Consider the following 126890-nt stretch of genomic DNA (forward strand, 5'->3'; position numbering starts at 1 on the left):
ACAATGTACCTAACTGCATGAAATAATCTTAAAGCCAGTCACGTATGCATAGATATGTTAAGCCAGTGAGCATCAGCCTCTGCCATTACAGCTCCAACACTGGAAATCATATCAAATGATTTCTCAAGCATATTCCCATTCTCCTTTCCATTTCCACAACACGTTCAAGAGCATCGGTGATAATGCAAGTAAATCAAATACTGATAAACACACTTAAAACCTACGTCACCTGAAAGAGAAGGGTAAGAGGCATAACTGATAGGTGTTACTGGATCTTCCTAACTTCTTGTACACCAAAGAAAAAAAGATAAGTAGATCACAGTAAAAAAAATATATATATATATACTATTTACATTCACTGGGGGCCCTAACAGTTCACAGAGGTAACCATGAATGCAGTACAAGTAACACTTCACATAACTTAGGGAAACTTTCAACTCCTTCACTACAACAACATCTTTTATATTTAACTCTTACTGCTTCCAGACAATTTTCTTCAACTTATGGGAGACGTATGTTGTTATAGTCCCACGTTCATCTGAAATGTGAAAACAGTGGACTGCAGGCTGAAGCTGCCCTTCCACAGTTCCACATCCTCTTTTCAGGGGGTTTGGGAAGTAACTGCGGGACATTTGTATAACAAGGCAATTATGTTGCCCAGTTATATCAGTGCTACCACATGAAGGCCTCCCTCTTCAGCACCGAGGTCTTGTACTGAAGGGGTTATTGGAGGCTATACTAAGTTCCTATAGCCGGAGGTCTCTCCAAAGCTGGATAAAATCACCTGGTGGTCAAGAGAATAAAAATACAAAAATACATCACCAGACTGAAGGGGTTTAAAAAAAAAAAAAAAAAAAAAAAAAAAAAAAAAAAAAACGCAACACTGAAGACAGAACCTGAGAATAATGACATGCAAAAGTACACTATTACAGACAACTAGTGTAGGAACAAGTTAATGTACACATATAGTTGAAGCAAAAAATAGTCGCTTAAACCTCTATAAGGCAAGATGTCCCTAACATAAAAATAAAAAAATACAAATAATGGAATATGAAGCTGAACAAAGACCCACTTAACTACACAGTACTATCTGGTTAACTTGCACTAATCCAACCTCTAGCAGCGGATAGAGAATTGGCGTGGCTGATATGGACACTTGTATGAACACAAGTAAACCAGTGCTAATAATAAAATAAATAAGTCAGGAGTTGAATGCATGAGTTTAAATTACTGGTTAAAATGGAGCTGAAGTTAAGTGTAAAAAGTTAGGGCATCAAACTGCAACTTTGTATCTTTGGTACTTACACTGATGGATCTGAAGATGCTCTGCTTACACTGAATGATTACTTGTATTCACACCAAAACAACACACATACATAAAAAGATGTCAAAACCAAATTCACAAGATGTCAAAATCAAATCCATTAAATGTCAAAATCAAAATCACAATTCAAAATTTTTTCCTATGAACCACCTGGAACATAAACACTTGATAACAGAAACAAAAGGAACTCCCAGCATATATCTGCAGTATACTATTATTGCAATGAAATATACAGCTAATGTGCATTAATTTTGTTAACGAAATTACTATACGTAATTTTAAAGGGTGAAATCTTAACAATATGATGACTCATAGTAAGAAAATATTCAGTGAATCTAAATATTGCTCATACATTCTTTCAACTGCATTTCACCTGTACCTGCTGAAGGGCAGAGCATCTACTTCACTTCCCCATAAATCCCAAGTGCCGTGTGATGCAAGTCTGAGGCCAGTGTAAACGTGTTTGCCAGCTATTTGTGTTAATAAAGGCCCCTATTCTCATTGACATGGAAGGCTTCATAGTATTCTTCCTTATCAAATTATTTTTGTACATTACACCTTAATATCTTCTTGTACACTATTTATGTCTTCCTAATATCAACATAGTTTACATCAGTAACACAGAAAATATCATGGTGTAACAGGCTAAATAAAATGTTTAGGAACACGTGTTATGAAAGTTCCAAAGTGAACGAGACTGTGACCCAAAGTATGTACATTATTAGCTTCAGAATGTAAGGATGAGATTTGCATACTTCATGTATGTGCATCAAACATTCTGTAAAAGGACTCATAAAAATAATTTTACGTGAAATACTGTAATACATATCACTCTGAAATATGATGAAAATTATCAAATAATGAATGAAAACCAAACCAGCTACATGCAACAGCAGCAGATAAAGTTTGAAGGGATGAAGATATATTTTGTTTGAATATTCATGGAAATGTACCCAGCTCATACTGGACTACCAAACTGACCTAACTAGCTACCAGGACTACTGTGTGGAATGACTCATTTTTCTTTCTTTGTTAAATAAAATATTAACAAACAAGAAATAAGTAAATTATTTATTCATACACATATACCTGGGTAGCTGAAGCCCACCAATAACTCCCTAGCCTTAACATATTGAAATGGATACAAAAACAAATATATATCCAAAAATTACTCACCAACAATGGAATAGTAGGAAAAATTTGCTACTTATAAATATATCTATATATTTATATATCATACACTCAGTGTATATCAAAATGTCAGAGCAGTCTCATAATTGCTATAATTTTACAGCAATCCCAACATATAAATGGTCCAGATTGATTATGACGAGTAGCATTAAAAACCTGCAAAATATAAACTGATATTTCAATTTTTAACACTAACAAGTCTTCATACATTGACATGTTTTGTAATAATTACTTTGCAATATTCTTTATACATAGCACTCTAAAAGTTGCATGAAATTACACTGTCATATAGGCTGTCTTGCAAAAGCTTAATATCACACCTTGAGTTGAACATCAACTATAAAATATGATGCAGAAAAATTATTATAACAAAGACGTGACAGACACATGTGCAACACTCAATCATGAAAAAGTTAACGGACACCATCGTGCTCTGGAATCACTAGCATAGGTACATAGTGAACTTTTCACTTCTTCACAAAAATAAATTCCATCTGCAACATTACACACAGCAGAAAAAAAGAAAAAGAAAAACTACAAATGCATTAACCTTTGAAAAGTATTGCCATAAACAAACATTAAAGAATAAATGATGCAACAGGCTTGAGGAGTGGATAGATGTATCAGGATGGGGGAGCACAGGACTACATGAGCAAGGAAGAATTACCTAAGTGAGGCAAAGGAGCTGCATAAGTGGGTCTGAAGGGGACTACAGGGAATGGGCAAGGATGAAGGACTACGTGGGTGAGGATGCAGCAGAATCAGAAGTAAGGTACCCATGAAGGGCAACCTTCTGCTCTTGGGTCAGCTGACTCACACAGGCCTGGAACATCTCTGGGTTGGCCTGCAACTGACGTACCATATTCAGCATCCTCTCGGTGACCTCGCTATCCTTTTCAACTGCCTCCCTCTTGAATGCCTGTAATGAATACACAGTACGGGTTGGTTTTATATACAGTATTAAAATGATGATGACTCACTGTCAGCAAAAAAGCCTAAATTCTTCCCACAAAAATATAGAGTGGAGTCCAGAAAACAAAGAGAAAGCATATAAGTGAGAGAACTATAAATAACATACCTAGTGAAATGGGCCACTTATTCACACAAGCTCCTGGAATCCTGGTTGTCCTTTTTTTTTTTTTTTTTTTTTTTAAATAGATGCACTTCACATTACCTGCCAGATACACAATTCATCAACTATCAAGTTGGAATTAGACACTTCACCAAACCCTGTTTCAGAGACATGCCACCAGGTAGTCTGGCACTGCCCAGCCTTGATTAAATATTTTTGCAGTATTTGAAAGACCTGTGAAATAGTACCTAATACTGTACTAAGTTAATAATAATGTTGCTATTGATAGGAATCTTTTTTTCTCTTCAATCAATTGCATATACACACCTGTGTACTGAGATGGTATGGTCATGAGGAGAGAATGGATAACAACAGAGTGGTGAAAAAGGTATATCTAAGCGAATCTGAAGAAGGAAGAAGGCGAGGCAGGCCAAGCAGAAGGTGGAGAGATATGGTGGATGTGTGTGTGAGGAAGAAAGGTTTGGAAGTCGGTGAGGCTGGGGAACTGACAAGAGATCGAGCTGGCCTGATGAATGTTGTGAGAGAAGTGCATGATCAGGGACTTGGCACCCCTTTTTAATGTGGCAGCGTCCAGACTGACTCAATCGGATACGTTTATGTGAAGCTACAGAATGTGGTGAATGTTTTTGGTGTATTCAATAGAACCAGGATTCCTGGGACTTGAATGATGAGTGAATGGAAGCCTGGCCCATTGGACTGGGCAAATTTAGGCTGTCTGGACATTGCTACTCCTCACCCTGCCCTAGGGTGGAGGTCTGGATGATGATGATGATGAAAAAAGCACTGGCTAATTTTTCATACCCTACCCCGCATCAGAGCTAGACGACGGAAGCGAACCTTGTGGCACATTTCTGAAACAAGGTCTGGTGAAGTTTCTAACTGGGTTTCCAAACCCATGGCATGTGCTCCTCCATAGATACTTCATCCAACTATTGTTGGTTCCTAGTCTCATCATCATCTTCCAATGCCCACTTTCTAGTAAACTTGGTTATCATACACATCCATCTTCTTGGTCTACCATGCTTTCCCCACCTTCAAACTCACCCGCATAAGCCTTTTTCATCACCCTATCTATATCCAATCTCTCTGAATGACCATACCATCAAAGTACACTCTTCAACTCTATTTTCAAGACATGTTATGCAACATCTTTTACAAAGGCTGACAATAGTTCTTATCCTATCCACACAATAAGCTCCACATACATATTGCTCAATAAACCAATATCTACTACTCTTACTCATGATTTTATGTTTTCAGAACACACCAAACCTTCCACTCATATGTTACTGTGGGCACAAACACAGCTTCCTACAATTCTCTTCCAGTTTCCAAATGCAGAACTGTTGTCAAAACAACAACAATAAAAGTAATAATAACAAAGGACAATACCTCTGCAAAGATAGCAACGAGCTTCGGAAGATTTGAATTGTTAGGACCAAGGACCAATGGATTATTGTTGTCGATGAGGTCACACAGGTAGCCATACACATGAGGTGCTTCATCTGTGTCCTCCCACACAGGCAACCAAGACAGCCACATTGGGATCACCTGCAGCAACACAATACAATTAAAGTACTCTGGCTCTGGAGATGGCTCCACAACCCTGTTATACAAACGTCCCTCTGCTCCTATCCCCTATCCACAGAAATATGTTGGATCTACTTGTTTCATGCTTAAATGACCTCAAGGCCACACAAACACATAATTTTCTCTAGACTCTTCTAGAAACTATACAAGGTGGTGTTGCACTACAAAAACCATGCACCTCATTGTTTACACAGGACACTCAGGTCTTACATTAATGTAGCTCTTCTTCCAGCTAGAATGTCAATATTACTACAAATTTTCATTCTGCAGCATTATACTATTCCATATCATGATAAAATTACAGTATTTACAATGCTTTATATTAGTTTAGAAAATATTCCAAAGTCAAACTGAAGACCAGGTACAATGACTGCCCAAAACTTGAAGTATGAGGACACTAGGACAATTATGTTTTAGCCTCTAGTGTGACTTCTGATATATTTGAATACAGATATCTGCAATATAGAAGTTTTATTCAGAACTGAACTTGAGTCTAAAAGCTTCCAGATACTAGAATTCACAGCATGGAACATAAAAGTTGGAGTTCCTCCATGGAGTGTAAAGTCTATCTCTGACAGAATATACCTGTATTACAATATGAATTACTACAAAAATAATGTACAGATCAAAAACTCAAATTAAATGCTAACCTTATCAACATCAACCGCAGAATTATTGTACTTGAGTATCTTGGTGACGGCTGCAATAGCGTTCTCTGTGGGATTAAGATTGACCTCACTGCGGGCATCAGGGCTCTCAATGACCTGCACAAGGAGAGGGATGGCCTGCGCGCACACAGTGGCAAAGGCTGGCCCTCCAAATTGCCCTAGTACACCACATCCATACGCTGCTGCCTGTCTCACCTCACCCTGTTTATCTGTTACGAACCCTAGTAGAGGCTGAAAAATAAGTTATGTTAACTTCATGGCTTATAAAATTATATGGTAACAGTACCTGCACCATATTATCCAATTCACTACAAGCTGTCAGGCCCTAGGCTAAGATACTGAAGGGTAGATGACCAGCCTACTTCCCGTACATATTAGATGTGGAGAAAGGATGTCTATAGAAAACAGAGATGAATACACTAAAACTACTTAAGTGTCTAAAGCACTTCTCAGCAAAAGTGAAAACAATCACTACATCTCCCTTCCCCCAAAAATGACAATCATACTGTGACACTGGGGCTTTCCCATGCCCTGTACGCTCAGGGACCCAAAAGGATCGTATACTGGTAGTGTTGGCTGTTATCATAGGATATAGTTTGTTGCAGCAGCACTTACATTTAAACTGATGAATATTTTATATGTGCAAAATGTGGAACTTCTGAATTAAATGTTCTAGATGCTGTTGAGGAAAAAAAAATACTAAATTTCACCAGATCCCTGAAATCAGCATCCTGATCATTTCAGTCTGGGATGCTATTGCTAGTGGAACTGGTTTTGTAAGCTAGTTTCAGCTCTAAAGTCTTTAGTACAAAAGACAAAATGCCTTAAGGTGATTCTACCATGGACACTTGATCCGAGTTTGTGGCTGAATGGGAGCATACACAGCAGGGGTAAGGGAGGAGTGGGCAGAGGGACAGTGATGATGGTTAACCGTATGACAGGAGTGATGTGTCACTGGAGGAGGAGGAAGAGCAGCAGCTTATTACCAAGAATTACAAACTTGTTGAAGCCTCACCTTACAGGAAGCAATGATAAAAAGTTAAAATATCCTTACCTGCAAAAAGTGTTCAGTGTATTTTTCGCATGCAGGGCCACCATATTCAATGACGTCATCAAAGATGCATAAGCCCCATTGGTGGTCAGGCCATGGTCTAGTAGGGGCTAATAGCTTTACAAATTGTGGGAGAAGTACATCAAAGAACTGGAAGAAGAATGTTCCATATGCCGCAAAGAGGGAGTGCATAAGGTCGGCAATTTTGCTTAGAACGTAAACATCTTCATCGTCCTCGTCTAAAAGGTGTTCTTCTACATCCTGAAATAACGAAATATAAACATAAATACATTCCACCATACCATCTTCTAACTTGATGAGCTGAATCTCCTGTAACATTTGTGCAAATATTAATGACATGGAAAAAGATTTATGCAAACAGTAACACTACCAGCAGTGTACAATAAGAATGATCTTACAAACAGGGAATTTACACTGATATTTCTGATGTGGTAAATACAGTATCAGCATATCAATGAGACAGGAGTATGTGACTTCCCCATGGCTGTTCAATATTTATGTGGATGGGAGTATGAAAGAGATTAAAACCTGACGAGTTTGTAGAAAGAAAGCTAGGGATGGTGATGCAGTACAAGATGAGGGGTGGAGTACTTCAAACATAATATATGCAGATGATGCTGTAATGCTTGCTAAAACTGAACAGATCTTTACCATCCACATATCAGCCAATCCTATGTTGCCCCGTGAGAAGCATAGAAGCCCGGGGCTAGGCAAGTTGGTCCTTGTATTTAAGATGAGAATGACCAGCCTCACTCATCCCTGAGTGGTATTATGTGAGCAATATACCCCAACCATCCCTTGGATATAAACCTACACTGGCTCTATCTGACCGGAGTGCCTAAATTACTCACTAAACCACCTGGTGCCATAATTTTGTTATATGGTCATCACCCAGTGTGATAAATGGTTTCCTGGTGTACAGGAAACCACTTGGCATGTCACTCTGTGTAGAGTCACCCACAGGCAGAAGGAAGGGGAAAGAATGAAGGAAAGACAGAAGAGGGAGTGTAAAGCCACCTGTAGGCAGAAGGAAGAGGAAAGAATGAAGGAAAGACAGAAAGAGAAGGAAGGAAGAGAGGAAAGGGCAGACACCCAAAGCAGCACTACACTGAGTGAGTGGATGGTACGCACCCCCACCGATCTTTACAGACTAATTTAAAGCTTTATGGATATCAGTATGCAGCATGGTTTGAAAGTAAATGTAGATATGAATGAGGTGATGGTTTTCAAGATAGTAGGTGACTCAGTGTGGCATGTTGGTAAAGATAAAAGAGGCTTAAAATGTTGAATAAATTTAAGATCTTCAATGCACTAATATAGCCTAATCTTTAAAAGGGTAAATGTGCTAATATTGTGGAGACTAGGAAAGAGTCAGGGAGGAAAGGTGACAGCTATACTGGCCTTAGAAAGGAACAAAAGTGTAAAGAGAACATTGGGTGACCATGCACACGTTAACAACAATACATTATGAACGATTCATTTAATATGAGGGAGTACATTCATAAAGAAGTAGAAGAGATTGTATTTGGCTGGTATGGTCAAATGAAAAGAATGAATACCGTATATGCCAGCGTATAAGTCAAACCCTAAAATTCTGAGGTGTAATTCAAGTCTAGGCCTATATTTGCTGGATATCAACCCCCAAAATACAGCCACACTACTTCCATCTGACTGTCAAGAATTTGTATGTGTTACCAAGCAGACAAATGATGTAATTAGAACCAAAACAGCAAAAGATTACAAGCACCAGAGACATTGTACTAACAAAGTCTAGTAGCTATAAGGTTAAGGTGTGCAACCAATCACCATAGCAAAACTGTTCGACACACATATCTCTATCCATAGAGAGCCTACGGTAATAGCATGTCAGTTTCGCAGACCTGAACAGCCATTACTCAGCTGATGTTTCTTTACATTCATGGAGGGATGCAAAGCATAGGATACTCCTCATGTTTTAGGTGTAAACAACAGTAACTACCAATAACCACGACTTATTAAAACTTTGTCTCGGCTACAAGATTTAACCAGGTAAGAAGTACTGTACAGGCATTCCCCACTATACAATCCATCGCTATATGATACCCCGCCGTAGCAATGTGAAAAAATTAACACCCCTACCTATTAATGGGCAGTCCCCGGTTATCCGATGGGTATTGTTATTTTGAACTACCGGTAATTTTAATTATATTTTAGACTTAAATTTTGTTTAAGTTGATTTATAAACTGTTTCAAGACTCAGATTAATGTGTTTTAGTCATAGGTGGGGTGAACACTGCCATTTGGGGACACAGTTTAATGTTTGATTTTTCTGGATTTAATTTTGATGATTTTCAATTTTATTTTTGGGTTTAGGTGAGTTATGCCACAGCCTTATTTTCATTTGCCATGTATCAACAACTTTACATTCAGTGTATAAGCTGACCTTTAGTTTTTGAGAGATTGTTTTATGCTTCAAATGGAAGCATATATAGGGAAGTGAAAAGGATTTATCTGAGTGACTAAAGACAGGACGAAGTGAGATAGACCAAAAAGGTGGATGGATATGTTAAGTGCGTGTTGGGGTAGAGGTTGACGGTGCCGTTTAAGATAGTTTCCATCACTGCCCAAAATCAATGTCTACTGTACTGTATACACAAAACTGATATCTTACTTCATCGTAGTCTTCATCCTTGCGTTGCATTTGTCTTCTAACAGATCGTTCAAAGTGTTCCTTGAGTGACTTGTCGAGGATACGTATTAGTTCTGTGACCTGTTCTTTAGTAAGGCAACCCATTCCTAAAATTTCTATGCACTTGGCCATGGCATACATGTGTTCTGACAACACTTCACTTTCAGGTTCTGTTTCAATTGCCTTAAGAAGCTCTGGACACATATACTGCCACATATCCATCAAGTACTGAGGCCCCTTGATCTTGGCACACTCAAGCAGGAATGGCAAAGACTCTGCTGCTGCCGTTCGAACTCCATCGTGGAAGTAAAACTTTAACATCGGCACCATCAGCTTCACAACCTAAAACAAATTTAAAAATGTAAATATGATGATAATTTTACACACACACACACACACATATATATATATATATATATATATATATATATAATATAAAATTTGTAGGGGCTTCAATGAATAGTTTAACTTCTGTAAGCTCTACATTTATTACTCTACCTCACTGATGCCTTGCTCCCTACTGGAAACTCCTGGGTGCTGGCCTTACATATCTTTCTTACCCTATCAACCATTTGCCTTCTACTGCTATCTCGTGCAAACATATGAGAGAAAACTTACCCTAATAATTTGGTGAATATAAGGACAGTAATACTAATACAATGTTAAACCCATGATAACATGAGTCAGCCAGGAGCAAAAACTAGTTCTCTTACCTGTTCAGTATAATCAGCAAAACCTTCCTTCAGCTCCCTAGCATAACACACTAACATCTGGCAAGCAGTGGCTTTCTCCTCCAGGCCAGCTGTGCGGATGCCAAAGTTCTGTTGCTCTCCAATGGACACAAATTGCCAGTCTTCATCACCTTCCACAGCAGTCATATCTTCATTATCCAAAAGTGCAACCTAAATGACAAACGGGAACAAATTTATATACTGGTACTGGCTTTTTATATCAACCTTATCATCATCATCTTGAGTGACAAAGTTATAGCAATATGAACAGCAGAGTTTGTACAGACCCTGAGAACATCCTGAGAAAAGTACAAAGGGATATTCTAGTCCGCCAGGGAAGAGCAATAATGGATGCCGGATGAATGACATGATGAAAAAAGTTGCATTATAAAAGGTTGAGGGGGTCTGCTATAACAAAAGAAACTAACCTTGTACTACTAAAAAATAAAGTGACAACTAATAACATCTTATTACCAATCCTGACCTACCTCTGGTTTTAGTGAGGCTGTTTTAAGCACTGGCCCCATTACAACAGGAAGGTAAGGCTCAAATCCCTTGCCCATAATCTTACAAACACGGGCCCAGGCAGATATAAGATATGACACCTGAGGATCGTCATCAGCCATGTCCTCCTGGTTGGTCTGGGCTTTTAGCAACAGATCCATCATCCTCCCAGCATCCACCAGGAACTGCAAGGAGAATTTTCATGTCAGAAATGTATTTTACATACTGGTATTTTATTTTCATAAAACTAGTAAATACAGCTGGAAGAACAAGGCAAGGTGGAATGCTATCTGAAGAACATATCTATCCCATATTGAAATGACTATGATGTGTACAGTATGTAATGCACAGGACAGCTTGCTCTCCGAATGGTGATGCAAATGTGGAGTCCACCTACGAACCAAACTCCACATTTTTTCCACTGTTCCACTATGGCAAGGTGCAGTCAACCACAGGGAAACATCAGTACACTGCACAGGATGGCCCAGCAAGGGTGGCTGCTTGCCTGTAACTGATGGGTCTGCTCAGCCAGACAGGCCAGAACTGACAAACAACAACAACAGGTACTGGAGAGGGATACCTTCATGTGGTGGCACCAATATAACCAGCTACTTACCTATCCCCCCTAAAATAAGATCATGGACTGCAAAATGGCAATTAAAGCCTGCAGTCCCTTGGAATCACATTTCAGATGAACCTATAGTTACATCTACTCTCTAATACAGGGCAACAGATGCACAGAACATGTTGCGATACTTTCAAGCACATTCCCGATATATAGCAACACCTCTTTGTATTATGCTTGAAGAGTACTTACCACAGCTGAAGAATCTGGCATTATCCTCATCCAATTCAGCATGATGAAACATTTAACATTTTCTTCACATTATCTCCTGACCATTATATTCAGCTTAGGATAGGATAGACTTTTTGAACTGAAGGGGTTAGATAGAGTCTTTAATAATCTCTTCAATACCACAAGGCTCTCATAAGTTGAATAAAAATTGTCTGATAGCAGCACAATTAAACTAAAGAAACATAGCGTCATCTACAGGAATATGTCATGGGAATCAAGGGCTTATCTGTGATAATACCCACCTTGTCAGCACCTACAGCCAGCCCAATAAGAGAGACACATTCAATTGTCTTGCCACGAAGTAGCCTCAGTTCTGGGCAGTTGGCATTTTCAATTATGTACATTAGACATGGGATGAAGCGATCGTAATATTCAACAAACTTCTCTTCAGCAGTGTCTGCAACTGATGCGATGGTTGTCACTACCTGCTCCAGCACTAGCTTTGTCCCACACTCCATCAGCTGAAAAGGCATACACACAACAATTAAGCATTTTCAGAATCATACTGAAAATTACTATTGCAGTCTAATGCTTATCAAATGGAAACAGTATCACCAGATGTAAGCTAACCAGCTCCATTTATGAACACCAAAACACTGTACAGTGACTCACAAAACAGCTCCTTTTTATTAATCCTTCCACTACTGTTTGCATGTACAAAACAAATGCTGCTGGCATCAGTTCAGCAGGCTTTATATAAATATCAAGGAGGAAGGGAGCAAGTGATCAAGGTTTTACGCCTTTTACAGCGACATTCACCCCGTGCTTTCCACACAACTTTAAGTCAATGTCATGATATTTTTGTAACAATTGATCATTTGTGAAGAAAATCTGGCATTATGGAACGTACTGATGCATATTTTCTTGTACAAAATATTACAAGAGTAAAAACAGTTGTCTACTGATTTAGTACTAAGTGTATTTGTATTTGAAATAAGGTTTACTTATGCAATACTCTCTCTCCAGACACATTCAGATTATAAGGTAGTCTAAAAATATCGCACATAGCTAGTAATAAAATTTTACAAATACCAAAAGGATCAATAATGTTACATATTACTATAACGAAAAAACTTACCTCCTTAAACTTTGCAGCCAGAATGCTTTCCAATTTTTCAATAATTGTGGGTAAATATTTAGCTAGAATATTCTTCGGGCAGACTTCTGAGAAGTTCACCAGAGCTGCTCCTGCATGAGCCTGTTCAAAATACATCATTATTCATTAATTAAAGTTTCAAGCATGATTGTTTAAAGTTACAGTATTCCAGATCATGAAGACTCTGTGGGGAAAAAAAAAAAAATCACATTGGGTAAACCTTTCCATACCACATAATAAACTGCAAAATAAAGTCCCACAATACACTATAAATACCTGAACTCTTGGACTGCTGTAATCATCCATGACCAACAGCAATCCAGGAACAACCATCTCATGGAACTTCTTCTGGAACACTGGTGCAAAGTCTGTTGCCATCTGTCCTATTGCATTACAAGCAGCATACCTCACTCTTGGATAAGGATCTTCTAAAAACTTTATTACAGCCCCCACAATCTGAAAAGGGGTAAAACAAATAACAATTATATTCCACTCAACCATAATCGAATATTTTAAAGCCCCCTTTCCCAGCAGCATATGATCACAGGGTTAGACTAAGCATTCCACACATTTAAAGTGAGGGTGACTATACTCTGTTTATTTAACTTGCCCTATAAATGCCAACTCTCCACCTTAAATGCTCAGTTGTAGTGACAGATTAACACTAGGGTATACAGCTAGCAGCCAAGCAGTGCTATGTAGAGTATGCAGAGCTGTAGTATTCTTTTTCTGCCACTAAGTTACATGTAAATCTGGGCCAAGTTAGAGTAAAAACAGTATAATCCCTCCCACCTGTGGGATATGGGAACAATGAACCCATGGCATCTCTCCGACTCAGACCCATAAAGGCCCTGTCCACTTGGAAAGCCATAGCTCACTAGACCACTAGGTGTCAATTTGCTGGTCATATGGTTATAATCTTTCATATATAATACAGTACTGGAAATATGAAAAAAGTCTTCAACACTACACACCAAAATGATGAGACTACAATAAAACAAGGTTATAATGAAATATAAAACCTACAACAGCAGATCTTTTGTGATAAACACATACCTGAGGCAGCATGGCTTCCATCTGCTTGTGGCATCCTTCACCCACTGCAGAGATAGCCATAAGGGCAGCATGGCGGTCCTTCCAACTGTGACTCTGCAGCATCTGTGACAGTGTGGCATTGATGTGAGGCAGCACTGTTTTGCCCCCAAGACCACATGCCAAACGGTCCAGCGAGGATTCCGCCACTACAGAGTTGCTATCGTTATCTTCTTCTGCCTGTTCATCACTTACGCTCCAATCCTGGTGGAATGCAAGTGACTAAATCAGAGCAATCCAACAAGATGCATCTAGCAACAAAAATATGAAGAGATAATGCATAAGAAATTGAGTTATCACAGCAAATAATAACAGCACTTTACATGGGAAAAATATACAGTAACATGATGCCCTACCTCTTCATCTTCAAGGTCTGTCATCATGTTGAGCATCTGGGATATGAGTGTGCTCATGTACTTGGCCCCTGCCTTCCGCACCATGGCTGGGGCTGTTTCTGCCAATGTCACAACCACCTCCAGTAATAAGTGCTTCCACCCATCACCCACTGCAGAATCTGGGAGGATCTGGAGAGAAATAGAAGATTTAAAAAATGGATACTGGTACTGAATATATTTTTATATTACATCAACAAAGAACAGGGGGAATATAATTTGGTGGCACTGTACATGTCAGCAACAGTATGAATTCCACCACTACTAATAAAAGCAGTGGGAACAACCAAGAAATGGAACGTGTTAATTCAACAGTAAGGAGAAATACCGTATAGCTACAGTTCAAGTCTTCCTAATTATTGACACTGCTTATGAAAAAGGGTTGCTGCTTTCAAAGTAAACCCCCTCCAACTCAGTCAATACCAATACACCAGTCCTGTATGAGACAGCCCTAGCATGTATTCAGTATGGACGGTGGGTGTTAGCGCCGAAGTGGTGACAAGTAGAGGTGTGCGGTATGTAGGAGGACTACTGGGCCTTGAAAGAATACTGCAAAGCCTATTCCCAGAGTCGATTAAAAAAAAAAAAAAAAAAAAAAAAAATGACATGCTTTATAAATATATTTTTGCTACCTCCAGACAATTTAATTCAGTTTCTCATCTTAAATGTCAGGACCAACTTACCTAGCCCCGGGCTCCTACGTTCCTCATGGGGCAACATAGGATTGGATGATGGAAGGATGGATTCAGGGGTATAATTTAAGGCTACATCTTGTCTCTCCAAAGCTATATAAAAATCTAGGGGTTTGAAGAATAAAACACAAAATGTCTCCATATGGAAGGAGTTAACAATAAAAAATATACAAACCTCTGTTGCAAGCTGCAGTATTGCTTCTACTTGCGGCCTGAGGAATTTTGGACAGCTCTCAGCCAAGTCCACTAGACACTTTAGCAGGGCATCATCATCTCCCTCACGGATACTCTCAGCAATAACCTGGAAAGGAAAATCACGGGTCACATCACAGCCACTTCCAATTTATCATCAACATCTCAACTTTTTTCACTCGAGGATAGCGTAAGCTAGGGATCCAGAGGGCAAGGAAATCACCGAAAGGGAAAAACTATCATATGCCCAGTGCAACCCTCATCAATCTGTGATTCAAATCCAACAGCATCCACCCTGCCCCCACTGCTCTACAGTATCTACCTACCACTACCTATAGCCAGATGCCTTAATCCTGTACGGGGAGGCCACAAGCAAATCACTTCCATGTCGTCCTGTCCCCTACCATTTTGCTGCCCTCCCCCCATTCACACATACCCCTCTCATATACCTCTCCACTCCATCTCATCCTTGGTCTCCCCCTCCCCCCACTGTTAAAGGGTTAAATAAGCCATATTCTCAATCAATCACCAAGAAAGCCTCTGGACTCCTGACTCCATCTAATGGTCATCATCAAAAAACATAGCAGTTTATCTGCTGAAACAGGACATTGAGATTTAATTTTTTCACAATAAGCCATCCATAAACTAAATATAATACGGGTAAGTTAATGTAGTGTGTCTACTTTTTCACCGAGAGAGTTCCTCCCCATGACGATGGATGCAAGATGCAAGGGAAGATGGTAAAAGATGCCTTCAAACTATAAATGTTCTAAACTCCTCTCAGATTCAGAAGACAATTTTCCTTTTGTTCTTGCCATTGCCATACAATTTTGTTATACTCTAGAAAGACAATCTATAGTGCTCAGGTTAGAAATAGTCTGTATTAACCCAAACAAACCTGATTTCTCCCCAGTGCCAAATAAAAGTCTAGGAAGAAGAATAAAACAATGTCTTCTAAGATGCAGGACAGGGAATGCAGCAGCCCTATACAGCACACAACCTAGAGTTCTCTGTTGCCTCTTTATGTGATTTCTGCTAAATCTATGTCGATGACACCAGACCACACAGGTGTCCAAGGATGATAACTGTAATGAAAGTGTTAACAAATTATTTCTATGCCAACACATTTTCCAATATGGGAATACTTCTTAACCAAAAACTTTAAATTAAAAAACTTTTTCATTTTACCTGAAGAAACTGTGGTAAAAGGTCAGCAAAATCCTTCTGTATATGTGGCTCGTTGTCATGCAGAAGTATGAATGCAGCTGTTGCCCGGACTGCCAAGGTTCGCACAGTTGGGGAACTTGTTTCTGCCAAGGAGGATGTCAACATGGCCTTGATCATCATAAGGTAGTGCTGTTGTTGATTCCCAAAAACCCCTGGCACCAGGCTGCAAAAAGTCACAAAAAAACAAGTTAAAGTAGTTATTTTTACAAAATTAAGCTATACTGTCAAGAGGAAGGGTAGGAGACCAGAAAACCACCATGGCATAAAGCTAGATAACACCAGTAATCCTACTGTGTCCTAGCTGTCTAGTCAGTAGCCAGACCATCCTGAAAAGTCCTACACATTTCATTCAACCTATCTACCAACAGCCAGATGTTTTAATCCCAAAACGGGGGACTGCAAACAAAACAATCACCACCATGCCATTCTGTTTTCCTGCATCAGCAAAAATCAAAACACCAAGTACTCAGCGACCCAATGATCCAGAATCAGAATCTTCCCTAATTGTATTCCATTATGCAAAATCTTCTCATACCTTCAAAATAAACCTACTTCTACCTGATCTTCACACAGTATTATACACATAAAAATGATGCTACGTTTCCTCTTAAGGGATCCCTGTCTTTGGGGTTGGCCATTATATAGCTGACATTTTGTATGGAGTAAAAGCTAAACTTAAAAGCCAAAACAAATTAGTTACTTCCCAACAGTTGCTGGAGAGAAAAAAAAAAAAAAAGGGGGGGGGGGGGGGGATAAGCTTGGGGTTGGACTACAAACGGTACTTGTGACTGAATGTTTCTTGCCACAGTAGTAACTGTGTGATGTTACCAAATATCTTGCCAAACTTCACTCACATAATATTACCAGTACCTCTAAGGTTCACTGGTACCAGTAACCATCTATCTACTACCTTCACTCAATTCTTTCTAACACATATTGACATCCTCTTATATACAATACTGCACTAAGAGTATATTTAATACTGTATATGCTTTTGGCCTGTAACTTTAAAAATAAAGAAAACTGACCAGTAACCAAATCTCTGTCTTTTTCACCTACCAAGAATATGGTAATAATGTACAGTACCTAAAAAGAGTGAGAGCAATCTCTTTATCAGATATGGAAGGAGAACTTGCACTCTCAAAGAGGAACTGCAGGAGACCGGGCCACATGTTGGTGCCTTCATCGTCAATTAAGTTGTGTGCCAGCTCTCCAATGATATCACACAACTTCTTTCTCAAGCTTGCATCTGTTTCTTGCTGCACTGATGCCAGCAACCGTGTTCCCACTTCTTCTCGGGTCTCTGCTGGTAACTGGAGGTTGGGGGGAAAATAATTCAACTTCATGTCAATACCAAGAGATGAATATCTGGACACACATCATCATCCCAACCCTTACTGCTACCTAAATGATGAGGTAAGGTAGGTTCCAGGAACAGACAATAAAAGTGGGACAACTATCAACAGCATGGTCAAACAAATTATTTTTAAAAAATCACATCATTCAAGCCTTATGATGCTTGGTTTTACCTCACTATCGTGCCCTGCTGGGCTTTTATTTTGCACTTCTACAGTACTATCCTCCAGTCTCCGTACAAAACAGCACTATTGGTATGAAGATATTCAATGAGGTAATTATTTTAAATCAACGTAATTTCTTTGAACTACTGTGTGATACATACATACAAATAAATGATGCTATGCTTCCTCTTAAGGTATACCTGTACAGGGGTTACAGTTGTAATAAAACTATAACAGAGATGCAAAAATATACTCTCATGCTCTCTAGAATACCAAAATTCTCAAACCTGGGGGCAAATATTTTACAAATTGTAGCTTAACTTAGATGTAACCTTAAAAAAAGTTCATGATTTACATGCTATGCACAGCTGTAATGACTTATTACGTGCTGGATATACTAAACTTACTGGGGGGAAAATTTCATCAAAGCTGGTAGAAAGAAGTCTTCTGAGAAGGACGGCTGCAATAGTGCGGACATCTTCACTGGCTGCTTGATTTACCACAATGGTGAGCAGGTAACGGAACTTTGTTTCTGATGCAACCTGGTCGTATGTGTTCTGCAATGAAAAGCTTTCATGTAGCAGAGGAAACTTGAAAACACATGAACATACAGCTTTTGGAACCATACTCTAACATCATCAACCCAAGGCTGCCTTGTATTTTATTCCAACTAATATCACACCACTCCTCAGCTTTGAAAAAATATCCTTCAGACCTAAGATTTTTTATTTTATTCTAGCTAATGCCAGGTAATTTGAATCGCTTTAGAAAAAGTGTCATCTGGTTGAAAAGTATTACTATTTATCTTTATCACAATATTTTATTACTGACAGTACTATGGTAGGTGAGGGCACCCAACATCCTCTCACTTGATGCAGTGCTTGCTACTACTTCCTTCACCATTTCTTTGTCTGTTCTCTTTTCCTACTCATCCCTTTCCTTCCTGTCACTTGTACTGATCTTTCTTTAACTTCTGGTGGAACTTCACCGAGCGACAATCCTAATGGTTTCCTGTATCCAGCGGTGGCTATAGGGGTGGGCAATTGGGCAACTGACCAGTGCCCCCTCAATGGGGACCCCCAGATTTGGCTAGTATCGTAATATCAGTGAAAGATATTTGAATGCGAATTTACTTCTCTTTCACATAACATCAGTTAAGATGTTTTTGAAAGTTCTGTTAGAAAAGCTACTGAAATTTTAATATCCAGATACGAAATTCACAATGCAGGGCGTCATGCGACTCTGTTCAGGGCCTCCCGAAGTGTAAGGCCTTCGCTGCCTTTAAACGTGGAAACCACTTACAACGCTGGGTGGTAACCATATAATAATGGAGGGGAGCGAAACTTACTGTGATGCCCCTGTTAACTGGGTGGAGAATGCATATGCGGCATTCATCCAGGATGACGCATTAAAATGCCAAATATTTTCTTTACCCGTCTCTGCAATGTAGTACATTTGGCGCTGTCCAAAACAGCTCCCCTAACTCCTTTATAAAGACTGGATCATATATTCGATTCAAAATTTACTTCAGCATTCTGAAAACGGATTTCAATGACTCCCTGATTCTATCCCATAGCATCAGTGTCCGCACTGATCTACAATGATTCACCATTTAGGGTTGTAGTTTAAACACAATTTTCTACACATCCGACAATGTCTAAAAATGTCAGGCAGAAATTCGGGAAAAGTCTTTGCATCCCCCAGTATGACCTTCAAACTGTGAGCTAAGTCTTGATGCCATCACGTTATCCAATGTTTTGTGACGCACCGTGTGATACTTTTACGCTAAAAAAAAAAATAAGAAATAAAAATCAACTACAGAGCTTATCTAACCCTCAAACGATTTCATATCAATAATTAATGTAAGTGGAGCAATAATGTTCACTGCAGTAATCAAAGTATACAATGATTTTCCTAAAAGCAGGAGAGGTCGGTAACACTCGGTGAGGGAGATGGCCATGATACCGTCTTGGGGAGCAATTTTTAACACTACAATGTACCGACAATACTATTAACACACAATCTATTTCAGGGTACCCTATCATACATGATCTCACTCATGTGAACAATAGCAGAACTCTAAACTCATATCACAATATAAAAGAAGTTTGTTTCCCGCCAAACAAATGCGCGACATGACAAAGGTCTACGAACCACGAGTGTGTCACGTCGCCAGAAGTGGGATGCTAAATAGTGAAAGACTATCGATACCGAGAAAATGGGTGTTAATTTCATAAACAAATTCAAAATGAAGTACTGTAGAAATACACATACCATTGTCATATACTCACCCATTCCATACTCAAGTAACTAATATGGTAGCTTGCATCGGTTCATAATATACAGTATATACTACTGACGCACACATCTATTATATCCATGGGCTAGCCGAAGTAAATATCGTTTTCATGACAGACACACGAGCAACATTTACCGCGTACAAAGCAAAAATTATTTAACAGACAGCTTAAGTATCAACTGGATGTGCTTGTACTACCAGGTAAAGATTAACACACCTTAACACTATACCAAACAGCACACATTTTCTAAGTGTACTGGTACCGATATGCACTACAAAAGGTCTAACACTAGTTCCCCAAAGATCCTATACATCCTGCAACACCAGCATAAAACGCAGTCTCAAATTTTCTACGAACTGATAACGAGCTATGCGTCGAAATATTTTCCGTACTGAAAAAAAAAAAAAAAAAAAAAAAAAACGGGTATTGTCCATGTCATTTTGGGGTTCACAAAACCTACCGTCCTCTAAATGCTTCCCCATTAACTATGCAGTGTTTACATGTTGACCTCTACTATATTTTCACATTAACCCAGCATTGTCTGCACCTAAACCCCTACAATATTTTCATGCATTTTTTACATCCAGATACCCAATGTATTTTTAGGTACTATTCACTCGTACAGACTACTACACGTTCAGGATATTCCCTATAAAAAAAATAAAAAAAAGTCAATAATGCTCCTGGACGTACAATGGACGTCGTAGAAATCCATTACATCACTTCCTCTAGCGAAATGTTGGGAGGGAAAGTTAGGCTGGCCCACCACCTCCAGGAAAATGCCAAAAGACCTGTAAATCAGTGGATCCAAGGTGTTCCTACCCTCCTCTCTATTATTCATGCTATCCTATGTCTTATTAAAGCACATAATTGTCCATAATTCAAAAGTTTCACATGCACAATACATACACCATTAACTAATAGGAACACCTGGATGCAGTGACGCGATATTAAACTCTCGTACAAGAAAACAAGAGGGCAGGTTTTCCTTCGAGAAAGCATAACCGCATGGCCCACCAATAAATATTAAATAATTCATACACATAAAGGCAGCAATAAGAAACGAACTTACAATGTCAAAGGGGCACAATGGAAGAAACTCCAAACAGAAGACCACCAACGCCACAGTAATCTCCTCAGTGAAAAGCCGATAAAACAATTATCACAGGAAATCCGACAAAACAATCTCATCAATGAAAAACCGATAAACACTTCCAACTCCACTGCCTGTATCCCTTTATCCTACTGATCCTCAATATCAAAGCACCAGGACATTGTTACGTTTCCAATGTGGTACATGCGAGTTTCTAAAAATAACCTAATTGTAAATGTTCACAATTTGACAAGCATACTGAGTTTCGGCGGGAGGATGCTGCATAAAAAACGAGTCGCACAACCGTTTAACATAAGACTCAGCAAAAATTTTCTGAAGTCAGCATAATTATTTACCCCGAACTTCAGCAACGCACTCCGATGATTGGTGTAAACATCTAAACTACACGGACAGAAAGTTTCAACACTTTACTATTACTACACCTCTAAAACTTCATTTACACCGACCTGTGAACACCATAAAACCTTATTCAACACTTACCTACTATCAGCATAACTTCTTAACATCCCAAGCTTTCATTTACACAACATTGTAAAATCCTGTCAACCCCTTCACTACCCTGACATCCTTTTTATTATTTCTAATTCCAGCCCGTTTTAGTCACCTTTTGGTTGATTTCTTGTACTGAAGAAGTAAATTAAAGATGTAAATAACCACTCCAGTTCGAAAAGTTGTGTGGGCGTGGGTGGGTAGGTGAGGGTGAGGGCGACGGCGTTGGTGGATGAAGGTGAGGGCGTGGGTGGGTGGGTGGAGGTGGGCGGCGGCGGCAGCAGCGACTCACGACGGAAGTGGTGGATTCACCGTCAAACCACATGGTGCTTCAGCCCTCTCTCCACCCTCCAACCCAGCCACCACTGCCACATCTCTCGCGGTCACCAACACACACAGCAAAGCACATACAACACTCAGCATACATATACCACTCACATAAGCACATACCACTCACACAGCATACACATACCACTCATCCTACACTCACACTGCTTACACACATCATACTGAGCTTACACATACTATACACAGCATACACACACCACTTACACAACATACACATACCACACACAACATACACATTCCAATCATACAGTACACATATACCACTCGCACTGCATGCAAATACCACAACCACAACAAACACATTCCAATCATACAGCATACACATACCATTCACACAGCATACACATACCACAAACACAACACAAATTCCCATCATACATCAAACATACCACACAGTACACTGCAAACATACCACACACACAGCATACACACACCACAGTCACAGCATACGCATACGACACTACACAGCCTACACATATCCCGTTCACCAAACCTACCCATCCAATGCATCCCTAAAAAAAAAAAAAATAAAAAAAAATAAAAAAAATAAAAAAAATCAAGACACTGAGCCATTATATATTCTAACTACTAAATGATGATACCAACTTTACTTCCCGTCCAAATTATTTTTATTATTATTGCACCAATTCCTCATCTGGATCACTGGGGCTAGCCTACTAAATTCATACATATAAGGCAAGAAAGACTATGCGCTTCCCCTGAGAGGAACTATGTAACCAATAACCCGACCGCCCTTAGATTTAAACCCTCTATGCGCCACATGCGCTTGAAGCACTAATCCCACTAAACCACCAAGCGGATTAGAAGGCTCCCTAGCAAGTATTCCTTACCGACTTTTTTGTTGGGCTGATTACTATAATTCTGTACGTTATTTATGAAAAGTACGGCGATATTATTTAAACAGCCCCAATGAGGATATTAACATGTAATAAAGAAAATAAATCGCTTAGGAAGGGTTATTAGGGAACTTACTTAACCGAGGAGAATTCCAACCTAAGTATACCCCACGTGTCTCGTTCCACAATAACAACATAACAAACTGAAATGGGAAAACGTTCAGCAACGTGGGTGACTGGTGACATGAGAGAATTTTTTTTATTGTGGACGGCAAAAATGTGTTGAACGGGGTGTGTGTGTGTGTGTGTGTGTGTGTGTGTGTGTGTGTGTGTGTGTGTGTGTGTGTGTAGGGGAAGGCTTACTCAGTGTACTGTACGGGAAAAATAATCATAATAATAATAATAAAATATTATTATTATCAGCCACTGGAACATTTCAACGCACTGTGGTGGGATAAAAGGGGTAGTCTGTGATCTGTATGGAGTGGTGTGGTGTAGCGGTATCAAAATATTGTGGTATGTAGTACGAGTTTGGTATGCTGGGTAGTACGATGTGAAGGGTGGTGTGGTGTGTGGTGAGGTGAATCGTGTAGTCTAGCAATGGTGATGTGGTGTAGTGTTAAGTGGTGTGATGTGTGATGTTATGTGATGTGGCAGTGTGGCAATGGTGGAAGCTGGTGCGGTAGCGGTGGTTATCTTGAGTCCGTGGTGGTAGGTGGTACAGTGTGTTAGGTCATAATGTGCTAAACAGTAGCAAGACTACTGTGGTATGGTGGGCAGTGTAGTGTGATGAGATGGGTGGTGAGGCGGGTGGCGAGTGGACGGGAGAAAGGGGATTGGAGGATGGGAGGTGGGGGGGGGGGTGCTGGCTTAGCTGTGTACACCTGGTCACTGGCCTCCAGCCACCACAACCCTCATCACCACCACCACAGTCCCAATCCTTACCACTAACTTCCTCACATCACACCTACTCCTACTACCATCACCATAGTTATGATCCTCATCCCCCTACCACAACTCTACCACCACCCCAATCCCAGTTTTCATCACTACTTCCCTCAAAACACCCATACCACATCTACATTCCTGCCATCACCATCACTACAATCCTTAACCTCCTACCACTACTACCAACAACTCTTAACACCATCACGATCTAGGTTCTTATCACTTGCACCCTCACATCATACCCAGACTACCTCTACCGTCACCATCGGTACAATCCCTACCTCCCTACGACAACAACCATCGCACCATCACAAATTCAACAACAAAAGCATCAGCAACGTCCCCATGGCAACAGTTTTACATTATCATTACCAAGCTCATTACTCAAACGCCTTCTATCTTGTACTGAATATATTAACAGCAGGGTACATCATCAAGCAGGGAGAAACTACACTATTTACGATGCATATACAGCTACTTGGCACGCATGCTGATAATAAACGGGACCATGGTTTAATAATAAGCCGGTTTCGTGTGACATTTTGAGAGCAACCAAGGCGCAAGTACTCGGGCGAGCCAGAGGAGATGAGTCATCTAACAACAGCGCATGATCTTCACCCCGGGCAAAACAAAGAAAACATTTAAGAACAACGTTATCACTTAGGTCTAAATGTGGCATATTAGAAAATTTTAACAAACTCACGCAGTTACAGTGTATAACATTACAGAAACTTAATGAACACCACCGACGTGAAGTCCTGTGCACAAAATGACATTCGAGATTTCTGGGGGGTGGGGGATGCATGACATGCATGTTTCAACTGCCGCCTCCACCACCAATTCCACAGCCAAACCACAACACGACTAACCCACCATCACTGCCTCAAACCATCATTATTTTATTGTAAATGTTTCGACTTCTGTATTCCCAACTCTGCTTCAATCAGTCTATACCGGGTCTCTACATTTCATTCATCCTTTCCCTCCCTAATTTAAATCACACATCCTACCATGGTCACTTAATATTACTCTGTATTAGCTCACCTCCAATATTAGTTAAACCCGCACCTTGATTTTCCCACAACTGCAATTCGTAAACCACTCTCTATCTTGGCATCAATATGACCGTCTTCCGTAGTGATAACCTTTACACCCACTCTCAGCCAAGAGCCATAAACCTGATCTCAGCAGATTCCTCTCTACGCTCGCTACTCATCCTCTTTTCCCTATCATACCTTCCTTTAACAAAAGTGAAATTGTCATGTCTTCTTTTTTCTACGACTCTCAGCCTCCACATTCTCCTCCAGCCTGCCCCGTCTTTCCCCCCAGTAGACCACCACCTGCCACACACTGCTGCCCGGTTGCTGCTCTCCCGTCCCCCACTCTCCTGTTCCTTGAGGCGAGACCGGGTAGCCTAAGGCACCGCGTCTCTCTTGGCCCCAGGACACCCACAGTCAACAGTCTTAACAATGGACCACAGCCATCACCATCACCATGACCTCCACCATCACCACCACCAACTCGAACCAGTAAATAATGCATCTTTAATTACTACTGCTCCCTCCCTTTCTCTCCCTCTCCCCCCCCCCTCGCTCTCTCTCTGTCACACACACACACCCATACACGACCCCAACATGGCCATCACAAACTCAAACAGCGTATTTCACATCGAACCATTACTTCCTACCGGCAGTAATAACTACCATCCCCAGCCAACGCCAATCCATGACCACAAGTAAATGATCCATCGCTACAGTTGGGAAAAAAAAAAAAAATATAGCGCCTCGTGACTTTAATACGTATAATCTGCCCACAATACCACCCCGTTACAACGCCTCCGACCACCCAAACCAACACTTCAACGCGTTCACGAAGATGTATGTTTCTTTTATAGTCTTACCATCTCTTAGCTTATTATTAGTCAACTCACGACAGATCTCTGGTAGTAAAGGGGTCAATGAAGGCTTTATTTAACGAGTTCGTAAAGTCGCAATTAAAGATTAATTAACTCGCCCGGGGTACAAGAACAGCACAAAATACGTCACCGTGATGAGTTAACGCATTCAAGAATAACAACAATAATAAATACTACTACTACTACTAATAATAATAATTAATGATAATAATAATAGAAGACAACAGTAAGTATAATAACAATAACAGGAACAGCAAAAACAAAAACAATAATAATAATAATAATAATAACAGTAATACCTGTAATAATAAACAATTCATCTGGTGGTAGCAGGGCCAACACAATACGTCTCATCGGGCAGAAACGGTTTAACACATACAGTACATGACAACACGAAGCCAGTGGGGCACAAGGTGGTCGTCAGTGTATCCCTACTGCTTACATTATGCAGCTCATAACGCTCGCCCTCTCACTCACCACACTCGTCCTTGCTCACCCAATATACCTTTTACGGACATGGATGACCGGTAACACCACTACTCACCATACCGGAAAAATAAAGCAACGAAGATACCTTTTATGGACAAGGAATTTACACCGCAACACCACAGATCAAACACCAAACCAGGATTTAAAGCAACGAAGATACCTTTTATAAAGTGATTTACACCTGTAACACCACTATTCAGATTAACAGCATACCAGGAAACAGAGATGCAACGAAGAAACTTTATCACCTGTCATAAAATATTATCCAGCCATAAAATATACCGGTACCGGACGACCGTCGATCAGGTGTAGAGGTATATCAATAAGGGTGAAGCAGAATGAAGGCAGCTTCATAGTGGTGGACAGGACAAAGTGGAGACTACTTGTTCGTGGACGCCCTCTCCAGAATTAAAGTGTTTAACTATCCTGTCTTATTCTGGTAGCCCTGCCACCCTTTAATATGATCTACCCAGCAAGAGACACCCACCTTACCCTATTCAATCTCTCCTTTAAAATTACGTTCTAGAGATAGTTACAAAGAATCAGAAATGTCACTTGGTCTTCAATTCAGATTTATTCTCAATAACACAGTTTGGTAAGAGCAACGCCGACACAGCACCAAATAACACAGGATGGAAATAATCAAGTAACACTACCCCATGACAATGACAAAGAAATTACTGGCGCTGGCAGAAAAAAAAAAAAAATCGACTGCAACTTCACGTCTGGAGTAAAATGTCAGAATGTAGACCAAGCCGCGAGTGCTGAATTATAGAAAATAGTGAAGAAAATGAATAACGGCGCCATGAATAATTAAGAGGGCGTGTGGGGACGGGAAGGCTGTGGGGCGGGATGAGTCAAGAAGGTGGGGTGGGGATGAGACAGTGGCGTGGGGTTGGGTGGGAGGAGGAGGTGCGAGTACAGTAAGTTCTCGTTTTCACCCTCTAACCGGGTGACTTTTCTTTATATTCTTTACCATCTGACGATTTATCATTCAGCTTTGGTTAAACTCTTCTACGTGGAGGAGTTCGATGTAGCCTTGACAAACCTCTTTAGTACTAGAGGCTATTCCTGAGTTGAATAAGAATTGTCTGGCAGCAGCAAGAAAAAGCTAAAAATAATGCAACCCGGATTCAAACAAGTCACCGTTTTATCAATTTATTTTTTGCTAATATGTCCAAAATAAAATACAAAAAACCTGCCCATTAAAGTTCCATTGCTACCAATAAAGTTGACTTGCTACCTTTCCCAACTTAGTGAGGAAAAAATATGGAAGAAGCCAGTATTTTGGAAAATACCCCAGCCAAAATAGGGACTGTCTATGAATGAATGGGGAAAAAATGGGGATGTGGGAGTCTGAAGAATGAACAAAGATGCTGGAGAAAGTACAATGAAAGTCATTAAGATTAAGGGAGAAATGTGAAGTCGTGAGGACAAGAAGGATTGAGTGGGAAAAAGGAGAATGACTACGAGTGTGGGAGCAGAAGGGAAAGAAAAAGGTTGCCTACATGGGAACAAGGAAGATGAACAGGATGTGGAAGCAAGGTGGAGGAATGAAAGACTACGAACAAGGAGGATGAGTGTGTAAAAAGCCTAAAGGGCTGAATGAGTGAGAGCAAGGTATGGGCAAGGAGACTGATGCTGTAAAAAGTAAGAAGGATATATAAGGAGTAGGAGGAAAACGTAATGGGGGGGACGTTGGAACAAGGATGGGTAGAATGAGAACGAGGACGACATGAAGGAAGTAAACTACTGCGGTAAAAGGAGCGGCTCGAGTTCCAACACCTGCGTAGAATGAGGACTGAGCTACGGTGGGAGAATGCGGGATAAATGACGCATACATTATGGAGGGTTCGATGAACGGAACGAATAACAACTCAATAAAAAGGATGGCAGTTCTAGATCAGAGTGGAGGCAGTACACACGAGGGAAGAGCATTAAACGTTAATTGCATGGAAGGATCAGTGGAAACAGACAAGAGGGGAAAAGCGACAGGCAGACAATGTTAGAAATGAGTCGGCCACGTCTGCCGGTAGAAGACTCCACGTCTGCCGGAGTGTCTTGAAGATGATAAATCGTTGAGGATGACTCGGGAATTACGAGGTAGAAGAGAAATTGAAGGAAAAAAAAAAACTTAAGAGAATACGTATAGGAAGAATGAAGGAAAAGAGGAAAAAGAAAGTAAGTAAAGAACAAGAACCAAGAGTATGAGGGAAAAGAATGTTACAAGGAGAAAGAGGAGAGAGAGAGAGAGAGAGAGAATGTGGGGGGAGGGGGATATAGGAGAATGAGGGGGAGGGATGAGTGAGACAGGGAAGATAGTGAGGGAGTGCAAAAGATAAGACAAGGATTGTAGATGAAAAACAAGATATGTGAAAATTGGGTGCGAGGGACAGTACGACAGGGGAGAGGAATAGTGGGAGGGGGTGGAGTGAAACAAGGAAGACGGGTGCGAGAAGAATAAAAAAGTAAAGAGGGAAGAGGAGGAAGATGGTGCGGAGGGGGATAAGTAAGACTTGGAAAGTGGCTGTGAGGGGAGGATGAGTGGAGTGGAAAATAGCGAGATTAAGACATGGAAAAAGAGTGGGAAGGAGGATGAGTGAGCACAGCATGAGTGCAGGAGGAATGAGTAAGACAAGAAAGAGGGGTGAGAGGGAGGATGGGAGAGGAGAGAGGAAGACAGTGCGGGGGAGGACGATCAAGACTTGGAAAAAAAAAAAAAAAGCCCAGCGGGGAGGAGAGTGGCGGGAGGGATGAGCGAGACACGGAGGCGGGAAGGTGGGAGAGGAGCGGGGAGGGTGGGAGGGAGTGAGGGAAGGAGAGGAGCGGGTAGGGTGGGAGGGAGTGAGGGAAGGAGAGGAGCGGGGAGGGGGAGGGGGAGGGGGGAAGACCGGGGAGGGGGAGGGGGGAAGACCGGGGACGGGACGGGACGGTCAGCGGACGAAGGTGGTGGTGACCGCCATCCTCACACCACACCAAACCCGACTCGAGTCTCTAACAACTACTTCTAGCACAGTAATTTTCCTTTTCTAGGTTTCGATGTCACCTCTTCATTTGCGAATCTTTCTACACATTACACCAAAATATTCTCTTGTATGTTACTAATGCAAACTACGCCGATATTAGAACGACGTAAATATACAAGATAATGCTACGGCGTAATACAGCATTCTAAATAAATCGGCAAGGAAGGGGTGCTACGATGCCAACGTCACTCAATACGACTTCTTCCGTTGGGGAAATCAGCGCTAATGTTTCCCCCATCATCTAAACGCATCCCATGAAAATAAAAGCAATATCACACAATCCTCAACGCCAAATTACACGCCAAGGAGACAAATTACACAGCACTGATATTCATGCCAAATTACATTGCAGGAATGCTCATATCCACCCAAGCGGAACTCTGCGTGTGAATCCTACCTGCATAAAGTAAGTCATCCAATCCCCTCATAGTTGTGCAGGAGCCGTGATGGATTATTCATGCAAGCGTCGGTGTCCGTTAGGTTACCGTAACATTCGATAAATCTCCTTGTGTGAGGTATAAGTGAGTAGGTGTATCTCTGACAACAAACATTACCCCTTGAATCCAAATGTCTATTTTTTTTTTTTTAAACACCTGCAGACGATTTTCCTGTATGATGCCTGCAGACAATTTTCTTACACCAGCAACTATTTTACTCTACGACACCTGCGAACGATTTTACTGTGAAACCCGCTGCGATTTTACTGACGCTTGAAGACGATTTTACTGGCACCTGTACCTTCATTTTTTTTTTTTTTTTTAACTGACCTGCAGACGATTTTAGTCACTCCATAAGAATTCGAATCTGACGGGTTAGAATTGGATCATCAGTATTACGTTCACCGCAGGATCGGACCTTCTTGGAGGCAGTGACAGCCAGTATGAACCCTTCCTCATACTAGCGAAGTACAAAATGGGGAAGGGGTGTTTGCGATGCATGTAAAGGAGGAAGTGTTGTACTGGTTATGTTTCTGGCCTTATTAAAGCTCTAAACAATTGTGGCATGCTCCTGAGCTTGAAGAGAATCCACATAATATGTCATTGGATTAAAGGGGTTAACAAGCTGAAGTCGTACCAAAAATAAATAAACATATAAATAAAACTAATAGTCTTCATTTCCAAAGAACCAATGCAGCAAGCCTGTCAGGTGAGCATGACACCCACACACCGCCTCCCTGTCCGAAAACTAGTCTAGGCCACGAAAGGTACAAGCGATTTACATTTACCAAGAGAACAACCCCAATAAAGGCAAAATTTTGTATGCAGCCTCTAAGCCAAGCCAACAGCAAGGCAGTGGACAACATGCAACAATAGAGCAAAGGCGGTGAACAACATGCAACACACTAACAAGGGCGGTGAACAACAATAAGCAACACACTAACAAGGGCGGTGAACAACATGCAACACACTAACAAGGGCGGTGAACAACAATAAGCAACACTCTAACAAGGGCGGTGAACAACAAGCAACCCTAAAAGATGGAAAATTAACAATAAACAATACTCAAACAAGGACAGTGAACAAGCAACACTCAAAACGGATAGGCAGTGAATAAAAAGCAACACCCGAACAAGGGCAGTGAACAACAATGAGCAACACTCGATTTCTCCTGCCTGCGTTCCCTCGCAACTGACTCACTGATACCAGGTTAATCAGCTGATAATACTACTCACGTCACCCTCTTTTTTACTTTATACTTATTTTTCTTTTTGCGTCGCTGCCACCGAGTACCCGTCTTGTACCGTTGCGAGGCACTCAGTTCAGCCCGCAAGCCTACTCAACTCGTAAATATATCGTCTCCGACCTCTAACGCAGCCACAACGCCAAAATCCCTTTATACACGTGCATATTCTTCTAGCAGACATGAAATTATCCAGAAATTTAATAATCCCGTTACGTACTTGCAACACGTTCTCTGCGAATGCATTTCATTTTCCAACGTTTTTAGCTTAGCACGCGAGGCAAATAAGCAGCGTTCCCTCCTCTACGATAAAGGACAATAATATGGCTCCACCTTTAGTCGGATACACAATGGAACTCCTTACGTAATATTCTATAAAAAAAAAAATAGGCTTTGAAGACCGGGCCATTGCACCTCAAAAATCACAGCTCACTGCCACTACTTATCACAGTGAAGAAAATCGCCATGCAGGTCACTGTACATGTGCATTGGTTTGGGTAGATGTAGGGAGCCTGTGAACTTTTCCCGTGGGGGTAGTAGTACCAGGCAAGCCAACCAGCCCCCTCGACCCGCTCCGTCTTGAATGTAAACACGCTGCCTGGGGCCACCATTTCGTTGCCACCACGCTAAACTCGACTTTAAACCGTCCTCTTATTCGGCTGGTTACTCTCCGACACACCTTCTCCCGCCAGATGCGGACCGCGTGGGGGCTAAGGGATTATCTCGTCTGAGGCCTCATGCGCGAGAGGGTAAACTTGCATGATGCACTAGCCCATTTTTTCTTCTTATAGCAATATTAATACCATTTTCGTAGTCTGACGGGATAAGGTAATATTCGTGCATCGGGAAGCGGTACCATCTCTTAATCAAACCCGGGCGATGAAGCTCCAGAGGCAGTCACAAGCGCCTTCCAATGACATGAGCTGATGGCGGCGTTCCAGGTGGGACCCATGGGCGATAACAGTACCTCGTCCCAAGCTTTTACCCAACTAATGGAGAGAAAGAAGCCGGATTCATTAACAAACTTGGATTTGTTTTTGCAGGAGGAACTAGGTGTACTGTGTCTTTCCCTTGCTTCCAGTTCTACCTGCAATAATTAAGTTACGAATCATGATCCTACGCTTGTTCGTGACAATTACCCTCAGTCTTTCCCACACCTTCGATGAAACTGCGATAAAAATAAATACGCACACTCAATACGCAATATCAACGTGTCTGATGGGTGAAATTTTCCTACAAATAACTACCTTATCTCCCCCCTCCATCTCTCTCTATACCTTGATAAGGAAGAAAGTCTCTTTCCTAGTTTTATCATTATAACCTGCTACACACACACACACACACACACACACACACACACACACACACACACACACACACACAGTTCTCGTGTCAAAAACTTGTAGGGCAACCATGCTAAGTTAACAAGACGCTAAGAGTGACTCATCCAAGACCACCATCACCACCACAACCACCCGACGTGTCTCCTCTAAGTAGGCTACAACCCTTCTCACATTTCAGTAGCGCCTCGTGGTCGTAATGTCGTTGGTGAAGGAAGATCTTACATCAATTTTACTTTAACCTGGCCTAAAACTGCCATCTCCCCATCTTGGATACCGAACTGTAGGAAGAGATTAACACTAGAATATGATGTTTGTCACGAAGATGTGATATGGAAAGGAGTAAGGTTGTAGCAGTGTATTAGTGTTAAATTAGCCGAAAAACGACGAAAATATGGACCAAGTACTACAGCACCTCCTCCTTAAGTTTCTCTCTGCTCCTGGTTCATTAATAATATATTCTCATATGTTAAACTTTGCATGCTATGTCGATGAAAGAAATATATATATATATATATATATATATATATATATATATATATATATATATATATATATATATATATATATATTTAATAACAGAATAGAGGAAGCAAAAACAAATGAATTTAAAAAAATAATCCATACACCAGATTACTGGTGTCCTCTGCTCATAAAATATCTAACAGTTAGACTTGAACAGCTGTAGGTTGAAGTCTGGAGGGAAACAACTCTGGGGAAGCGAGTTCCAAAGAGATGCAGTAAGGGGAATGAAAGAATTCTGATAGGCAGAAGTTCTGCAATATGGCTGAGTGACATTCCAGTCATGTGCGCTACCAGATGCCCGTGTAGCAAGAGGGAAGGCATGGAGAGGTGGCACCATGGACGCAACTTCGTCTGAGCATTTGCCATAAAAATATCTGTAAAATAATGCAAGGGAGGCAACATTCCTTCTTACCTACAAGAGAATAATAAGCTATAATATGCAAAATAAGCTGCTGAGAGGAACTAACATGCTTCCTAAGCTAACGAGAAAACGGATCTCCTAACCCCGTCCTCATTCACTCACTCAACCCCTCTGTCAATCCCTGTACCCCCTTCCCTTCACAATGCCACTCAACAACATACCCATTCTTTCCTTCCTCATAATTCCACATCTTCCCTCTTTATCGGTACATCAATTCTTTCCATCTTTACAACTCCTTCCTCTTCCACTGTCATTCCACACTATTCACAAACTCTTTCCATCGACACTACTGCTTCCTCTTCCATAGTCCTTCCACAACCTTTACCAATTTCTTCCACTCATACCCAATCTTCTATTTTCATTCAACATTCACACTTCCTAAACATTCACATCCCTCTTCCAACATCATCCCAGAACGTTCACACACCTCAACATTCACACTTCCTCTCCCACTGTCATTCCACAACATTCACCAGCTCTCTCCATCCTCATCAACTCCATTCTCTTCCACTTTCACTGCAACAAACATTTCCATCCTGTTTCCCCAAATTATTGTCATTCTCATACTACAGTTCATGGGGTGATGTTAACCCCTTTATTATTCATTTTTTTTTTTTAACCAGTAATTCTTGTAAACTCCAATGACTTATGCAGCTGAAAGAGTCTTCAAACTGGAGTAGTGTACACAGCCTTCAACAGCGCCTTCACTACAAGAAGTCTCCCCCAAACTGAATTATACTGTCTGAAAAAAAAAAAAAAAAAAAAAAGTGTGTGTGTGTGTGGGGGGGGGGGAGGAAACAGTTACCAGTTTTAGGGGATAAAGATAAGTAACACCGACATCCTTCCAGAATTAAATTTTACAAATGTTCGTAAGTAGCCAGAATAATATACAGTACACATTAATAAGTCACTGTATTGGAAGGATTTTAGCACAATTATTTTGTTAGGTATAACCTTCCCTATAACAAACAGGTCTGCTGCTGTTTTCTTTCCTTTGTACTCTTTATTCCTGAAATTTTACTCCTTTCTGCAACACGTCCTTGAACTGCACATACTTGTCTTGAGATTGCCGATTAAGAATACTGGCAATGCAAGACTAGGCAACCTATACGCATGAAACACCCTTACTTTGCTACTCTTCTTAAGGATAATTTTATTCAAACTTTCTCCACACCCATACTTCCAAAGACATGGAGGCCATAAATACCCTCACCATCAGCCTCTCTCCCTGTGATATCAAGCAAGCTGTCCAAGATCACCGTTTTACACTTTCTATCAATTTTTGTAACATTTATGGCTTTTTCCTACACTTTCTTCTCTGTTAACCATCACCACTCCAGCTCTAACTATATTTTCTAAGTTTCTTTTCCTCACTGACTCCCCAATGACTGACAGCAGCTCCATTATATGCATCCTTCTACTTTTTCAAGACTCATTTAAAAGCTACAGGTGGCTGTTTGTGTGTGCTGTACATGTGAAACAACCTAACTTGCTCAATGTTGCAAAATATGAATCTCCTTTAAAGCCACAGCTACCTTGTAACTAAATACATCAGTGCTGTTTATTTATTATAATTCTAATGTCTGGAGTCAATGGAAAAGCTAGAATAAAAAGAAGGGGCTGCCCAATTAATGAGAGAGGGGTTGTAGAACTTCCGGCACGAAATGATCCACAGGTATACTGTACATGGCGAGTGATGAGAAGGGTGGGTGATGAACTGAATGAAAGGAAAGCAAAGACTGATTATGTGTGTGTGGATGACTGAATGAGAAGGTATGTAATAGATGCAAGAGGATACAGAGGTTGGGGGAGTGGACTTTCTGACCATCACTTGGTGGTGATGAAAGTCAAGGTTCAAGCGCAATGGAAGAACAGGAGAAGGGAAGGACAGGAGGACGTAGTCCATACAAGGACAGTAGAAAAGTTTCAAGAGGATGGAAAAAAAGACAGAATATCAGAAAGAAATGGAGGAGCGACTGGGTAAAACAAATTTGGAGCAGATGGGAGAGGTGGAAGGTGTGTACAAGATTATCCTACAAGAAATCTGTGCATAGTGTTAGGTGGTGTGTGGGAAGAGAGAACGAAAGGGGGTGCAAGGAACAGCATTGTGGAATGAAGAGGTGAGGCAAGCTGTGCCAAAAAAGAAGGCGGCATATAGTGAGTGGATGGGAAGCAGAAGCACGGAGGAAGTTCAGAGACGGAAAAGAGAGTTATAGTGTACGCAGAGGTGAAAAGAGAGAGAAAAGAGGATTAGTAAGGAGTGTGTGGATGCGGAATTTGGAAGGAATTTGAGTGTAAAGTGCAGGGAATGTAAGAAAATGTTCTGGAAGGAGGTAAAGACAGTTAGGTGATAAAGTAGTACGGGAGTGAGAGAGAAAAATGGCAGACTGTGGAGAAGGGAGAAAACGTGAGAAAATGGAGAGAATACTTTGAGGAACCGTTAAACACTGAGAATGAAAGTGATGCGAGCATAAGTGGCTGGGGAATGGCTGGGAGAAGGAGGGTGGTGAGACGGGAGGAAGGGATCAGTAGGATGGAAGTAGTGAAAGCAATGAAGATAGTCAAAATGGGGAAAGCTCCAGGACTTGATGGAGTGTGTGGTGAAATGCTGAATCAAGGAGGAGATAGTACATAAGAACATAAGAAGAGAGGATAACTGCAGTAGGCCGGTTGACCCATGCTAGGCAGCTCCTAGAAGAGTAACTGAACTACTAGAATGAGACAGGGATAGCAAAGAAGGCTCTCCCCCGCCCTCCAAACCCTCCAGCCAAAGCCTGAAGAAAAGGCAGAAAGAACACCACGCCATATCGAAAAACTGGCGTGGACATTTTACAGGAACGTGTAAAAGGAGAATAGAGACTATCACAGTGTAACGTGAAAAGGAAAAATTATGAATTTTTCTCTTTGAAGGTTGAGTTGAAACAGGGATGTGTCATGTCTCCATGGTTGTTCAATCTGTACATGGATGGGGTAATAAAAGACGTACAAGGTAGGGTAGTGGATGTTGGAGTGGCCCTGGTAAGAGAGGGTAGTGTTTGGAAACTCCCTGTACTGTTGTTTGCAGATGATACTGTGTTGTTGTGTGAAGACGAAGGAGAGCTGCAAGGCTTGGTGGATGAATTTGGGAAAGTGTGCAAGAAAAAGGAATCTAAAGGTGAATGTAGGGAAGAGTAAAGTGATGGTCTTTGAGAGAGGTGAAGTTAGTGAATGTACAGCGAGGTTGGATGGTGAGGAATTGGAAAATGTGAGTACGTTTAAGTACTTGGGTAGTGTGATGAGTAAGGATGGAAGTTTGGAGGGTGAAGTGCTTGAAAGGGTACAGCAGGGAAGAGAGGTTGCTGGTTCCTTGAAAGCAGTGATAAGAAACAGAGAAGTGAGCATGGAAGTGAAAAAGTTACTACATGACAGTATTGTGACACCAACTCTAATGTATGGATGGATTGTTCCACCACATAAAAGCAAGTATAAAGGCAGAGGCATCAAACCTGAGAGGTATATAAAAGTATATACAATGGGCATATGAGGCAGGGTGTATGTATTACTACTACAAACCTTCAAAGCTATTATCAAGGAACATGGTTTCACGGACTGTAGCGCAAGGTGTGAGCATCTGGCAATTATTTTGAATAACTATCATAAGTTTGATTACTGTGTCTGCCAGACCCTTGGCAAAAAATATAAATAAACAAATAAATACTGAGCAATGCTTGGGAACTCCCAGGTTTGTATGAACAAGCAATGCCTGACAACACCTAGGCTCAGACGTGAAAGCAGAGTCCCAGGGAATGATAGTGTAACATGGTATGGTGTCTGCTACCGGAATGGTTAACATGCGTTAAGTTGGTACCGTATCTAAGTAACAAAGGCACAAACATTTCTATGCCAACCCATGGAGGGGTCCAGCAATTAGTGTGAAAGACAAGGAGGCTGAGGGATTTATATGTAGGCATTATGAACCTGGAGAAGGCTTATGACAGAGTTGACAATGAGATAAGTGTTACAGATGTTATGGAGTACAGCATCAGGGAAGCAGTTTAACGGCAATGAAGATCCTCCTCACCCAAAGAAAGAACATGAGAGAGAGAAGGGAAGGTGGCGAATGCTTTGAGACATAGCTAAGGTTGCATCAAGGAAGAATTATATTGTTACAGCTGTTTAATCTGTTCATGGATAGGTTGGTGAAAGATGCAAACGTAAGGATACCGGTACTGAAAAGAGGGACAAATTTAACGGGTACTAGAGGATAGGACGACTGGAATGTAAATACTGTAATTATATACTATTTACAGATGATATAGCACTAGTCACCATCTCAGCATGTAAACTTCACCAGGTATCTGTACCAGGCAATCTGAGTTTGGAAGTTTGTGTGCAGAAGGAATTAAGAGTGAATGAGAAAGCAAGGTGCAGTAGATACAGCAGAAAAATACAGTTTTATATGGAAATCGGAACAAAATGAAGTGTTCAGGTACTGTATTTGGGAATGGACACAACAGCAAATGTAATGCAAACTTAAAGAAATCCATGAAGATGCTGAGAAATGTACGGGAAGAAAGATCATCATGGGTGCACGGTTGTGATGGTTTTAATCTGGGTTGCTGAAGGCCATTTATGTCTGCACAACAACGAAGATACTATGTGTGAATTAATCTGCTTTTCTCCTCTTTTCAAGACACCAACAAGCGGGTAGCACTGAGCCTTTATATGCTGGAGGCACTGGAGACCTCGTGAAAATGTGATTACAAAGTTGGTAACAATGGTACACCTTGCTATCATGTTACGAATTCTGGTGAGGTGCAAATGCAATCTCATAACAGTATGTAGATTAGATAATTAGGCTTGAATATTTGAGGATGACCAAACAGATATCTGAACTTTTGTCATTATGAAGTTTCCTTGAAGAATTACAAGGTTAAGTGATGTCCTTTCATGGATATGTTACAGGTTTGGGCATGTCAACAGAAGACAATTTGGTTCAGAAAGGTATGAAGTGTGAACGTCAAGGGTATGGTTGCGAGAGGCAGACCCAAAAAGAGACCTGGGACATGGTCACTGAGTGTGACGTCAAGGATAAGAGACTGAACAGGGAGGCTGCCAAAGACTAGGCAGTGTGGAGTCACCATTAGGTGGCCAAGGCTGACACATGCAAACATACTGGAGCCTTTATAAATGATAAGGTAAATTTAATGCGTCAAAGCTCTTCTCATTTTTCACCCAGCATAAAAATTATGAAACAGTAATTATTATGGCAGAATTAACAATGAGGGCTAAAACTAACTGGGGAAAAAAAAATCAATACCACAAATACATAGCTAGTGACACAGTTGTGGTCCCATCTATTGTGTTTCAAGCACAGGTTAGATAAACATTTGACAGGTAAAAGTTGGATTTAAAAAAAAAATAATAGTCCTAGTTGCTTTTTTTTTTTTTTTTTTCCTTTTCGTTTCATGAGTCTATTCTCATTTCACATTTTCCCATAACATTTCCACAATTTTTTTCTAAACTGCACTCTTCACTTTTTCCTGGAGTTTGGAGGGCTGGGGAGGGCTTGCCTTCTATGTTGTCTGTCTTATTCTAGCAGTTTTGTCACTCTCCTGTAGCTGCAGCCTTGTATGTGCCAAGTAGCCTATTGCAGTTAACCTCTCAAGTCTTTATAGTAACACTTTTAAGAGACTGGCTAAATACAGCAGTAAATGACAGATGACCTAACACAAAATTAACATAGCTAGGCTTGTAGAAAACGAGGGATGCAGACTAGAGGATTTTTGTATACAGTATTGGTAAAGGAAAGCAGTGACAAACTGCAGGAGAGCTCTCATTAACACATGACGAAAATTTTATGACAAGGATTATCTTTCAAAATCGTATTCATTTACAACACCCAAATTCTGCAGAAAAATAAGATACAGTACTAGGGAGCACCTAGTTAGGTTTGTTGACATCAGCAATGGCGTCCTACAAGGGGGCAATGGGTCGATTCGGACCCGAACCTCATTTGTTCCCAAATCATGCTGGTCAGTTAGGTTAAATTATATTGCATTACGTTCGGCTGGGTTACAAGAAATGAACAATTAGCAGCCTGACTTGGGGAGTTGAATCAACCTGAAAGTTCGACATAGTGGATGGCTGCTTGGAAAGGCCTGCAAGTTCAATTAGTGAGGCTGTGTAGTTAATACAGTATCTTCAAAATTACAGAGAAGCAAAGTTAAAACATGGCAATAGTTATACAACGAATCAAGCTGTTTTCACAGACCCACATTCTTAGGGAAAGTAGGCTAATTCTAGTACCAGATACCTCACAGGTGGAGGTGCATAGACACAGGAAGACTACTGGGCCACGGTAAAGGGCTGTGAAGGCTATGCCCAGAGTCGGACAAGTTTAAAAAAGAAAAGGAAAGAAAAAAAGTGGTTAACATTTGATTTTCGAACATAAAATACTCAAGAAGACAACCACCCCTTACAGGATTAAGGCGTCTGGCAATAGACAGACAGACAAACGAAATACACCTACTTTGTAATACTGTACTATAGTCAAACCAGAATATGAAGAGCTCTGGGGTGGAGCACAGCTCTGCCACATCTTTACCAAAACAAAACCACCCGGTATCCAACGTTCTCTATAATATTTTGAATGGGATAACTCCGACAAAAATATACTACCGTACTTTTGTTACGTTTAGTCTTTTTGGTTCCATTAAGGCTTATTGTATAAAAATACAAGCTATAAACAGTCCATGGTGGGTAGCAGGTGAGTGGCCGTGACTGACCAAAACATGCAGGTCACCGGAAACGTGGCAGCGTGGTCTAAACAACGTTGTCACATGTTGTATAGGGCCGTTGTTTATATTCTTATAAAGAAAATAAATCGTTACTATGATTTTTTAAACATATTATTTATAGAGTATTTCAAGGAACAGTAATATAAAATTGATAATATCTTAACATTCAACATTGTAAAGTTGAAGGTTTTAATGTTTGGCATATGCGCTTTTCTTACCTGCCACATCCCAGAGCTCTTCATATTCTGGTTTGACTATAACAAAAGTTGCCTGAACTCCCTCGACAGTGTATTTACGGCCAATCCCGCTGACCAGCCATGATGTCAGCCCACCAAACAAACTCAAACGTATACAGTTTAAAAACTACAAATACCCAGTAGCAGTGAAAGCCTAACTAGGGCACTTTGTCTCCAGCCCTCCCAATGATTATAGCCTATCTCACAGCATGCGTATTAAAATCTGCATTGGGTAAAATTTGCACCAAGACTATCATATATTAAGAGTACTCATATATCATCACATGACCACGTGATGGCGAAGGTTGGTGTGATCGTAAAGCAAATCCTTAAAAACATCACACACGAGACATACATTAAAATAATGCATGTAGCAAAACAACACCCAACAATTAAATTAAAACACTTCATATTCTGTAAAATCTATGTGAATTAAGTACGGTACAATCCTGTAACAGAACACCCAACTGATGAGAAAAAAAGTCCACCTGTATCCACTAATCTATTAAAAATAATCAGCAAAAGATCCTGTGTCACTAATCTATTAAAAATAAACAGCAAAAGACCCTGTCAACACTTCATTCCGATAAGAGCTGTGGAGAGATTGTGTATCTTGTCTTTTTTTTTTTTCTAAGGTACCGTATAAATTCTATGCATGGGAGCTCCTGCAGTTTCATCAAAATAATTTTCTGGCGTAAATTTGTTAGCTTAAACAAATAATGCTATAAAACTTTTTTTTAGCTCTACCGTATTCAAGTGGGGTTGGTGGAGGATTAGTGCCCCTCCCTGTAAAACAATTAACTCTAAGCCCTTGGCCACCCCGTCTGGGATACATGGCGTCTGGCAATGAATGAATGAAAAATGTATTCAACCGTACCCCAAAATTCGATAATCGAATGGAGACATGAAAGTTACATTAAACCTCAGCAGACAGGTTATTTGGTAATTTTTTCATCTCCACAGCACAATACCATCCTCCCCTACTTGTAAAGCATCATTGTAACTACAATCATTGCGACGGAAAACTTCAAATCCATGCAAATCATTCTGGCTGACCTATGAGACAAAGCCTATGACGAGCATGATACCAGAAACCTGGAGGATTACTCGTCTCCTGGTTATTTATGACTCATTCGCCAACTCTCACGAAGCTCAAGAGGAAAATTATACGAAAGCAGCTACAGGCCAGCATCGTACTTCATGTAAAAACGGAAATTAGCTCATAAATTTATTCATGAGTTGTCTTCTGCAGAAACAGAGGAACCACAACAAGCACCACGTTGGACTCGATTGTGTTGTCTCCCTCATGCCTTCACTTCCACGCGGGATTATGGACTTGTATGGCTTATTTCCACCCTTTCAGCCTGTTGACACCAAGAAAACTTACTTAAGATTATCCTCACCTCGGCTTGCTGTCGAATGCTATTGTCGGCACTTAAAAATCCCGTTAAAAGTTGCTGAAAATTCTCCTGATCGTCCGCCATTTTCGCCGGGACTAGTACGACAGACATATGATTTGGTTCCAGTAATACGGCTTATCGCATTGAAGAGTTTCATCAACTTATCTTTATTTTATTATATTATATATGATAAACTCAATTTCTATTTTATGTACGCAATTAAGTCAAGAATCATGAAATAAGATTCGAATGCGTTATTAAAGTTTCATATTAAATAATTTTCTAAAGACTGTGCAGAAAAATGAACATTGTATAGATATGAGATATGTATAGAGTCAGCACGGAAGTCACTTCTGTGTCGTCATTATAAAACTTGGGTAGTTTTTTTTTTTTGCAACATGGAAAAAAAACATAATTCATTTTAGTTATATCAGATGACAGATGTTCCCAATGAATGGCATTCACTGCAATAAAATATAGTATCTTCGGAATATCAACTGTCCCTTGTGGTAGTCATTTTTTTCCCTATGATATATTGCTATACTATGTACATATGGATTTTTTTTCACACTGCTCTTTATGTCTATTTGCTGAAGGAAGTATGTGGCAAGATAAATCGTCTTTTATTGTAGCCTATATATATTTAGATAAAAATCTTTCAATGCTATTATCTTACAAGCTAAACTTCAGGTTGTTAACATTTCAATAAACCATGTGTGTGTGTGTGTGTGTGTGTGTGTGTGTGTGTGTGTGTGTGTGTGTGTTTCAGTAGCAATTAAAATACTTTTCAAAACAATCTGATTTCCGCAGATGTATGGCAAGTTAAACAATGCCGATCAATAATGTTTTAACACCCACCACCTTCTTTTGTTGTATTAGCGCTCTGTACCTTTTACAGCAATAAATATTTCAATTAAATTCAATTCATTCAGTGCTTAAAAGAAAGAGAGAGAAAGAGTGAAAAAAGAGCGCGTCACGAGACTTCGCACGTAGCACACTCTATCGCTTTACTACATTTATGGATAAATCAGTTTCCCGCGTTTTCATTCAAAGAAACTAGTCCGAGACTCCTAATCGTCCCGCGGCTAAATACATACACCAAAGACGATACTGCCCCGAATTGTTATTGTTTTACGAATTTGCCGCGAAGTGACTAAAGTGGCGGAGAGGAAGGTTGATAATTGAGAGAATATTGATAATGGATAGAGATGGAGACACAGGTAATAATATCATAATATAATTCATTAGTTGGTGTTGGTGTTTTATAGTTTGCTTGATATGTCATGATTTTGTTAACGTGCGACTGATGAGTTTCTCAGGAGAGTGTATCGTTATCAGTATCCTAAGCTAAATTTTAGTAATGTGGTGTGATAGAACCGTATCAAAAAGAAAAATTATTAATTCTTTACCAAACGAGCGCGACCTTTTTCATATTTTCTATTGAAATGAGTCATTCACAGGTTACTTGTTATTTATTCCTCGATTACCACAACTACTGGGCATTTTCAAAAACTTACCCCTGAAAGTTATAAATGAAGATTTACCATGTGTAAATTTTCCTCTGACGTCCACCAGCAGCTGGCCATATTTAACATTCCTAATACACGTTTGTTTTCATTTGAAAGCTGGCTGTCAAATGCAGGTGAGGCTAGGTTGGTTTAGGTTTGGTTTGGTTAGGATAGGTTTAGTTAAATCATCAAGTTTCCCATAGCTTTGACATGGGATATACTGATGCATCCAGTCAGAACGATGGCTGGTAAACGTGGCCAGTTGGAGAGATTGTCGGGAAACACTGTCATGGACAACCTAGCTGCTTCCTTAAATACCCCAAAATAAGTATACTCATTTTTTTTTTTTCAGTCATCTCTCGCAGGCACAATTCATCAGTTAACTGTGTTGCTTATGAACCTAAATTACTTACCTTGAGATTATGAGTTGTTATAGGTGGAATCGCTCTTCCCATTTGGTAAAGCATTACTTAGTGAAAAATGCATAAAAGTAGAACCATCAGCAGCCCCATCTGTACCTTATTCATTCATTTATTCTGGTAAAGTTATGCTCTTGAACTTGCAGCCATATAACATTTGAGTTATGGATTTGTTATTTCAGTTATTTTAACCTTCATTTCTGTCACAAAACATTAGTGTGGATGTTGTCTTTTCTTCCTCAGTACCCTGACCCCAAAAGGTAAATATGAAGCTGATAGTTGTATTTCAGAAGTGTTGTGAAGTGATTCATAGCTTTTTTTGTATTTGCATAAAATTGGCATTGCAGAAAGATGGTAGGGAGATATAATTTTTCACTCCAAAAATATGCATAAACTCTTAAAATAGCCTAATGGGATGGATGCGCGTCAATCATTAACTCCTGGGGGTAAAGAGCCATACTTTGCATTATTTTCAAGACCATTGGTGCTTTTAGGTCAATCAGGCCTTAAAATCAGTCTATCCCCAATTGTTTCATCCCAGTTAACCTAATATCATTACCCAGCTAATCTTAACCAGATGATCCATCCTAACCAGAATGGTTTGGGATGCGGTAGTCACTCTTCATCTCGCCATCCATCCTGTCACTCCATCGAGTTCTTCCCAGCCTGTTCTCATCCTCACCTGCAACATGCATATGCAGTTATTGTCTGCTTTCACAGTTGTAGCACATTGAGTTGTTGCATTTATCATCTTTCATTTATGTCTGCCATTCATCAACAAAGCAGCTTTATCATTGCCTCACTCATGTACGCTCATATCTGTTACAACACATTGTACATCTTCCCATTCATTCACTCCGCTCCCTTTCATCTTGGTCTCACATAGTGCCATCACATCATACTTCACATTGTTGAACACATTCTCAACTTCATCTGTATTTATTCATTAGCCACCCCTCTCACATTTCACACAGATAACATATGGCTACAAGCCTGCCAACAGGGCAGGAACAGGGCCCAGATCATGGATTATGGGGACACTAATTTGTTTCTCCCCAACCTAGTGATGTGCTTTATGGTGTTGTGGTTATTACTTGACCCAATTTTTCTCTAACAGTGTTTTTTTATCTTTAGGGAAATGATCTTTGCTTCCAGTTGATGGTGATCTTTGTAGTATGGTACTATGATATGGACATTATATTTTATGTATTTGTTAGTTTTATACAGTATTTTACATATTTTTCAGCACCTGCTGAGACCCTGGCAACCTCGCGATCCCGACGTACTCGCTCGGACAAGCATGGGCGATTTGCAGCTTTGGAAAGACTGAAGGGGCTGAAAGGATCAAAAAACAAGTATGAGGTAGCTATGGCGTGACAGTAATTGACCAGTATTGTATTTTGCCCTTCATTATTGCCCTAATTTTACTTCCCATTATTAGTCCCTTACCAGTGAAACCAGACGGAGACTATAGGTTTACTTATTTCCATCAGTACTTTACTGTACACCAGTGCGTTAGTCCATCTCTTATTTCGTATCTGCTCTATAACTTCCACATGCTTGGACAGATTTTGATATAACTTTACACAATTGTTCCCCACACCATGATGGTGTGTCGCATGCAACAACCAGCCCTCTACTTCCAAGGTCAAGGCTTCACTTGGGGCCCAAACAAGGTCGTCTGATATTTCATGCCTGTTCTGTAACTTCCACATGCATGAACAGATTTTGATATAACTTCACACAATTGTTCCCCATACCATGACGGTGTTTCACGTGTAACAACCATTTATCTACCCCCAAAGTCAAGCTCACAAATGGGGCTCAAACAAGGTTGGGTGCTGTCATACTTAATAGCCATACCTACAATCATGTCTGCTCAGTAACTTCCTCATCCATGGACAGATTTTGATATAACTTCACACGGTTGTTCCCCATACGATAACGGTGTGTAACATGGAACAACAAGCCATCTGTTCCCAAAGTCAATTGCATATGTATGGTTATCATCTGGTAGGGGACTTTGTATTGCATGGCAGTACTAAATGTGCTTGTATCAGTAGGTTCTAGAAGTAAGTAAAGGAAAATTCAAAGGAAACTGCTAAGGCAGTATCAAGTGAAATGGTATAACCCATAGGCTGTGCCATGTATACATAGCTTCGTGGAGTTATTGACATCTGTGAAGTATAATCATTCCAGTGACTTTGACTTGTAATCCACTTCAGAGCGGGTTGTCTCTTTTGTTTTGTTTCGTTTACAAAGGTGTCAGAATGCTTGCATGCACAGGTCTTAGTCACCTTATGATGGCTCTTTGAATGTGAATTTATTCCTTGGGGTTTATACTGTACATTCCTTTCTCGTGGATTCGCATACCATATTAAACTGCAGTAACACATCTGTGGCTTTTCTCTTCTTTCCCTCAACCTCTCTTAAATTTACTCATATACCTCTTCCATCTTTGTTCTCATATATGTTTTGACTGTGACCCTGTTATTTATCTACACCTTTCACTACTCTTTGACCAGTTAACTCATTACTCATCATGGCAGTAGCTTCACAATATTTAAAAGCTCATTTTGTTTCAAATCAGCTCCAACATGGTTGTAGGTGGTGGCAGCCATCATCTGTTCACTTGATGTGGTGCTGCATACTTGTTCCATCACTTTATCATTCTTTTTTTTTGTGTCTTCCCTCCTCTCTTCCTAGTTCTTCCATCATTTCTGTCACAATTTTATTGCTCTTTCCACTTCAGGTTGATCAGTGCTGAGTGACAAACCTAATGGTTTCCTGTAGCCTAGAAAACCATTTACAGTGCTGGATGGTAACCATATTTCCAAGTAATGGGGTGATGTGGAGGCCACTTCGGTGTCCCTATTAGGTGGGGGATGGGATGCAGATGTTATCCATCTGGGAACCAAACTTTCACACTGCCCCACACTTTGCTTGTGCTGTGTCCATTGCAAGGGGACATCAATTCACTGCACAGAATGGCCATGCAGGGGCAGTTGCTTGCCTGTGGTTGATGGGTCTGCTTAGCCAAACAGTCCAGGGTTGCTCAACAACAATAACGAGCTCCAACAATACTTACATTACTAGAGTGCTGGCTTACACAAAATGGAGTTACTGCTTCACCTGCAAAATCAACCATCTCTTTTATGTCTCCAGACAGGCATGACTTTCAGACCATTTTTAGCCAGTCAGTGTTTGTGAATGAAACCTGTATGACCTCTTCTTATCAGTCAGGCATTAGTGCAAATATCTTACATAACTGGTGCACTGGAGATACAAGCTCTGCATTCAAACAGCAAAATATATGTAATTGAAAACAACCTGTAGACAATTTTCCTGACCATTATATTCCACAAACCTGAACTGGACCCCATAGGACATTGGCGTAGAAATGAAGTGCTGTAAGTATTTCACTGTTGTATGTTGTGTTATGAATTTACTGTTATGCTTTCTTGTTGTATTTATTGTTTGATGTATCATCAGGTGTCCAACGTTGCAAACGTTTATGAAGAAGTAGATGAGCGTGAATATGCCAAGAGACGCCAAGATCGCCTTGAGGATGACTGGATTGTGGATGATGGTAAGTAAGCAATTAAGATAATCGTTTAGCTCATATGCCTCGTAACGACAGTATGTTACAATTCCTGTTTTAACCTTACAGTCTATTTTCCCTCCTATCATACCATCAAAGGCAGTCAAGTTCCTTTCAGTCTTTACTCATCAGTGGGGGCATCATAGCCTGGGGTGAAGTGGCAGAGTGAAAATCGGTGTCAATTCATGAGCCATGTAATAATTAAGCCACTTTAAATGTAATAATTAGCTAAGTAATTAGGTAACCTTAGAACCACGAAAATATCTAGTTCATTCCTTTGAATAAGGCACCATTTTACCATTGATGATCTATCCATCTGTCGGTCTATTGCCAGACGCCTTAATCCCAAATGGGGTGGCCAAAAACAAATCACCTCCATGTCACACTGTCCCCCCCCCCCCCCATTTCACTGCCCTGCTCCCAGTGCACACCCCACTCTCTCATATACCTCTCCACTCCATCCCTCCATCTCATCCTTGGCCTTCCACTCCCTCTCTCCCCCTTCACCTCACTCACGTACACTCTCCTCATCAGTCTCTCACTCTCCCTCCTCTCCACATGGCCAAACCACCTCATTGTGTTTCTCCTAACGCTTCCTATCACACCACAGTGCTCCTTCACATCCCCATTTGTCGTTCGGTCTCTCCATGTGACCCCACAGGCTTCTCTCAGATAACTCATTTCCACTGCTCTCACTCTTGGCTTGTGTCCCTCCAACAACGTCCAAGTTTCACTTCCGTACGTTAGAGTTGGTATCACAATACTGTCATGTAATAGTTTTTTTTCACTTCCATGCTCACTTCGCTGTTTCTTATCACTGCCTTCAAGGAACCAGCAACCTTTCTTCCTTGTTGTACCCTTTCAAGCACTTCACCCTCCAAACTTCCATCCTTACTCATCACACTACCCAAGTACTTAAATGTACTCACATCTTCCATTTCCTCAACATCCAGCCTCACTGTACATTCACTGACTTCACCTCTCTCGAAGACCATAACTTTATTCTTCCCTACATTCACCTTTAGATTCCATTTCTTACACACTCTCCCAAACTCATCCACCAAGCCTTGCAGCTCCCCTTCGTCTTCACTTAACAACACAGTATCATCTGCAAACAACAGGACAGGGAGTTTCCAAACACTGCCCTCTCTCATGAAGGCCACTCCAACATCCACTGCCCTACCTTGTATCTCTTTTATTACCCCCATCCATATACAGATTGAACAACCATGGAGACATGACATATCTCTGTTTCAACCCAACCTTCAAATAGAAAAACTCACTTAGCTCACTATCCACACGCACTACAGCCTTAGCACCCTCATACATACTCTTCACAGCATTCAACAACTTCCCATCTACTCCATATATTCTTAATACTTTCCACATTCCTTGTCTATCCACCTTGTCATATGCTTTCTGCAAATTCATTCAGGGAAAGACGTTGTATGTCGCTGTTGATAATGAAATGGCATAGGGATGCCATAATGTGGTGACACCAAAATAACTGGGTGACTTTATTGTCTTGTTATACATGTATCTCACAGCTTCCTCACATTTCCTGAAAGGAGGATGGTGGACTGCAAGAGGAGGACTACTTCAGCCAGCATTCCATCACATTCTTATGCAGATGAGCCTGGGCCCACACTAAATACAGCAACAGGGTTTTGTTGCCAGAGCATAATCCTTACATTAATTAGACTATTTTGCAGTTCAAAGTAAACTCAATATTTTTGCTTATTTTCATGATGCCTGCCTCTGTTATGTCTTGCATGTCTAACTCCAAGTCATCTCAAAATTTGTCACTAGTGTGTTGTCAAGTAATGATGAATTGCCTTCTTTGCTTCTGGTATTCCTGTTCTTGATCATTGCTTTCAGAGCTCCTGTTACAGTACTTAAGCAGTCCTGAACCCAGTTTCCTTCTTTCATGTCCATCTTGCCATCCTTTTACTACGTATGCTACATTTTCCAGGTGTTAAATTCGCCTTCACATTCCACCATAGCACTGTTCCTGCACACATATTTAATCTCCCCTCGCTTCCTCACAGCGATGTTCAGCTGCACGCACAATTGATACCCCCTTTAAATCCCGTGACAGCACTGTTAACCTGCACATGTTTAGTATTGATATCTCTCTCAAATACCTTTACTGTTTTTTCACATGCCCACTCTGAAATTGTCACACTCATGCCCAATTTCACTCTTCAATCTATTTCCCCCCCCCCCTTTTTTTTTTTTTTTTTTTTTTTTTTTTTTTTTTTTTTAAAGCAATACCTTTCTCTATGTCTGAAAAGCACTAGTACATGATTCCCACTGAGATGAATAAGCTAATGCAGTATTAATTCTTTTTTCAGATGGTTCTGGATATGTCGAAGATGGCAGAGAAATATTTGAGGATGACAATGATGATGATGAAATGTTTTTATCCAAGAAGGAGAAGACAAAGAGTGGTAAGAATCAAAAAGGAGGAAGTGGAAAGCACACTGAAACAGGACCTCGTAGGCATGGAAATGCAAGCATAAGGAATATGATAAAAAACATGCCAGTCAAAAAGAAAAAAATAGAGGTAAGATGAAGTATTGAATGTACAAAGGTTATATATATAGAGAGAGAGAGAGTACCGGTACTGTATTTATATATTCATATTACTGACTTGACAGATTCATTCTTCAGTTACTAAATTCTCTCAGATGCATTATGTAGACATTAGCTGAGTAGTGATAGTCTATATTGTTAATAATGATAGTTCTGTCTTGTTAGTCTCAGGTGCGTCTGGACGAGGATCATGTCTTGGTAGACATCTTGCAGGACATTGACAAGCCTACCTCCATCCCAATGCCGCAGCCAACTCTACTAAAAAAGAAGAAGGTAGACAAGTTCTCACCAGCTACGAAGGCAGAACCTGTGAATCCTTTCGCAAGACCTCAAGTGACCACCCCTGTCAGGACCAAAGCTGTACTCAAGCCATGCAATATTTCCAATAATGGTGTGGCCAGTGGCACCACACGCAGTCCCAAGGTTAGATTCAGAGTTATATATTGTAGTACAGTGTATTGTATATGTAAGTTAGTGGAGAAGCTTCGAGTGTAAATTATCACAGTAAGTTCAGAGTAGAAATTACTGTATTTTATTTAGTCATGAGTTCATTTTATGGTGTATAGAAAATGTATCAGAAAGCTTGGTAGAATATACCTGAACCATTGGAATAGAAAAAAAATGCGGTGGTAATCTTTGTTCAGAAGGAAGTGAATGAAGTAAATCTAAAAAGAGATTGGCCACGTTTTGTTGTTTTTAATAATAGAACAGTGATATGAGGATGTGTTCTGTCCCCTTGGTTATTTAATATGTGATCAGAGAGTGTTTGTATGTATGGATAACATCATGAGAGAGGTCAGAGCTAGTTCTGTTCAGAGCGTGTGGTACCGGTACTAGCGATGGAGTGTAAAGGTGGTGTGTAAAAAATCTGAAGTATGCAGATATGCATGAGCAAATAGAGGTTGTGAAAGCCAAGGTTCAAATGAAATGGAGGAATAGAAGAGGGGAAGAACTGGAGGAAATAGTTCATCCAAGGACGGTAGAAAGGTTGTAAGAGAATGGAAAAAAGAGAGAAGTGGAGGAGCGATTGAATAAATACGATTTGGAGCATATGGGGGACGTGAAACGTGAGTGTAGGATATTCACAGAAGAAATCTGTACAGCATGTGAGGTGGTGTGTGGGGTAAAGATAAGACAAAAGGGGGTGCAAGGAACAGCATGGTGGAATGAATAGGTGAGACAGGCTGTGGCACAAAAGAAGAAAGCATATAGTGAGTGGATGAGAAACGTGCTTGGAAGAAGTTGAGAGATGGAAGAGAGATGTGAAAATATTAATAAGAAAAAGTAAGAAGAGAATGGATGAGAAATTTGGAAGGAATTTGAGTGTAAAGTGGAGGGAATGTAAGAAAATGTTCTGGAAAGAGGTAAAGAGAGTTAAACAGGGTGATAAAGAAGTTAGTTGGGGAGTGAAAGATAAAAATGGTAGATTGCTAGTGCAGAAGGGAGAAAAAGTGAGCAAATGGAGAGAACACTTTAAGGAATTGTTGAACATAGAGAGTGAAAGTAATGCGAGCATAAGTGGCTGGGGAATGACAAAGAGAAGGAGGGGTGTGAAAAGAAAGGAAGAAATCAGAAGGATGGAAGTTGTGGTAGCGGTGAAGGAAGTCAAAATAGGGAAAGCTCCAGGAATTGATGGAGTGTGTGGTGAAATGCTGAAGCATGGGGGAGAGATAATAGTAAAGTGGATGTGGAAAATGTGCAGATTGGCCTGGGAGGAAGGTTGAGTCCTGGAGGATTGGAAGTCAGGTATAATTATTCCCCTGTACAAAGGAATGGGGGGAAAAGAAGTGTGTGGTATTCATAGGAGCATTTGTCTTTTTAGTGTAATAGGAAAAGTATATGGTAGGATACTTATTGACAGACTTAGGGAAATAACAGAGGAATTAGTTGGAGAAGAACTGAGAGGTTTTAGGAAGGGAAGAGGTTGTGTATATCAGATATTCTTTCTTTGGTCTTTTGTGGAAAAGGTTCTAGAGAAGGGAGAGTTGTATGAAGCCTTCATGGACTTGGCGAAAGCATATGACAGAGTGAATAGACAAGGAATGTGGAAAGTGTTAAGAATATATGAAGTAAATGGGAAGTTGCTGAATGCCGTGAAGAGTATGAATGGGGATGCTAAGGCTGCAGTGATTGGGGACAGTAAACTGAGTGAATTTTTCTATCTGAATGTTGGATTGAAACAGGGATGTGTCATGTCTTCATGGTTGTTCAATCTGTATATGGATGGGGTTATAAAAGAGATACAAGGTAGGGCAGTGGATGTTGGAGCAGCCCTAATGAGAGAGGGCAGTGTTTGGAATCTTCCTGTACTGTTGTTTGTAGATGATAGTGTGTTGTTAAGTGAAGATGAAGGGGAGCTGCAAGGCTTGGTGGATGAGTTTGGGAGAGTGTGTAAGAAACGGGATCTAAAAGTGAATGTAGGGAAGAGTAAAATTGTGGTCTTCAAGAGAAATGAAGCCACTGAATGTACAGTGAGGTTGGATGAGGAGGAAATGGAAAATGTGATTTCGTTTAAGTACTTGGATAATGTGATGAGTAAGGATGGAAGTTAAGAAGGTGAAGTGCTTGAAAGGGTACAACAAGAAAGAAAGGTTGCTGGTTCTTTGAAAGTAGTGATAAGAAACAGGGAAGTGAGTATGGAAGTAAAAAGTTATTGTGTACAGTATTGTGATACCAACTCTAACTTATGGAAGTGAAGCATGGATCTTGTTGGAAGGACAAGTCAAGAGTCAGAGCAGTGGAAATGAGTTGTTTGAGAGGAGCCTGTGGAGTCACACGGAGAGACAGACTGACAAATGAGGAAGTGAAGGAGCATTGTGGTGTGGATGTGGATGTGATAGGAGGCATCAGGAGAAACACATTGAGGTGGTTTGGCCATGTGGAAAGGATGGAGAGTGAGAGACTGATGAGGAGAGTGTATGTGAGTGAGATGGAGGGGGGGAGGGAGGGGGAGGCCAAGGATGAGATGGAGGGATGGAGTACAGAGGTATTTGAGAAAGGGTGTGTGTGAACTGGGAGCAGGGCAGTGAAATGATGGGGGACAACGCGACATAGAGGCAATTTGCTTGTGGCCACCCCTTACAAAATTAAGGCATCTTGCAGTAGATAGATATTATGCTGATAATATTATACTGCTTTTCATGTATTGAACAGAACCTCTGTAATCTGTTTTAGAATATTTTTAATGTCTGTGAGCAGTATGTTTTGAATATTAAATCAGATAAGATAGTGTGAAGTCTGTTGAGAGTATGTTGTGCTTGTGAAAGAAGAGAACTAGAATTGGTGGAAGACTGAGAACATCTGTGTAGTAATAGAAGAGAGCAATAAGTGTGTATAGGAAGTGGAGAGCAGAGTGGACTAAGGAAAAAAGTAGCCAGTGCCATAATAGCCATGATACAAAATGAAGGACAGAGCGTGGAGGCAAGAAGAAAATTGCCTAAAGTTATGTTAGTGTCCACATTGATTCATAAGTGTGAGATTGTTGTGTGTGTAAGGTCAAGGGTGAGAGATGTAAAAGTAGAATTTGTAGCCCCAGCCTCATCTGAACATGAACCTGGTAAACCACAGGCACTAGTTGCCCTTATATACTCCACTGTTCTCCTTCTGAAAGATTGGAAGGGACTTAAAGACTTTTTAGTGGGGTTTTTAAGGAATGTATGGGAATTGGGTCCTTTAGATTAGATAAGAAACACAGAGGTTCTTGAAATATATGAAGTAAGGAAACCCACTCACACAAGGGTAGACTAGAGAGTACAGGTATACTGTATAGATAGTGTGATAAAAGTATGAGATAATGGATATAGAAAGAGTAGTGAAAAGTGTGTGTGTGTGTGTGTACAGCAAGGTCTCAGTGTGCCAGTTTGATATACAAAAAATCAGTAGAATGATGAACTAAAAGTTACACTCAGTTTCCCTGTAATAGTGAAATTCACTTATACTGTACAATAATTGCAATGCAGTATTGTACAGATCAATATCATCACCTACAATCAACTTTGACCTTACCAAGTAACCTGAATGTTTAATATATTGTGCCTTAATCACATATCTATTGTCATGAGGAGTCCGTCAACTCTTCCGTCTAATTTGGTTCAGATCAGACCAAAACTGATCATTTTGGTATGGCTGCCATGCACAACAATCCTATGCATAACTAGTGCTTGCTACGCAGGCTAACAATCAGACATCTGAACCAAGATGGCCATCCAATGTTTACAGTTACTGTGATTGTGTGCCTTTTGTTCTGTTATATGCATGCAAGGCCATTGAAACATTGCTATTGCCAGATAAGTGGAGTGATAATTTTTTGTGTGTGAAATACTGAAACTTTTTACCATACAGTTTGTACTTGGAAATCATTTCTGGCAAGAATGCCACCCCTAGTGGAAAATGGTGCTACTGAGGGCACTGCTGGCAAACCTGAATTGGAAAGGTTTTTTGAGCTTTTAAGTTACATGGTCCTCAGCCTCCTCCCTATCCCCAGTGGACTATTGGTATATTGGCATCAATACTGTAGATGATAAATCATTGCAATAAATTTTCACTTAATGTAACCCCATCACATACCGAGGCATAACGTATATGAATGTGTTTGAAAGTGGGGGAAAGAGTGTTAACCAAGAAGTTAAGCAGATGTTGTATACAAGTGTGTGTGTGTGTGTGTGCGTGTGAGAATGCTAAGCTGACAACGGCTCAAAGTGAGTGTAGCTATATTGCCTTCTCATCTTTCAGGCTAAGAGACACCTGCTTGTGGAAGAGACACCCCCATCTCAGCACATTGAAGAGTGTGATACAGAAGATCTCATGAACATGAGCTTTGATGAAAATTTTGATGAGGTAAGCTCATTTATATTTGAGGGCGTAAATGAAGCTAAATTTCCAAAGCAGACATTACACATGTCATTAATAAAATGGGAATTACTTGTTTGTGCCAATTTCCTAAGGTAGCGACACGCTACGAGTATAGGACGGTGATTATTATATGTTACAACTAATTATTGGGAGTAAGTTCTGTTAGACCTCAAAATTCAGTCTGCTTGGCTACTGACAATCACTTTCATATGGTGAATTCATGGACATTGTTTCATTTTGTTTATAAAGGCTCCGATTTGCCTGCATGCATCGGCCTTGGTCACCTAATGGCAGCTGACCATGCTACTCGATCTCTGGTAGCCTCCCTATTCAGTCCCATATGCCTGAGGTCACACTCTATAACCTCGTCCCAGGTCTTCTTCAGTCTGTCTCTTACAGCCCTACCCAAAGTGTTCACACATCTTACTTTCTGCATCCAGTTGTCATACCCCATCCTTTCCTCACGCCCAAACCATCTCAGTTTACCTCTCCTCATCACAGTGCCATAAATATACCATATATATATATATATATATATATATATATATATATACAGTATATATAGATAGATAGATAGATATTTATAATATGTATATGTATATACTATATTAACTGTAAATTATCATCATCCATTCCTATGTCGCTTCATGATGAGCGTGGGAACCTGGGGCTAGGCAAGTTGGTCTTGACAGTTAAGATGAGAGTGCCTAGCCTCACTCATCCCTGAGTGGCATTACGTCAGCAGTAAAGTCAATCTACCCATTGGATATAACCTTCACTGGCTTAGTCCGATTGGAGCGCTGCAATTACCCACTAAACCACCAGGCGCCATAATTTGGTTTATATCCCTTGGTTGTAAGGATGAGGACGCAGCCAGCAAACGAAGGAACAACATCAAATTGCCAACCAGTTCTCGCCTCACCTCCCACACCACTGCTAAACAGTGTAAAAACTGAAGTAAAATTTGACAAATTAATCACACTGTCCTGGCCAAGATTCAAACTCAGGCCCTGCGCTCCAAACATGCACACATTACCACTGAGTCAAACAGAGGATCTCCCCCTTTACCTTCCAGCAACACTGGCATTTATAGACCCTATTATATGTGGACTTGTGACTACATTAATCATAATATGTCTAGCAGATGGCCTTATGACTTCAAGTGACACCAGTGGGAAATGAAAGGGATACATCCTTCTTTTAGCATTTTGCCAAGAGAACAAAGAGCCCTGATCTCTTCCCACACTAAATGAAGTTTAGGGAACAGGACTAGATTGATGATGATGATGTATGTGAAAAAGTAAGGTTGCACATGTTAATGAATGAACACCCCCCCCCCTTAATATTGTAATTCTTAATGCAAATTTACTATTTTCAGATTGAGGAGATGGACAACATTGATGCAACAGAGGAAACTAAAAAAGCAGAGAAAGTGGAAAAAGAAGACAAAATGGAAGATAAAAATAAAGACACTGCAAGCAAAAGTGCAGAGCTGGAATCCAAGATCAACAGAGGATTTACAACTAAGTGAGCATGTTACTGCAGTTTATTCATTATGTGTAGTCTTTGCAGTTCTTAGCTGTTTCACTCTAAGTAGCCAGTTTGCGCCTTTAGGAAGGAGGATCAGTCTTCTGTGCTTAGTCATGTACTGGTGCAAAAGAAGTGAAGAATTCATCTCAACAGCCAAGTCAGTGAAAGAGATACTGTATCTTTAAATTACTTATATGAAAATAATTCCAGACTGTAGTTTTTGTTTACTATGGCAGTGAGTATGTTTATGAAGAGTAAGAGTTGTTTCAAAATGCTCATGATTATTCTTTCTAAAGGAAATATAAATCATGATCATCACTGTCATGCCTCTTCTTTCCCACCCAACGGTGTGATGAGATGTAAAGAGGTTGTCAGATAATGAGTATTGCTTATATTATTAATGAGTATTGCTTATATTATTAAAGGACATGGTAGAAGTTCCATGCTACATTCATGTAAAATTGTATGATATCCAAGAGATTTCATGTAGGTATCCCAGCTGTTTTAAAGCTGGGCCAGCTAGGTTCCATTCAAGTATATGTAGGCTACTTTTGTAATTGATATTGAATTCATAGACACTAGAATATGTTTTTTTTTTTTTTTTTTTTGAATATGGATAATCTTTTTATCCACAGGCCGAAAGTAAATGATGTAGAACTTACGAGTGGATGGGAGACAGTGAGGGGTGAAGTAAATGAAGCTCAGCCCCCAAAAGAAGTTCAGATTGACTCTTCACAGCTCCCCCTCTGTACCAGTGACGATGGAGATAAGGTATGGTACAGTATCTCAGTGCATCATGAACCAGTTAATGGATTGTTACCATATAATACTGAAAATAGATGCCCCAAGTACAGTACAGTGTTCTTGGTAATTACCAGGCCATAGAAAACAAACAACTATCATGATTCTTTTTCTATGAAGAAAGAAGGTAATAGATTACTTAAATTGATTATAAAGCATTAATGTATACTGTATATATATATATATTTTTTTTTTTTTCAGGTTTTGAGGTTTTACTGGCTGGATGCATATGAAGATTACTTCAAACAGCCGGGTATTGTCTATTTGTTTGGGAAAGTTTGGGTTGCAGAGGCCAAGTCCTATGTCAGTTGCTGTGTCACAGTAAAAAATATTCTTCGTAGGATTTTTATCGTGCCTCGTCAAAAGGTGGGTTGTATGTGTGTGTAGTTTTATTTTATTTATTTATTTATTTATTTTTTTTTCTTTTTTTCTTTTTTTCCATCTACATCTTTCTTAGGTCTCAGTCATTGCAAGGTTCATTTCCAATTATCTTAGCTCATGATTCAAACTGAGTTGTGTGATAGATTAATAATAAACACTGGTACTGGCTACAAGAAACACCAAAATCATTATCACTATTAGCCAGGTCAGTAGAGAGGTGGCCTGCAGTCCCACTGGACCCAGGTTCAAATTCCTCCTGGGTTAGGGAGCAGTTTAAGGATTTAACAGACTTACCTGATCTACCAGAAGCCCTGCCACCATGACGTAATAACCCCCGGTAATACCAGTACACCAGTCCTTTATGAAACAGACCTGGCATGTATTCAGTATGGGCAGTGGGTGTTAGTGCCGAAGTAGTGACATGTGATGGATAATACATTGGAGGACTGCTGGACCTCAAGGAACAGGCTGTCAAGCCCAGCTCCGGAAAATAATAATAGCCTAATCACTTTAGCCACCTTGCTAAATCTTCTCTTTCAAGTAACTTTTTTTTTATGCCAAAAGATGCTGTTGTAATATGAATTTTTATATTTCAGAGATTGAATCTAACTACAAAAGAAGAAGGTGATGAGGTTACCATGATGGATGTATACCAAGAGTTTAATTCTTCAGTGGCAGACAAGTACAAGATTCATCATTTTAAATCTAGGAAGGCAGTGAAGAAGTATTGTTTTGAAAAGGAGAATGTGCCAGAAGAATCGGAATGCTTGGAGGTCCGCTACTCTGTAAGTCTGCAAATTCCAGTCCGTCATAATCTGATCAGGTTGTTGTGGTTGCTTAGAAGAATTATTTCAGTTTGTGTAAATATAAGGTGCTTTTGTGATGTAAGAGTTTTTATGATGGTAGTGAAGCATGTATCAGTGTCAGTAATGGTCTGAGACCATTATATGATATCCCCATGGCCAAGAGAAATGAAACATATAATACTGCTGATGTCAGTCAATTGTTGAGGTCAAAATAACTAAAAGAAGGATGAAAAGATTTAAGGATTTTCCAGAGCAACAATGGAACTAATTTTACTACTCAGGCTGACCTACCTGCCCTGCCAAGTGACTTAAAAGGTGAAACATTCAGTCATGTGTTTGGCACCAACACTTCAGCCTTGGAGCTGCTGCTGCTAGAGAGGCGTATCAAAGGCCCCAGCTGGATTGATATCAAACTTCCTCAGCCGTCTTCGCCAGCAGTGTCATGGTGCAAGATTGAGGTAGGGGAGTATTTGTTACAGTTATGCTGTTTATCACCCTCCTCCCCATTTTTCTCTCTCTCTTTCTCTCTCTCTCTCTCTCTCTCTGTATATGTATATATGTATGTATGTATATACACAACTAACAAAAGAAATCAAGTACCGTAGATGACAGTAGCAAGGTGGTTAGAAGTTAATGTACTTTGAAAATCTCAGTACAGTACTTTGGTTGTAATAAGAGATACTCGTTTGTTACCATATTAACCCCTGCCATGTTGATTCTTTGTAAGGTAATTTACCTCACCTGAGTCATCATTTTCATAACCAGTGTATATTGTGGTAGGTGGGGGCGCTCACCATCCATTCACTCGAAGTAGTGCTGCTCTCGGGTGACTCTCCTTTCCTCTCTTCCTTCCTTCTTTCCTTCTGTCCACATCTGTCTTTCTTTCCTTCATTCTTTGCTCTTCCTTATGCCTGTGGGTGACTACACTCCCTCTTCTGTCTTTGTTTCCTTCATTCTTTCCTCTTCCTTCTGCTTATGGGTGACTCTACACTGAGTGACAAGCCAAATGGTTTCCTGCACACCGGGAAACCATTTACTACACTGGGTGGTAACCATATAACCAGATTATGGCACCTGGTGGTTTATTGGGCAATTACGGCACTCTCAGTTGGATTGAGCCTGTGCAGGTTTATATGCAAGGGGTGGTTAGGATTTATTGCTCACGTAGGCTAATGCCATTCAGGTATGAGTGAGGCCAGTCACTCTCATCTTAAATGTCAAGACCAACTTGCCTAGCCGTGGGCCCCTACTCTCCTCTTGGGGCAACACAGGATTAGATGATGATGATGTAGATGTATTTTCTTTTTTTGTACCTCATGTGAGACTTGCACCACAGTCAGTGCAAACCTTCATTGTGCCTCATATGAAGTCTGCAGTGCAGCAAGGGTTGATAAGTTATTGCTGAAGAGGATAGGGTGACATATAGGCAGTTTGTTTGTGGCCACCCCTTTTGGGAGTAAGGCATCTGGCTGTAGACAGATAGATAGTTGATGAGGTACCACAGAATCATAGTTACCACTCCAGTAGTTAAATGGTAGGGGATGGTGACCATCATCCACTGATTTGTTGTAATGTTGCCTACTTCTTATTTTTCCTTTATCATTCTATTTCTGTGTCTATTCTCCTGTCCTCCTACTTCTCCCTTTCCCTCCTATCACTTCTCTTACTCATCTTTCCAGTGCATGTGGCTTTACATTGAGTGACAAGTCTAATGGTTTCCTGTAACCAAGGAAACCATTTATAACATTGGGTGGTAACCACAAAGCAAGTTCATTGGGTGATGTGGAGCCTGCTGTGATGCCCATGTTACCTGGGTGGAGAGACAAATGTGGCATCCACCCAGGAACCAAACCTCCACACGTTTCCTATAACCACAGCCATAAGGGAATGTCAGTTCGCTGTATGGGATGGCCGTGCAGGGGTGGTTACCTGCCTGTGGTTTATGGGTCTGCTTTTCCAGGCAGACGGGTTCATCAGTACAACAACTAGTTTAGTTTTACATTGCTATTTTTGCAGTGTACGTAGCTTCAAATTATGACTATAACACCCAGCTGTACCCCACCGCATATTAAGTGATTTCATTTGTGTAGCAAAGCTTTCGGCCTAGTATGTTATAGGGGGCCATGTGTTTCTCAGATAAAATGTCATAAGGCTATATAGGAGATATCTTGAGTTAAAAAAAAAAAAAAAAAACGGATAATGATTATACTAATTGTCTGGAATAGTCAGAAGTATCAATGAAAATCATGGTAATCAAGAAGCAAAAATAATCTCAATCAGAACTATATGAATTTAAAGGAATGCTATTCCATCACATCCTTGTAATTATATGCTACAGTGCTCTCTCCCACAAAGAAACATTATGTAATGAATAACTCACCAACACTACCTGAAATGCCTCGTGATAGTCCCTCCATCCCCACTGAAAGTTACATGTAGCAATCAGATATGCAAACACATCTTTCTCAGCCATTCAAGTGTCAGTCACCCAGCATCCTCCATAAACCCTCACCAGACATTTGTCCCACAGATCCTCCCCATCCCAGAAAGACACAAGTACACCTATCCAGACTACAATTGGCCATCACTCTTCTGTACTTCAACAGAAAAAAAATAAGTAAATAATAAAGTTTACTCTGTGTTTACTGTAATTGAACCTCTCACATCACAGCACATTTACTTGATTCAAGGCACCATCCTTATGTTTAAACCTTAAACATAACAAAAACAATGTGTGGGAGTGCCCTGCTGCAGTCCATGAGGCTTATGTTCATCTGAGTATGGTGCTGTATCAGGAGCAGCAACAATCGCACTTCATCTTTAAGGCAGGAATTTGGGTTGGGATGATGAAATGTAACTAGTGTGTTAGGGAAGGGTAGAGGTATTGCCAGTACTGTTATAGGAATGGACTTGTTTGATCTTACTGGAAGACTGTTTTTGACTAACAAGTTTAACAGTTGACAGCATCACTCTCCTTTTTCTATTTACCTGCAGGCAGTGGCCACAAGACCAGAGCATGTGACACCTGTCTCTGGTCCAGCTCCTCCCCCTGTGGTGGTGATGACACTTGGGTTAAGGACCACTGTCAACATCAAGACACATCTGAATGAGGTGGCTCTTGTGTCCTGCCTCACACACCACCAGTTTCCCCTTGATAAAGCTCCTCCTCAGCCACCCTTCCAGACTCACTTCTGTGGTCAGTGTATGCGGTTTTATCCATCCATCCATCATCCAATCCTGCATTGCCCCATGAGGAGCACAGGAGCCTGGGGCTAGGCAATGTGGTCCTGAGATTTAAGATGAGAGTGACCAGCCTCACTTATCTCTGAGTGACATTACGTGAGCAATAAACCCCAACCATCCCTTGGATATAAACCTTCACCAGCTGAATCCAATTTGAGTGCCGTAATTACTCACTAAACCACGAGGTGCCAAACTGCTGTTTTTTTACTGCAGATGTAAACTACTCTGACCTTTAATGCAGTGCTGTTTTCAAGATCCCTTCTATGCTTGAACTTTGTTTAACCGTAATTGGCTCACTAGCATAGCTTTAGCGGTTTTTGGTTAGGTACTGCTCTTTAAGGCATTTGTCAGTCTTTGACCCTCAGATATAGTGGACTATTGTACAGTTGCCTAGCCTCAGGTCTTAAATGTTCTAGACTACCGTAGCTTAGCCTCCTCACTCCACATCTTTCACGTATGACATTATTCCGTATCCTATCCACTCACTGTACTCCGAATTCATTCCTCAGTAGTCCCATCTCCATTGCTCTTACTCTTGACTTTTCAATTTCATGCAACACCGTAGTCTCACATCCATATGTTAAAGTTGGCACTAACACTCCTTCATGTAAGCTTTGTGCAGCTGCAGAACTCAAGCCTCTGTTTCTTATCAAGGCTTTCATAGCACCAGCTAGTGTCCTTCCTTGTTTCACTGTACTTTCCACATATTTTGCACATTCTCTTCTCTTTTCTGTCTCTGTATTCAGGTATCTGATCTCTCTCACCAATTCCTGCCCTTCTCCATTCACTGTAACATCATACTGGGAGTCACTTTTTCTTTCAGTAACCATCACTTTACTCTTTTCTACATTTACTGTCAAGGCACAACGCTCACAGACATCTACAAAACTCTGCACTAGCCTACCAAACTTTTGTCTGGTATTTCCAAGTAGCACTGCATCATCAGCATAGAACAGATTTGAGATATTCCATCCTTCAGCATTCATTACCAGCCCCATCCCTGTCTCCATTACTCGTGTTCTTACTTCTCTCATCACCCCATCCATGTATGTATTGAACAGCCATGGGGACATTACACAACCTTGTCGCACGCCCACACTGATCATGGACCACTCGCTTAGATGTGCATTTACCCATAAACATGCCTCACAACCATCACAAAAACTTAATGGCACCTAGCAACCAACCATCTACACTGTGCATGCGCAAAACCTTCCACAGTCCTCTCTGTCTGCTTTGTCATATGGTTTTTCCAGTTCCAGAAATACCATAAACGCCTTATTGTCCTTCTCACGTGCCTTCTTCACTATCTGTCTTACTGCAAATATTTGATCCATACATCCTCTGCCACTCCTGAAGCCACCCTGTTCATCACTCATTAGGACTTCTGATATCTCTCTTACTTTCTCTCTAATAATTCTTCCATATACCTTCCCTGCAACTCTTAATAGACTTATGTCATGATAATGATGATGATGAAATCTTGCTTTTATTATCTCTGATACTTAGCTGCACATGATGATTCTCTTGGTTTCAGCAACTCACAACTCTGTCCTCCATTTTCCTAGTATTGTTGTAGTCATTTGATTTTGTTTTTTCTGTGATACAACTGCTAATTGTATTCTTAATTATCTGATGTGTATGGTGTGCTAGACATACCTTAGTCTGTATTGTCTCTGATTTGGTATATATTCTGTATATATTTTTCTTCCTTAGAGGGGTATATTCAGCAGTTTGTGAAATGCAGTTCATACTGGTGTAGGGGATGGTTCTACATGTACAGCCCTTCTAAACACTGGAATTAAAGGCTCTACATTATATGTATTCCTATTGTACAGATTCCAGTCTGCCTCTGTTTCAGCTGCAGTGTTGCATGTTTTTGTTTTCTGTTATTACACTGGATGCTGCACTTATGAACATTCATATGACTTCCCCCTTGCAAGGGTTACGAAGTACCTATCTGTGATTGTGTTTATTTGTTAACAACAGTACACGTACAGCTTTACTGTATTAGACAGTGTACATGTTACTTTTACTGTGAATACAGTTGTTAATTTTTAATGAAAGCCTTTTCTGCTACAGCTGTGACACACCCATCTGATGTACCATGGCCATGGGACCTGAAGGATAACTTGGCTCGCAGCTGTACAAAAGTGGAGAAGTCTGATACTGAGCGAGCATTGTTGGGCTTTTTGCTGGCAAAAATACATAAACTAGATCCCGACATAGTGGTTGGGCATGACATACTTGGCTTTGATCTGAGTGTTCTCCTTCACCGCATCTCCACTAACAAGATCCCTCATTGGTCTCGGCTTGGAAGGCTCAAGCGTTCACAAATGCCCAAACTCACTGTAAGTCAAAATTGTTTTACAAACTGCTTTTTCTTGTAGTTTCAGTTGCAGTGATGCTTGTAATTTTCTCATCCTATCTCTACATCCAGCATCATTTGAGACTGGACTTTCTTTGCACCGTATTTTACATTCCCTCACTCTTGTTGATATGTTGATCTCAAATGGGATGTAAGTTAGAGGAGAAGTATGTCTAAATTCAGTCTACTCTTCTTACGGTATGTCAGAGAAGCTACAAGTAAGCAGTGTGGTCCTCCTTTCCAAATACCAGTGCAGATATACTGTAATCTGTTTTACTTCCTAGATATTTATGTGAATTAGTATGGCAATGTCTTCATTGCTTTTATTTATGTCCATGTTCAATTCAGGGAAGAGGATTTGCAGAGAAAACAGCCATGTGTGGTCGACTGGTATGTGACCTCAAGACCTCAGCTAAGGAACTCATTCGAGCCAAAAGTTACGACCTGGTGCCACTTGTGTCACAAGTACTTCGTGTTCCAGAAAACCAGTGCACGTCTCTTACTTGGGATGAGGTCAAGAAGATGTATGAGTAAGTACTTTATACAGGCCAGTGAGAGGGAGGGTGGGAGTTGAGATGGAAGGATGGAATGAAGAGATACAGAATACGAGTGAGGGTGGTGTGAGTTGGAAAGAGTGCAGTGTGATTGTGGAGGACAGAGTGACTTAGAGATGATTCATTTGTGGAAGGCTTTCAGGATTAAGGCATCTGGCTATGGATTGATAAATGAATAGCCTAGGGATTTTTTATTTATTTATTTTTTTTTCTGGGAGTTTTATTCAACTGACAGGAGACTTTAAATATGAGGGATTAGATGCAGCCTCAGTAATCCCATCAGTACTATTGTACTCTCCTAAGCTAGGTAACATCATGTAGAGGTAGCACGAATGAAACAGAAAATGTGTTGTGAAAGGGTTAAGACTGGTATGTAAGTGTTTTTATGGAATGGTTTACCCCTTCAAATCAGTGATATACTGGCATTTAATTTAGTTTTATTTATTTATTTTTTGCTTATGATATAAGATGATTTTACTGACCTTAGGTTAGACTTCAAACTGGAAGAGTTAAATATAACTTTCTTTAGTTTCACTCCTTGGGGTTCTCACAAAAAGTCTGAAATATTGGCTGGTTGCAGAGCCCCAAAAAGCAGAACTGAAGAGTGTTATACCTGTATTTAACTCTTCCAGTTTGAAAAGTCTAACCTAAGGTCAATAAAATCATCTTAAATCATAAGCAAAAAATACATAACACATATGAATGTGAAACTATGGTGTGGCACGAAAATGAAAAGTCAAGAGCGAGAGTAGTGGAGATGGGACTGCACAAGAATGTATGTGGAGTATGGAGAGTGGATAGGATACGACATAATGTGATTCATGAAAGATGTGGAATGAGGAAGTCTTTGGACACCAGAATCGAAGAGAGTTTACTGAGATGGTATGGTCATGTGGGGAGAATGGAAAACAATAGAGTGGTGAAAAAGGTAAATCTGAGCGAATTTGAAGGAGGGAGGAGGCGAAGTAGGCCAAGGAGAAGGTGGAGGGATATGGTGGATGAGTGTGCAAGGAAGAGAGGTATGGAAGTTGGTGAGGCTAGGGGACTGACAAAAGATCGAGCTGGCTGGATGAATGTTATGAGAAGAAGTGCATGATCAGGGATTTGGCACCCCTTTTTAACATGACAGTGTTCAGATTGACTCAGTTGGTTATGTTTGCTCAGATTGACTCAATTGGATATGTTATTTGAAGCTACAGAATGTGGTGAAAGTTTTGGTGTGTCAGATAAAGCCAGGATTCTGGGGACCTGAATGATGAGTGAATAAAAACGTGGCCCATTGGATTGGGCAGACTTGGGCTGTCTGGACATTGCTATTCCTCACCCTGTCCTAGGGTGGAAAAGAAGGGCTGGATGATGATGATGATGCAGCAAGAATAAAATGGAACTACGTCATGAGTGAAAGACTTAACATTTTTCACGCTAACATTATGCAGCAGAGCATTTGATATCATTTACAATGTATCTTCCCATCTGCCTCATTAATGGTGTTTTAAATATGATCACTTAAAATGCATTCATTTGGAATTGCTTTGATAACAAAACGGTACCGATATACTATTAATTTAGACAGACTTTTCATGTAATGTTAGGTATGTGAGTTTGAGCCAGGATTCCAGGAACTTCAATGAAGTGCGACTTAGTATATGGCCCATTTCACTGGGCATGCTGTTGATAATTCTTCCTTTCTCATGATTCATGTTTTCTTGGTTGTACCTACTTCATCTGGGCATGCAGCTGATAATTCTTCTCCCCTCATGGTTCATGTTTTCGTGATTGTGCCTCATTCCATCCGTAGGTGGAGAAAAGTGTCCAGATAATGGCTTGGTTAGAGTAAAGTATGAGAAAAAAAATGTCATAATACTGAGTTTCAGTGACGGTTGTTGGTAGCATCTTCAAACAAAGAAGCCTTTCCTAAGGCGAGTGAAATTGCCTGACAGTAGTTAAAATAAAATACACTTCATCACACTGATTTGATAAGTAGGTATCTTCATAAAGACGGTTGATTTGTTTGATCATATTCCAATTTTTGTAAATGGAAACTGGGACAATACAGCATAGCTACACCAGTGCCAGCCTAATAATATTTCACATTTGATTGCCTTGTAATGATTTGAATATATAATTGTGTCCATTACAGATCTTCTGCAAGCCTAGTGCATCTCATATCTCTGACCATGCAGGATACCTTATATGTTGTGCGTCTTATGTGTGAGCTGAATGTGCTCCCACTGGCTCTTCAGATCACAAATATAGCAGGTAAGATTCTAAAACTTCCCCCTCTTAGTTCAAGTGAATAAGGTCACCATTTGCTGTATCCAGTCATATAACCTTGTGTTTTTTTTTAATGTTGATTATCTCTGGAGGGAATGATAATGGAAAGCAACTGAAGGACAGGTGTCAGGAAACGAGGCTGTGCATTTGTAATTCTTATTTCAAACACAAAGATGCACATAAATTTATGTCGCATAGAGGGAATGGCGATTGTGTTGAAAGGACCCTAATTGATTACATGCTTGTAGAGAAATCAGTTCTGGGTGGTGTTGCTGATATGAGGGCAATGAGAAGGCGATGTGGGGGTTTGTCAGATCATATGATTGTGGTATGCAAGATCAAACTGAGAGGAGTGAGGTGAACCAAGAGAGAGAGGAGCAGTCAGGGAGAGTGACTGAAAGATGTCTGCAAGTGTCGTGCATTGAGAGTGAATGTAGAAAAGAGTAAAATGATGGTTATTGAGGGAAGGTGACTCCCAGTGTGATGTTACAGTGAATGGAGAGAGACCGGAATTGGTGAAAGAATTCAAATACCTGGGTATAGTGATAGAAAAGACTGAAAATGTGCAAAAGATGTGGAAAGTAGAGTGACACAAGGAAGGAAAGCAGCTGGTGCTATGAAAGCTTTGATAAGAAACTGAGGCTTGAGTGTTGCTGCTGCACGAGGCTTACATGAGGGAGTGTTGGTGCCAACTTTAACATATGGATGTGAGACTATGGTGTTGCATGAAAATTAAAAGTCAAGAGTAAGAGCAGTGGAGATGGGACTGCTGAGGAATGTATGGAGTACAGTGAGTGAATAGGATAAGGAATAATGTGTTATGTGAAAGATGCGAAATGAGGAAGTCTGTGGACACCAGAATTGAAGAGGGTGTACTGAGATGGTTTGGTCATGTGGAGAGAATGGATGACAAAAGAGTGGTGAAAAAGGTATATCTGAGTGACTTTGAAGGAGGGAGGAGGTGAAGTAGGCCAAGAAGAAGGTGAAGAGATATGGTGGATGAGTCTGTGAGGAGGAGAGGTATGGAAGTTGGTGAGACTAAGGGACTAACAAGAGACCGAGCTGGCTGGATGAATTTTGTGCGGAGGAGTGCACAACCGGGGATTTGGCACCCCTTTTTAACTTGACAGCGTTTGGATTGGCTTTGTCAGATAGGTATATGCGAAGCTATGGAACTTGGTGAAAATTTCTCTTGACCTCTCTGATGGAGCCAGGATTTCAAGGGCTTGAATGATGAGTGAATGGAAGCGTGGCCCATTGAATTGGGCAAATTTTGGCTGTTTGGACGTTGCTACTCCTTACCCTGCCCTAGGGTGGGAAAGAGGTTCTGATGATGATGATTATCTCAGGCTAATATGTTGTTTTTTGTGGCAGGTAATGTAATGTCTCGAACACTCCTTGGGGGCAGAGCAGAGAGGAATGAGTTCCTTTTGCTACACGCTTTCAATGAGAAGAATTTCATCATGCCTGACAAACAGTATGGAAAAGGAAATCAGAAGGTATGTCACACTGTCTTTAAGTTTTGATGACATGAATGATAACTGGAGGTAATTGTGAATAATGGCAGTATCATATGTGCTGTATTCAGGATAATGTATGCCATATTTTCTGGTTCATAGTACTGCTGCCTCCTCCCCCTTTTTTATGTATGTATTGTTTTAGTGTAATATTTATTTATAATATATTTATATTTTTTTCTCATACAAATTTTAGATGGGGTGATAATTGTTATATCTACATTTCAGGTTGCATCTAATGATGAGGACAATGATGAAGAAGAAGGAGGTGGTGGTGGAGGGAAGCAGAAGGGCCGGAGGAAGCCAGCTTATACGGGGGGACTGGTGCTGGAGCCCAAACGGGGCTTCTATGACAAGTATATTCTTTTAATGGATTTCAATTCTCTGTATCCCAGTATCATCCAGGAGTACAATATTTGCTTCACTACTTTGAAATGGAGCCACGTTGAGGTAAACATGTTAGGAGTTAATTCTTCCACTTTGTTCTTTCTCAGTCTATGTTTAGATCCAACCTCAACCCATCGTTATGCAGGAAAGGGGGTCAGAGTGATGATAATATTAGAGACAAGATATAGACTTCATCCGTCCAACCATCATCCAAACCTATGTTGCCCCATGAGGAGCATAGGATTCCGGGGGTTAGGCCAGTTGGTCCTGACATTAAAGTTGAGAGTGACCAGCCTCACTCATTCCTGAGTGGCATTACATGAGCAGCAAACCCCAACTGCCCCTTGGATATAAACCTGCACCGGCTCAGTCCAATTGGAGCACATTAATTACCCACTAAACCACCAGGCACCATAGTTTGGCTATATGGTTACCACTCAGTGCAGTAAATGGTTTATTGGTGTACAGGAAACCATTTGGCTTGTCACTCAGTGTAGAGTCACCCATAGGCAGAAGGAAGAGGAAAGAAAGAAGAGGGAGTGTAAAGTCACCTGTAGGCAGATACTTGCATTTGTAGTTTTTATGTAACAGGGCACCTGGTGGTTTAGTGGGTATTTAAGGCACTCCCATCAGATTAAGCCTGTGCAGGTTTATATCCAAGGGGTGGTTGGGGTTTATTGCCCACGTAATGCCTCTCAGGGATGAGTGAGGCAGGTCACTCCCATCTTAAATGTCGGGACCAACTTGCCTAGCCCCAGGCTGCAACACGTCTCGTGGGACAACATACAGTAGAATTGGATGATGGATGGATTTAATACTGTTACTCCAGTGGACGGTACAAGTTCACTTGCTTGAAATGATTATTCCCAGGAATCTTGTGAAGGGTTATATTAAAAGACTGTTTTGTCTGTGTGAGCTGTTTTGTGTGGAGCGTTATTACAACAGTACAGTATGTGGCAGAGTGAGATGTTTTGTGTTGGTGAAGTAATTACCTGAGTACTGATATGCATGTAGAATATGTAAGAAAACCACGGTATAAGTTCACTCAGTATTCAGCTAGAATTTGTAACAGAACCTCAAGATAAATTCTAAAGCCTCGTTGAGCTGTACTTTCATACTGTTATCACTGTAATCTGAATGTTTATTTGAACCCCGACCAAGGTTTGAATTTCATTGCATTTAATTTCTCATTCAGACTAGTAGTATGACATCTTTACTTGGTGCAGTAATACAGAAGAGAAATAATGTATGGTTCAAAAGTAGTGGAGAGGAGAGTGATACAGGGAAGAAAGATGGCTGTGATATGATAAAGAGGTTAGAGTATGGAGGCTGGATGGGAATTACAGGAAGGTGTGTTAGTGCCAGAATTAACATTCATTATAATATGCCTCAGAAAAGTGTGCATTACCTGTAAGCTTATGCAGTAGAGTATATTTTTCTTCCCAACTCTGATGTTCAGGTTGATGAAGCAGAGGGAATGTTGAACCTACCTGACCAGGGACTGGAGCCAGGGGTATTGCCCACAGAGATAAAAAAATTGGTAGAGAGTCGTCGCCAGGTCAAGAATATGATGAAGCAACCTGACCTTTCACAAGACCTCAAGTTGCAGGTTAGGTTTTACTCTTATCTCTTATGTATGTAACCTACTGTATATAATTTGGAATGCCATTAAGATAGTATTTTTTAAGACTGCGAAGCAGCCAGTAGTATACCCTTCCTTGTATCTTCTACTTTGGTATGATTGTGAAGTGCAGTTTATAAAATTGATAGTAGTAAAGAAATTCACTCGAAAGTGCTCTTTTGTGTATGGAAGTTCAGTTATATTGAAAGCAATAGAATTTGTTTTGTAATCAGTGCACCTGTTTGGGAAATATCAAATAAATAATCAAGATCAGAACCTCACTTAAAGTATATTTGCAGTATGACATCCGTCAGAAGGCACTCAAGTTAACTGCAAACAGTATGTACGGGTGTCTGGGTTTCTCTCATTCTCGCTTTTTTGCCCGCCACTTGGCTGCACTTGTCACAGGTAATGTATAGTCAACTTTCTGTGTACGTATTGTGTGCTACTTTGTCATAGAACTAAGCCTAATTATAATATTAGTAGAATCTAGGATCCATGGAATATAAATGCCTCACTGTGCTGTGCTATGTTGCATTAGAGGAGATCATGCAGTAAATAACGATTCCAGTTACATTGTTAATGAAATCTTTATACTCCTCAGGAAAAGGACGTGAGATTCTGCTGAACACCCGAGATCTTGTGCAAAAGATGAACCTAGAAGTCATTTATGGAGACACAGATTCCATAATGATCAATTCCAACTGCACAGATTATGACCAAGTCTTCAAACTTGGACATAGAGTAGGTATATTTTATGTAAATTCAAAGTGAAACAGAAATATGGTAACAGTAGCTAAGAATAATATTAAAGCTTGGTTGAAGTATCTGTTACTGATGATATGTGGCTGCCAAGATCATTTTTAATGTCACACTTTTGATTTAAACACCTTATAGTCTGGTGGTAAAACTTTTGCGTCACAACCTGCTGTGTCTTACTTTATACAGTTTGAGTCCCAGAGGTGACCAGAGGTTTTCCCACGTAAAACACTACCAGGGGCATTGGTCAGTCTCCAAAACTTAATAGGTTCATTATGGTGGCTTAGTCTCAGGCACCTACATTTCAAAGGGGGCAATGGGTGATTGATAATTAACATATATAGGCTATAATCTGTATATCCTAAATGGTTTTGTGCACCTTGTGTGAGATTTTTAAGTGGACTCGTTTTCAGGTCCCCCACTCCTGCCCCTTTTCTGGCATGCAGGGAAGGGTTCTGTGTTGTGCCTCTGCAAGTATAAATTTGAGAACATACTGTTATTCTCCATCACTCTCCAATAAAATACCTCTCAGTCATTTCTCCATCCATGTTTTTATAAAATGCTCCTTATAATTTTTTTTTTCCATGGTGACATAGGTGAAGGCAGAAGTTAACAAGCTGTACAAGTTGCTGGAGCTGGATGTTGACGGTGTATTCAAGTCCATGCTGCTACTGAAGAAGAAGAAGTATGCGGCCCTCACTGTGACCCGTCTTCCCTCTGGCCAGCTGGTGGAGGAACAAGAACTTAAAGGATTGGATATTGTGAGACGCGATTGGTCACAACTGGCCTCTGACTGTGGCAAGTAAGTACATCACAGCTATATGCATCACTTATGTGTAGTACAGTCAAATTTAGGAGAAGTGGTACTGGTATATAAGTATCAGATTTGTAGGTAGCAATGATACTTCATTTTTTTTTTTTTTTTTTTTTTTTTTTTTTTTTTTTTTTTAATAATAATAATAATAATAATACTGTGGACCTGACAGCAGGCTAAATTATCAAAAAGGTGACTTACAGTATTTGAAGGACATCTCCCCATTCAAATCCACAGCTGAACAGAATCCTCTTCCAACCACATTTGCTTTTGATATTAATAGAAGAATCTATTTCACCATTCATTTAAAATAATCTGTTTCACCTTTCATTTAACTATGTCACCACACATGGCTTCAGCATTCCTAACTCATCTGTATGTCTCCCTCAATTCTCTCTGGAATTCACTTCCTTGGAGTTGCTTCCCACAAACATTTAATCCTCTTGAATTTAAATCCACTTGTTATAAGTATTTTATGAATGGAGGATGCCTTTAGGCACATGAACTTGTTTTGTTTTCCTTTGTTTTTCCTTCCTCCATTCATTATCAGAAAAAAAAAAATCCATTTTTGTTGTGTTGTGGATATTATAGAATGCATTTCAAGAAATGTTTTACGATGGTTTTGCCATGGGGAGAGAATAGGGAATGAGATTGTAGGATTGTGTAATGTGAGTAAAATGGAGGGGAGGAGGAGAATGGAGGGAGGGGGTGGTGAAATACATGAGAGAGGCAGGTGTGAGTTATAGAGAGGACATCCTGATGGCAGAGGACAGAGTGGCATGAAAGCATATTGTTTGCGGACACTGTTCATGGGATTAAGCCATCTGGTTATTGATAAATAGATTTGCTCCATGTTCATTGGCCTTATCTCTTCCAATACTTTTTTTTTTTTTTTTTTTTTTTTTTTTTTTTTTTGTGGGGGTGCTTACCATCCACTCACTCGTTGTAATGCTGCTCTCGGGTGCCTACCGTTTCCTTTCTTCCTTCCTTCTCTCCATCCTTCCTCTTCTGCCTCTCTTTCCTTCATTTTTTCCTTTTTCCTTTTTCTTCTGTTTATGGGTGACTCTACACTGAGTGACAAGCTAAGTGGTTTCCTGTACTCCAGGAAACCATTTATTATACCGGTTGGTAACCATATAACCAGATTATGGTGCCTGGTGGTTTAGTGGGCCGTTAAGGCGCTCCAGTCGGATACTGCCAGTGCAGGTATATCCAAGGGGTGGCTGGGGTTTATTGCTCGTGTAATGCTACTCAGAGATGAGTGAGGCTGGTCACTCTCATCTTAGATGTCAGGACCGACTTGCCTAGCCCCGGGCTGCAACGCTTCTCATGGGGCAACACTGGATTAGATGATGAATATATGTACTGTAATATTATATAATTAAAGCTTATCTTCATTCTTGCTTCCCCAGGCACATAGTCTCTCAAATCTTATCCGACCAAGGATATGAAGAGCGTCTGGAAAGTATACACTCTCATTTGGAAAAACTCAGGAAAGATCTTGAGGAGGGCAAGGTACATAATGAATTTCCATCTTAGTTTGTTAACTTAAGTAAATCCTTTAATGTTATGAACTCATCTTGATTTCCATATATATCGTAAGATGCTATATCCTTGAATCTCATTCACATAGGCCATGGTCTGATAGTAAGTCAGCTGCAGACTTTCACATAATCCCACCATATCTGAGAAAGAGGGTGCAAGGAATCAGTGAGTTACAGCTATGGTCCTTTCACCGCAAGAAGTCCATTCAGGGTGGGGCCCACCTAGTGAATCACCTCTAGCGATGCTTCCAAATCAACCGTAGTACATGCCTCTCTCTCTCTTATTTCCCATCTATGTGCTATTTGAAATTGTTTTTTATATTCTGTATATAGTAAAGGAAGCTATATAGTACACTGAGTATCACTTTTTAGAATTATGACAACGATTTGAATGAAGTCTATGACACGTGGCAGTGCTTTTTTCCATGTTGCCACGCCGTAGAGTTGCCAATTTGACCACGAATTATCGGATTATCACTCTCTCCCAACCTACCCCCATCCCACCTGTTTCTCCCTCTCTCTCTCTCTCTCTCTCTCGTCAATATAACAGAAAATTCTGATGACGAAGAAGATTATGATTAAAGATCAGAGAGAGGATTAGGCCTACAGGGGAAACCTCTTAAAAATAAAACGCGCCTAGACTTTTACCTCATAAGTGGTGTGGAAAAAAAATTGAAAATAAATAATAAATATATACAATATATACATATAGAGAGAGAGAAACAGATGTGATGGGGGTAGGTAGGGAGACAGTGATAATCCAATAATTGGTGGTCAAATTGGCAACGTCGCACTCGGGGGAATTCCAACTTCTGCCACACCCTGAACGGACTTCTTGCTGCGAAAGGACCCTAGACTTTCTATTTTGATCAGCCTCCCATTAACTTTTGTGTTCAATTAAGAATTGTGGTGCACATAATGTATTTTGTAGTGAATTTTGTCATAATTTACTCCATTTTATTGTTACTGTAGGGTAGTTTTAAGTGCTTACTTTTAACCTGCCTGGACCAGATACCACTGGAGATGTTGACCATTACCAAGACCCTGACCAAAAATCCTGAAGATTATCCAGACAAGAAATCCTTGCCTCATGTTCAAGTGGCGCTGCGCATTGGCTCTCGTGGCAGAAAGTTACGTCAGGGGGACACTGTGGCCTATGTCATTTGTGAGGTATGTATACTTTTTTTTTTGGGGGGGGGGTCAAATGTTGTAGGAAAGATATAAGGAAAAATATTAATTGAGAGATAAGGAAGACATCAGAATGTCTGGTGAATGAAGAACAGGGTGATTCAAGATGTGGGAGGCAATGTATGAATTAGTTATATGAAACAGCTAAAGGCAGATATTGGAGAAGGGAAGTGGGATGGATGTACAGTATCTGGTATTTATGGATCTGGAAAAGCTTATGATGAGGTGAATGGGGGGGGAGAATTATGGATACTTTAACCTGATGTAACATGTGTAATGGTTGATGAGAGTTAGACCAAGTGATTCATTATTAGGTTTTGTTTATGTATATATAATTTGTACCAGCTTCATTGACACCTTGTAGCAGTAGTTAACTCAACATTTGGAGTGATTTTCTTGCCTTGTATGCTCCCTCCTCTCTCTCTCTCTCTCTCTCTCTCTACTCCATGTCCCCCCCCCCCCTTTTTTTTTTTTTTATAAGGGCTAGGGCATTGTCCTTGGATAGAGGGCTTAGGTGTGGAGTGTGTAGTACTTTATGACAGATGCCTTTCTTGATGTCTGCTAATGACTCTTAGGTGGACTTGAACCTTCCAACCCTTCAGTCAGAGCGGAGCACTCTAACCCACTGAGCCATGGCTACTACACTGCAAGGTGATGGGAGAGAGCTACCTCTCCCAGCAGGGCAGCCACCCTGCTGGGGGACGAACTCTCTAACCTTCGGTCTTGAGTCAGGCACGCTATCACTGAGCCACCCCACCCTGTTTTATTTTTCTGTATTATTTATTGAAACATAAAAACATCTAAACAAATACTGCATAAAAATACAATTATGTGAAGCTACAGAATGTTGTGAAAGTTTTTGACATATCAGATAGAGCCATGATTCCGGGAGCTTGAATGATGAGTGAATGGAAGCGTGGCCCTTAGGACTATGCATCTTAGGTTGTCTGGACATTGTTACTTCTCACCCTGTCCTACATGGGAAAGGAGGTCCAGATGATGATGATTATTTAATTACAGTATTTATATGTTTATTTATTTATTTATTTTTTATAACTTCAGGATGGCAGCAACCTTGGAGCAATGCAGCGTGCATACCACATTGATGAATTGAAAACTAACCCAGCCCTCGTCATTGACAAAACCTTCTACCTTGCAAATCAGGTCCACCCAGTTGTGTCTCGCCTCTGTGACCCCATTGAGGGCACTGATTCTGCCAGAATAGCTGAATGTCTTGGTAAGCCACTGGTCAGTTAATTTTTAAGTTAGAGGTTGGGATTGGTGTTGTGCATGAGTTATAAGTCATCATAAAGTCTTTTGAAATCTTAAGTCCTTTGTAATATTTTAAGTACTGAACTGTTCTTCAGGTAGGTAGATGGTCTAGTCATAATTTAGACTTTTTAGGTTTTGCTTTTCATAATTTCCACCCTGCCCTTGGGTGGGAAAGGAGGTATGGATGATGATGATGATGGTGATTAAAAAAGTAAAGTTTTTAGAACATTGGCTATGTTGATTTTTTCCTTAGGTCTGGACCCATCAAGCTACAGAGTGTCAAGGCAGTATGGCCAGGGTGAGGAGGAGGACATGGTAACCACACAGGTGCCAGATGAGGAGCGGTACCGGTCCTGCAATAGATTCACTTTCACGTGTCCCAAACCAGGCTGTACTACCATCATCACCATGGACTCACCTTTTTGTGGTGTGGTAAGGCACTCCTTCGTGTTTATTAATCAAACACTGTTCAGGCATATGTGCATGTGCTCTTACTCGAGACTTTTCACACATGCCGTACATACTTCTCACTCCCAGACATCAATGTGGGCACTAACACATCTTCATCCAATATTATTACTACTGTTTAATATACTATAGCACTAGCCATGTGTGTGTGTGTATGTATTTTGGGCAGCCAAAACAACACACTGAAATCACACCAAAATTGCAAAAAATTCGCTGATGTGAAAAAACTTGGTCCCACCACGATTGAAAAACTTTTACCATATTTAATAAGCGATCAAAGTTTGACCAAAAAAACACTGCTTCCAGCATGAGTGCGTGAAATTAGGGTTGCGTTCACCGTAGAGTTTTTGATGGCTTTATATAAATGTGACTCGGATTACCTGAAATGATTGCAATGCGCACACGAAGCGGGAGGAAATGAGTGAGAAAGCGAGCACGCAGCACGAGAGCCCTGCACAGAAGCAAGTGCGAGAGGGCCCAAAGGGCTCACGAGCACTTGTGATTAATATTACAGTACTGTTAATAATATTATTATTCTGTATCTGTCAATAGCCAGATACCATAAGCCCATAAGTGGTGGCTGTTTGAATTACTGTAATTGTTTTACGAGGAGGGCCGTTGACCCTTCACCAACCCACTTGTTGACATGTAGGGAACGTGTGGGTTGGTTATATGGTTACCACCCAGTGTTGTAAATAGTTTCCTGGTTTACAGGAAGCCATCAGGCTAGTCACTTAGTGTAAAGCCACCTGAGAAGGAAAGAAGAGTAATAAAAACTGAGAGCAAAGATGGGACAAATAGGAAGAGAGGAGGGCAGACACAGAAAAAGAATGATAAAGATGAAGGAAGAAGTAGGCAGCACTACATCAGATCACTACCACCTACTACTATGGGGAGAGAGTATAGAGGAGGTGTGGGATGGGCATGACTTCTTTTTTCTTATCAAAAGTTGTGGTGCATTATGTATATAATTTTTATTTCTTATACACTTCCCCTTATCCATAGATTTATCTGTGGGTGTGGCAGATGACCTGTTGGTAATACTACTGACACGGGTCAGAGTTTAGCATGCATTTAAAATCTGTAGTGTGTTGTCTTCCCCCCTCCCTCCCCCCATAAAAACATTGTTGTGTCTCGTATAGTAAGTTCTTGTTATTTGTTGCCTTTTATGTGTATTTGTTTTCTTAAAGCAATAAAGTCCTTTGTGTGCAGTACAATAAAAAAGTAACCCATGAAAGTTCTATGTCTACCTATATAACTGATTTATGAATTTTCTTCAGTGTACAGTACCAATTGTGAAAGAAATAATAATAATAATAACAACATTAAGGGTTTGATATTTTGGAACCATTTCTGACATATGACAAGGATTTAATGTAGCTATATTCAAGCCAGGATGAGCACACTGTAACATTTCAGTATTTTAGGGCACTGGCTCAAATGTGGAACCTGTACTCTTGGCCTGCCCCAATCCCAAGTGCAAGCATGATATCTACAATCACATGGCACCAATTATCAACAAGCTGAGGCTGGATATCAGGAAACACATCTTGAAGTACTATGATGTAAGTATTTTCCCAGGCTCCTGTGCTCTTCATGGGGCAACACAGGATTAGTTGATGATGATTATGTAACCATGATAGATGACTACTGATATATGATAAAACAAGACCCCATGCCAACAACTGTGTACTATTTGTGAACACAGGGTTGGCTGATTTGTGAAGACCCTGGCTGTACCAACCGGACTCGCCGTATCCCACTTTACTTTATCCGTGGCTTTCCAATCTGCAATTCTTGTGGGCGAGGGGTGCTGTTTCGGGAGGTAGGCTACCACATTACAGCCAAGCATGGTCAGCTTTTGGTAAATGTAAAGATTCAGTCCGTATTCTACTACCGGTACAATTTATACACGATTAAGATTTCTACACTTTTTTTTTTTTTTCCAAGCAGCACTTAAACTTTGAAATACAGTATTTTCTTTTTCTATACCTACTGTAGCTGAAATTGATGTTTACAGAGCTGATACTTTTAAAATGTACTTTGATGCAGAGCCTACAATATTGTGTAAACTAATACAAACTTTAAAATTTCAGTACACAGAGTCCCAGTTGTACAAGCAGCTATGCTTCTTTGAACATATATTTGACTTCCATAAAGCCTGCCAGAAGAACAAGAGTGAATGTGAGTACCAGATTTTATGTCTGTCACCTATCTTTATTCAGCAGTATATTTTGTAAATCATCCACATGACCCTGTCTACCATCCCCTCGGAAGTGTTTCCGACTTGTCCCTCCACTCATTCTCACTTTACCTAGCCTCCCTTCAGCATGACTACTGCAGACCCATTTCATCATTCTCTGTATCTCTAGTTGTGGATTGTTCTGTGTTCTAAACATTTATACAGGTGATGCACTTTTGATTATTTAATTTCTTTTGGCATTGCCATGGGCATCTATACCTCAAAGTGGGTAAAGTAAGATTGGCTGTTGATTCACTGTAGTCACCCTATTGGTTACATTTATGATCACATACAGTAGCAAGTATTATATAACCCATTAATACATGTTCCATTGTTCATCCTATCTGTTTACATGTATTAAAAATGATTCAGTAATATTTCTCTACCTGTATACACTATTTATGTTATTAAGTAATTATTTATTTATTTATTATTATTATTATTTATTTTTTATTTTTTTCAGATATTCGTGATGAGAACCTTCGCAGAGCATACAACATTCTTCATGCAGAGGCGCAGAAAATTCTTAAACTTAATGCATACTCAGAAGTTAACCTCACTAAACTCTTTGCAAATTTGATGGCTAAGCCACAAAGCAGAGGGTTGTGAATAATGACAATAAGTTAAAATATGAAATGTCTTGTAATTATGCACAAAATTGTATAGTAGGAAAATTAACATTTCTAATTCTCATCTGCATGGGTTGCTTTTGTTGCATGGTTAAGATGTATGTTTGAGGTGCAATGGAATATGGTATGGTAAGATATTTGCAACATTTTTAGATATAGGTAAAGTACTGAAAGTTTAATCTGAGTTTTTATGCTTAAAACTGGTCAAAAGTAGCTACTTTCACCATAATATCATGTTTCATTGTGGGGAATGATATCACTTCTTAGCAGGACAGCCAAGAAGTGACATCACTACTACATCAGCCAGTCAGCACTTTAATAGGCATTTGATTGTATGCCACACTGTAGGGAGTTGAAAACTTGCAAGTATCGTATCATACAATATAATGAAGTATTGTGGTAGGTGGTGGCGCTCACCATCCACGCACTCAATGTAGTGCTGCTCTCGGGTGTCTGCCCTGTCCTCTCCTCCATCCATCTTCTTCTGTCTTTCTTTCCTTCATTCTTTCCTTGTCTATCTGCCTGCGGGTGACTTTACACTCCCTCTTCTGTCTTGCATTCCTTCATTCTTTCCTCTTCCTTCTGCCTGTGGGTGACTCTACACTGAGTGACAAGCCAAATGGTTTCCTGTACACCAGGAAACCATTTACTACGCTGGGTGGTAACCATATAACCAAATTTTGGTGCCTGGTGGTTTAGTGGGTAATTATTGTGCTCCAATCGGATTGAGCCGGTGAAGGTTCATATCCAAGGGGTGATTGGGGTTTATTGCTCACGTAATGCCACTCAGGGATGAGTGAGGTTGGTCACTCTCAACTGTCAGGACCAACTGCCTAGCCCCAGGCTCCTAAGCTCCTCATGGGGCAACGTAGGATTGTATGATGGATGGATTAAGAAATGCTAGTTGTGTAATAGTCTTACACTTAGGTATAGTAATTTTAAATACAGGACTTATTTATACAGGTTTATCGTATGAATAAGTTTTCAGATTTTTAAATAAGGATTATAGGAATACAGTAGTATGTTTATGTAAGTGGATGGTACAGTTTTTTGGTAAATAAGATAGTGATTGTTTTTCAGATTTAATTACTTTTATGGTTAATTATATTTAATGATACTGAGTGCATTCCAAGTTTACCCATTGGATTGGGCAAACTTGGGCTGTCTGGACATTGCTACTCCTCATCCTGCCTAGGGTGGGAAAGGAGGTCCAGATGATGATAATATTAAGTTTCAGTTTAGCATTGTATATATAAGCAAGAGTATGTTAAGTTTTACCCGCTTACTTGATGTAGTGCTGCTCTTGGGTGACTGCCCTTTCCTCTTGTCATTCCTTCTTTCCTCCCCTCCTCTTCTATCTTTCTTTCCTTCATTCTTTCCTCTTCCTTCTATTTACAGGTGACTCTACACTGAGTGACAGGTCATATGGTTCCTTGTACACCAGGAAACCATATACTATGCTGGGTGGTAACCATATAACCAAATTATGGTGCCTGGTAGTTTAATGGGTAATTAAGACTCTCCAATTGGATTGAGCCTGGGCAGGTTTATATCCAAGCGGTGGTCGGGGTATAATGCTCACGTAATGCCACTCAAGGATGCGTGAGGCTGGTCACTCTCATCTTAATGTCAGGACCAATTTGCCTAGCCCCAGGCTTCTACACTCTTCATGGGGCAATATAGGATTAGATGAATGAATGTACTGTAAATGGTATGTTTTGTTGTATATATATTTTTTAATAATTTGCAAAATTATGTCAATAAATTTCATTCCCTTTAATCTGTGTTTTTTTCCTTTTTTTGCTCCTGTTGTTTGTTGGTCATTTCCATCTTTGGAAGAGCACAGTGAAGAATTTAACTACGGAATAGAGTAGCAGTATTTTAACCCCAAGGTTTTATGAAACATGAATCAGGTGAACTGCAGACTGAAGTTATCTTCTTTGGCAGTCAATCATCCTTTCAGGTGATAGCAAAGGAGTTTAGGAATGTTTGTGTAACTTGGGAGAAGAGTTACCTGATCATAGTGCCACGACATGAAGGCATCCCTCTCCACCCACTGTGAACAGAGTAAATGTCAGTGACCTGAGAATGGTAAGAACTAGGTAGTACTACAACAGATTTCAGTAGAGAGTGTGACAGGCCATTCCAAAAGAAATAACCAAATGCTTTTGCTTTGAACGAATGACAGGTGAATTTATTATATTGCTTCAAATGTGTTTGCATTCCTTGCAATAGGTGGAAGTACATGACAATACTGACGAATAAATGAAGCTTCATGATACAGTAATTGTAAACGGCAGCTCTAGAAGTAGACGAAAGAAAATGACCATTGGGCTAGTTAAGAAAAGGAACATTGTTGTACAGAGAGATTACATGAAAGCAGAAGGGATAATTCAGCAAGATAAACATGTTCAAAAGCTTTACATGACGAGAACTGACGAATACTGAGTGCAACTGTGGCTTCCTAAAATTTCCACGTCAGTTTTAATATACTGCGTGGTGTCCTATCTCACTTTTTCCTGCCAGTTTCTACTGGAGGCGGGGAGAGCCCTCTGTACTTTCCCTCTACTTTCTTCTAAATTCTTAGTATATTCACACTTTCAGGAGCTACCTAGCATAGGGTCATCTGGCTTGCAGCGGGTATCCTATTTTCTAGTGTTCTTTTCATTAAACAAACTAGGAAAAGTGTTTTGCGTACTTCTGGGAAGTCCAAACCATAAAGGGTGACATTAAAACCTTAAAAAAAATATGCCTTCCAATAAGACGTCTTGCATAAAAAATTTATGGAAACATAAAGCCTTCATTATCTACATCCCCTTCTTCCCTCAGGTAGGCTACTGCTTTCCTCCTATCCCTATCATTCGTTTTCCACTTTGTTTCTTCTCCGTCGTCTTTGGTTGATCTTACTCTGGGTCAAGGTTCTCTCTCTCTCTCTCTCTCTCTCTCTCTCTCTCTCTCTCTCTCTCTCATGTATTTGGAGACATGAAAAATAGTTAAACATAAGAAGTGAAGGAATTCAGGGACGATAAAAACGGGTAAATAGTAACTTAGAGTATACCAGAAATAGCGAAATAAATTGAAAAGAGGAGAAAAGGAAGCCAGGCGGAAAAGGTACAACAATGCAAAGACACTCCATGAATAATGCAATGGCAATGGAAATGAGGAAGATAAAAAAAAAAAAAAATGCGCGTCTGTGAATGTGTGGCGAGGGGCGGTGGTGGGATGGGGATAGGGATCTCGACCTCAGTCTTCTGCAGTCAGTCGTGGTGGGTGCGCGCGTACCTTCGTCGTTCCTTTCCCGTATCACCACCCCGTCTCAGGTCTCTTGCACATGTTTCTTCATTATTTTTCATTACCTCAGTCTCATGTTTATCTTATATGAATATTGCCAATATGACTGTTCCATTTGAGCGCCTGGTACTTTATTTTTTTCTTTTATGTTTCCTATGAGTTTTCCTCTTCAGCCTACCTTGCGTCCTGTTGTTTATCTTTTTGTCCTATCTTTGTTAAATCGTAGTATTCTTCTATCCATAATGCATTACTTCGTCTCTAATTAAAAGTTAACCATGCTTAATTGTAATTCGTATTCGCTCAATTTTCCCCTCTCTGCACCGGTAGATCCTTCACCCTTGCCATCCTTATTTTCCAGTCTTGACTCTCGCAAGGTTGTCCCTGCGTTCGTATTGGCTTAAGTGAGCGGGTCCGGATTTTCAAGAGGATTATCTCCAAGAACGCGTATTTATCGCGGGGTGGTTAGTGATTATTAACTGGTGATGAACTGCTGATAAAGAACGTGATTATACTTGTGAATAATGATATGATGCCGAAAGTTATGGCGACTAGTGTGATAAATTAAGTGGTGACAGGTGTGAATATAATCGGCCGTATTTTTCATTGGCACTGGATCATCGGAGCACCTCAATAGCGATTTATTTTGCATTTTACGCCTTAGTAATCCCAGAATTAAATGTTGTCATTGCGACCAAACACATCAATAACATACAAAATAATATAATGATGTAATACGCAAAATAAATACATGAAAAAGAGGTGTTACGTTTATTCCCAAGCCGATGTGAATGCGGCCAAATGGAAGTGATAATCCGACAAATTTGATGGTGACAGTGAGGGACGTTGACTGAGACGACAATTAAGAAAGAGATCGATGGCCGAGATAATGAAGCTGATAGGGACGAGTGTGCCGATAATGAGGGCTCCGTTGATGATGATGATGAGAGGCTTGATATCCTCTTAGTAGTTGGTTGTGTTGTCTTCTTGTTCTCTCATCGTTTTAATTTGTTTTGCCCTCCTTTCTCTCTCTCTCTCTCTCTCTCTCTCTCTCTCTCTCTCTCTCTCTCTCTCTCTCTCACACACACACACACACACACACACAATGCTGTCTTGTTTACATTTACATCTCTCTCTCTCTCTCTCTCTCTCTCTCTCTCTCTCTCTCTCTCTCTCTCTCTCTCTCTCTCATAGTGCTGTCTTGTTTACTTCTCTGTATTTACGTCTCTCTCTCTCTCTCTCTCTCTCTCTCTCTCTCTCTCTCTCTCTCTCTCTCTCAGTGCTGTCTTGTTTACTTCTCTGTATTTACGTCTCTCTCTCTCTCTCATAGTGCTGTCTTGTTTACTTCTCAGTATTTACGTCTCTCTCTCTCTCTCTCTCTCTCTCTCTCTCTCGTTGAGTTTCCTTCGAGTTACAGCCTTACCATCTCTTCATAAAATTTCTAGGTCTGGAAGCTATAGCAGTAGTACGTTCAGTCGTAACATTCTGGAACTTAAACTTGCATACATGTGTTTGTTTACGTGTGAATGACCGGTGTTGTATGGGAGTGATAAAACATGAAAAATTTGTTTGAACTCACAATCCTCGTGTCAACAACCAAAGCGATGCCAAAAAAAGGTAACATTGAACTCTTATTTTATTTTATTTTCGTTTTAATGGTGAAGATCCCTGCTCAGTTTTAATGTGTTAGAGGGATAGTGTATGGCTATTGGTTACTTTTTGCCTTTTTTTTTTTCAACTTCATTATTTGGTGGGAATAATAGATTAAGTGCATTTTCGGTGTATTTCCAAGCTATTCAAAGTAATTGGCCATAATGCATTTCCAAGCTAATCAAAGTAATTGGCCAGAGGAACTGGAGACTTTATTGCCATATTTTTTCAGGCTTTCATCTGTTTGAGAAGTAAAACAAGACTTTTGTATGGTGTGGTAAGGTCTTGATTTCTCAGATGTTTGAGATGTATATAAAGTAAAAGGCTCAGAAAGTGTTGGGAATGGATTTTAATAGCTTGGTAGACATTTTCTTTCCCGCTAGTTGCACTTCGACGTTATGGCTAACTGAAGTTGGCGAAGGTTAGTGAACCATGGTATCTGCGGATGTGTTATCAGAGGAGGATGTTCTTCATACAAACAGCTATTAGGCGTTTCGAGAGGCACGGGAAGTGGTTGGTATATATATATATATATATATATATATATATATATATATATATATATATATATATATATATATATATTGGTCTGTGTGTGTGTGTGTGTGTGTGTGTGTGTTAGGCTTTACCGTACTATATTTCTGTTGAATTTATGTAACTATTATATATTTCTGTAGTAGCGGGTTGTGACTTTTTTTTTTTTTTTTTTTAGCGTTATTAGGTCTACCATATTTCGATGAAACATGCGTGTTGTCGCCAACTCATTGTATAGTTCGAGTAATAACTACATAACGGTATGGTAATAATGACAGTTCCATTTGACTTTATACTGGCATAGTATAAAAACCTCTGTAACAGTTACCGGCACCTCGAACATGTAGTGTGACCTTGAGTATGAACTTTGGATGTAGGTCATTGGTTCAGAAGGTTGTGGGGCGAAGGTACACTTGTTGGTCAATATTCATAAGGTATACACTAATCTGCTGATAAAATGAGTAACCAACAGGCATGCGTGAGAGTGTGACACGTGCCCACACTAGGGCATTGGTGAGTTAATGGTATTGCGTGAGTTTGAAAGCGCCTGAGAGCAGCAATAAATGGAAGTTAGTGAGGAATAGCAGTAACGGCATTGTTGGGAGCTGACATATGAGAACGACGTGAGTGGGGAAGAGTATTGATATAAAGATAGTGCAGTGTGTGGGCTTTGGTGATTTCAGAAGCTGGATGTAGCTGCCTAGAATTGTGAAAAGGGTAGGTGTGAGTGAGTTGGTAGGAAGGAGGAGTGGAAGGCCAGGAAGCGGAAGACTGAGTATAATACCGTAAGTGAATGTGTGTTAAAGCGTTAAAAGTGGACAGTGAGGAAGTAGAAGGGCTGACGAAAGATGGATGAAATAGGATGTGTATGGAGGTACAAGGATTGTATGTCTGGCCATCCTTAGCTTCAGTCAGCTTTGTAGCACTATTATGATACTAGGGTGTGGGGAGCTGCACTGATACTTCTTTAGTCATCTTCATGTTTCTAAAAAAGATCGAAGAGCCTTGTTTTGGATTTCCCTACCTCATGTTCACAGGACTAGTCGGTTTAGGATGTGGAAGGTAGCTAAAGTACATATTATACTTCTGAGCATCATGTTGGTAATACGAAAGTTTTCCATTCCTCGGGATACTAGATAGGGAAACTAGGCCTCCATAAATGGTGGAAGGGGAGCAGGGGGGCCAGTCCCTTTTCTGGGGGTCTACTTCACTCAGTGTTACGTAAGTTTCAGATCAGTTTTACAGCGAGACTGTACTAACATAAGCACATGCTCTTAAGGTGCCCAGCGCAGTTTCTTTTTTTTTTTTTTTTTAATAAGGATGAGATCAGCACTACAGGGTATGTAATTTTGTATGGGGGAAGGGTAGTGGGAGTGCAAAATACTCCCCCTGGCCCCCTCCCATAGCTACGGCTCTGACTTCATAGCACCTCCCTCTCGTAATTTTGATTTCCAGTAAGAACATAAACATGGGGAAAATTCTGCTTTCTCCTTCCACGACATGGGAGGATCTTACACTTTCCTTGTCCATACTGCAAAACAGATGTGAGTTACGGGAGTGGGTTGACTGTAAATGGGTTGGTGAATGGCATCTTTGATGTGTGGTGTGGCAGGAAAGCAGTCCCTCCTAACATTCTGCTCACTCAGAGGTCTACCGCATCTTTCTCTCTCTCTCTCTCTCTCTCTCTCTCTCTCTCTCTCTCTCTCTCACACACACACACACACACACACACACACACACACACACACGGTAAAGCGAGGCAAAATGATATGAGTTTACAAAAATAAATCTCATAACCAGTACCATCATCACCACCACCAGGCATATTCACCTCCGTTGTCATCCCCTTTACCACTACCAACATTGCCACCTCGTCTGTCACCACTTTTTCACCACTACTGTCACCGTTTCTTTCACCACCAGTGCCATCATATCTCACCACCGCTCCCACCACTTCTCTCACCACCACTCCACTTCTCTGGGTACCACTGCCACCACTTCTCTTACATCACTACTGCCACACTTTTCTGATCACCACTGCCACCACATCTCACCACCACTTTCACCACTTTTCACCACCACTGCCACCACTTTTCACCACCACTTCCCACACGACCAGGCCAGGATACTTTTATCCCTGATATCATAGACCAGTGGCATCATCACTTTACTACCACCATTGTCATCTCCACGATCACCACTTTCACCACTACAACGAGTACCACCACACCCATTATGACGATCACCACCACCACGCTACGACTGTCACCACTGTCATCACTCCCACCACCACCACCACCACATAGGCCATTATCAGTAAATTTCATTGGCTAAAAATAATTCGACTAAAAACTAAACGGATAACATACTTTATCAACAGCACATCAATTCTCTCTCTCTCTCTCTCTCTCTCTCTCTCTCTCTCTCTCTGGTGGATTTTAAGATAACTAGAATAAGAGAGAGAGAGAGAGAGCACGTAGTATGGCGACTGGTCAAAAGCATGGAGTAGAGGCTTTAAAGACGGGTTGCACGGCGGCGTTGTGGCCAGCTAAGAGAGAGAGGGAGAGAGAGAGAGAGAACGGTGTAGCGCCTAATCAAACGGAAATAAAAAAAATAATGGTAAAAAATGAAACTGACGAAAAAAAAACATCCTGAAAATAAAAACGGGTCACATAGGAACAGGAAGTGCCAGTAAAACCAGGAAGGACGAAGCAAAAAAAAAAATAATAATTACAATAATGTTGACGGAAGAGACTGAACGAAATCCAAAGAGAGAGAATAATTACCATAGGCTATAGTTCTTGCTCTTTATCCTGGGCCCGATTTTCGTCCTTTTTCAGTTTATTACCCGTAGATCGAGAGAGAGAGAGAGAGAGAGTGCTGTAGTTCTTCATCCCTTCCCTAGCACTTCTTCATGACTAGTATACCGTAATATTTTAGTATTTTTCACTATTCAAGATGGAAAGATGACCAGGTTAAATATAGATTAGTAACTTAACCTTTTCAGACATGGTATTTATTTTTCGTTTTTCATTTAATTCTACACTACCAGACGATTTTATTCAGTCAGGGAGGGTTGTCTGGTAATGTGGGTGTTGAGTGAACGTGAAATCGAACCCCTCCTAAGCTGAGAATAATCGTCTGAAGGTAAAAGTTATATTAATAAAAATGACGTTCACTGACCATAGGGAAAAGGAGACATGACCATTTTTTTTCTATATTTTTGAAGTATGTGATGATGATGATGATGATGATGATGGTTGTGATGATAATGATGATGATGGTGGTGGTTATGATGGCGATGATTATGATGGGGACAAAAATGGTAATGATGGTTGTGGTGGTGGTGTTGACAGAGTTGGTGGTGGTGGTGGTGGTGATGATGATGATGATAATGATGGGCACAATAATGGTGGTGATGGTGGGGATGGTGGTGTTGGCAGTGTTGTTGTTGGTGGTGGTGGTGATGATGATGATGGAACAATGATGGTGATGATAATAATGGATACAATGATGATGATGATCGAGCAACTGGATGATGATGATGATGATGATGATGATGATGATGATGACGATAGAACACGACTGACCAGACGATTATATTCAAATTAGGAAGGTTCTCGTACTGAAGGGGTTAATGAACGCTATATTTAAATACTCAATTCGAAAGGTCTCCCCTAAGCTGACAATAAATCAATCAATCATCTGTAATTCCCGAGATTAAAACGAAAAATCTGTCACGAGAGAGAGAGAGAGAGAGAGCAGTGATGATTAGAGAGAGGGATGGAAGAGGGAGCGTTGATAAAGAGAATGGAGAGGTAATGTTTGCTAGTGGGGCAGCTTCCATCAGGGTCAAGAGAGAAAGAGAGAGAGAGCCGCGAGCGTGACCGCCAGCACCTCGCGAGTGACGTCATGCTTACGTCACCCGCGCCCTGGCCCCTTCTCAATACTTGCGTTGTGTGTGTGTGTGTGTGTCTGTGTGTGTGCAGGCTATGAGGACTTGAGTGCGTTTACCGCGCGTATCTGTGTTTGCTTGTTTGTGTGTTTGTCTGTAGATTCAACATGATAACAAATTAATGTCCGTGTTTGTGTGTGTGTGTGTGTGTGTGTGTGTGTGTGTGTGTGTGTGTGTGTGCGTGTAAATTTAATGTGACCTTATCATCATCATCATCTTCTTCTCCTTCGTCTTCTTCTTCTTGTTCATCAAAATCATCTTCTTTTTGCTCATCACCATTATCATCATCACAGCACGGGGATAATATACTGGAACAAATGTAACCTGAATTTCTATTACAGGACAAACTAGAAACATAGGAATACTCCACCCTTCCCTTCTCTTCTTAATGAAAGCCGTATCTAAACTGCAGGAAAAAATGAGTAATATTGTTAGCAGATAAAAAGAATAAGATAAAGTTTACATAATCGTGTTGAAGAGGTTGATTGACGTCTATTTATACTTGTGTGATGAGAGAGAGAGAGAGAGAGTCCCTGGCAGCGTTAATCTCCCATCACCAGTAACAAAATAGACGATCTCAAAACTCGTAAATTTGCCCTCGTGACAGAGCATGCTTGTCTCCGTGATCTGTGTGTGTGTGTGTGTGTATGGAGGAGGGGAAGTAGTGACAGATGACTAAAGGGAGTAGAACCTGGCTACCGGTACCACGTCTCCCTTACTAACTTACTTTTGAGCTACGTTAAAGTTTTCTGGGATCTTTGTTGTTGTTGTACTGCCTCAGTCTTTAATTGAGCAGACCCATCAATCTCAGGCAAACAACCGCCCCTGCCAGGCCGTTCCATACACTGAACCTGTCCCCATGCGGCAGACAGTTCCTTTCCGCAGCTTTTTTTTTTTTTTTTTCATTTACAAAGTGCCATAGAGTGAAAACTAAAAAAAAAATGTTTGGTATTTTTTACTTGTTTAATTATCGTGAAAAAAAAAAACGAAAAAAATTGACTAGCTGACTTTTTTTTTTGACTGAGCAAGAGATAAAAAAAAAAAAAATGTTGATTACCGGATGTTTTTGAGGTGGGGAGAGTTTGATTTTTATTGAACTTTTTTTTTTTTTTTTCATAGGGAGAGTTGATGAACGAGTGTGTTTTGCATCTGGGGTGGGGAATCAATACTAGTTGGTGGGGTGGCGAGGTTGAGAGAGAGAGAGAGAGAGAGAGAGAGAGAGCGTTTTTTGCATGTATTCGTGAGTGCTGCACGTATTTTTGGCATGAGCTCGTGTTGCGTTAGAGAGAGAGAGAGAGAGAGAGAGAGAGAGATGGAAGTGCGTTTGTGACGGAAATGTAACTGTATTGATGTAGAATTCTTGTGTGTAATTCACCGGGTCGGTCAGGATCACTTGATGGTCGTGATCGTCAGCTTTTACCCTCCCGGAAGGGAGCTGAGAGCTCATATAGTCCGATCTAAGGGCAAGGCTGTGACCTTCACACACGCACACACCCGTCCCCTTACTCAAGGGGGGCAGTAACCACCCACCTCGTCAGTGAAACTTTTCGCAACCTGAGCGAGGCGCGAACTCCCGTCCACCAGTTGGCAAGCGGGAACGTTACCACTGCACCAGCGAGCGGTGTGTGTGTGTGTGTGTGTGTGTGTGTGTGTGTGTGTGGAGGTAGACACGATTCTTCCCCTCCCCTACAATCCCCGTGTGTGATGCCAGTACAAGAGGGACGCATACCACAATACCATCACACCACATCCTCATACCACAATACCACACACCACACCACACCACAACACCATCATGCCACACCACAGTACCACACCACACCACAATACTACCACACCACATCGCAACACCATCATGCCACAGCACAGTACCACACCACAACACATCGTCACCACAACACCATCATACCACACCATGCCACAATACCACCACACCACTTCCTCACCACGCTATACCAGGCAGCTATTCCATGTGTCTACACCTAGGTCATGTCCGTCACTTTCCCTCACCTCGACGCGCCACGTTAAGGAGAATCGTGTAGGTTAGAAAGAGAAACATACCAAGCCTCTCTCAGCTTGGGAATATTAGCCGGTAGAGGAAAGTGAGAAGAGGTGAAATATTAGGTGAAGCTTTATCCTTGTCTGTACTTTATTTGCGAACCTGTATCTCCACCACACCACCACACCACACCCAGCAGCACAACATCATCACACGACAACACCAGACCACACCACAACACCAGATCATCACAGTGCAACACCACACTTCCACACCACAACACCAAACGATCACATTACAACACTACACCTCCACCACACATCCACACATCATCATACCACAGCACCACACTGCCACACCGCAACACCACCACAAGGCAAACCGGATACATTCATCTTTAAGCTTCGTTGATTCTCTTGTCTTTTTTATTATGGTTTATTATTCTCTCTCTCTCTCTCTCTCTCTCTCTCTCACTCAATCCTCTTTCCTCCAGTAATCTCTCCTCTCCTCCTTCTCCTGGTCACCTCATTATCTCCAATATCCTCTCCATCTCTCCACCGCTTCACCCCTTCACATCCTCTCCTATCCTCTTCATCGCCTCACCCCATCCTCCTCTCTCCATCACATCAGTCCCATCTCTTTCATCACTTCCTTCTGCTTTCTCCCATCTTTCCACCCCAGCCTCTCCTTCAAAGCCTACAGTCCTTTCACTTTAACTTGGCCGAGATTTTCGTCCTTTTGAGGTCTTTTTCACGTCGCTCAGTGGCAGAAGAAACAGTGCTTTGGTTCTACATCCTTTCCATAGCACTTCTTCGTGACTGGCATCGTATTCTAGTGTTAATCTGTTATGACAAGCCATACTAGTCAGTGAGATGGCAGTTGTAAGACAATTTGAAGTAAAAGGAGTGTAGTTCCCATTATCACTCCACCTGCTCCACCTCCCTCCACTCAGAACTTCACTGCTACTTCTTCCTCATATTCCACTGCACCATGTTCTAGTTGCCCTCTCGCCACCTCCACCTCTATCCACCTACAACCTCACCACTTCTGCCTCCACTTCATCATCTTTAAGGTCGCACTCCATTCACCCACAACCTCACCTCTTCTCCAGCCTCCACTTCACCATCTTCTAGTTCCCACCTCACTATCTCCACCAACTCCACCTTCGTCCACCTACAACCTCACCACATCTCCAACCTCTACATCACCATATTCTAGTTTTCATCTCCACCTGCATCCACCCAGAACCTCATCACTTCCACTACATCCACCTCCACCTCACTGTCTTCTAGGTCCCACTTCACCTCCTCCTCTCCACTTGTTGCCATCCTGTCTCCATTAAAGCATAACTTCCACATGCCTGACCACCACTCATCCACATCAACTTTCTCCACCACCTTTCTCCACCTTACACTTCCCTCTCATCTCCTTTTCGCTCTTAACTACATACTCTCCACTCATTTCCTTTCCTCTCTTAACTACAAATACTTCTGCATTTCTATAGTTGATTCACTTTAAGTTGGCTTGGATTTTTGCCCTTCCGCACCTAATTTCTCATAGCTCAGTGCCAGAACAAGGTAATGCTAGAACCCTTCATCCTCTCCTAGCACTTCTTCGTGACTAGCATCGTATTCTGGTATTACTCTCCTGTTATAGCTCAAAAGAAGGAAAGATGGCAATTTTACGCCTAGTTAAAGTGAACGGAGCATAGTTTGTTTTATAGGAACGCGGGGTCTCTCTCTCTCTCTCTCTCTCTCTCTCTCTCTCTTCCATTCCTATTTCCATCCTCACCTCCATCTCACATCGCCCTCTCGCTCCACCTCACCAACTCCCGCCTTCCACGCCAGCACCCTCAAAACCCCTTCAGCTAGCGTATCTCGTATTCCTGTTTGTTTATTTTCAGACGGTTTTATTCAGCTGTGGAGGGCCCTTACGAGATGGAGGGGTTTAGAGAGCCTTCGTTAATCCCTCCAGTACGAGAGGCCTTTCTTGTAGTTGAGGAAAATCGTCTGGAAGCAGGAAGAATAAACTACAAACTATACGTCGTTGCGTTGGAGGCTACGTTTTTGGTTTGAGGAGGCGTCTTTCCTAACCTGTATAAAATCGTCTGCCTTTGGCCTGAATAAGATCAGAAAAGGTATCCCGGGAAGTGGAAAAAAAAAAAAATCCGTCCTTTTTTCTTCTTTAGCTTTTTTTTTTTTTTTCATTGATCGTCGTAGCGTGTCTTCGTTTTCTTTTTTATTATCTCGAAATTTACTGTCGTTTTACATGAAACTTATTCACCGAAATCTTTTTATTTATTCCTGTATTTATTTACGCAGGGAAGCCTTCCTTTACTACGTGTTGACCCGGAAACAGGGCGCGTAACACCCGTAGAAATTTACGTTGTTTGATTTTCTTTACTTCGATTATTAGGAGTTAAAATAGACCCCACTTAGCCTATGCTGTATAATCAAGAGGCTTTTGGGTATTCGCTATAAATTAACGAAGATCGCTAATCCATCTCAGCTCACTTGATGGCCAGATGTTAGATTGGAAGGTCGATTTCACCTGTAACCATGGAGACTTATCCCTCTCTCACAAGGAAGGCTTATTGAATTTCACGTAACTACAAGTATTAAGGTTATTGGAGTTGCCCAGTTCCCTCAGATGAAAGCAGATTATAATGTTGCAACAGGTTTCTATATACAGTCGTCACACATCACGGCGTTGCACCTTTATTTGCCCAGCAGGAGCGTGCAATAATCAGTCGCTCGCCTCTGAGTGGTAATATGTGAAGAGTAAACCCCAGCCATCTCTGGTTTAAATATTTCTCTCTCTCTCTCTCTCTCTCTCTCTCTCTCTCTCTCTCTCTCTCTCTCTCTCTCTCTCTCTCTCTCTCTCTCTCTCTCTCTCTCTCTCTCTCTCTCTCATCACACCACACCTCTACACCATAACACCGTTTATCACACCTCTGCTCTGTAGAATTTTGTGTAGGCGAGCTAAGGCAGTGTGTGTGTGTGTGTGTGTGTGTGTGTGTGTGTGTGTGTGTGTGTGTGTGTGTGTGTGTGTTTGATCCAAAGCCCTCACCCTTCACCTCCCCTCTCACCCCTCACTCCCCTTTTCCTCCCCACTTTGCTTTAGGTAGGCCATCCTGCATCACCCCTCTCCCCATCCCATGCTTCTTGCCCTCCACTTTCCCCTCCCAACACCCCCTCTTGGCTTCCATACTCCCCTCGTCCTCCTCTTCTCTTCCCATCCCTTACAAATTATTATTGCCGATTATTATTATTATTATTATTATTATTATTATTGTATCGAACTCGCGATCTCCCAACAATATTCTGCTCCAGTGGCGATTCCCCAATCCTGCCTTACTCCTACCCTGCCTCACTCCTACACTGCTTTAGCACCACCCTGCCTTACCCCACCCTGCCTTATCCCCGCTTGCCTACCCTTTCACACCCGCCCCCACCTCACTTCATACTGTATACTTTCCTCGTTCCACTTCGCCACGCCGCCCTCCTTCTCGTCCTCTCCCCACCTCTCCCCCCCCCCTTCAACCCCATCCAAAAATACCCTCCCCTCTCACCCTATCTCGTCGCCTCCTTTGCTCTGACACTCTCTGACCCGTTTCTCCATCTACTCTTACACACACACACACACACATCCCAAAATGCCCTCCCCACTCATCCTATCCGTCAACTCCTTTGCTTCGTCCTTCTCTATCCTACCCCTAACCTGTCCCTCCCTCCCCCCTCTCTCCCATATCTATTTTACCTCCCTCCTCCATCCATATCTCTTTACTCTCCCCTCTCCCCCCACCTCACACCTACTCCTCATCATTTTCCTCCTCTTCTACCCCTCATCTCTTCCTACCTTCTCTTTCCACGTAGCACACCTCTCCCTCTTCTTCTTTCCCCTCCCCCTACCCCACACCTGTTCCTGCCCTCTCCTCTCCCCCAACCCACACCTCTTCCTCACCTTCTCTCCCTACTGTATCCCATAGTTATCTCCCTTCCCTGCTCCACATCACATTCGTTCCACCTACCTCCACCTGGCATTGTCCTCTCTCCACTTTGATTATCTATTATTACCTCATTATATCCCACCCTACCTATTTATCATCACCTAATTATATCCATCCTCTGCTGTCCACTTGCCCCAGCCTTCTATCCCTCCCTATCCAATACGTTCCTAATACACTTCAGTCATATACAATACCCACCCAGCCTCTAACCTCAGTATTTCACCCCACCTTTTTCAAATGCCTCCAGCCAGACATCTCTTCAGCCTGCCTATCAAACTTTTGCTCATCACATCCCACCTCATTACTACAACCCCCTACAACCCCACTACAGTCAGGTTCATAAGTTCCCCTAATAATAATCCACTCCGTCTGCTTCATACAATAGGCCACGTCAGTCTCGTTCCTACTATGCAGTGGAGGAAACTGAGAAGTAGAAGATGTGAAATCTGAGACGGACTTTTGCCTCCTACCATAGCTACACGTGTCTCACCTCCCCCGCAGCTCCCCCGCGCAGTTTGTGTGTGTGTGTGTGTGTGTGTGTGTGTGTGTGTGTGTGTGTGTGTGTGTGTGTGTGTGTTCATGAATGTTTATGTGTATGTATGAATGTGAGTACATACGTGTGTGTATGTTTGGTGTGTTCAGGAGTGTTTATGTATGTATGTGTGTATATATGTGTTTCTATGAGTGTATGTATGTATGTGTTGAGGTGAGAAGCCACACCTGGGCCAAGGTAATTATAGGTATATGAAGCGGGGTTCAGGTGGGGAGAATGAGGGCACCAAACCTCTCCTCTCGCAACCCTCCTCCTCTCTCACACTTGCCATCTGCATCATATCTAACTACCCACATAAGAGGCTTTAGATTCCACGTAAATTTCTCAATGATCTATTATATTACACGTAGGATAGATTTAGACTGCACGTAAATTTTTCAGTAGTCTTTTAAGATTGATAGATTAGGTGTGAGTGATCTTAGCTGGGTGATGGAGTGGCGAGGTTGATTGCTAGTGTGTTTAAGATGGAGGATTTGTGTGTGTGTGTGTGTGTGTGTGTGTTTTATGCTCTTGATATATACTTGTCTCTCTTGTTTCTCACTCTGTTTATCTCCCCACCTGTCTCTCCCATCCTACCATATCTCACCCCGCTCCTTTCCACCTCATTCCACCACACCACACCCCTCCCTGTTTCACTGTTCCACTCTTCCTCTCACGTCTAGTTGTGTCCCATCCCATTCCATCTCATTCTGTTCCGTCCTGTTCATCTCCCCACTTTCTCCCATTTCACTGTATTCCCTCCCACCCCACCTTATCCTACTCTTGGATTTCTTACCCCACCCTCCCTCTCCCATCGTTTTCCCATCTCACCACACCCCACACTCTCTCTCTCTCTCTCTCTCTCTCTCTCTCTCTCTCTCTCATTCCAGAGTATTCCACCCAACCATATATTCCACCCCACCCCTCTCTGCCGCTCCCTACCCCACCCCTCAGTGTCCCACCCCACCTCACCCCTCTCTCTTCCCCCATCCCACCACACGCCTTGCACATCACACCCCTTTCTCTTCCACCATCCAACACCACTCCTTTCTGTCCCATCCATCGTACCCACCCCACTCTATCACATCCTTCTCTGTGTCCTCCCCCACCCCACCACTCCCCTCTTTCCCTCCCCACCCCACCCTGCCCCAGCCCTGTCGCCACACTCCTTCCATGAGTCAGTATGAAGGTTCAATACCGGTTTGCCTCTCATCTTTGTCTGTCTAGATGAGAGAGAGAGAGAGAGAGAGAGAGAGAGAGAGAGTGTGTGTTGTTTGTGTATGTGTTTGTGTCCATGTGTGTGTGTGTGTGTGTGTGTGTGTGTGTGTGTGTGTGTGTGTGTGTGTGTGTGTGTGTATTTTTGCAATCACAGAAAGCGATCATGTTCCTGATCCCGTTCCTGAAAAAAGGAAATTGAAATTGAACGAGTAGCAGCAGTCGTGGTAGTAGTAGTAGTAGTAGTCGTTGCTGTTGTTGTTGTTGTTGTTCTTCTTCTTCTTGTTTTAATACATTCTGATATATAATGCATGACCTCCCACAGTAACACATTCAAATTAAAACCAGTAGTTGGAATAATATATGCCAATTAGTTATTTGACCTTCAAAATAATTGTCATGAACTTTGATGGCTGAACGGTGGAGTTTTATTTATTGTTAATGTCAAAGATTCATAGTGGGCTTTATTACACATTTTTATTGGCATATGTAGGCACCACCACCACCACCACCACCATCATCATCATCATCATCATCATCATCATCATCATCATCATCATCCTGCTATTTTCTTCTCTTTAAGAATGGCGTGAGGTAGGGTCCATAAAATAAAGAATAATCTACGTATATCTTATAGGTAAATGATAATAATAATAATAACCTCATAAATATACATAAATTATAGGCTACTTATACGAAATTATTCCCACATAAATGATAACCAATGGAGTTCCCCTATAAAATAATGATAATAACCCGTAATAATGGTAATAATTTATGCTTAATTGTGATGCATTGTGGTGTTTGTCCGGTCGTCTCTCTCTCTTTCTTCCATTCTTCATCTCCTTTCCCTATTTTCTCTCCCCTTTGGCTCATTTTCCTCAATTCTTCTCCATATTTTTTCCTGATTTGATCCTCTCATTCTTTTCCCTTAATTTCGTCACTTTTCACCTCCATATTATCTCTAACTCTATCTTTCTCCTCATTTCATGTAATTTTATCTACTCTTCATTTTTTTATCTATCACTTCCATATCTATTTTTTTTTTTATCTATCGCTTCGCTGTCTCTGTTTTACGTCTTTTTACTTAGCCATTTACTGTAACTTTTATGCTCTCTCTTTTCTTTATCCTCAGCATTTATTTTCGTTTTTTTCTGTTTTCCTTCCTCTTTTTCTGTCCTTCCATTCTTCATCTCTCTCTCTCTCTCTCTCTCTCTCTCTCTCTTCTTAGCTCCATTTTCTGTCTGTCTTTATTCATTTTCTTATATTCATCATCTTCATTTTCATTTTCTTATTATTCAGACTATTTTGCTTCGGCATTTCTTCTCTATAACCTCTCATGTCTTTGCTATACTCTCATTTCCTCCTCCTCCTCCTCTCCCAGTGGACCTCATCTCATCCCACAATATCGCTCCTTCCCTCTCCTCCCCCCTTTCCTCTCTCTCTCTCTCTCTCTCTCTCTCTCTCTCTCTCTCTCTCTCTCTCTCTTTGCGCCTTTTTTCTGTTTTTCCTCTCCTTCTCCTTTCTTCCATCTTCTCTCTCCTTTTCTCTCTTCCCTCATTCCCTCCCTGTTCTCTCCCCTCTTCCATCCCTCTTGTCTCCCAATCCCACCACTCTCCCCATCCCCTCCCTTCTCTCCTCATCCCCTCCCTTCTCTCCCCACCCCATCCTTCTCTCTCCATCCCTTCTCTTCTCTCTCCAACCCTTCCCTTTTCTCCCCATCCCCTCCCTTCTCTCCCCACCCCATCCGTTCTCTCCCCATCCCCTCCCTTCTCTCTCTTTCCCATCCTTTCTCCCCCCACCCCGTTCCTTCTCTCCTCATCCCCTCCCGTCTCTGCTCTCAGTCATTCCTTGTCTTCTTTTTCCCTCCCCCCTTTCCTCTCCCTCCTTTCTTCCCTCTTGCTTTCCCTCCCTTCTTTCCACGCCTTCCTCTTTCCCTCACTCCTTCCTCTTATCTTCTCTTCCTCTCCGTCTCCCCTCCTTTCCCTCCTCCCCTCCCTCATTTCTCCCCGGCCACTGCGTTGGCCTCTTAATGGAGATATTGGGAGGAAGTCAGCCTGTAAGAGGAATCCGCTTAAACCCCTCAGCCTCTTCCTTTTCCTCTTCCTTTTCCTCCTACACTTCTGTCTTTCCTCTCCTCCTCTTTCTCCTTCTCCTCCTCTTTCTCCTCCTCCTTCACATCATCATCATCATCATCATCATCATCATCATCGTCTTCCTACACTTTTTCTGTCCTCTTTCTTTCTTCTCCTCTCTTCTCTTCCAATCCTTATCTACACATATATTCTTTTTCACACATCCTCCCCATCGCCATCGCATTACGGAGGAAGAGGTGGGTGGGGAAACAGACAACTCTTCCCCCTGCAACCTCCCCCGCCTTTGGTATCCAGTATTATGAGATTTATAGAGATTTAAGAATGGCAGATACAGTCGGGAGTGAGAATGGCTCTACACTGCCCTCTTTTACTGTTTTTATTTTTATTTTATTTTCTCTCTTTCTTTAGTGGGGTGATTATTTTACGAGAGAGTAATGAGTGTATGATTGTCCTGCTCATTTCCACGGGTTGCAGGGTGTGCTTCTCTCTCTCTCTCTCTCTCTCTCTTTACGAAGCGACCGACCAAACTTTTTCCCTTTTAATACTGGCAGGAAGGGAGCAAGAGCGGGAGGAGGAGGAGGAGGAGAGGAAAGGAAAATGAGGAGGGAGGGAGGCTGAGAAAGGAGAGGAAGGGAGAGAAATTAGCAAGAAAGGAGAGAGAGAGAGAGAGAGAGGGAGGGAGGGAGGGAGGGAGGGAGGGAGGGAGACAGACAGACAGACAGACAGACAGACAGACACACACACACACACACACACACACACACACACACACACACACACACACACACACACACACACACACACACACACACACACACACACACACACACACACACACACACACACACACACACATACATACAGAGAGAGAGAGAGAGAGAAGGAGAAGAAAGGAGAATAGAAATGAAGATGAAAGAGGAACGAAAGACTGAGACAAGGAGAGAAAGATGAGAGGAAGGGAAGAGGGAGGGAAGGGGAAGGGGTGGGGAAGGATGAAGGAGGGAATGGGAGGGAGTGAAAAGGGTAAGGGAGGGTAGGGGAGGGAGTGGAAAGGGCGAGGGAGGGTTGGGGAGGTAAGTAGGGAGTAGGGAGGAGGAGTAATAAAGTATAGAGGGGGCCAAAAGTTCTCAGAGCGGAGCGAAGGAGGGCCGTTGAGAGAGAGAGAGAGAGGAGGAGGAGGAGGCGGAAAAGATGTCATAATTTTTGAAAAGAGATTAGCCTTTAGCGATACATTTAAATCCGTCTTAAGTATCCAGTTGTACAGCAAACATCCATCGCCCAAATCCTGCCAAATCCCACGCTCTAGCCGGGAATCGAACCCAAGACTTCTAGATAGGAACCAGTCACTCTGTCGCTACACCATGGCGTGATAAAAGCCAATTGAGTTTTATGAAGAACCTGGTCAGTCGATTAGGGGAGGATATATTTTCAACCCCAGGATATATTCTCAACCCCAGGGTATATTTTCAACCCCAGGATATATTCTCAACCCCAGGATATATTCTCAACCCCAGGATATATTCGCAACCCCAGGACATATTCGCAACCCCAGGATATATTCTCAACCCCAGGATATATTCTCAACCCCAGGGTATATTCTCAACCCCAGGGTATATTCTCAACCCCAGGATAGGCTACATTCTCAAACCCAGGATATATTCGCAACCCCAGGATATATTCTCAACCCCAGGATATATTCTCAACCCCAGGACATATTCGCAACCCCAGGATATATTCTCAACCCCAGGATATATTCTCAACCCCAGGATATATTCTCAACCCCAGGGTATATTCTCAACCCCAGGGTATATTCTCAACCCCAGGGTATATTCTCAACCCCAGGATAGGCTACATTCTCAAACCCAGGATATATTCGCAACCCCAGGATATATTCTCAACCCCAACCCATATGATGACACGTGTTTCAGAATCATCAGGAGTTATGCTTAGCCCTACGCAACCCGGCCAGTGACATCAGTTTTAAATTAATGCTGTTTTCCCTTTGCCTGGTTGCGCGGGGCTAAGCAAAAAATCCTAATGACTGTGTCCCAATCAGTAGGCGGAATTTAAACCAGGACATTGAATTCAAACCTTAGCATTAAATTCAAGACCAAACACTGAATTCAAAACCAGTACGTGAAATTTAAAACCTAAACTCTTAGTTCAAAGCCAAAGCATTGAATTCAAAGCCAAAACATTGAATTCAGGACTAAAACACTGAAGTAAAAAATAAAACACCCAGTTCAGAGCCAAAACACTGGCTTAAAAATTTAACCCAACGTGAATTCAATTTCCAAAATGTTAAATCGAAACATAGAATACAAAAAAAAAATCCAGAACGAAAAAGGGGAATTCAAAGCCCGAAACACCGAATTCAAAGCAAAAAAAAAAAAAAAAAAAAGTCAAACCTAAAAACACAGAATTCAAAGTCAAGATACTGAATTCAACTCCCCAAACATTGAATTCGGCATCCCAGGACATTAGGAGGACGAAACTTTAAGGAATGAGCGAAATGATATGAGTTGGTGAAGGAATGGTATAAGTTGAAGGTAAAAAGAGTAATGGCGGGAGCTCCACTTCCAACCTTTTGTCATAATTGTTCGTGTGGCTTCATTATGGGGTGGTGCGGGTGAGGAGGGGGAGGAAGAGGAGAGATGGAGGTGAAATGGGGAGGAGGAAGAAGAGGAGGAGAGAGGAAAAGGAAAGGAAGGGAGGAGAGGCATGATAAAGAGAGGAGATGGAGAAGAGGGTTACATATGGCGATTTTTATGTTTTTAGTTAAATGAAAAAAAAAAAAGTAACAGAATTAGAGAGAACACAAGACGAGGGAGAGGCAATAAAAATAGTGAGAGAGAGAGAGAGAGAGAGAGAGAGAGAGATGTAGTTGTGAGGAAAAAAAAGTTGAGCCCAGTTTAAAGAGAGAATAATGAGCTCAGGCGAACTTCTTGCAGTCAGAGGGTTAAGAAGCCGTGAGAAATAAGACGTTACCAAGTAGTCCTCCCTCTCTCTCTCTCTCTCTCTCTCTCTCTCTCTCTCTGTTTATATCAGTCGGTATATCTATCTATCTATCAGTCTATCTGTCTACCTCATTCTTTAACTACAAACTGTGTCCTCATCTCCATCCTCTCTTTCCTCCCGTTCCTGTCACATTCTTTGCCTGTTTCATCTTACGCCCTCTCTCTTCTCCTTTTCGTTTCTCCCTCATTCTTTTTCACTCTTGTTTCGTTTTCCGTTTCCCTTTTCATCATCTTCGTCTCTCTTTATCTGATTCTCTCTCCTCTTTCTTTTCCTCTCATTCCTCATCTGTTTCATCTCTCCTCTTTTTCATTCCACTCATTATATTTCTCATCTCTTATACTCTCTCTTCTCTATTTTTCTGTCATTCCTCCTCTTTCGGTCTTTATTTATCTGATCTCGTGTTTTTTCCCCACCTCCTGCTTCCTTCTAGGTAGTTTTTAATTCATCCTGGGGGTCAGAGAGAGAGAGAGGGAGAGAGAGAGAGAGAGAGAGAGAGAGAGAGAGAGAGAGAGAGAGAGGAGTGGCAAGATAAAATAATAATAATAATAATACAAAAATAAGTTTCCATGCATGAAGGATAGGCCAAGTGGAGAAAGTTAGGTAGGACGGGAGGCGTATCGGGGAAGTTGAAAGTGTGTGTGTGTGTGTGTGTGTGTGTGTGTGTGTGTGTGTGTGTGTGTGTGTCAGGTAGGCATAAGTTTACAGGCAACAAAAGCTGAGCTGAGGTTGTGGTGGTGAGAGTGGTGGTTAGCGTGATATTTGCGGTGATGGTGGTTGTGATGGTGAGGGTGGTGGTTGTGGTTGTTATTTGGTATTGTGGTTGTGTGTTGCTATGGTTGTGGTGGTGAGTGTGGTAGTGGCTCTGTGGTAATGGTTTTAGTTATTGTGATTCTGATAGTGGTGATGCTAATGATGATAGTGGTTGTGTATTGGTGGACTGTCTTGTGATTGTAGTGGTAGTTTTTGTTATCGCAGTGGTGATGATGTTGATAGTGACTGTTTGGTGGGGCAGAGGGTGTGTTTGTAGTGATGGTTAAGCGGGGATGGATAGTGCTTGTAGGGGGGGGGGAGAGGCGAAGGGGTGGTGATGTGGGGAGGGGGGGGATGGTGACGAGAACAACTAGGTCAAGAGGATTGTGGGGGGATGAAGGGTCGGATCGAAGGAGGATGGATGAACCCAAGGAAGATGAGGGGGAAGTCTTAGATCCGCGGCGTCATTTCTTAACACCTCTTCCTCTGCGACTCATTCTACGCATCTCAGAATCCTCTAGTATGTTACTGCTGCGAATTAAGTCGAAATAAAAAAAAATTAGGAACTTGCAAGACAGTGTTAAGATGTAATGTGCAGACTGAACTAAAAAAAAAATAAAAATAAAAACGTGGGTCTTCACTAATAAATTCTCTTCATGTGACCCACTATGACCCAGGTTGACCTCCTTTCCCAGTGCCTATCGAGTACACGGAGGTCATCTGGGAAGGCAATGGATTTTTGAAAAGTTATGGTCGCCATTTCTTAGAATACGACGCACAACAACCGATTTAACTCCCAGTTCCTCATTTGTAGTAGTGGTGGGTGATGATGGGGGAGGGGGAGGGGGAGGGGGAAGAGATAGGGTTAGGATGGGGGAGGGGGAGGAGATAGGGTGACAAGGGGAGAGGGGAAGAATTGAATGAGACGGGGGGGAGAGGTAGTGTGAAGATGAGGGAGAGGGGGGTGTGGAAGACATGAGGGAGGGGGAGAGGAAGGAGATGGCGTGGAGATGAGGGAGAGGGAAGAAGATGATGTGGGGATAAGAGAGGCGGGGTATGTGTGTGTGTGTGTGTGTGTGTGTGTGGTGGAGGTGAGCGGGATGGAGATGACTTGGAGGTGATGAGGGTGATGGGATGACTAGTAATGAGGTGATTAAGGTCGTTCACTGGGGTAGAAACGACCATCAGAGACAGGAGATGGTGAGAGACAAGAGATGGTGGGAGACAGATGGTGAGAGACAGGGGGTGGTGAGAGACAGATGGTGAGAGACGGTAGGTGGTGAAAGACAGGTGATTTTCAAAGGCGGGGGGTGTGAGAGACAGGAATCACTGATTAAAAAAAAGTTAGTCCCGAGAGATAGTCATTCAGAGAAAGGATTGAGATAAGGAGACGAAACGAGATAAAGGCAGTTATTCTAATCTTAAGAGGAAGATAGAGGAAGAGACCTATTTAGATAACGAAACAGCAGACTAGATAAAAAGAAAAATGGAGAGATCTCAATGGAAAAAGTGTGTTTTATTTGAACTTTCGTGGGAGTGTCTGTGGTAGGAAAGGGTATATTGCCTTGGAGTAAATCCCTACCACTCCCCTCCTTCTTTCCTTGTCCTTCTCTTCCTTCTCCTTTCTCTTCCCCTCTCTTCTTCCCCTCCTCCTCCTCTCCTTCTTCTTCTCTCCCTCCCCTTCATCACTGTTTTTCTTTTTTCCCTTTTCCCTTTCCTCCTGTCTTCTCTCTCTTCCCTCTTCCTCCTTCTCTTTCTTTTTCTTCCTTCTTCCCCTCCTACTCTTCTTCTCCTTCTTTCTCTCCCCTCCCTCACTCCTTCCCTTTTCCCTTTCCCTCCCTCTTTCCTTCTCCCTCTTTGACCCCCTTCTTTTTCCCGTTCCATCCTTCAGTCCTTCTCTCTCCCCTTCCCCATCTTCAACACCTTTCCTCTTCTTCCTTCTTCCCCTCCTCTTCATCCCTTTCCTCTCTCCCATTCCCCCTCTTCAGCTCCCCTTCCTCCCTGTCCTTATTCTCCTCCTCCTTTTTCCTTTCCCCCAATGATTCCCCTTCCTCCTCTTCCTTCTCTCCTCCCATAGTCTCACTCCTCTTCCACTCTTTCCTCTCCCCTGCTTCCATCTCCCCTCAGTGATTCCCCTCTTCCCATCACCCTTCCTTCTCTTCTTTCTTCTTCCCTTCTCTCTTCTCCGTTCATCCCCTTGCCCCCTCCCACCTCCCATTCTCCCCCTTGCCCATTGCTCTCTCCCCTTGTCCCCCTTGCCCATCTCCCTCTTCTCCGCCCGTTTCCCCTCACTCCCATCAGATCCCCTGCCTGATCCTTCCTGGTTGCCGCGTCTCCTTGGTTTCTAGACGTGGGGGATCGAGTCTTGTTCTTGTTAAACTGAACCGAATTGAGACTGACGTTTATAAGATTAAATCCCTCAATCCGATGCCGTAATTTTTTCACGTTATTTTTCAACCTTATAGCGATTTTTGTATTTTTTTTTTTTTTTTTTTTTGCATGGGAGAAATTTTTTTGGTTTTGAATTGATGGAAACCGTATATTAAATCCCTCAATCCAATTCGTTTTTTTTTTTTTTCCAAGTTATATTCTCCATCTCAGGACTATTTCTTTCAGCCTGGGGGATTTTTTGGGGGGGAGGGAGTTGATGGAAACCGTATATATATTAATTTAACCCCTCGACGGATCCTGTCAAGGGTGAATTAAATCGTCTGTGCATAATAGGAATACTTTAAGAACCACGTCATTGGTGGGAAGGGTTTAGGGTTAGGGGCAGGATATTTTTAGGGCTGGTTTGATTACCGTACTGTTGGTTCCTCTCTGTCTCTCTCTCTCTCTCTCTCTCTCTCTCTCTCACACACACACACACACACACACACACACACACACACACACACACGCAGTCCACCATCTCTCTCTCTCTCCACCTTACTCTCTCCCTCCCCCTCGCGTGTCTCTCTCCACTTTCTCACATCCCGACCATTACACTGAACAAAGCCCCTCTCAGCACTACGGGGGGGTCTTCCTTATCACCATCCACTCTCACACTTATCCTGTGGTGCGAGATTAGGGACGCCTTCATGCGGTGGCACTGATGTAACTGGTCGGCCCCACAGCCTCGTTATACAAGCGTCCCTCACCTCCCTCCCTCCGTATCCCCCGAAAGAATGATGGTGGACTCCAGGAGGAGGGCAACTTCAGCCTGCAGTCCACTGGGTTCACGTCGAGATCAGCCAGGGATTGCAACTGACTCTAGTGCGATATATATATATTCTCTCTCTCTCTCTCTCTCTCTCTCTCTCCGACTGTTGCCCCTTCACTGCGATGGCGTTTTTAATGGATACTACCGCCAGGCGAATTTTAATACAGCTCAGGGGAGTTTTAGAGAGAGAGAGAGAGAGAGAGGGAGAGAGAGAGAGTGAGTGGGGGAAGGGGGTAACTCTGCATTTATTTAGTTGTGTTTGCGTGAATGCGTTAGGAGTATTAAGGTGTGTGTGTGTGTGTGTGTGTGTGTGTGTGTGTGTGTGTGTGTGTGTGTGTGTTGGCAGGAGGGTGTGTACTGGATGACCCTGGCCTCACTCACGACGTTTTTTGGCACACACCTCTTTTTTCCCTCCCTCTCTTCCTCCTTCACTCCTTCCCTTCCTCCTTCCTTCCCTCCTTCCCACTCTCTCCTTCCCTCCCTCTCACTGCCTTTTTTTTTCTCTCTCTTTCCCTCCTCCCTCTCTGCTTCCCCTCGTTCCTTCTCTCTCCCTCCCTCCCTGCCACTCTCCTTCCCTCACTCCTTTCATGCATCCCTCCCTCCCTCCCTCCACTTCGCCATTATGCTATCACTTCCTCTCCTCTTCCCACACGTTTCACTTAACACTCTTTGACCCTTCACTCCTGTCTCCTCTTGCCTCCTTTCTTCCTTTTCTCTCCTTCCTCTTCCTCACGCCTTTTTTTTCTCTCTCTCTTTACGCCTGTCTCTTCTTTCCTCCTTTCTTCCTTCTCTCTCCTTCCTCTCTCCTCCCGCCTTTCTACTCTCTCTCTCTTTACTTTCTGCGGTCTCCTTTTTCTTTTCCCCTCCTTTCTTCTCTCTCTTTACTCTTCTTCTCTCCTGTCCTCCTTCTTCCTTCTTCCCTCTCACTTCTTATTCACCGTGCCTCCTTTCCTCTCTCTTCCTACTCTTGTTTCCTCCTTCCTCTCTCTCCTTTCTTTCCTCTCTCTTTCCCTCTTTATCTTTTGCTTTCATCTTCACACACGTTTTCGGTATCACTCCATGGCCTCTCTTTCTTTACGCTGCTTTCCTCCTTTCTTCCTATTTTTCCTCCTTATATCCCTTCCTTCCTCTCTCTTCTTAATTCCTTCTCTCCATCTTCGTCCCCTTCCTTCCTCCTCTTCTTCCGTTTCTTCTTTCATTTCCTCTTATTTCTCTATTCTTCTCTCCCTCCTTCCTTCCAGTCTTTCACTTCCTCCTTTCCTCCATGTCTTTTTTGCCTTCCTTTCCTCCTTTCTGTTCCTTCTCTCTCTCTCTCTCTCTCTCTCTCTCTCTCTCTCTCTCTCTCTCTCTCTCTCTCTCTCTCTCTGTTCTTAAACTTCTGTAATTGGAGAGTAAGTCTTTCTCACTTTATTAAAGCAAGATCTTACGGTAAGGACCTCTGGGTGTGTGACCTGTGTATCTATGTAACTCTCTCTCTCTCTCTCTCTCCCAGTCTGTGTATCTATGCCTATCTACCTGCCTACCTGCGTACCTCTGTATCTGTATATCTGTCTGTCTGTCTGTCTATCCATCCATCTGTTAATCTATCTATGTATCTATCTGTATGTCTAGCTATCTGTCTGTCTATCTCTTTATATCTGTCTCGTTCATCGTCCGCTCCTTCCTCCCTACCTCCCTCTCTCCACTTCCCTCCCCCCCTCCTCATTTTTCCCTTCCGTTCCTCTTTTACCCATTGTTCCCTCCCTTACAACTTCCCTCCTCCTGTTTCCTCTCTTTTTTCTCTCTCTTTTTTTTTTTTTACCTTCTCTTTCCCTCGATATTTTGTTATTCACCTTCCTTCTTTCACTCTCACTTCCTATTCCTATTCCCTCTTGCACTTTTTTCAATGGGACAAAAGCAAAAAATAAATTAGAGTAGAAATAAAGTCAATAAATAAATAAATAAGTAAAGAAGAGAAATTCATGCATTCATTTATTTCGAAATCTGTGGACTCATGGCAATAAAAATAAAAATAAAAAACTGGAGGTCATAGGCAGAGGGAAATACAGACTAAGGAAGGCAATACACGGGACTGACCAGATGTATACAAGATATATTTTTAGTGTTATCCTTTAGTTATACTCTTTTTACTTTAACCTGGCCTAAAATTACCATCTCGCCGTCTTACATGCTGAGTTGTGGCAATAAATCAGCCCTAGAATATGATGCTAGTCACGAAGAAGTGCTATGGAATGGATGCAGAGCCGTAGCATTGTCTTTTTTTTTCTGGCACTGAACTATGTGTAATAAAATACAATAGGACGAAACTCTGGACCAAGTTAAAATGAAAGGAATAGAGGAACACAGAGGGAAAGAAAATGGGTGAGTGTGTACTTAGACGGGTGCTACGTGCCCGCCTTAATGGATTTAGGATGCAGGAAATGAATTCGGAGAAAGGGCGAGTTTTCTTCCTCTCTCCTTCCTACTCCCTCCTCCTCCTCCTCCTCCTCCTCCTTCTCCTCCTCCTCCTCCTCCTCCTCCTCCTCCTCCTCCTTTGGCATAGAGCTCCCTAACCTTCTCTGTCGACCTGTTTGACGTGTGTGTGTGTGTGTGTGTGTGTGTGTGTGTGTGTGTGTGTGTGTTGAGTATGCTTTCATTTGTTTGATTGTGTGTTTGTGTGTATGTGTGTGTGTGTGTGTGTGTGTGTGTGTGTGTGTGTGTGTGTGGTTTGTATTTACGTGTGAATTCGTTAGGAGTATTAAGGTGTGTGTGTGTGTGTGTGTGTGTGTGTGTGTGTGTGTGTGTGTGTGTGTGTGTGTGTGTGTGTGTGTTGATTTTCTACCTAGTGAGTGTTCAGGTTTCTTTTGGTAAAGGCCTTGTGGTTCTTAGTCATGTGTGTTTTTGTGTGTTCCTTTGTTTTATGTGCGTTTTTGTGTGCGCTTGTGTTTTGTGTGCGTTTTTGTGTATGCATGTGTGTGTCTTTGTGTGTGTTTTTCATAGGATTTTTTTTACAATCTTGTGCACATTGTGTATCGTCCTTGTGCTTAATAGACCTATGTGCGTTTTTGTGTGCGCCTTTATGTACGTTTGGTGTATGTGTGTGTCTTTATTCTCTCTCTCTTTCTTTCTTATTCTTTCTGTGTATACTCAGGATTTTTACTTAGTCACTGTGCATATCTTTTTTTTGTAATGTCCTTATATGTGCATTTATGTGTGGCGTTTTTTATGTGCGTTTTTTTGTGCGTTCGTGTTTTATGTTCGTTTGTGTGTGTGTGTGTGTGTGTGTGTGTGTGTGTGTGTGTGTGTGTGTGTGTGTGTGAGACCCTGACCCCCTTGCCTTTACATATACACACCTTGTCGATAAATGGATTAAGAGAGAGAGAGGGAGAGAGGGAGAGAGAGAGTGTAGGATGAAAGTGAGAGAGGTGGTAATTGCTGCTTTAATGGTGTGTGTGTGTGTGTGTGTGTGTGTGTGTGTGTGTGTGTGTGTGTGTGTGTGTGTGTGTGTGTGTACAGGCTACCACCATTACTACCATTATGAGCTCTTTAGCTATCATTTAACATAATTACCTCCATTTAGCATACTCTCTCTCTCTCTCTCTCCTTAGTGTCCCATTTCTCCTCTCCTTTCACCTCCTTTCTTTGTTTTGCTTTGCTTGTGTCCGGTTGGCGTTTGTTTGTGTTGTATGCTTGCTTGCTTTATTTGTATCGTTTGCTTGTGTTGTATTTATGTTTTGTTGCTTGTGTTTGTTTGGTGGCGTTATTTGCTTATATGATGCTTGCTTTGCTTGTTTGCTTGTGTTGTTGTTGTTGTTTGCTTGTGTTTGCGCTTCTTGGTATATCATTCTTTATCTTGCCCAAACATCCTGTCCTTTTTAGGCTTGGGATTCCCTTCTCCCTGTCCTTCCTATCTTTCTATCTATCTGTCTGTCTATCTAACTATCCCTCTATCTATCTATCTATCTTTTCCTATCTTTCTCTTCTCTCATTTTTAGATTCTTTCCTTGATTTTCCTCTTTTTCTTCTCGTCTGTTTCATTTTTCTTACCTTCGTCCCTTTATCATTCTTTTTTTCTTTCATGCCGTCTATTATTCGATCTCTTCCTTTCTCTTTCTTCCTTTCTTTTCCTTTTATCTTTCTGTCTAGCTTCCTTTCTGTCTTCCCTGATATTGCCATCCATCATTCCGCGTCTTTCATGTTTCCTCCTTTCTTTTTCTTCATCAGTCTTTGATTTTGTCTTCGTTGTCTTTATGTCACTTGGATCCGGGTCATCAGCGTCATGTGCCAGAAAGCGACCTGATTTCCTAATTAAAAACCTTCTTGAACTAAGGTATAGTAGTCGTAGTAGCAGTAGTAGTAGTAGTCGTAGTAGTAGTAGTAGTAGTAAGTGATAGTAATAGTAGTTGCAACTCAGTGGACTGCTGACTGAAGTTACCTTTTTCTTTTCGTCCACCATCCTCCTTTTTAGCGATTGGGAGTGCACTGAGGGACACCTGTACAGCTCCACCACCCAGTCATATCGGTGCCACCACGTGAAGGCGTCCCTCTCCACCTCCTTTTTCTTAACGTAGAATGTAACTATACTCTTTTCACTCTAACTTGGCCCAGGTTTTCATCCCTTCACAGATTAATTCATGTAGCTGAGCGGCAGAACAAGACGATAGTATGTCCCTTCATCATGTACACAACACTTCTTCGTGATTAGCACCATATTCTAGCGTTAATGCGTTCCTACAACTCACAATTCAGTGTGTAGAGATGGCAATTATAGGTCAGGTTAGAGTAAAAAGACTAGAAACGAGGCTTGTGGCAGAATCAGAGTAAGTTCCTTCGTAAATACTTGCCTGTCAGAGTGCACGTGGCTGTCGGCGTGGGGGGAGGGTGTGTGGCCAAGGGGGGTGGGTTGGGGGCAGGCGTGGGGGGTATGGGGGCAGGAAGGGGGTGGATTGGGGGCAGGTCATATTACGTCTGAATTACTGGCTTGTGGCGCGTGAGGGGGCCTGGGGGAGAGTGGGGGTGAGGGGAGGGTGTGGTGACGGTGAAGGTAGCTTATGTAGTTTTGTTTATATCTATGTTTGTTTATTATATTGTGTGTGTGTGTGTGTGTGTGTGTGTGTGTGTGTGTGTGTGTGTGTGCGGAAGAATCTACTGTTGCACCTTTTTAAATGTCCTCTCCTGATGAGGATTGAACCCAAGTCAGGAAGATTACTTGGCAGGGTGAATAGCACTGACTCCTACCTCATTTCCGCCTTCCCCTGCCATATCCCTCCTCACCCTGCCTCACCCTGCGCCACTCCTCTTACACCCTTCCCCCCCTCCCTCTCTCGTTAGCTGCATCTGCTGCTGTTGTTGGCTGTTCTCTCTCTCTCTCTCTCTCTCTCTCTCTCTCTCTCTCTCTCTCTCTCTCTCTCTCTCTCTCTCTCTCTCTCTCTCTCAATAAATGAATAAATAAATAGATAGATAAATAAGTAAATAAATAAATAAATAATAAATATATGCACATTTGTCTCTGTCTATGTATCTTTCTATCAATCTGTCTGTGTATCTATCTGTCTATCTATCCGTATATCTATCTATCCGTCTATCTATCTGTCTTTATTGGTGCCTCCCCTCACAAGCATCACAGCCAAAAACACATTAATTTGATCACAGCTTAATTCATTCAATCCAGCCGATCAAATTAATAACTGAAAAGGCCTCTGTTTGGGCTGTTATTTCCGTGCTACTGGAATATTAATCTTGTTTTTAATCCCAGAGTTAATTAAAGTGGAGAACTGTCTTTGTTTTGTACTCCTTTTGGGCTGGTGGAATGAGATAGCCAAGGCGGATAGATGGATCGATTTAATAGATAGATAGATAGATACCGGAAGACTGATAAGATAGATGAATTAGACATTAATAAATGGATAAATAGATGGGTGATAGAACTACGTAGATAGATGGATAGGTACAGGCAGATAACTAGGAATGAAGATGGGACAGAAAGCCATATTGATAGATAGATTTGACTGATTGATAGACAAATATATAGACAGATAGGGAAGATGGTTTAGGATGGTAAGGGTGAGGCAGAGCTAGAGGTAAGAGTAAGGGTGAGAGAGACTGTGGAGGTGAGGGTGAGGAAGGGATGAGGGTGAGAGAGTGAGGGAAACGAGTGAGGGTGAGGAAGGATGGACTGCAAGGGTGAGGGTAAGGGAGGGTGTAAAGGTGAGGGTGAAGCAGGGTGATGGTAAGGGTGAGGGACATTTCCAACCTCTGACAAACACGGTAGGTTACGATTCTGTACAGGCGGAGTCAAAAGTTAGGGTACTGTTTCGCTTAATACTATCTAATGCTTTTTTTTATGAGGCACTGTTGTCGGAGTTTTATGATTAGGTCTTCACAGGCTCACGCAATCACACACACACACACACACACACACACACACACACACACACACACACACACACACACACACACACACACACACACACACACACAAATCCCCAGCTATCACATGCGACCCCCAGGACACGAAACCACAAGGCAAAAAATAAAAAAAAAATCTCACCAACGCACACCAAAGTCAAACACACACACACACACACACACACACACACACACACACACACACATGATTACCGCGATTACGAGACCAAACGCTGATTAACTCGTAAAATTCGCCCCCTCGACACATTTCCTTAGCCTTAATTTTGCGTTGGTTGGCCGCGTTTCTTTTGTTTCTGACACATTTCCATTTCTTCGGTTTTTCTGATCGTGGGTCTGTCTGTCTGTTTATCAATCAGTCTGTCTTTCTGTCTATCTGTCTGTCCGTCTCTCTCTCTTTCTCTCTCTCTCTCTCTCTCTCTCTCTCTCTCTGTTCTAGATTCAGAAATACTGGGAATATATATTTTTTACTTTTTATTGGGTGTGAGGCAGCTGGGTGTGGCTCTTGTTATTGTTGTTTTTGTTGTTCCATTTTGCTCGTGCGTTTTCTTTTTTCTAGGTGGTGTGTGTGTGTGTGTGTGTGTGTGTGTGTGTGTGTGTGTGTGTGTGTGAGAGAGAGAGAGAGAGAGAGAGAGAGAGAGAGAGAGAGAGAGAGAGTACCCATGAACCTTTGCTGTGGTAAACTGTCTTTGTGTACATTTGTAAGAGAGAGAGAGAGAGAGACCCTGATAACATGCAGGCTATGTGTTATGTAATGCAACTCATGTCTTTGTGTGGCTTGACCTTTGTATGATTCGTGGCTGTAATTCTTCTGTATGACTCCCTGTGCCAATCCTGTTTGTGATTCGTGGACGTGAATCTTAGTTCGTGCATGATTCGTTGTTCTGGCTCGTTCGGATGAATTTTGGATTAAATATGGTGATCCTTTATACATGTCAACCTTTTTATCTGGTGCACGTCGGGTGAAAATTGGCGCGCACACACACACACACACACACACACACACACACACACACACACACACACACACACACACACACACACACACACACACACACACACACACACACATACAGAGAGAGAGAGAGAGAGAGAGAGAGAGAGAACTATCAACAGTGCCGTGAATTTCTGTAGAGATAGATAGAGAGAGGGAGAGAGGGGGGGGAACTATCAACAGAATGCCCTGAAATCGACCATTTATTTTCTCTTCATTCCAGTCCAAAATTCTTATCTCCATCCCACAGGCATATTAACCTGAAAACACCACTCCAACCATACCTCATTCACCTTAACTATACCCCTTTTACTCTAACCTGACCTAAACTTGCCATGTCTCCATCTGAACTGCTCTGTTTTAATTTTGTTTATGTGTAGCGGTGATTCTGTGTAACTCGTATTTATGACTCGTGTTGGCAGCTCATCTCACAGCCAGTAAAATCGCCCTAAAGAGGATTTACGAGCAATTCCCTGATTACGTAGTTATTTCTTTTTTTTATCCATTACACTGCCCACACGGAAATTAAATGAGTTTCCCATATTAATCCCCCCCCCTTTTTTTACATTTTCTTTAATATGACATTTTGTGATAATTCCAGGTTATAATGTAGAGAGAATAAAAACTTAATAGTGAGGACAGGTTGATTTGAGAGTACATTTGAGGAATCATACAGTGTGGAGGACAAAAAACTTGAAGATTGTTTGTAAAAGAAAAAATAAAACTACAGTAATATTAGTAAGTAAAAAAATCTAAGTCAGTAGTGAACAAATGATGACAAAGTGATTAAAGTAAATAATAAAGGAATCAGTGCAGAAAACAAAGACTCAAGGAAAATCTAAAAAAAAGAAAAAAAAAAAAAGATGAATATAGCACCCCAAAATGTACATTGTCCCTGATAATATCATTTAAGAAAATAATTAAGCATCTAAGAGTGCAGAAAACAGTACGAAAGGAATAATATTGTGAAATTGAATGTAGGAGAAAAAAAATACTGACGTGATTTGAGAAGATAATAAAGAATCTCAAAGGTGAAGAAAAGAGAAATCTAAGGAATTATGTTGTGAAGAATAAGAATAAAAAGAAAAGAAATCTTGTGTCCAAAAAGTGACGTGATCCCTGGCCTGATTTAGTCTGTGAAGCGTGGGTTGTTGACACGCTTGGTGGATGTGAACACGGGGATTGTTGACACGGTTGGCGGATGTGAAGTAGGGCCCTGTATACCGCCTCACTGCTTTCATACGTGTGCCACAGCCCTGCCCCCTCTGTATCTCACCCCACGCCGCTCCGTCTGTAAGGCAAGTCATGTTTTTGGTCATTGTTATTATTATTATTATTATTATTATTATTATTATTATTATTTTCATATTCCTTTGACCTCGGAGTGTCTTATTCTGCTCCGTGGTAACTGAGGCAGACAGACCGAGGCAAGTCATGAGAGGATTAAATATAAAACAAAAGCACTCAGGGAAGGCAGCAACACCATCCCTCCTTTAATGATTATGACCTTCACCTTGAACTTTTGCCTCTTTTCCTCCCAAATGTTATGACTTGTTCCACTGATGGTTTGCAGTCAGTATTCTAAATGGTGTAGTTTCATCCAGTAACTTTTCCATGATATTGCTAACAGACAAACGAACAGATATACACACAGACAAACAGACAGACAGACGAGACAGACAAACAGACAACACAGGCTAAAAACATAACCCCATTGATGGAGGCAATAAAACGAACTAAAACGAAATTTACTGAACCAGTCACGAAAGCACTAAAGGAGGCTGAGAAAAAAAAAGTGGCTCAAAAATAAACACATTAAATCCGAGTGCGTCCTTTTCATTTATCGCTCATTTCAGAATATAACGCTCAGGTTAGAAAGGGCATGTATTTTTTTTTTTTTAATTGAAGGGGTTAATGAGGGCTAGATCTTACTCCTTCAGGTAGAAAATTGTCTCATAAGGCGAGTAGAAGCGTCTGGAAGTAGGGAGGTTAAAAAAATAAAAATAAAATAAAGAATATGTCCTCGAGGTGAAGGGGTTTTAAAATGAAGAGGTCCTCGAGGTGAAGGGGTTTTGAAATGAAGAGGTCCTCGAGGTGAAGGGATTTAAACTGAAGAAGTCCTCGAGGTGAAGGGGTTTAAAATGAAGAGGTCCTCGAGGTGAAGGGGTTTTAAAATGAAGAGGTCCTCGAGGTGAAGGGGTTTTAAAATGAAGAGGTCCTCGAGGTGAAGGGATTTAAACTGAAGAGGTCCTCGAGGTGAAGGGGTTTAAAATGAAGAGGTCCTCGAGGTGAAGGGGTTTTAAAATGAAGAGGTCCTCGAGGTGAAGGGGTTTTGAAATGAAGAGGTCCTCGAGGTGAAGGGATTTAAACTGAAGAGGTCCTCGAGGTGAAGGGGTTTTAAAATGAAGAGGTCCTCGAGGTGAAGGGGTTTTAAAATGAAGAGGTCCTCGAGGTGAAGGGATTTAAACTGAAGAGGTCCTCGAGGTGAAGGGGTTTAAAATGAAGACGTCCTCGAGGTGAAGGGGTTTAAACTGAAGAGGTCCTCGAGGTGAAGGGGTATAAAACTAGATCCTCGAGGTGAAGGGGTTTAAACTGAAGAGGCCCTCGAGGTGAAGGGGTTTAAACTGAAGAGGTCCTAGAGGTGAAGGGGTTGAAAGTGAAGAGGTCCTCGAGGTGAAGGGGTTAATGAATATACGTTGAGCACAAGAGCACTAAACTGAGCACGTGAGCACCTTAACCCTCTCGTGTACGTGTATTTGGTATCACCGGATGATTTTATTTAGATGAGAGCGAGAGAGAGAGAGAGGATCTGAGAATGAACCCAACCATAGAAATAGAACATACCTGGCACTTATAAAGGAGGTACCAGAACACTATATAATTAAGGCCCCTTTGCTCGTCACTTAAGGAATCTCCCTAACACCTCTTTCTTATCTATTTATTTTTTGACACGACTGGTTCATATTATTCCGTACGTTGTTTATGAAGACTGTGGGGATATTAGAATGATTTTAACAACAGAGAAGAGGACTATAATGTGCAAAAAGCAGAATAATTCGCTGAGGAGAAGGTGTTAAGGAGCTACATTAACCGACGCGAATCATCCAGTTCATTTGTCTCATCTGAAGCGCAGGAACATGGGGCTAAGCCACCCAGTCCCAACATTGAAGGCAAGGGTGGCCAGCCTCCCTCGTCCCTGAGTGGCATTATGTAAGTACTAAACCTAAACCATTTTTCGGATATAAACCCTTGATTCAAGTCCCCATCCGGTTGGTACGCATAAACTCACGACCACCAGGCGTCATTTAGTTATATGGTTACCACCCAGCGTAATGTTATCAGTGAACCATTTGGCTTGTTATTCAGGGTAGAGTCACCTGAAAGCAGCAGTACATCGAGTGAGTGGAGGCGTTAGGGAAAAGAAGATTGAACTGAGAGGCGTCAAAGGAGAGGCGAACACTGATGCACACACGAGAGTGGGTAAAAAACGGGTTTGAAAATAGTGACATATGTAAACACGTACACAGATGCAGCAGAGTTAAGACGTGTACGCATTCAGCACACACACACACACACACACACACACACACACACACACACACACACACACACACACACACACACACACACACACACACACACACACACACACACACACACACACACTGGCCCCAATACCTGTGAATGTTTTAAAGCAGCCCAGAAACATAGCAATTGGGTGCTCTCTCTCTCTCTCTCTCTCTCTCTCTCTCTCTCTCTCTCTCTCTCTCTCTCTCTCTCTCTCTCTCGCTCTACTTTGCTTCCAGGAGATTAGTACCGAAGGTAGGAGTAGTTCATAAGGTATAGCCTATATGGGGTTTATAATTATAAGCCTGTCCTATATAGTTACCGTACATGATGGGGTATCCTAGTAATTCTCTCTCTCTCTCTCTCTCTCTCTCTCTCTCTCTCTCTCTCTCTCTCTCTCTCTCTACCTGAACGACCATCTTCCTCTTCATCATTTCTGCATCGCTGGTAATTTATACAGGGGCCATTTTCCCTCCTCCTCCTCCTCCTCCTCCTTCTCCTCTTCTCTCCTCTCTTCTCTCTTTTCCTCCTCCTCCTCCTCCTCCTCTTCCTCCTTCTCCTCTTCTCTCCTTTCTTCTCTCTTTTCCTCCTCCTCCTCCTCCTCCTCCTCCTCATCATCATCATCATCATCATCATCATCATCATCATCATCATCATCCTTCTCGTCTCCTTCCTTCTCTCTCTTCTCTCTTTCTTTCACCCCCTCTTCTTTCCTTTTTTCACCGTTCTCTTTCCCCTCCCTATATTTTCTTCCTTCATTCCTTCCTTCTACTCTCTTATTCCATCTTATTTTTTCTTCCTTCCTTCCTCCCCTTTCCTCTTTCCCTCCTCCTCTTCCCCCATCCCTTCCCTCTCATCTTTCTCCTTCCTTGAATGTTCTCTCTCCCTCCCTTCTTCCTTTTTTTTTCTTCCATTTCCCTCCCACCCTACCTTCTCCTCCTCCTCCTCCTCCTCCTGCAGCTCCATGCTTCTCTTTCTCCATTCTCTCTCGTGTACCTCCACTTTTTCTCTCCCATCTTTCTCCCTCCACTTCCCTCCCTCCTTCCTCCTCTCTCTCTCCTTTTTTTTTTTTTTTTTTTTTTAAGGGGGGAAGATTAGACCTGGACATAGGCTCGAGGGTCCATTCTCTCTCTCTCTCTCTCTCTCTCTCTCTCTCTCTCTCTACGCCCCCTCCCCCCCACAATTCCCGGACAGTAATATATGCGAGCCAGCGACCCGGACCAGAATGTGACACCCCCTCCCTTCCCCCGTCTCCTTTTCTCTCCCCTCCTTCCTTCTCCCTCCCATTTCCTACTCCCCCTCCTTCCTCCCTCCCCCTTTCTGCTTTCCTTTCCCCTTCTTCTTGCTCCTCCTCCTGTTCTCCCTTCCTGCTGCTTCTCCTTCCTCCCCTTCCTTTGTTTCCCTTCTCTCCTGCTCCCTCTCCTTCCTTCTTCCTCCTTCCTGTACCCCCTTCCTCCTCCCTCCTCCTTTCCTCCCTCCTCCCTGCTCCCCTCCTCTTCTCCCTTTCGTCCTGCTTTTCCTCCTTCCTTCCGCCTTCCTCTTATTTTCCTTCCTTTCTGTTCTCCCTCTCCTCCCACCCCTTCGTGCTCTTTCCCAACCCTCCCTTCCCTGTTCCTCTCCCCACTCTTTGCTCTTCCTTCCTCTCCTTTCTTCCTCTTTCCCTTGCTTTCTCTTCTCTCCCCTCCCCCTCCCTCCCTCCCTCCTGCCCCTCCCCCTCCGTCTGGCGATAGGCGATGCAATGAAGTGAGTGGCCGGCTTCGTGACCAGCCAGCCTAGTGAGAGACACACCTGTTGGAGGGGAGGGAGGGGGAGGGAGAGGAGGGAGAGAGGGAGGTGAGAGAAGGGGAAGGAAGGATGGAGAGAGGAGAGAGGGAGGGAACGTAAAGGAGAGGAAGAAGGAGAAGGGGAGGGAGAGGAAGGAAGGAGAGAGAGAGGGGTGGGAAAAGAGAGGAAGGAGGGGGAGGGGACAGAAGAAGAGGAGAGGAAGAAGGGAAAGAGGGAAGTAAGGCGGAAGAAGGAGGGAGGAATTCGAAGAAAGGTGGAAGGAAGAGAAGGGGATAAGAAGGTGGGAGAGAGGGAGGAAAGACGAATGGAAGGAGGGAGGAAGAGAGAGGGAGAAGATGGAAGAGCCTGCACTAAGATAAATAAAATCGTCTGAAGATAGGAAAAATAAACAATAAAAAAAGCAGAAAAAATATCATCGTACTAAGGAGATAATTTTAAGAAGGTTTATAGACGTCTTAAGAAGATTTATAGATGTCTTAAGAAGGTTTATAGATGTCTTAAGAAAGTTTATAGATATCCTAAGGTTTATAGATGTCTTAAGAAGGTTTATAGATATGGAGCCAAAATTTTTCTCGCCCAGTTCGTCCGTGTCATTAATTATCGCCTCCCTTCGCCAAAACAAACTACTGTCATTCGTTCACTTTCTCTTATGTATACATCCGGTTACGCACATGTGCACCTATGTTGAACTGACCTACATGGCGTTGCTCCAGGGGGCCTGTGACCAAATGAACCCGGTGGCATATTATTATTATTATTATTATTATCATTATCATCATCATCATTATCGTCATCATCATTATCATCATCATCATTACCATTATTATTACTATTATTATTATTATTATTATTATTAGTTTCATTCTTGTTGCCATTATTATTTTTTCATCTGACGGAACTGGACCACTGCCATGTATTTTCGTCGCTTAAGTAGATTCCCTAACACCTCTTCGTCAGCGATTTATTTTTGGATCAGGCCGGTCATTATCCTTTTGTACGTTATTTATGCAGAGTTTGGCAATATTAGATGGATTAATGAAACACAGACTATTACAGTAAGGTGCAATGAGCAAAATAAGTCGCTTAGGAAAAGAGGTTAGGGAGCTTCCTTACGGGACTGGAATACGGGTCTAAATCATAGTTGCGTGGAATAGTTATGACGTAGGGATGAGTCTCCTTGGTCACTAGTCAGATCAGCCTGTCTGACTACACCTGGCCATCCATTGAGCTGAAGGGGATTAGGGATATTTGCCAGGTAAGAATGAATGTGGTATACCAGACAATTTTATTCAGAGCTCGGGACGTTTTATTGAATTAGAAACGTAAAATAGAGTCTTCATTAACCCCCTGACTCGTGATACCACTTTGAGTACGTGATTAACCTGTTTAGGGGTCTTAGAGGTTAATTAGTAAGGTATGTAATTGGTGTCAGCTTCCCTTCATCTGTTTTCTTATCTCTGTGTACTCTTTTGACCTGTTGTTATCTCTGGCTGATGATTTGTGGGTCTTAGTAAAGGGGTGGAGGCTGATAGGATGATTTTCTGCCTCTCTCTCTCTCTCTCTCTCTCTCTCTCTCTCTCACACACACACACACACACACACACACACACACACCCACGTATCTCAGTCCACTTGTCCTACCCTACTTTTCTCTCTCACTGTCGCGTCCCACTTAAGCCCCCCACCCCCTCCCCCTTATCTCCACACCTAGAGGGCCCGGTAGTGTATTGGTTAGCACGCCTACCTAGCAACTGGAAGAACCCAGGTGCGATTGTAAGGCCGGTCAGACTGTTGAGCAAGGTTTGTTTCTTTATTGTATCTGTTCGCCTGGGAGCCTACATGTGGCAGCGCTGCGCACCGTGGGTGGAGCTAAGTAGCTGCGGCGCCCATCCGAGAGCCAAGCTTCCTCGTATTTCCTTAGAACATGCCGTGGGAAGGCTCCTGGTCCCCCTTGGCAAGGCGCTGTTTACAACACTTTGGGAGTACCGGTTTCCTGCACGGTGTATGTACTGTACTGTACCTGTAGGACAGCCTGATAAAAGCACATGCTTAACTGTGGTCGACAGGTCTGGTCAGCCAGGCAGACAAGGGTTAGACGACAACAGCAGCAACAAGAGGATATTGACGTCGTATGCGGAGAATAAATCGTTTAAAAAGAGATGTTAGGAAGTCTTAGATGCCTTCTTCGACACGTTTTGTCTTTTATTTTTTGCTTACATCGTCTTACTCACTCTATCCTTGTCTTGTCTTACTTTTCAGTGGTTTCTTTATATTCTTTTATATGTTCTCCAAGGGTTTAATTTTTCACTGCCTTTGGAACTTTGTAGCACCTGTTCCTTGGCGATTTAATGTGCAGAATAAATCGCTAAGGAAGAGGCGTTACGCAATCTCCAGTGTCACATTGAAGTCGCGTCCCACTTATCATCCCCCCCACGCCCCCTCTCTTATCCGTATCTCTGTCCTTCCTCTTATCTCCTCACGTATCGCCAACCTTATCACTTCTCTCAAACACCATATTATTATACCTTGTATCTCTGCGTCGCGTCCCACTTCACACCCCTTATCTGCGACTCTTCTAAACGCCTTTTCCTAAGCGATTTATTTTGCATTTTACCCCTTCCTGCCGTAGCCTGTATTATATAAATCCTTTTAACATTGCCATACTCAGCATTAATAACGTACAAAGGATATTAACCACCCACATTCCAAAATAAATCGTTAAGGAAGAGGTGTTAGGGAGCATCCTTACCCCAATAGAATACGTGCCTCTACCCCCTTACTCTTATCTATGTCCCAGTAGTCTTATTTTTCTCTTATCCTTGACCCCTTTGCTTTATCTGTCCCTTCCCAGGCCTTTTCTTCACGCATCTCTCTCTCTCTCTCTCTCTCTCTCTCTCTCTCTCTCTCTCTCTCACGTCCTGTCTTCCTTTTGTCCATTCCTCTCCTCTCCTCTTCCCCTCCTCTTCCCCCACTTAATCTTTCCTTATCCCATTCTTCCTCCATACCTCTCTTCCTCTCTCCACTCCTCTACTGTTTCCCATTGCCCCCCCCCTCTCTCCTCTTCCACTCGCTTTACCTGTCTCCACCTTCATTATTTCTCCACTCCCTTCCATTTCCCACTCTTCCTCGATCCCTCTCCTCCTCTCTCCACTCCTCTCCTCTTCCCCATCCCCTCCATTCTTCTCGTCTCCTCATCTCTTCTCTCCTCTCCTCTTCCCCATCCCCTCCTCTCCTCTCGTCTCTCCTCTTCTCCTCCCCATCCCCTCCTCTACCTCTCTCCATTCCTCTCCTCTCCCCATCCCTTCCTCTCCTCTTGCCTCCTCTTCTCTTCTCTTGTTTCCTCTCGTCTCCTCTCCTCTCTCCTCCTCTTCTTTTCTCTCCTGTCCTCTCCTCTCCACTTCCCTCTTCCCCTTTCCCACTTCCTCGTTTCTTCTGTCTCCACCTTCGTTACTCCTTCACCCTCTCCTACGTCTTTGTGTTCATGAAAATAAAGGATTTTTATTGCAACACGTGCACACTAACGAGTTCCTGCCTCAATATTGTTGATCTGGATCGAAACAGGGATGGGAGGTTTATTATTATTATATTATTATCATTATTATTATTATTATTATTATTATTGTTTTTATTATTTTTATTATTGTTGTTTTTATTTTTGTTATTATTATTATTATTGTTATTATTACGGCCATTATTTTTCTTGTCATGAGCGTAACTATTGGCATTATTGTTCTTTCTTGCCGTAATCTTTTTTTTACGTAGTGGGAAGGCCGCCGTGATTAGTGTGTTCATTGTTTGCGGCCCTTTCTGAAATCGTTCATTAGTTGGGGGAAGTGCGTTTAGAATTTAACCTTTTGAAATTTAGCGATGTTACTTTTTTTTTTTAATATAGTGATGTGAAGAAAACCTTGCCTTTGTAAAGTGTTGGAGCATAATTAACGATAATTCTTTTCATCAGTTTATTTCCATGAACTAAAATATCTGACATGAGAACAGATTTTTTTTTTTTTTAACAGAAACTTAAGGAGGTTATTCTAGGGATAAATTTGTCTTAAAAATGCAACATCAAGTGAAGGGATGGCTATGGACCCCTGTAGGCTACCGGTGGGTGGGGGAGAGATGAGTTATTTCTCAAAACTACACTCCATTCTAATTTTCTCTCATAAACCATCCCCTCTTGATCAAACGTCTTCTCTTTCCACCAGCCTCATGAAAATGATATATAAATTAATGAATAAATAAATAAATAAAAATCATGCTGAGAGTTACGGCACGTCACCATTAACCCTTTGAAGCCCAGTGACGTCATTTAGGGGGTATGCACTCTTGGAATCCGCTGAAGTGAGTGGTGAGGTGGCAGTGACTGGTAAGGCCGCACAGTCACCATGGAGGACGAACCAACACTAATCCACTCTCTCTCTCTCTCTCTCTCTCTCTCTCTCTCACACACACACACACACACACACACACACACACACACACACACACACACACACACACACCAATCTCTCCTCATCTTAGTCTGTTATTAAATTGTACTGGGTATAGGCTATATGAGGTCAGCTTGTATTTATATAGTCATCAGCCACTTTATATAGCTAGTCATCCTACACTCCTTGTCTTCTGCCTTTAATCTATTATTAATTTGGCTCCCTTTGTTGCGTTTATATTAGGACTTTTATTTAAGGAAAAGTATTTACATGTATCACTGCCTATATTGATTATATAGATAGGTAAATAAATTGCTTGCTTGATTGATTGATTGATTGATTGGCTGTGTTTATGAATAGTTCTTCTCCCGTCCACTGCAACACCACCCATTCACCCACAGCAACACCACACATCCACCCACAGCAACATCACACACTTCCACCCACAGCAACACCACACATTCACCCACAGCAACACCACACATCCACCCACAGCAACACCACAGATCCACCCACAGCAACATCACACACTTCCACCCACAGCAACACCACACATCCACCCACAGCAACACCACACATCCACCCACAGCAACATCACACATTCACCCACAGCAACACCACCCATCCACCCACAGCAACACCACCCATCCACCCACAGCAACATCACACACTTCCACCCACAGCAACACCACACATCCACCCACAGCAACACCACACATCCACCCACAGCAACACCACACATTCACCCACAGCAACACCACACATCCACCCACAGCAACATCACACATCCACCCACAGCAACACCACACATCCACCCACAGCAACACCACACATTCACCCACAGCAACACCACACATCCACCCACAGCAACACCACACATTCACCCACAGCAACACCACACATCCACCCACAGCAACACCACACATCCACCCACAGCAACACCACACATCCACCCACAGCAACACCACACATCCACCCACAGCAACACCACACATCCACCCACAGCAACACCACACATCCACCCACAGCAACACCACACACTTCCACCCACAGCAACACCACACATCCACCCACAGCAACACCACACATCCACCCACAGCAACACCACACATCCACCCACAGCAACACCACACATCCACCCACAGCAACACCACACATCCACCCACAGCAACACCACACATCCACCCACAGCAACATCACACACATCCACCCACAGCAACACCACACATCCACCCACAGCAACACTCAGTCAATAGTTGTGTCAGTTTTCTCTCTGGCTGCACCTCCTCCTCTCTGCCACTGCCTGCCTCTGCCGTGTGTACTGCTGTGTGGACGGAGCACACCTGCATAATAGAAGTTTTTTTTTTTTATAGTTTTGCATATTGATAGTTATTTGTGGCCTGTATGCATACATGGATACATACCTATACACACACACACACACACACACACACACACACACACACACACACACACACACATATACCGTACCTATACATATATTGAGAGAGAGAGAGAGAGGCAGGAGCACAGTCATACGCATGGAGGCCTTCCAGGGAAAATCACAGCCACAAAAAAGGGTGGCATTTGGGTGAGTGAAAGGGAGCGGAATTGTGGGTATAATTTGCCGGGATAAATGGTTGTGAAGGGAGTGAAGGACGCCGGAGGGATGCCGGGGAAAGGCAGGATGGGAGGGAGGTAAGGGAGGGAGAGGAAAGAGGTGAAGGGAGGGTGGGAGAGAAATAAAGGGAGGGATGAGGGAAAGGGAGGGTAGATCGGCAGGTATGGGAGGGAAAAGAAAGGAGGGAGCGATAGAAACTGTGGCTGTGATGGAAGGTAAGGGAGGGAGGGAGGAAGGAAGGAAGGAAGAGAGAGAGAGAGGCTTGAAGGTAAGTGTGGGAAAGAAAAGAAGGGAGGGAGCGAGGTAAATTACATGGGAGAGAGGAAGAAAGTGAAGATTGGGAGGGAGATACTTTAGATGGGAGAAAAGGAGAGAGAAGGGAAGGGAAAATTGAAGGAAAAGTTAAAAAAAAGAAAAGTAAAGATGAAAATGGAAAGTCATTGCAGAGAGAGAGGGGAAAGAGATGGTGTGATAGAGCGTAAGGAAGGGGGAGGAAGGGAGGGAAAGAGAGAGGTTAAAAAAAATGCCGAGCGGAGAGAGGAAAGAAGAGAGATTACAGGGAGAGAGAAAGGGAGAAGGGGGGAAAAGGAAGAGATGGGGGAGGGGTACCGAGAATAAGGAAGAATATTGAAGTGGCTGGAAAGAGGGAAATAATACCCTGGGCTGGGAAAAGAAAATGGAAGGAAGAGAAAAGGAAAAGAATGAAAGAGGAGGGAGGAAAAATGGAATTAGGTTAGGGGAAAGGGGATTAAGAGAGACTGGGAAGGGAGACGTGGGAGAGGAGGCAGTAAAGGAGGAAACAGGAAGCTGAGAGAAAAATGAAACGAGTATATGACCTGAGAGTGAAACGTATTTATGGTCAGGGTCACGGTTTGGTCTACTGTTCCACTTTTCACTTTTTTTTTTTTTATTCCTCTCTCTCTCTCTCTCTCTCTCTCTCTCTCTCTCTCTCTCTCTCTCTCTCTGACGCATTATATCTAAGAGAATCATCCACGGATTCTCTCATCTTAGGATTCTTAACGAACAGAAGAGAGAGAGAGAGACAGACTAGTATGATGGACGCATAAAGAGAGGAAGGGAGGGGCAGGAAGGAAGTGAAGGGAGGCTGGGACGGAAAGGGAAAGGGGTAATGAGAGTGAGAGAGAGAGAGAGAGAGAGAGAGAGGGAGTGAGAGAGAGAGAGTCAGGCAGGGGAGGAAAATGAAAGGGGTAAGAGGAGCTATGAATAAGGAGTAATTGAAGTGACTGATGAATAATTTAGACGCCATAGAAAAGGGGATTATGGAGAGAGAGAGAGAGAGAGAGAGAGAGAGAGAGAGAGAGAGAGAGAGAGAGAGAGAGAGAGATGAGAGGAATAACAAGGAAGACAAAGAGGGAAGAGGAAAAAAAAGAGGGAAAGCGAAAATGAGTTGGAGTAAGAGAAGAGAGGAAAAAGATGAGAGAGAGAGAGGGGGGGGGGATCTATATAAAAAGCGTGTTAGGTAAAGATGGGTTGGCAAAAGATAATGAGGGGGGGGGTAATTGAGGTGAGAGTGGTGGTGGTTGGCCTTGTTGTGATGATGATGGTGATGATGATGATGATGATGAAAGATGTGGTGGTTGTGGTGGTGGTGGTGTGGTGCGCCCTTGTTGTATTGGCATGCTGATGGTCTTGGTGATGGTGGTTATGGTGGTGATGGTTGTAAAGAAAAATGGTCTGCGGGATTTTCTTGAATTTCTTTAAAACAGACCTTATTGATTTTTATTAAGACCCACCGACGTATCAAAAACTCCCTCACAAATGCCATTACACCCGTCCTCAGTGAGACAGTCCTAGAGTGTATTCACCAAGGACGGTGGGTATTAGCGTCGAAGTGGTGACATGCGAAGGTGTGTGGCACGTAGGACTGCTGGGCCTCAGGGAACGGGCTATCAGCTCTATGCCCAGACTCTGCCAAAAAAATAATAATAATAATTGTAATCCTTATATTTTCCTGTCACTTTTTCTATATTCTTTCATTTTATCCTCTTCCTCCTCCTCCTCTTTTTTCGGAAATTAAGGGGTATTGATTTAAAGGGCATTTTTTCCGGCATCTTATAATCATTATGTGTGTGTGTGTGTGTGTGTGTGTGTGTGTGTGTGTGTGTGTGTGTGTTGCAGTTAGCCAAGAGCATCTACAAACTTAATGTGTGCGCATGTGCTCACGCCGCTCCCTCTCTCTCTCTCTCTCTCTCTCTCTCTCTCTCTCTCTCTCTCTCTCTCTCGGAAAAAAGTGGACAAAGTGAAATGTGAAATGAAGAGAGAGTGAATAAATAAATCGATAAATAAATACTGTAAATAAAGTCATATCGCGCATTTACAGTAAATCTAATTAATTATAAGATAAATGAACTTAAATTGAGAGAGAGAGAGAGAGAGAGAGAGAGAGAGAGAGAGAGAGAGAGAGAGAGAGGGAGAGAGAGAGAGAGAGGGAGAGGGAGAGAGAGAGAGAGAGAGAGCGAGAGAGAGAGAGAGGAGGAAAAGAGGGTGGTTGAAGCAATAAATGAAGACAGTAGTAGCTGTAATAATGACAAATAAAATAGAAGTGAGAGAGAGAGAGAGAGAGAGAATAAAAAGCCGAGCCGTATAATAACGTAGATATATAATTAGTTTTTAATTGAGTTCCAGAAGGCGTATTAAAATTATTGCGCTATTGTTTGCCTTCAAGAAATAGG

The 126890-nt window shown here is 41.7% G+C and overlaps 2 protein-coding genes and 1 long non-coding RNA gene across 3 annotated transcripts in view; 2 read left to right on the forward strand and 1 right to left on the reverse strand.

Moving 5' to 3' along the window:
* Window positions 1-876: 876 nt before the first annotated feature.
* On the reverse strand, window positions 877-41886 carry Karybeta3 (karyopherin beta 3). Its single transcript, XM_080282456.1, has 17 exons — window positions 41779-41886; window positions 18316-18465; window positions 17475-17701; window positions 16350-16551; window positions 15145-15270; window positions 14242-14409; window positions 13850-14089; window positions 13070-13249; window positions 12776-12895; window positions 11940-12158; window positions 10826-11026; window positions 10320-10508; window positions 9589-9948; window positions 6921-7178; window positions 5849-6097; window positions 5001-5159; window positions 877-3434 (listed from the first exon to the last, which is right to left on the reverse strand). Exons 1-17 carry the CDS (start codon window positions 41884-41886, stop codon window positions 3252-3254), a joined length of 3339 nt encoding a protein of 1112 aa, XP_080138582.1. The 3' UTR covers window positions 877-3251.
* A 1638-nt stretch (window positions 41887-43524) lies between these two features.
* Window positions 43525-79295, forward strand: PolA1 (DNA polymerase alpha catalytic subunit). The gene is made up of 29 exons (XM_080282343.1): window positions 43525-43531; window positions 44949-45064; window positions 47195-47291; window positions 49658-49869; window positions 50064-50321; window positions 54630-54734; window positions 56128-56276; window positions 56915-57050; window positions 57282-57446; window positions 58058-58246; window positions 58549-58725; window positions 61262-61463; window positions 63593-63861; window positions 64227-64408; window positions 66573-66691; window positions 68081-68205; window positions 68452-68673; window positions 70070-70219; window positions 70531-70639; window positions 70836-70975; window positions 71587-71792; window positions 73217-73319; window positions 74360-74518; window positions 75599-75773; window positions 76062-76240; window positions 77704-77841; window positions 77985-78101; window positions 78373-78460; window positions 78982-79295. The coding sequence occupies exons 1-29, from the start codon at window positions 43525-43527 to the stop codon at window positions 79125-79127; spliced, it is 4440 nt and encodes a 1479-aa protein (XP_080138469.1). The 3' UTR covers window positions 79128-79295.
* A 34444-nt stretch (window positions 79296-113739) lies between these two features.
* LOC145412578 (uncharacterized) overlaps window positions 113740-126890 on the forward strand; it is an 87507-nt gene continuing 74356 nt past the window's right edge. Inside the window, exon 1 of the long non-coding RNA XR_013899587.1 lies at window positions 113740-114092. This is a non-coding gene — a long non-coding RNA (uncharacterized LOC145412578). The remainder of the gene's footprint in view (window positions 114093-126890) is intronic.

Source organism: Coenobita brevimanus, chromosome 93 (assembly GCF_032717465.1).
Source record: "Coenobita brevimanus isolate Jiangsu-jjx chromosome 93, ASM3271746v2, whole genome shotgun sequence".
In the NCBI taxonomy this organism is placed as follows: domain Eukaryota; kingdom Metazoa; phylum Arthropoda; class Malacostraca; order Decapoda; family Coenobitidae; genus Coenobita; species Coenobita brevimanus.

Bases quoted from the DNA above. Each gene is read 5' to 3' on its own strand.
- Karybeta3 (XM_080282456.1), bottom strand. From the start codon at position 41,886: ATGTCTGTCGTACTAGTCCCGGCGAAAATGGCGGACGATCAGGAGAAT. The intron at 12,159-12,775 runs GTAAGTTTTTTC...ATGCCTTTTCAG, and splicing joins TGGCTGCAAAGTTTAAGGAG to CTGATGGAGTGTGGGACAAA. The intron at 11,027-11,939 runs GTGGGTATTATC...TTCTCCTTGCAG, and splicing joins TGGCTGTAGGTGCTGACAAG to TTCCTGGTGGATGCTGGGAG.
- PolA1 (XM_080282343.1), top strand. The intron at 45,065-47,194 runs GTAGCTATGGCG...ATGTATCATCAG, and splicing joins GATCAAAAAACAAGTATGAG to GTGTCCAACGTTGCAAACGT. The intron at 77,842-77,984 runs GTAAGTATTTTC...TTGTGAACACAG, and splicing joins ACATCTTGAAGTACTATGAT to GGTTGGCTGATTTGTGAAGA.